This window comes from Cryptotermes secundus, unplaced genomic scaffold (assembly GCF_002891405.2).
Source record: "Cryptotermes secundus unplaced genomic scaffold, Csec_1.0 scaffold1016, whole genome shotgun sequence".
Classification (NCBI taxonomy): Eukaryota; Metazoa; Arthropoda; class Insecta; order Blattodea; family Kalotermitidae; genus Cryptotermes; species Cryptotermes secundus.
Genome location: NW_019724759.1, coordinates 705,148 through 849,326, shown reverse-complemented (window position 1 = coordinate 849,326; position 144,179 = coordinate 705,148). Strand labels below are relative to the sequence as shown.

At 38.7% G+C, this 144,179-nt stretch overlaps 5 protein-coding genes and 1 non-coding gene across 20 annotated transcripts in view; 3 read left to right on the top strand and 3 right to left on the bottom strand.

Moving 5' to 3' along the window:
- LOC111863021 overlaps positions 1 to 52,333 on the top strand; it is a 112,927-nt gene extending 60,594 nt beyond the window's left edge. For both annotated transcript variants that reach the window (XM_033750895.1, XM_033750896.1), the window contains 21 exons: positions 9,879 to 10,018; positions 15,715 to 15,982; positions 16,808 to 16,951; positions 18,268 to 18,450; positions 18,835 to 19,092; positions 22,108 to 22,278; positions 23,336 to 23,522; positions 24,185 to 24,451; positions 24,865 to 24,971; positions 25,938 to 26,120; positions 27,288 to 27,482; positions 28,779 to 28,887; positions 29,052 to 29,231; positions 30,261 to 30,379; positions 30,721 to 30,897; positions 31,603 to 31,790; positions 32,731 to 32,837; positions 33,270 to 33,539; positions 35,915 to 36,148; positions 49,457 to 49,700; positions 51,842 to 52,333. In XM_033750895.1, coding sequence (XP_033606786.1) covers positions 9,879 to 10,018; positions 15,715 to 15,982; positions 16,808 to 16,951; positions 18,268 to 18,450; positions 18,835 to 19,092; positions 22,108 to 22,278; positions 23,336 to 23,522; positions 24,185 to 24,451; positions 24,865 to 24,971; positions 25,938 to 26,120; positions 27,288 to 27,482; positions 28,779 to 28,887; positions 29,052 to 29,231; positions 30,261 to 30,379; positions 30,721 to 30,897; positions 31,603 to 31,790; positions 32,731 to 32,837; positions 33,270 to 33,539; positions 35,915 to 36,148; positions 49,457 to 49,680 — 3,711 coding nt within the window. In that variant the 3' untranslated portion in view covers positions 49,681 to 49,700; positions 51,842 to 52,333. The remainder of the gene's footprint in view (positions 1 to 9,878; positions 10,019 to 15,714; positions 15,983 to 16,807; positions 16,952 to 18,267; positions 18,451 to 18,834; positions 19,093 to 22,107; positions 22,279 to 23,335; positions 23,523 to 24,184; positions 24,452 to 24,864; positions 24,972 to 25,937; positions 26,121 to 27,287; positions 27,483 to 28,778; positions 28,888 to 29,051; positions 29,232 to 30,260; positions 30,380 to 30,720; positions 30,898 to 31,602; positions 31,791 to 32,730; positions 32,838 to 33,269; positions 33,540 to 35,914; positions 36,149 to 49,456; positions 49,701 to 51,841) is intronic.
- An 11,025-nt stretch (positions 52,334 to 63,358) lies between these two features.
- Positions 63,359 to 77,640, bottom strand: LOC111863006 (uncharacterized protein C18orf63). Of its 6 annotated transcripts, none has more exons than XM_023848930.2 (9): positions 77,259 to 77,640; positions 76,535 to 76,670; positions 73,841 to 74,015; positions 73,553 to 73,667; positions 71,686 to 71,782; positions 70,629 to 70,892; positions 69,387 to 69,603; positions 67,481 to 67,638; positions 63,359 to 64,978 (listed from the first exon to the last, which is right to left on the bottom strand). In XM_023848930.2, the coding sequence occupies exons 1-9, from the start codon at positions 77,411 to 77,413 to the stop codon at positions 64,772 to 64,774; spliced, it is 1,524 nt and encodes a 507-aa protein (XP_023704698.1). In that variant the 5' UTR covers positions 77,414 to 77,640; the 3' UTR covers positions 63,359 to 64,771. The 6 variants fall into 6 exon arrangements, with proteins under 6 accessions (XP_023704698.1, XP_023704697.1, XP_033606768.1 ...); XM_023848929.2 differs by having other exon boundaries at positions 67,481 to 67,641; positions 77,259 to 77,639; XM_033750877.1 differs by lacking the exon at positions 77,259 to 77,640 and adding an exon at positions 77,049 to 77,245 and having other exon boundaries at positions 67,481 to 67,641.
- A 2,491-nt stretch (positions 77,641 to 80,131) lies between these two features.
- On the top strand, positions 80,132 to 80,248 carry LOC111863029. The gene has a single exon (XR_002842532.1). It is a non-coding gene; the product is annotated as a U4atac minor spliceosomal RNA (small nuclear RNA).
- Positions 80,249 to 80,626: 378 nt separating this feature from the next.
- Positions 80,627 to 93,315, bottom strand: LOC111862975 (dynactin subunit 2). Of its 2 annotated transcripts, none has more exons than XM_023848873.2 (9): positions 93,231 to 93,315; positions 89,823 to 89,894; positions 88,083 to 88,222; positions 87,859 to 87,970; positions 86,779 to 86,939; positions 85,684 to 85,909; positions 84,879 to 85,070; positions 83,532 to 83,634; positions 80,627 to 82,137 (listed from the first exon to the last, which is right to left on the bottom strand). In XM_023848873.2, the coding sequence occupies exons 1-9, from the start codon at positions 93,264 to 93,266 to the stop codon at positions 81,956 to 81,958; spliced, it is 1,224 nt and encodes a 407-aa protein (XP_023704641.1). In that variant the 5' UTR covers positions 93,267 to 93,315; the 3' UTR covers positions 80,627 to 81,955. The 2 variants fall into 2 exon arrangements, with proteins under 2 accessions (XP_023704641.1, XP_023704640.2); XM_023848872.2 differs by having other exon boundaries at positions 93,190 to 93,295.
- Positions 93,316 to 93,381: 66 nt separating this feature from the next.
- Positions 93,382 to 100,298, top strand: LOC111862977 (ORM1-like protein 3). 3 transcript variants are annotated; one of them, XM_023848875.2, is made up of 4 exons: positions 93,382 to 93,566; positions 93,660 to 93,745; positions 96,217 to 96,368; positions 98,101 to 100,298. In XM_023848875.2, the coding sequence occupies exons 1-4, from the start codon at positions 93,407 to 93,409 to the stop codon at positions 98,234 to 98,236; spliced, it is 534 nt and encodes a 177-aa protein (XP_023704643.1). In that variant the 5' UTR covers positions 93,382 to 93,406; the 3' UTR covers positions 98,237 to 100,298. The 3 variants fall into 3 exon arrangements, with proteins under 3 accessions (XP_023704643.1, XP_023704642.1, XP_023704644.1); XM_023848874.2 differs by having other exon boundaries at positions 93,660 to 93,832; XM_023848876.2 differs by having other exon boundaries at positions 93,395 to 93,555; positions 93,660 to 93,832.
- LOC111862978 (high affinity cationic amino acid transporter 1) lies at positions 95,350 to 138,550 on the bottom strand. 6 transcript variants are annotated; one of them, XM_023848877.2, is made up of 16 exons: positions 138,329 to 138,546; positions 130,520 to 130,814; positions 129,916 to 130,044; positions 129,014 to 129,175; positions 128,076 to 128,180; positions 126,531 to 126,692; positions 125,890 to 126,014; positions 123,640 to 123,737; positions 121,610 to 121,749; positions 119,441 to 119,543; positions 118,631 to 118,711; positions 115,492 to 115,682; positions 114,446 to 114,612; positions 113,415 to 113,523; positions 103,688 to 103,768; positions 95,350 to 95,378 (listed from the first exon to the last, which is right to left on the bottom strand). In XM_023848877.2, exons 2-16 carry the CDS (start codon positions 130,761 to 130,763, stop codon positions 95,365 to 95,367), a joined length of 1,911 nt encoding a protein of 636 aa, XP_023704645.2. In that variant the 5' UTR covers positions 130,764 to 130,814; positions 138,329 to 138,546; the 3' UTR covers positions 95,350 to 95,364. The 6 variants fall into 6 exon arrangements, with proteins under 6 accessions (XP_023704645.2, XP_033606771.1, XP_023704647.1 ...); XM_033750880.1 differs by lacking the exon at positions 95,350 to 95,378 and adding an exon at positions 99,629 to 100,730 and having other exon boundaries at positions 138,329 to 138,550; XM_023848879.2 differs by lacking the exon at positions 95,350 to 95,378 and adding an exon at positions 101,137 to 102,452 and having other exon boundaries at positions 138,329 to 138,547.
- Between the last annotated feature and the right edge of the window lie 5,629 nt (positions 138,551 to 144,179).

Sequence of the window (144,179 nt, the reverse complement as noted above, 5' to 3'; positions counted from 1 at the left end):
TTTTTTTACAAGAGCTTCGACAGCCGGATGAAAGTCCCCAACAGGCCGTATCCGGCCCCCAGGGCCGTAGCATTCCCACCCCTGATTTAGATCATACAGCGTTCAGTTATATAATTTATGGTGTACCAGCCAAAATTCGAACTTTCCGAGCATGAGCTTAGCGTGTAGTCGCTACTCCAGCCTGCTCAGTGCCGTAGCAGCAGAACTAGACTATTAACACAAATTTATTTTTCTAATGCCATACCCCTAATTGTACCGGTCTATTTAAGGGGAAATTGTACTTAAGCCCTGTCGTAGCAGTGACAGGCTCAGTGGTTATGAAGTGTGTCACATTCAGCTTTTTTGTTTACAGGGATTTACTTCTAAACACGCATTCCAGATATTTTTCACTAAGGTCTATTTGTAAGAGCACAGTCTGTTAAAACACAAATACACGCATATATATATATATATATATATGAAACTAGTATAAATTTATTAACAAGAAGTTCTGGGAAGAACTAATCGCCTACTTTGCTTTGGAAAGAGCCTTCGGTGCCCATCAGTTAGGAAGCTGGGTGGGACCCCGATACGTTTTGGACGATGCGGAGAAAATACTTGACTACCCGGATTCGAACTCCGACCCCTCGATCGCCATCCCGTCTCCTGATCCTCCATGCTCAATGCACGAATCACAATGCTGCAATACCTTTCTGCAGACTGAATGACAGGTTTAAATGGGAGAATTCCCTTTATTACGAAAGCATTTTTAGGTTAACTGAATTATGTTCCATTCTGTATATACCTGTACTTTCCTTCTGGCCGTGAAACATAACGATGATCCACATACCGACCTTTAGTATGTTAATACTTCCTGTTTATTTAATTAGTGCGTTTATTTAACGACGCTTCCTGTATCCAGACTACAGACTTTCCCCACCCTTGTGAGCAGTTGCGTTCCTGGAAGTAATTCGTAAAGCGAAATTCCAGTGTTATAATTGCGGGATAACCCCCCGAACAACCAAAAGACTTATAAGCAGTGGAAACATATTATATTATGTCATGACCATTGGAAACCATACTACGCCTAAAACGCAAATTTTTAGCATAAATAAATAATATAAATAACAATGGCAGAACAAGCAAACTTCTGGTCTATATCACAATTCCGCCACCCAGCGCTACCGGGTACCACTGTGGCAATTGAATGGCACAGGCTTCCATTTTGCTAGCTCTGTCACTAATTGTGGAACGTTTCCTCGCATCAGCCGTCATTAATAGTCTAGAAGCCACAAAATTGTTAAAAAGCACAACAATCTTATTCAAGATATGCAGCAGAGCAGATCGCAAAGGGGAGCTGACTGGGCGAAGTTACGTTCCTTTATTTTCGTCTAAGTCCCACGCAATCGTTTTTGTTCGGACAGGGTTTCGGATAAGTGAGTTCGCGTTCCGATGAAAAGCCAAAACGTCTGTGTGTACTTTATTATGAAAGTTCGTACGAAAGAAATTTCTCAATGCTGTAGCCTTCCGAAGGCACTGGCCATATGAACGAGTTTCGGCTGAAAGACAAACAGCAGGTTAGTTTTCTGAGGGCTCCCAGAGCCGTCAAACAGTAAAATGTTGTCATTAGTCCTGTGGGACTCGGAATCAAGAATCGCTGTACTGGCGAGGACCAGCAGCAATTTAACTGTCAGATAAACAGCGGAATCTTTCCATAAATTCTGATTTATTCGTATGGCTCCCAGGTAGGGGGCAGCTATGCGTCTTCCCTCCACTCCATACATTTGGAAATGAAACATATGAAAAGAGGAATGCAATATCATCATCATTTGGAAAACCGCACGTTTTTAGTCATAGCTTTCCTTAGAAGGTTCTGTCAGGTTTGATCGGATTTACACTTCTTTCGATTTTGCAAGAACATTTTTTCAAAGCAATGTAGGGAGCCCAACCTGTAGGACAAGGTCACCGTATTTCTATCCCCCCAGTGACTGGGTGACCTAGTTACACCTCCAGACACCGGGTTCCATTTTTAGTCGCCTTCTACGACTCCTAGAGATAAAATGGAGGTATTCTAACCGGCCTCCACGAGGGGAGGAATGAATTACGAGTATACAACATATCAATATCAGATTTAAAATTATTTTTTAAGTTTATTCTTACATTTTGAATATTCTGAAATGTCCCGTAAAAATATTCTTATGCGGCTTAAATATAGGCTGCAAATTTTCTGCTTGCCCCCCCAATTTGAAAAAAAAAGTCTTAGTGGCGCCCCTGAGCAGGCGTGTGTGTGTATCTGGGGGCACACATAAAATCGATGAAGACGCCGATATCGATACATAACAGCATGAGAATGTGAGCCACATAAACAAAGAAGAGTGTTGGGGCTTCGACATTGATCCCAGACTCCTCCCTCCCTCTTGGTCCGAGCGTTGCCATGCCAACCGCCCCGCCTGCATGTGGAGACCTCTGGCTGGCTTCGTGACGTCACACGGATGCTGCTCGCATTTGGGGCTGAGTCGAGCATCTCGTTTGCACGGGATTACAAGGTTTGCTGTTGCAGTGCTGGCGGCCATTTCTGCTCTTGTGTGTGGAATGCGCCAAATGCATGATCGGCAAGCGCGACTCGTCTAGAAGACGCACTCGAATGCTGCTGAGGTGTTGAGCGACCATCTTGTTTGAGTATCTGAACACCAGATGGCGTAACGCCGACACCGTACCGTGCGAAGTGCCTTTCTTGTCCACTATCCCAAGAAGGTCCAGCGAGATGAAGAACACATGTGCCTTGCACCTGAACATGAGGAACATGGATTGATGACGCCGACGTGGCGCTATGGTGGAGTCATCCTCCACCCTGCCCCGTTACGGGCGGCGCCCTCTCCATGTGGTGTCCAGCGCCCTGCGTCGCCGTCGCAACAAGACGGTGCATTTCGGTGACAACCTGGTGGCATCTGAGTTGTTAGAGCCCAATGTCCAACAGCTCTTCACCTTCATTGAGACGGTGCTGAGCGCCTGGGTTCTGGACGAGGACAGCGACGGCAATGACAGAAGGCGCAGAAGCAGAAGTCTCCAGCATCCCAGGAGGACGCCCTCCGATGTGCTGGAACTCATTGGAAGCAATCTCAACGGCGAGAGGAATGTTGGGTGTTCGGGGTTCAAACATCAACACTGGGGCATTGAGCCAGATGGCTGCAACGCCATCTTCCTCAGTAAGGTAACCATCCTTCACATGTATTCTGGCGGTGCTCGGTTAGAATCTTGGTGGCACATTTCCTCTTCTGATTTAGGTCTCTTGTGGTTTCCCTATACCCGTTCAGGCATATGTCAGGATGCCTGTTCTCGAACACCTTTAATCTGTATTCTTCTTTGACATGAAAGACTAAATTCAACACACATGCAGAACAAGTAAAATTATGGATTTTGTCATTAAACAGCTGTACTTTTAATAGTGTCACTGCCATTCGAGTGGCTAGTAGTTGCATTCGAGTGGTTTGAAATCGCAGTAGAGTGGCTGGCAGTCACAGTCGAGTGGTTTGAAGTCGCAGTAGAGTGGCTGGCAGTCACAGTCGAGTGGTTTGAAGTCGAAGTCGAGTGGCTGGCAGTCACAGTCGAGTGGTTTGAAGTCGAAGTCGAGTGGCTGGCAGTCACAGTCGAGTGGTTTGAAGTCGCAGTAGAGTGGCTGGCAGTCACAGTCGAGTGGTTTGAAGTCGAAGTCGAGTGGCTGGCAGTCACAGTCGAGTGGTTTGAAGTCGAAGTCGAGTGGCTGGCAGTCACAGTCGAGTGGTTTGAAGTCGCAGTAGAGTGGCTGGCAGTCACAGTCGAGTGGTTTGAAGTCGAAGTCGAGTGGCTGGCAGTCACAGTCGAGTGGTTTGAAGTCGAAGTCGAGTGGCTGGCAGTCACAGTCGAGTGGTTTGAAGTCGCAGTAGAGTGGCTGGCAGTCACAGTCGAGTGGTTTGAAGTCGAAGTCGAGTGGCTGGCAGTCACAGTCGAGTGGTTTGAAGTCGAAGTCGAGTGGCTGGCAGTCACAGTCGAGTGGTTTGAAGTCGCAGTAGAGTGGCTGGCAGTCACAGTCGAGTGGTTTGAAGTCGAAGTCGAGTGGCTGGCAGTCACAGTCGAGTGGTTTGAAGTCGAAGTCGAGTGGCTGGCAGTCACAGTCGAGTGGTTTGAAGTCGAAGTTGAGTGGCTGGTAGTCTCACTCCAGTAGTTTTAAGTCGCAGTCGAGTGGCTGGCAGTCACAGTCGAGTGATTTGAAGTCGAAGTTGTGTGGTTGGAAGTCGCACTCGAGTAGTTAGTAGTCTCAGTCAAGTGGTTGGAAGTCGCACTGGCGAAGTCGGCAGTCCTGCTTGTATTAATGAAATCCTGAGTTCAGATTTCAGTCATGAGAACAACTATTTTGACTGAAGCTTTCGTGTTTTTCCTCAGATCCTGAAGGCAATGTCATGTTCCATTTAGAGCCATTTATTGATAAGTGTTTAAACTAGCCACAGAAAATATAGTGTCCTGTCGTATTTAGAGTGTGTCACTACGAAATAAGGTGCATCAAGGAAATTTGGTGGGTTCACCCGACCGGTGTTTTTGACAGAGCGAAGGGTACTATCCCCTAAGATGTGATGCCGTGTGGGCTGGTAGAAGTTTGCCGACGATTCATAGTGGTAACCAGAGCAAGCTACTAGATTTTTTGCCGGTTGCTTGTTTGATTTAATTTCCGACCCCGAAGCTAGAGGTATTAAATCCCTCCGAAACATCAACAAAACTCTACCAGACTGCAAGGCGCCACATCTTAGAAAATGGTACCCTTCATATTTAACGTTGTGAGATTCCCAAATCCATAGCACAGAACAGCTATGAAAGTGAAAACTAAACAGGGGAAAATTCCTTTTTGTTTCATATTTATAGCCCTACTCACTTCTGAGATATGGCTGTTCAAATTTCGACCTAATTTATAGAGCCTCTGTATTGTCCAAAGTGAAGTTAATTGACTACGTGTTGCGTGCGGAATTGAATCTGCAAAACGCCGTGAACGAGCGGCAACTTCTCCGCTACGACTGTATAGCGTGTTGCATGCACGAAGCTCTGCAGGCACTTGTTCATTCCACAGCTGTTTCGTGTCCATTTGTCTCTCACCTTGCTACCAAATTCGTGTATCATTGCGATGAAAGTGTCACATCGGGAACTAATAATTCAGATTTACTGTACGTTGAACTGGGTTCGATTAATCTCAAGAGGGTAAAGAATATGTGAGATTCGAGTTTCTGCCGGCAGTGACTACGAAGTTTAGAGTCTTCTAGGATGTACTGCCGTGTAGTCTGGTAGGTCTCTACCAGCCCTTCAGAGGAACCTGATTGATTTTATTGTGGGGGTGTAGCTCTAGTCTTTCTTAACCTTTGGCATTATATGCAGATGTGCTATTAGCAGCAGAAACCGGCAGCTTTACCCCCGAGGGAAATAGTTCTCGGTCATCTCCGCACTTGGAAGAATCAGCGCATGCGCCGGTCGAGTGCAGAGATGATCACTACATGAAGCTTCGCCGCTTGTTGAAATATGTATGTTAATGCTAAACGCATGATAGTCTACTAAAACTAAATTAAACCCCATTATCTTAGCCCTCTGAAGCCTCACTCACTCATGGAGTTGAGCCCTCCTTGAGAAGCTGTTAGTTGTGCAGCTACTCAAGAATTTCCCAGCATTTAATGGAATCCGAGGGTTTATTACCTTGTTCACAAGAACCATCCACTGGTCCCTATCCTGAGCCAGATCAATCCAGTCCATAACAACCAATCCTATCTCTCCAAGATCCATTCTAATATTGTCTACCCACCTATGCCTTGGTCTTCCTAGTGGTCTCTTTACTTTTTGCTTTACCACCAATATCCTATATGCTTCATATTCTACCCTATTCATGCTACATGCCATGTCCATCTCATTCTCCTTGACATGATCATGCTAATTATACTTGGAGAGGAGTACAATTTATGAAGCTCCTCATTATGTAGTTTTCTCCAACCTCCCGTCACTTCATCTCTCTTCGGTCCAAATAATCTCCTCAACATCCTGTTCCCAAACACCCTCAGTCTGTGTTTCTCCCTTAATATCAGAGACAAAGTTTCACACCCATACAGAAACACAGACAAAATTATAATTTTGTATAATCTATTCTCTCTTCTTTTAGAAGCTTCGAAAACGCCCAAACAATATTTAACAAATTATTTCCTATTCTACAGAAAATACACTGCGTCTCCATTTCAGAGACAGACTGTTGATGTTGTTTGAGGAGGTAATCACTATTTGCTGTCAGAAAAATATTGTCATGTGTAGGGGGTGACTTTTAGACATGGTTTCAATTCGATGATTGGATTTATTTCACTCATACACTCAGTTTGTAACTACAGGCAGTACAGCGCTATCACTCAGCTACACTTTACTGTTCAACGTTACACACACGCTAGGATTCTCAGTCTTCACTAGTCGTATCCTGGCAACGGATTTCAACATTGCAGTTATACCAGTCTCACTGTAACTGCAGTACACAACCTACTTCCTCTCTCGTCATTTCTTCTCCATCACCTTCGACTGTCGTTTCAAGATACCCCTTCAATTCTAATTCTAGCCAGGCTGTAAGCCTCGTTCTACAGCCTCGGGGAGAACCCAACAGAAAACACCGTTTCCGTCGTTATAGCCCCAAAATACTTCGATTGTTTCTTACGTATTTTGCCGCAGGAACCTATTTACAGTGTTGTTGCCTAGCAATGAACGTTTACTCTGGCTCCACTATTCCGGCTTTCAGGCATCATGTCACATTATGAAACATAAAAACTGAGCGAGTTGGAGTAGCGGTGACGCTCTTTGGGCTTGTCCTGGAGGTACGTGGTTAGAACCTCGGTCGGAATATAGGATTCCGTGAGGTCTTCTGTGGGTTTCTTCAGTCCCTCCATGCAAATACCGAGGTGTATTAAGATTAGGCTATACCAAGTTTCTTCAAAATACTGCCATGTGGTGTGTTTGACTATAGACGGGGTTTGGATTTGTGTGGATTTATTGACCACTTATATACAACTAGCAACTACAAGCAATTACAGCGCAAAAGCAAAACTCCACAATTCACAAAGCACAACAGCACCCGTTAAGCATTTTCCAGTCTATGACTTCACCAGCCGTTTCTTGGCAACGGCTTCTAACAGCGGAGATACTTCAGGTTCACGCGTTCAGGTCGTATCTTCACTACCTCCTGTTGTAGAACTCAAGTCTCAATTAACTTAGTGCCTTGCTTAAAATATCTCAACACAGACCGCATACAAAACACCGTTCTTCTATTATTGCGCTCGTGTCCGTTGCAGCGGGAACGTGTTTACAAAGCAGTTTCCCAGAAATGGACGCGGCGCGGCCCACAGAAAACACCGTTCTCATACTGTTGCATTCGTCTGTGTTGTGGGCATTACTAGCAACGGCCGCTGTTTACAGGGTCACCGCTTAGCAACGGGTCTATGCGCCACAATACTTTTGTGAGCAAGCGGATGGCACATACAGGACGTCAGGTTTAGCTGAGCCAAAAATATCCTGTTTGAAATGAATACAAAGCATAAGAGAAGTGTCTCTTTGTGAAGTTGGTGGAGTGAAGAGCCACTTGTTCCATCCCATTCTATCGGTGACACTTTGTTCTTGTATCCATTGTTATATAGAGAGCTTGAGACTCCAGATGTGCCCTGGGAGGTCATACTTCAACACTCCACTTGTAACAGTTCACAAACTGACACCGATCGGATATACTGCATAGACTGGAGGGGGCTGGATATAGACTTCGCCATGCCACAGGCTAGGATAAAAATGAATTTATATACGGTTTACTATTGACGCTATCAGCTTCTAAACTAGACTCCGTGTGATTTTTTTTGTTCATTTTCTTCATTTTTAAAAAATAAAAGTGGGCTTATGAGATCGCCGTGCTCTCTGTCTGTGTATCCTCCTTACCAAGTTGTTAATACCTGAAACAATATTTACGGAGCTTGGAATGTATATCATGGCGCCTAAGGTCATCTCAACGGCTCAAAGCCCCGTTATCAGTCTGTGTCTGTACGTGCAGCCTCTATCGTTGCCAGGAAACGACTCGATAAATAACGCTACTGCTGCAAAAAATACACACATAACAATAGAAGAATTGTTGGACGCGTCGTGTTCTGTTCCTCTGTGTTGTTTCCACGGTTCTAATCTGGCGAGGTGCAGTCAGCCATTTGTTATTTTTTCGACTTTTACAAGAGAATGCTGTGTTTGTCTCGAGGTTGATTTATTTTCCAGTATTTGGCGGGCTGTCATATTTTCAGGCCCTAAGCCATGGCTCAGACAGCTTGTACATTAAACCGCCATAGATATCCTGTCGCTTGGATGTAATCTGTACACGAAACCTTGAGCAAACTGGAAGGATTTATACAGGCCTCATTTGTCCGATTCAATATCTGTTCCCCTCCTGCATTGTTCGGACTTGCTTTGATTTTCTCAGGTCAGTGGCTATCAAACTATATCCGAGCAGAACACTTGCGTTCCGCAAGCCAAGGTGTTCCGCAATTGAAATCAAATATGAAACTTTCCTCAGATTCCTCATAAATGAAAACAGAGTTGACGGACTGCATGTTACATTGCCATTTTACATATTTACATATGCATAATTGTTATTATTCATTTATTTCATGAATGTGTTAAACTAACTAACTAGCTTCATGAAGCTGAGCCCCTCTTGAGAAGCCGCCAGTTCTGCAGCTACAAGAACTTCCTAACATTTTATGGAACCCGAAGGTTCATTACCGTCTTCACAAGAGCCCTCCACTGGTCTCTATCCTGAGCCAGATCAATCCAGTCCATACCAACACATCCTATCAAAGATCCATTTTAGTATTATCCAATAACCCACGTCTTGGTTTTCCTTGTGGCCTCTTTCCATCTGGCTCTCCAACAAATATCCTATATGCAATAATCTTCTACCCTTTCGTGCTATATGCCCTGCCTATCTCATCCTCCTTGACTTGATCATTCTAATTATACTTGGAGAAGAGTACAAGTTATGAAGCTCCTCATTATGCAGTTTTCTCCAACCTCATGTCACTTCGTCCCTCTTCGCTCTAAATATTCTCCTCAACACCCTGTTCTCAAACACCCTCAGTCTGTGTGGGAGTTTGTATCACTAAAACAAATTAAAATCTTGGAAATTAATTTTCGTGTTCTTATTTCTTAAAATAACTGAAATATAAACTAATTTTTGTGATTTTAGAGAAGCAAATGTCTGAATGAAATCTGTGGATTTCGTTTCTGTTTCGTGGAGGCCCTGTCACTCCCCCTTAAATCCGGCCCTGGATTTAATTACCCTAAAATATTGGATGAAGGGGACAAACGTAACTTCTTGTTATGCAAGGGTACAGCCATTTCAAAATAATGTCACACAAAATTTAGAGTTATTTCGACTCCAGCCATCGTCCTAAATTTTACATAATCCCACAATATTTCGGAAATGGATTCACTTTCCGTCGTCAGGTGGAGAGGATATAGAGATTTCTATTTTCTCAGGGTCCACAGCATGAACCCTTCTGCACCCAGGTAGACCTCTCCAACTGAAGGCGGAAATAGAACTAATTTCCGAAGCATTAGGGTTATTAGGCGCGTTCGCAAACCTATGGCTCGCCTACTAAAATCGTTTCGTCTATCCGTCTGTATGCATGAAATAACTTAGAAACGTCCGAAAGGATTTTCCTGAGATTGTATCTCGATTAGAGCAGCCCCACTGACTTGCAAATCATTTCCTTGTCATCATTCATCAGTCATCGCACTATTCGGCGTAAACAGCCTTAGTCGCTGAAGGCGGTTGAAGTCCGTGGGCAGGCAGATCACGTGATCCAGTTACTGTTAACTTTTGTCTGCAGATGTCGGACGACGACAGGATGTCTCTGACAACGGCGGTGAGCGACGAAGAGGAGAGCGTCCACAATTCGCCGTACCGCGCCAAGCAGACAGGCACCGCTGCGGCGTCCTTCAACTGCACCGGCGCCGTCAGGAAGGCGGGGTGAGTTCGCGATGCTCAGTAAATATTCCCACGGAACAGAAACGCTGGCTCGAACACCGCATGCACAAGAGATATGATGCCGTCTACTCTGGTAGAATTCCGTCATCGTTTCGGAGGAACTTACTGCCCACATCTTCAGGGTCGAAAATTATGTTCAAGAAGCAATCAGCAGGAAGCAAAATTGTGTTTGCTGCTTACTTGGCTTATTCTTCGACCCTGAGGATAGAAGCAGTACGTTCCTCTGAAACATCGGTGAGCTTCTACCGGACTATACGGCGTCACATCCTAGAAAAAAATGCATTCTTACTTGTCACTGCTGTGAGGACTTGCAAATCGGAAGCAGTGTTTTTGTTTGTATGCAAGTCCTGTGAACATGCAAACAGATTATTCTGTAATGTGAAATAGTGGCGTCATTTAAATGATAATAATTTAATAAAATTATATTCTTCTTACATTATCGTTGAGATAAATTATAAGAACTCATAACCTAATTCCATGCAGACGAGTTCTTCTTAAGAAGCTGCCAGTCGCTCAGCTACTCAATTTCCTGACATTTTATGGAACAAGAAGATTCACTACCGTGCTCATAAGAGTGGGCCACTGGCCCCTATCATGAGCCATATCAATCCAGTCCATACCACTTCACCTGTCTAAGATCCATTTTAATATTGTCCACTCAGTTACGTCTAGGCCTTCCTAACGGTCTCCTTCCTTGTAGTTTTCCCACCACACCCTGTATGCAGTCCGCTCCCCGTCATTCGTGCGGAAAGTATATAGAAACAATATGAAAAAAATAGTTATTTTGGCTCAAAATTCGATATACAAAACCGAAAAACGTAAAATAGTTAAAGTTGTCCTTATGCTTCAATGAATCACTATGCCATGGAGGCTAAGGGGGGAGAGGATGTGTAGATCCACATTCTCTTGACATCGGCACTAGTTAGAGATGAGTGGTCAGCTTCGAGCCCCGGCCGCTTTACCCCCGGGGAAGAGCCCCGGTAATGATTGGATAAAAGGCTATGTGGGTCCCAGAGCCGCTCTGGGCGACGTGCAGAAGACAAAAAGTATTGACCCTACCAGGACTCGAACTCCGACCCCTCGCTCGTCCAGCCCGTAAAAGTAAAAAAGTAAAGCTATCCCTGTAACAGGCCGTGCAGGCCCATGGGTTTGTGAGATGTTGAGGGTCCCACATTTTCTAGACAATCGGCTCACAGATGGCGGTGAGGTTGTCAGCCTTACGCACCGGCCGCGCTTTACTCCCAAGGAAAGTTATTTAATTAATTCCTGGTACTCATTTCTGTTAAAGGATGAGTCGACCCCAGGGCCATAGTGCGGCTGGAAGGATTAGGTGAATTGAAAAAAAACTCCAATGACCTCATCGGGACTTTAACCCGCGACCTTCCGGCTTGTAGCATAGCGCCTCAACCAACTACGCTACGGCGTGCCCCCGTCCAGCCCCTAGTCAGATAAAATTGAAACACGATGGAAAATAGTTCTGTCGAAACGTGAAAGCAGTATATCAGAGTTAGCCGTGTTCAGGCGTGTTTGTAACACATTCAGTGTCAATCCTGTCACTGCACTAATTAAGTTGACCGCGGGCCACAGCCTGTGCCGACAAGTGACGGAGGGACTACGGTCACTACACACGCAAATCTCATTTGCTCCTGCAGATGTCACTCAGGTGCAGAGAAACTGAAGCACGAAGAGTAAACAATGCAGAGACTGTACGTTTCTTTAAAACTTATTCTCTTCCTTTTCCGTTTGTAACATACAGTCCATATTTTGAAACGTGGCAGTTCTGAACAGAATGCGCAGTACATTTGGTCGAGTCTACTGAGAGAGACCCACCCCCATCCAAAGTGCTAGAGTAGCTAGTTGAGGCAGCGTGCTACAAGCTGGAAGGTCGCGATTTCGAATTCTAATATGATCATTGGATTTTTCAATTGACGTAGGCCTAATCCTTCCAGCCGCACTATGGCCCTGGGAGTCGACTAAGCCTCTAACAGAAATGAGTACCAGGAATCTTCCTGAGGGGTAAAGGGCAGCTGGCGCGTAAGGCTGGCAACATCACCACCATCTGTGAGCCGATTGTCTACAAAATGTGGGAGCCTCGACGTCTCACAACCCTACGGGCCTCCACGGAATGTTACAGGGATACCTTTACATCCTACCACTGAGAGAAAGAGACTGTAGGGTGTGTATTACTTAGACATGAGTGCCGCCGTACAGCTTTAGCGCAACACAACCGCAACCACTGTCCCGCTGCGTCTCATTTCCTCTCACTCGCATTCCAGAGGCCATGGCAAAAATCACGGCCTATATTATATATACGCAGTATTTGAGGTTCTAACACCGTGTAGTCAGTTTGGAAGTAAATCGACGTTTCGGAGTAACATATCGCTTCTGTCTTAGGGTCGAATAATCCGAGCAACACAGCAGCGTGAAAGCAGGTGGCTCGTATGTTCAGAACCCAGTTTCCGTGGAAGAATGACCGAGACCCCTCAGATAAAGATGGCATGAGCGTCGATGTGATTCGAAGTTTCTTCAGAGTACGTTGTAGTCAATTTGTGCACACGTGGTATTAGGAAAAGGCCCTGTGGAAACCATGAAACTCCTACAGCAGAATCTGGGAAGTTACTGAAGTAAACAAATTTAATTTTCCATGCTGCCCTGCCTGGCGCCTTCACTCCCTTGTGGATTTGCCCCACGTCCATAAAATCGATTTACGAGAGTTGTAGTTGTAGTTGGGCCGTATAGGCTTGCAGCGTGCTGCGCAGACTCTGTGGCCTTTCTTCTGACGAAGGGCGTCGCTAAGCTATTCCGATGTTAGGAGCTCAGTGGACCAGTAACGCATCAGTCGGTTCTCACATTATACTAACTTCATGGAGCTGAGCCCTTCTTGAGAAGCCGCCAATTGTGCAGCTACTCACAAACTTCCCAGCATTTTATGGAACCCGAAGGTTCATTACCGTGTTCACAAGAGCCCTCCACTGGTTCATATCCTGAGCCAGATCGATCCATCCCATACCACCCTATCCTACATCTCTAAGATATATTTTAATATTATCTAGCCACCTACGTCTTGGTCTTCTTAGTGGTATCTTTCTTTCTGGCTTTCCCACCAATACCTTATATGCATTCCTCCTCTCTCTACATACTCTGCCCATCTCATCATCCTTGACTTGATCACTCTAATTATATGTACTTGGAGAATTGTGTAAGTTATGACGTTAGTTCCACGTACCAAATTAAGATAGGATAGATTTACTTTCTTACTTTCTGACTAAATTATAATCTTACATTTCCGAGCCCATACAGAGGAATGCCTTGAATCGGGCCACGGCCACTTCCATTCACATTATCACATTCCATTCTATGCATCCAGTTAATATTCTACTGCCATCTGAAAAGCAAGATCTCTTTCGAACATCCGAGATTTATACATTTTACACAAAAATGTCATCAGAAAAATGGAACTACTTATATGTCCCACTCACTTGCATTCACAGGTCGAAAGGCTGTCACGAGCAGGTTTCCGTAGCGGTAATGTTCGAGGCTGGTATTCGGCGTGTGTATGTGCGTGCTGAGACTAGTTATGCTGGTTATCCTAGCGCATTTAGGGTAGAAGCATATATGTTTGTAATTATTTTAATTTTCGCGTTAATATTTTACAGATTTCCTTTTTTACATTTTTAATTTTTTTTTCAATGAAGATCCAAAATAGATTGGAATTGTATGGGCTGGATTCAATATAGCTGAGGACAGACACAATTGGCAATCGCTCTTGTGGATACAGTAATGAACATTCTGGTTCCGTAAAATGTTCGGAAGTTTCTGATTAACTGAGCAACTCTGACTTCTCAAAACGGATCCAGTTCAATTGAGACAGTTTTTAAAAAGTCCATGGGAGGGGGAGATGCCTGATTTCCCACCACCACCCCGCCGGCGCCGATGGAGCTGATGCTCTCGCTGTGGGCTGATACCAGCTTCCCCTCATCTCCTGTCACTTGGTAAGGACAGCTTTGCCAACATGGCGGGCTGCGTCATCCGGGACTGGGCCCTCCCATTGCGACGAGGTGGAAACCCTCGGGGTGGGGGGTAAAAGTCAAGTAAACGTTTATAAAATTTAAGAGTACTATCTTCGGGGAAATAACGAAGTGTAGTCCGCTGAAAATTAACTGACGTTTCTGAGGAACATATCACCTCCATCTTCAGGGTCGAATAAGCAGAGAAAAATACCAGCGTGTAAGCAGATGGCAAGCCGGCTTGCCACCTGCCTTCGCGCCGGATGGAGGCGATATGTTCCTCCGAAACGTCGGTTGAATTTCAGCAGTACACGCGGCGTTATATCCCACCGCTGTGAGAACCTCAGATCCCGTGTGGCTTCGCGTTTCGGAACTGTGCCGCATTGCATGTTGCCCCCAAAAGCAACTTCCTGTTACAAACAGTGGGTAAAGAACATACGCAACACGCACCCACTAGAAACTGGGTCTGCACCGTGAAAATCCGTAATGCGAACGCTGTTTTGCCATTGTCTTGCCAATTTATAAGCGGAAATACATTCGTACAGAAATTATCTTGGTCCCATTGTAATAAGAGCACACTTCTCTGCCATCAGAAATAATCCCCATTGCCGGATAGTACGTACATAGACATATTGAAGGGCCGGAAGAGCTCAGTCGAGAGAGGGACGGGCTACGGGATGGACGGCCGAGGTTCAATTCCCGCCAGGGGCAAGAGATTTTTTCTTCTCCACAGCGTCCAGACCGGCTCTGGGCCCCACCCAATCTCCTATCCAATCGGTACCGGGGATAAAGCGTCAGGGACGTGAACCTGACCATTGGCCTCCATCTAGTGCCGAGGTCAAGAATAGTGGAGCTATTCCTCTGTTCCCTTATACACCTTCCTGTCATGGTGTTTTATGAATTAAGCACAAGGACAACTTCACCTTTTCACGTTATATAGTCACGATAAATAAGTGCAGTACACCTCATAATCAAAAGCAATAGGATAGGTATAGCAATCGCACTACCACCCATCGCCTATGTCTTCTGCGCGTACACACTTTCCATCTGCATTGCCTCAAGGACAGTAATTATTTTAAAATATACAAGTTGGCCGAATTTGCTGATTTCAGATTTGTGTTTAAAATCCTATCTGTGGTCTAGTGGTCACAGTTCGTGGCTACAGATCCAGAGGTCCCGGGTTCGATTCCCGGCGTTGCCAGATTTCCTGAGAAGTAGTGGGTCTAGAACGGGGTCCACTCAACCTCGTGAGGATAATAGGAGCTACTTGAATGAAAAAGTAGCGGCTCCGGTCTAGAAAAGCGAAATTAGCGGCCGTGCGGATTCGTTGCGCTGACCACACGACACACTCTAGCCGTTAAAGTTGGTACTAACTTCGCCGACATGCGGCGGTCCCTCGGTCGGTGTAATTCGCTTGCGGACTAAAGCCACGGAGTTTGTTTGTTTTGGAATCGTATAACTCGAGGTACACTGTGGGCTCTAAGTTTATTTTGGCTGTCAAGTAAATCGTCAGTCGTAATTGACTTAATAAAATTAAATATGGAATACTGTTGTTCCCATCTCAGAGTTTTACATTCCTTTTTGACAAGAGAAACAATGCGGGAAGAGTGGCCTCAGTGGAATGCTGACATTTTCCAAGTGCATTCATTAAGATCCTGTATCCTGACTCAGATTCCTGAGCGTAAAGAAGTGGCTGCTTCGGAAAAAGCACCAGATAGAGCTGGCACGCAAGCGGGGCTGGAAGGGCTACTGGGTATGCCTGAAGGGCACCACCCTTCTCTTCTATCCATGTGATTCCCGAGAGGGACGCTCCGTTGAGGCAGCCCCCAAGCACCTCATTATCGTTGATGGTGCGATCATGCAACCTATACCAGAGCACCCAAAAAGGGACTACATCTTCTGCCTCAGCACAGCCTTTGGGGATGCCTACCTCTTTCAGGTGAGTGAACAAATTGACTATCAAACAAATACATTGCAGTGTCAACATAACTGTATTTTCTGTGGTGCTGTACCTGTATTACATTTGAAGCATCCTGTAGACCAGATGTAGCCAAACTTACTGAACGTTCAAGCCGCACATAGCTGGAATTGGTTTCTCAGAACAAGGTAGACTCTTCAGATCAGTAGAAAAGCGCTATGGAATGACCAGGTCGTGAATTTGTTTCTACATATACCATTACTGGGAATGTCAGTTATGATGTTGTAAGGCATAGAAAATAGCTTCCTTGAAATGAAGTGCTCTGGAACTAAGTAGATGGCATCCACTCACTGCTACTCCCATTCCCAGCCCTGGAGACACATATGACTTACATGGTTTCTCTTTGGCATTTCGCTGTCCCTGTGTGTCAGGCTCCATGTAAGTATACATTTAAAACTGGAAAATATATGCTGATATATGTACATCTTCATTCAGCATATGCCACTGATGGTTTTACTCTGCAGATGCAAGTACTTGCAGTGACTTCATCTCATTGACACTTACAGTTATGTTTAGAGAGGCAGTGAGTTTGTGTCATTAGCACTACTGTTATGTTCAGACTTGTACGAGCAATGAGTTCACCTCATTAACGCTGCTGCTATGTTCAGATCTGGAGTGAGTTCACCTCATTAACACTACTTTTATGTTCAGATTTGTATGCGTAATGAGTTCACCTCATTAACACTACTTTTATGTTCAGATCTGGAGTGAGTTCATCTCATTAACACTGCTGCTATGTTCAGATTTGGAGTGAGTTCATCTCATTAACACTGCTGCTATGTTCAGGCACCATGTCAAGTTGAGCTAGAGAACTGGGTGAACAGTATCCACTCTGCCTGTGCAGCTGCATTTGCACGTCATCGCGGTAAAACAGGCACCTTGCACCTGCTGCAGGAAGAAATCTTCCGTCTGGAGAAGGCCATTGAGTCGGTGAGTATGACAGTAGTTAGTTATTGGAGAGGGTGGGTTTCCCCATGCACTTAGACCAGTATTGGTCCATTGTGCTTCCCTCTATGATATTCTACCAGTCTCTATACCCTACCGATATTGGTGTGTGCCATCAGTCCTGACCGAGCCAGCGAGTTCGGCCTCTACTGGCTTGGCGGTGTCTATAATGCTTCCCCCATCTATCAGAGGCGTTAGAGAATACTGTTGGGCGGGAAATGTCCTTGAATTTGGCTCAGTGACCTCCTTTGGAGATATGAGGTTCTTTTACGTGCCGTAAAGCTACGACACAGGACCCACAGCTTAAAGTCCCTCCCGGAGGACTTGTTCCCTGAATTTTTCCACCCTTAAAAATTCCACGACCTCCACCAGGTTTGAACCCACGTACCACGAGTCATGAGGTGGGAACGTTACCTCTAGACTATGGAGGCCGCTGAGTATGACAGTAGCTCTTTCATGCACATTCCAAGGTGTAGTGAAGTTTCACATAAACATGTGTCTTTTTGCACTACAGCCTTGAATTAGTATTGCATCACAAACAAGGACCAAAATTAATCTAATTTATTGACCAAAAAACGCTGCTTTGCTGGAGCCAAGAAATTATTCCTCAGGAGCCCTACAACTTGGTTTTTGCAATTTGCAGTAGACTGTACATGACATTAAAAATAATAATTTCCATACTCCACATACAAGTCAGTGATACTAGATTCATTGCTAGTGAAGTCATTCAAGAGAGTGAGATTTCTTTCTTCACCATTAAATCTAGTGAAGTCCCATATTTAATGGCTTAATCATTCAAATAATTTCTTTTCTAACTGTTAACAAACTTTAAATTCCAAATTCTGTAGAATTTTCATTTTAAATTCTATCCTTTATTGTTTTTTACTTAATACTGGTCAAGAGTGGCATACACATATGAAAATGAAGGCTCTCACAGTGATGACCATGAATGATGCTGTGTAGTCTGGCAGATCATTCCAGTATTTTTCAAGAACCTGCTTCCTCCATCTTCAGGGCTTCCCTGAAGATGGATACAGCAGGTCTCTCAGAAATGATGGTAATGATCTGCCAGTCCACAGCATATCACATTCAAGAAGACATCTATTGCTTGGATTTCTTCTTTTTCTCTCTCTCTCTCTTTGAGTGGGTTTTGTATAATAATAGCTTGTTAATCTTATTTACTGAATGTTTCATCACAGAGATATCCTTCAATGAACGTCATTTGTAAAATTATAGGTAAGATAGGGTTAACTCCTATGTAAGTACATCTGAACTTGTGGACTTTGCATTATATCATACAGGACCACAAGCTGAAGCACATGGCAGACTTACAGCAAAGTGTAGTATCAGACCCAGAGACAAAACAACAGATCAACAACCAAATTGTTCAGTGGGAGGAGAACCTCGAGCGGCTGCATTGTGAACAGTTCAGACTTCGCTGTTACATGGCAAGTTTGCAAAGTGGAGAACTGCCCAACCCGAAGGTGAGATATAGTTTACCAAATCATGTGTTAAGTCTAAAGATTTTGTGTTGAAATTAAGTTATTAAATTGATACAGATATTGGGCATTTTCCATTGTCATGGTTTCGATAAGAAGATATGTTTCAAAAGATGTCTCTGCTTAAATCATCAGATAATACTGTGAAACCTACTCTGCTCTGTCCATTAGATGGAGCTAATCTCTGACACTGGATTCAAGGATATGTATCAAATATGATATGTTTATTTGTTTCTCTATTTCCCTCTGTAATTATGAGTATGAACTTTTATTTAATGTTGTATATTCTAAAACTGTTTCCAGAGATTTATCTTTAGCATCTGATTAAGAAGTATGTTACAGAATGTGATTCTCTTCAACTTCTTCCAGAGCCTCCTAACCCATGTGTCTCGTGCTACAAAGAATACACTGAACAAGCTGGGAGTGTTCACTGTATCTTCATTTCATGCCTTCATTTGTGCCCGGAGTCCATCACTACTGAACAATCTGCTAGCTGGTCGAGGGGCCACAAAACGCAGGCCTCCTATGCTCTCCCGCTCAAATTCTGGCTCTAGCCGGCGTTCACTCCAGATGACGTCAAGAGAGGAGAGTGAAAAGACTGTCAAAGTATCTCTGCCTGATAATCAGGTATTGGAAGGAAATATAGCAGCGGGAGTTCAGTGTGCAACTTTGGCTCTTGGGAATGAGCCATTATAATGCTGAATACTTTCCAGTGTTGCTATAATCACTGAAGTGGTCATACTCAAGTTGAACCTATCCGTGACTTTCTGTTTCTCTAAACTGCTTTTTTTTTCTCGTCACTTCTTTCCCTCAATCAGAAATTCATCCATATTGGACAGCACCCCATTTCTCTGTTTCATCCAATCACACTTTCATCTCCCACTCACAGTGAGCTTCCTAATGTACATATATGGGCTTCAGAGTCCTCAAGGGCTGACAGCAATTTAGCTGTCAATGAATTACAAAGAGGTGCAACAGATGTTGTGCATACACAGAAAGACCTCATCAAAGAATATGCCCCACTTCTTAACATGTACATGTCTAGAAGAGAAAAAAATCCCTGTCATAGACTTCAAAGATACCTGAAGCCAAGAATGACTGTGCTGGCAGGGGTCAGCAGCAAATTAACTGACCAATCGGCCAACTGAGACAACCACCCTGAAGATGGCAACTGCAATGTTTGCAAAAACGTTAACAAACCTTCAACATTCTTATTCCCAACAATCAAAGTTGTACATTAAAATATAACATGTTTGTCATTGTAATCCAGTTCTAGGAACTTCAGAATTCATTGCTATGTGTCTATGTTAGAGTACTTATTCATTGTTGTTATATTAATTACTATTAAGCAACGTTTATTCATTTTTCCATTAAGTGTTTATAGTAGCAGAGTATGGAGGGTATCAGCTCTTAAAATTGAATTCCTGCATATATACCATGTGCACTGTGGCATTATCCACGTTATCACATTATTTATGAACTCTAATTTTTTAAAATAAATGTTTTGTACCTGTAATGCTTCCATCAATACATATGAAAGAAAATATCAATGAAAAATTTTTCACTTTGGCAAGAATGGGACTGCAGTGGGTGTAAGGTATAAGGAAAAAGAGCTAGTGGTGAATTTCTTGAAAATCTAACTATTAGTTTCTCAAGAAGGACTTTTCCCATGGAATCAGTTACTTAGTTTCTGGTACTACTGCCACCTGCTGATTTTTACCTAAGACCAGTGTCCCCACCCCACCTGGTGCACACTAGTATGCATACTGGGAAATTTGTCTAAAATCAAAGGCTGCACATCTGCCAATCCAATGGGTTTTAACTCTAAGGCTATAACTGTATGTGAGGATACCAGCAAAACATGATTTCAGAAGATATCACTGCCTGAGACAGTTTGCTTAAGGTTTAGTGCTGATATTCAACTAGAATAGTAGGCCTTATCTGCAGACCACAATAGGGGTATCAGTCTTTCCATTATTTTAATACTCTAACTAACCAGCACATGAAGATACATTTCACATGCAAAAACCAGGTAAAATGTGTTGCAGATTATCCTTCTTTTGTTAATTATTGATGTTATTAACCAAAGCAATGAAACAGATATTAACAAAATAATTGAGGAAGATAAATTTGTGCTGGGTCAATGTTCACAACCTGATCTTCAAAATGAAAGCATATTTACATATATATGTATCAAATATTAGAGGAAGAGACAGAAATCCCTAAACACACCAAGGAAATGCAGTCCAAAAGACAACACCAAATATAAGCTTTGTCCATATTCTACATTTCTTAATGAAGTATAGTAATTAATACAGGACTAAATCCTTTATTTGATCAATATTCAAATTCTTATGAATGTGGCAGCTATAAAACTGTCTGTTTTAGGACTGAACACTTACAAATATAATGATAAAATAAATTAGAATTTTTACCCATACTTTGTATTGTGTTGAGGTCATTGGATTTTTTCAGTTGACCTAATCCTTCCAGCCACACTAGGCCCTGGGGTTTACTGAGCCTCTAACAGAAATGAGCACCAGGAATTAATTAAATAATTTTCCTGGGGAGTAAAGCGCAGCCCGAGCGTAGGGCTGACAAGCTTACCACCATCTTTGAGCCAATTGTCTAGACAATGTGGGACCCTCAACGTCTCACAACCCTATGGGCCTTCATGGACTGTTACAGGGATAGCTATACCTACTTTACTTTACTTTGTATTGTGTCAGAGAGAGGCATGAGACAGAACCAGAGAAAGTGTGTGAATAGTACTGAATTTTGTAACTGCAGTTTTGAATGTTTGTAGCAACTGTTTTGATACATCATTTGACATTCTGGACTTCATCCATTGTGCTATTTTTATTTAAACAACGTTTCAGAGGTTGGACAGTCTCTGTCCGTAGGTAAAAAGTCTGTTCATCTGGCACAACTAAAAGAGCTGGTCCCCTCTTCCAGACACCAGAACCAATACAAGGCAGGATATGTAAGCCAGCATACCAGAAACCATATGCAGGAGTTAAGACAAAAAAATTAAAATTCCATATGCATATGACCTTGCACTTTTGGCCATGTATAATCTAAAAGGCGGAGTCCAACTAAAACAGACTTTAAAACAGTCATTTTAAGGTCTAAGAAATAAAAATTAACAAGAATGAAGTTTATTGTCTCCTGGGATGTGATTCCATGTTCTTTGGTAAATAATTACCGAAGCTTTTGAGGCAAATATTGCACTCATCTTCAGGGTAAGACAGATTCGTGATTCATTCTATGATAAATATTGAGGCAGCACATTCCTAGAGAAACGTGTAACAATCTACCGGATTTCCCGGCGTCACATCCCAGTAAACAATAACTATCATAGTCACCACCATGAGAACCTGAAGTCTCACACAGTGAAAGGAATGTTAATTAATGTAAATAATGTTCCTTCAAACAGCATGTTTCAGAAGTTTGGTTCTGAGTTGGCATATTATGATATATTTATTTGTCTATACCTGTTATATAGAAGTTAGCCTCTTTAATTTCAAAGTTCGAAGAGGACGGGAATTTTTAGATTAGCTGATTCTTTAATTGTGACCCAATTTCCTGGTGTGTCTGACATACTCCATGTGGATAATTCCTTGGGCGTGCTGGTCCCCGCAGACTGCTCACGTATACCTGCGGGATGCGATGTCCGTGGAGGAGTTCCTCGCGAGTGCTTGTGGTCGCAAGAATTTAAACGCCATGGAACATTTTGTTCGTGTCAAGAAGAGACGAGACATGGAAGACCACAACTATTTCGTTCCGCATCGGACGGACCTCATAGAAACATACGTAATTATTGTTCAACCTGCACTTCTTAAAAATCTTGTTTTATTTTTCTCTGTATTAATATTTTTTTTTATATTTTCAATTTGTGATGGTTATTATCTTAGGATATTATTATTATTATTATTATTATTATTATTATTATTACTACTACTATTACTATTATTAATGTTATTGTCAACGTTGTCATCATCATTGTTGCAGCTGCTCTTTCTGTTCTTTTGCAAACTGATGTAATAATATTAATGGAAACCATATGGAAATGTGGTATTGAAATAAAAAATGTTTTGTACATTTCTCTAATGGTGTTAGAAAGTATAAAAGAGCAAAATGTGGGGTATTTGTCAATATAAACAGAGTTAATAAATTAAACAATATTGAGAATAAATATGACTACATATGGATATAAAGTGTCGATTTAAGGGCTATATGCTCCCAGTGAAGATTAAACCTTACTGATGAAATATGAGTTTCATGAGAGATTACAATAATTTTAAAATGAGAATTAATAATAATAATAATGGGAGATTTATATGAAAAACCTGGAATGACTATGAAGGTTACTACCTCCTTGGATGTGACTCTCTGTGGACTGATACACAGTTACCAGCATTTGTATGGATTGAAGCAGCTATCATGTTCATAATCACTGAAATTTGAATCTCAAATCTCACTCAATAAATTATGTATAAAAGTAAAATACTCATAACACAGAGCATTGAACACAGAATAATTTGTGCTAGCAGAAGATTATCATACTGATTTAGGCTAATGTCATTTATTTGGAAAGAAATTCAGTACCCATAACTGAAAACAATTATTTAGAGCAGAAATACACGTGAACATATGGAAATGAGGGTAGTTGCCATTATCTGGCGCAAAAGCAGAATTGTCAAGTCAGTATTTCTGAGTTTATACTGCAATAACAGTGGTGGTTTTTACTGAAGTTCAAACTTTTGCCACTACCGCTAATTCTATGCTCCCATGCCTCCTGTTGAGTCTAACAGTTACTCCACAGTGTAACATATGCATGTAACACCAGGAAGAAAATTACATTTTGCAGCTTCATACGCACGAAATTGTGGAGGTATGCGCCAAAATTCTCTACCAAGTAGAACTTCAACGGACTACTTTGGAGCAGATGTGGGGCTTTTCAGTGGAAGCAGAACTTATAGAGAATGCAGACCGCCAGGACGAGCTCTGCTGCTATGTGAGCCGAGTGGAGGACAAGAGCGTGGCCATGCAGAATGGTGAGTTGGGTACTCAGACACCCAGACTCTAGAATAACACAGGGGTTTGTTATGCTCAAACTGGAGGAGAACTGGTGAATTCAAGCCTGAAACATATATTCAGGTTTCCATGTGGGTGGATTGCCTCTTGTATTTGTATTCATGCTTCCTTACCATCTTATTAGGTTAATTTGAAATCCTGCAGGGTGCCTGTTAAAATTGCTCTAAGCATCTATCTGTCTCTATGCTTGAAAAAACTCCTTAAAAGTTTTCATGAAATTACATATAGGAGAGTTTTACTGACACTTGTTGACATATCAAAATTATGATTTAAATTTAACAAGAGCAAGATAAATTTTTCATGCAGACATACACGTGTTTCTGCATGCATGTCAAGCATAATTTATTCAGTAATTTATTGGAGCGAAAAATTCTTCAGACATAAATTGTAGGCAAAATGAAACACATGTTCTATGCCCAGTACAAGTCTTTCTGTAAAGTCATACAAATCAGTCTGGTTACATAATTGTCACAACAAACTTCAAGCCTTTACCATATCTGCAACTCATATTTAGTTTTTCAGAATGAATTTACAGATACCTGCTTTTAGACAACAAATGTGGATAAAGAAAAGTATGACAATTATTTAAGTACCCACACATCACAAAATGTTTTCTTAACAGGAATCATCAAGGGCGACGAGATCATGGTGATCAATGGAGCTATTGTGAGCGACTTGGACATGATGTACCTGGAGAGCGTTCTGCAGGAGGAACTGGCCCTCTGCATGATGATGCGTTCTTCGCGCACAGAACCACCGGATCTTGCTGGCATCATGAGAGCAACGGACGATATTATCGAGAGCCTTGTTTGTCCTCCCCCTCCCTCAGAACCGCCCGTCATCAGCGAGGAGATGATCTCTGGCCTGATCGTCCCTGCGCCGGGTTGGAGTGAGTGTCGTATTTTTATTATATCTACCATTATTTGTCAACGGAATTCCTTAGTACATGGATCATCTTCTTCAAGCATTATTTCCACTTTATGCAGGTTGATGAAAGAGAAAGTCTCCAATCTCTGCCTTCTTCCCATAATATTTCCTTTTAAATTTGTTGTCAGCCATTTTTCTTCCTCTTGACAGCTTACAATACCCATCTGAACCACCTTGTTCTGGATCTTATCATACATCTCTTTCTTTTAAGTTTTAATTGTAATGGCCTTCTCGGTGTCCCGGTTCACATTATCTAATGAAGCAGATGAGAAGGCAAGATTAGTCATAGCATTATGACTTCATGATTATATTATCAATTTAATTTCTTATTGTTGGTAAATATATAATTTGAAGTTTCTGCTTTGTGTTATGCAGGTAAAGAACTGTATTCCCCTGAAACAGAGAGTTCTCCAGCACCCTCCAGTGATACTGGAAAAGCTACTTCACGGACAAGTTCTTTTGAGATTGAAAATCTACTGAAGGTAAATGATATTTGAGGTTCCCACAGTAGTGACTATAAAGATTACTGTCCTCTGGGACATGACACACGTTGTCTGGTAGAGGTTTCCAGTGTTTTGGAGGAATGTTGGTAAATATCTGCCAGACCATATGGTTCACTTTTCAGAAGACATTAATCTCCCTACTGAAAATAAAATTGGCATATTTAATTAGCTTCGGCCACTGTATTAGAATAAATGTGTAGAGTGAAAAATGTGTGAGATTATGTTTAAATTGTCTATCCAACAATTGTTAATGAATTTATTTTTCTTGCAAAGTAAAGTTCTTACAACATCTTATAACACAAAGGTAACCCAGAAGAACATTTGCCTGGGCAGTCTGTTACAAATGACTAGCATACACCAGACACCAAAACAAAAAGTAATAGAATAGTGTCTGGAAGAATGTTGCAAGTCACTTCGGCTTTTATCACTTTCTGTGCTGACTTCCTTTATTAATTTAGAATAATGAATTATGAAAGGATGTAATGTACATACGAAATATAACATAACTTAACCTGCCTGAGCTAATCTAATCTAACATCCCAAAGGATATAATATATGCCTGTAACCTAATCTAACACAGTTTGACCTAATCTAACTGTCCTAACTTGACATATCAAAGGATCTGTATTTACATCTATAGCATGAAAAATGTTAAAGAACATGTTATACAGTCAATTTTTATACCTGTAAGAGTGCAGACAGATGATGCAGCTGTGTAATGAACATCTTAATTAATCTCTGCATAAATCTAATGATTTTATGGGCTGAAAATTCCATGTAAGTTTGTGACATTTCTCTGCATCTTCAGAAAGATTTTGAGTAACACAGGGTTGAATTTTTTACACATAATCTCATGCTGCAAGGATAATAGTTACACGAGTTTCTGCTGTTTATAGTGGCAGTTAACAAATTATACAGTCACAGTGTAATGGCTTTCTGTTCCAGACAGCAGAACAAGTAACTGGATTCTGCAGGTCACCAGTGGAAACACGGAAGTCCAGCCCTACTGGGAGTGTGGCCAGTAGCCAGTCACAGGCTCTGCTCACTCCTAGCCGCCAACTCTCAGATGCAGAGAAACTCCGCAAAGTAGTGTTAGAGTTGGTTGACACTGAGAGGACGTATGTGAAGGTACGAGTTGCAAGAATTTTCCTTACTTTTGTGAAGACAATGTGACATCAGTATTAATTCATAACAGTATCTCAATGGAGGCTGTAATGTAGAAGAGAAAGTTAAATATGAGAGCAGATATGTGTAAGAGTATGTACGTGTTAGTGTCAGCCTCCCTGTGATTTCTGAACCAGTACATTTAATTTTGTTAAACTGTATAATAAAATAATCATATGAAACCCAAAGGAAGCTATGGTTGTCAGTAATAGTTACAGAATGAACTAGAGGTAGCAGTGAGAGATGTACCTATGCTTCTGTCAACATTGCAGTCTTGATTTTTGTTTAGAAAATGTCAGTTTTTAATAACTAATTTCCATTCCTGATAGTGTACATATTCAGTGAAGTCATGAAGTAATTTATGTAATTAAGAGTGGCTCAGTAGCTAGAGTTGGAAACAATTTATTTTGAAGATTTCACAGAAATGTTACAATTGAGACAATTCAGAATAATCTGCGACTGCATTATAATACAAAGGAAGATGGAAGTAATGTCAAAGTAACGGCTTTTAGTGAAATTTATAAAGTGCTTGCCAGAATTTATTTTGTATACGAAGAAATGGTGCCAGTTCAAGAAAGTGAGAGGTTACATATGACAACTTCTTGTTTTTGCATAAGCAAGCTTGCTGAAAATATAGGTAGAGTATTTTATAAAATATATTTTAAAATATTTTTGCAAATTTAGTATGGAGATAAGGAATCTGAGAATTTAAATTTGTCTAACCTTATTATGTACTAAACATTTTAATTCACCAATGTCACTCTCAAAAATGTTATCATATTTACTGTACCTTTTAAAGGGTTAATGAAGACAAGTGGTGTTTCAGAATAAATGTATTAAAACATGTAATAAACTTACACATAAGAAAGAAAAAGCATATTAAAGAATGGATTACTTTTGTTCCTTCATTTTAACAGTTGAAGTTGAACTCACTGTTACAAACAACAAGACTGTTTTGTAGGTGCACTGAAAGGGCTAAGACTCATGAGTCTGACTTGACCTTTTCCAGGTAAATTTACCCTTTTAGAAATTTGAATAGGATCTTAAGGCCATGAGGTATGTCACTAAAAGAAGGTCTCAAGGGATTAGCACTAACGTCTGAGAACTTCAAATATCTCATCTCTCTTACAGCACTTGAACAATCTGCTGGAGAACTACCTGGAACCATTAAAGAAAGAGACATTCCTATCAAATGCTGAGATCAATGCCTTGTTTGGGAACATTCAGGAGATTGTAACATTCCAAAGACAGTTCCTACAAAATCTGGATGAAGCATTGGAACTTGAGCCTGATTTCCACAAATTTGAACACCCTAGTCAATTTAAAGTGAGTACACCATCTATCAGTAATTGCTTGGTTTGTACTGTTCTTTTTTCAATATAATGTCTTTAAATACAATAAATATGGAGTTTTCTCATTCCACAGAAATTATTCTACGTTTAAATGACACGGTGGCTGTTTCTAGTAAACTTTTTAGTTGAAAAACAAAAAGGATATAACAGACACAGAAAAGAAACTTCACTGGAACAGGTCTCAAAGTGGAATGACGTTTATAGCCTCATTTTTGGAAAGTACTGACTTGAACTGAAGCAGTTTCTCATGTGATGTATCTTGTAATGGGGTCAGCATATCAGATTATATAGTGTTGAATGTTAGAATGATTGCTGAATAATGAACTGGAAAGTATATGGAAGAAACCTACCATGCCCTAATTGAGAAACTATTTCCACCTTTGCTTGAAGAACTTTCATAGAACCATAAAAATCTCAGTCAAGGCATTTTGGATGAGATTCAGATGCATGTTGGAAGCATTATTGCTTGAACTAACTTGGTCAGGGAACTAAGGCGATAGCAAGATTGCAGCATTACTGAAACCACCATTCAATATAAACCTAAATTACTTATTCTTTACTAAAAAATGTTTGTTTTTTTTTTTATTGCTAGTTGGGTGGGACTAAGTCCCTTGTACTGCGGCCACTTCTGGCCTATTGTACCAGCCCCAGATGATAGGTGAGGATCACTGTGGAGCAATTGGTGGGATGAAGATTGGCAGGGGAACCAAAGTACTCAGAGAAAACCTGCCCTAGTGCCACTTTGTCCACCACAAATCCTACTTGACCAGACCCGGGATCGAACCCGGGCTGCCGCAGTGGGAAGCCAGCGATTCACCGCTTGAGCTATGGCGCAGCCTCACTCTGTAACTAGTATGTTGAAGTCCCCAGTTTAGAGACTGAAGATGTGATAATGTGCTACCTAGTCAGAGCTATAGCACACCTTTTTGGGGGCAATGATAGATGAGTATAGATTGCTTGTAGAATAGCAATTAGAAGGGGGAAAACTGAAAAAAAAAAACCCCTCAGAGAAAACGCTAATCTAGTTCCATTTAATCCACCATAAATCTTGCAACTAGAGACTGATCCTAAAACTTCTCAGTGAGAAACCAGCATCTAACCACTTGAACTACTGCACAGCCACTTGTTATTAATATTATTATAAATGTAATTTTGCTTATCTAATATAATGCTGAGGTTCTTGCAGCTTCTAAAAAATGTCTGTATTAAATGAAATTATTTATAATATAGCTTCATTATTCTCTTCTGTTAAACACTTATGCCATTGCAGAATGTGCTCTTCTCTGTGGGTAGTGCATTCCTGTACTATGTGAATCACTTCAAACTCTACAGCTCGTTTTGTGCCAGCCACTCTAAAGCACAAAAAGTTCTGCACCCAAGTGAGTAATCATCTTAATCCGTTGTTAGTTTTAGTGTCTCGAGGTTTTAAATTATTTATTAAGCCAGTTAAAATGTAATAGGTATTCTTATATGTAACTTCAATTTTAAAGAACTACTGCTTCTTTGGTGTGCAGTTACTGATGATGTTGAATTACTTATGCAGATGAAGGCAATCAGGCACTCCAAGAGTTCCTTGCAGCACGAAATCCTCGCCAGCAGCATTCCTCGACACTTGAATCATATCTTATCAAGCCAATACAAAGAATCCTTAAGTATCCATTGTTGCTTCAACAGCTGAGGAACCTTACAGACCCACAAGCAGATGAACACCAGCATCTAGTGGGTGAGTGCATATGGATGTTTGGATGAACTAGGGCCACCGCCTTCAAGTGTGGTTCTTGAAAGAAATGCTTCATACTTCTTTCTGAATTAATATAAATCGATGCCCTAGATGGGCCTCCATACGTTTCTTTATAAATCACATTAATTCACAATTGTTTTTTCCGTATTTTAAAATTACAGTAACAAGAATATAAAATGCTTCCTTCATGTACAAGTAACACAAAACGTGTGAGTCTGGTTTGGCTTTCATAAACGCAGTTGTTTCTAATGCTTCCATCTATGGTCTGTTCAACTTTTCTGACCTATGCCTACCTTGGCAAGGATGTAGAATCAATTTTTGAGTAAGGAACATTCACAGGACAGATTCTGTTAGCCTTGATGATAGTAGGGTGATCACGATGATAGTAGAGGACACCTACAGCTTAACGTTGGCTGTGAACCCTTTGGTGGGTATATGAGCTTGCATTCTTCACATTCTTAGGGTTTTACTTCCTGGAAGTGATGTTTTCACTCTGGGAGCAGAGAAACCTACACACAAATATCTGATCATAAATCAAATGCAGAACCCTCTGAATGATAATCCAGTATCATGCCTAAGACCACCAGATCTTCTTTTCTTTCAAATATTTTTCTCTGAAATTTATGTACCTTTAAAATATCTCCATAAATTAAAATTTCAGTAATACATAATATATGTAACTTTTCACAGTGTGAAAGATCATGCACCAGTTCAAAGTTTGAGCTTAATTTTAAAATATAATATCAGGTTTAAACTTCATAGGAATTTTGTTTACAGGAGAATAGCTAGAGCTTATTATCACATGTCACACACATCACACTGGTTTTACTGTAGCATGTGATGAGGAATGTACATTGTATTTGCCTGATTGGATAAATTAAAAAAAAATATATAAATTATAATGTGTGAAAAACTACCACTTCAAATTATCAAGTGGTAAAAGTGACAGTTTTAGCTCAATTCTCACATATATTTACCCCATGCTAAGTCATTTCAAAATTTGTGTTTTAGAGGCCTTGAAAGGCATGGAGAAAGTAGCTGAACACATTAACGAGATGCAGAGGATACACGAGGAATATGGAGCCATCTTTGATCACCTCTTCCGACAGCATCAGAAATCATGTAAACAGGTGAATAACTGTGACTTCTGAGTATATTTAGTTTGCACATATGGATCACTGATCCATAATCACACAGCATTGTTTGAGCAGTGAACCTCTTGCTGAAACAAACCTAAGAGTTTTCTATTTGTTTCATGTTATGAACATGACAACCTCTAATCTGACAAGAAATTGTAATATTTTTATACAATTTCCAGATTATAAAACTCTCTTACAATTTTCCTATTCTCCGAAACCTAATTCTGAAATGTTTGTTCCTAATTAGTCTCATTACTGATTGTGTGCTTTTTTAGTAGCTGAAATTTTGCCATGTTATTGTTAAGTTTTAATGCAACTGCTTTGCTTAACAGCCAATTGATTTGAGTCCCGGTGACCTCCTGTATTATGGAGGCGTGGAATGGCTCAACATTTCAGACTTCCTTGGCAAGATCAAGAAGGGTCTGGAACTGCATGCAATGTGCTTTGTGTTCAAGTCAGCTGTTGTGTTCCTATGCAAAGAGAGACTTAGACAGAAGAAGAAACTCATGGTAAGTTCAGTTCAACTCACTGCAATATTTACCGACATCCTAAGCTTGAGACTAAATCATAATAGGCCTCAGTCCACACAAACACAAATGCTGTCACTGTTTCAGCAAAACATTAAAATTAGACAAAGGAAAAGGAAATAACTGACAAATTACTTTAAAAGCATTCAGGTTTTTGTGGTGGTGGCTACTCAGCCTGTGTTCTTCTGGGTTTTGACGTGATGTATTATTGTGGGTGAATACAAATATATTGGAGGAATATTCTGCCTCCATATTCAGGGTCAAATTCAATAGCATAGGGATGCAGTTAGGTTAAATAGTCACATATGAAGGGGGGTGGTAACTTAGGCCAAGAAAAATGGTGAACTGAATTCCTGTTAACCATTATTGTCAGCCCAGATTGCATTCTCTCTCCTCTGTATAGACCTGAGTGATCACCTTCCTTGCAACCCAGCTGTGCAACATAAACTGTGACCTTGCCATATTTGCTTGGACTCTGAAGACGGTGACAGCAAACACCTCAGAAAAGCTGCTGTCACAAAGCTGTACAAAGCTACAAGCGTCACATTCCAAAAAATCATACTCTGAACAAACATTGGTGTGAAAACGCCAATATTTGTAACTTCTCTTATAACAGCTGTCTCAGGAAATACAAGTTTATACACATTTACAGATATGGTTCATGTTCACTGACTCTTGATTCAACAGGGTGTCACAAGTAAGAGCAGTTCGAGTGAGGTTGAGATCATCAGATATCAAGTTCTGATTCCGGTCACAGAAGTTCAAGTCCGAGCAAGCTCAGCTAAAGACATGGACTCTCATTTCCTGTGGGAGCTTATCCATCTACGCAGCCAGCTTCAGAGACGGTCAGAGAAGGTGTATGTACTGTCCAACAGGTGAGGATCAGTCCTGTTGTTCCACAGAAAACATTCTATTTCTTAGTATTAATTTATTCTTCTTCATTTGATGTCTCTGCTTTTATGTGAGTCATCTTACAACCAAGCCTTTCCATCTGTCTATGTCTTTCCAGACCTCCTCCTCCTTAATTACCTTGTATTACTTATTCGTTCTGCATGATATCTTTTGTATTATGCTGCTCCCATTTTCATCCTTGTATTCCTCTTGGATGAATTCCTTTTACTTTCACATTCCAAACCTTCTTAGGACTCTGTCTTCATTCATTCTTAAAATGTGCTTATACCATCTTATTCATGAGCAAGGATAGCACACTCGGTACAGTGACTGGCTACAGGCTGGATGACCGAAGAGTTAGAGTTCGAGTCCCGGTGGGGCAAGAATTTTCTCTTGTCCACATTGCCTGGACCGCCTCTGGGACCCGCCCAGTCTCCTATCCAATGGGTACCCAGGGCTACTCGTATTTCCACTGGGGATAAAGTGGCCGAGGCATGAAGCTGACCACTCACCTCCAACTAGTGCTGAAGTCAAGAAAACGTGAATCTATACATCCACTCCCGCATATGCCTTCATGGCGTAGTGATTAATTAGTTATGCATAGAAATAACTTTGCCTTACCATCTCATTCTGTTATTTATTAATCTTTCAGTGCATTTATATTTAAATTTCCTCTGACTTTTCCTTATTCTCTCCCCCTGAATTTGTTCTTCCTCCTGTACTTCTTAGGAATTTTACCTCAGCTGCTGTTAGGTGATTAATGTTACCCTTCATCCATTCAAGTGTAATGATACTTCAAAATATTTCATGCAGTGAAATTCACCCATTTAAGCGATGAATGAAAGTATGTTCAAGGAAGAATTTCAGAATTCATCTCTAAGTGACCTTAACATCTGATATATTTTGCTTTCTCTGTATATGCAGCACTGCTGACTTCAGAAATGCCTTCCTCAAGACAGTCCGGCAGATCATCAGAGAAAGTGTGAGGAACATGAGCATTCCAGCGACAAAACCTGGTTCAACAAATACAGGTACAACATCTATCAAACGTTGTAAAAGATTCAACTTAATTCCAGCCATTAGTTACTGTCAACAAATGCATTGGCATTGACATATTGTAAATTTCAATTGGTCAAGTGATGGGATTGGCAGTCAGTACATTAATATACAACCAGCTGCCAATCTATATTATACATGTTACTATGTTATGTATAACTGTGATCCGTATTAATGGTGCTTATTGGTGTCCTAATATTTTGACAGTCTGTGCCTAATGTGTAAGTGTGACCTTCTGGATTTGGCCACACCATATGTTGAAGCCATTCCATTTCCTTGTACACTACAGTCACCAACTTTGTCCCAAGTATGACAGGTGCAATACATGCCAAAACGTTGAGCGGTGTACAGCAGATCATCAGACAAGACTTCATAGCAAAGTGATGGGTGTTCTTTTTGTCTGTGAGGTGCAACCACAGGCACAGGTACCTCATCTGTCGGGAGTACAGCAGCAGCAAATGAGAATGCTTTGCCAACAACTAGTAAAGGTGTTGTCATCCTCCAAGGATCACACACTTTGGGGAAACCCAAGAAACCGCCAAAGGGCCCTCAGAGACACTCTGCAGGGAACATTGATTATGACAACCTTGACACCAGCAGAGATTCTGGGGAGGAAATTCTGCATGCTGGTAGCGGCAGCTTCCGGTCAAGAAGCAAAACTGTTAGTGATGGCACAGGTGGGTGCAATTTTTAATAAGCATTTCTTATTTAGATCTGAACACCATAATCAGGGAACTCTGTTTTGTTTTCAGGAGGTCCTACATTTCTCAGCCAACAAATTAGCTATCCTGAATTTTCTACGATTCTTCTCAGTTTGTCGAGGAAAATGATATAATTTCTTAAAAGAGGTCTCATCCTTCCCAATTCATTAATACCATTCAGCGCATATAACCAATGCAGCTGGGGATCCTAATGACATCTTTCTACTGAGCAAGTAACTTCAAGCAGTTTCTGACTTATAGCCATGAGGGGCTCAGTTTGAATCCTTGATGGGATACCAACTATCATGGCTGAGGATTTTGTGGTTTTCCTGAGTCATTCCAGGGAAATTCCATGATTGTATGTCAACTCGGGCCACACATCTTCCTCCTGCATTCCATCCAATTCATTATACACTAATTATTCAATCACTCAATACTGTAAAGTCTAAGCTATTTACGGTGTCATTAAGCAAACCACAAATAAAAATAAACTAACGCCTTGTTCATTCTATTCATTTTCCTTCCATATCCCCCCTCCTCTATTTGGCTTGCTGTGTCATTCTTCATACAGGTAAAAAGGTAAAGCTATCCCTGGAACAGGCCGTGGAGGCCCACTGTGTTGTGAGACGTTGTGGCCCCCACATTTTCTAGATAATCAAATCACAGATGGCAGTAAGCCTTATGTGCTGGAAGCCCTGTACACCCAGGAAGATTCCTGATACTCATTTCTATGAGAAGCTTAGTCAAGTGACATTCTTCATACAATCTTCTTGCCTGTATTTCTCCTTTATCTTCTCTTTTCCATTCACATCATACAACCAGATCACTTTAATCTTTGTTTTGCAGTATTTCTTTTAAAGATGTTAATCAGTCAGATGTCACAGATATTTAGACAGGCAGACATGTCCCTCTGGTAATACGTGAAATGACTTCCAATATAAGATATTGTCAAAATCAGTGGAATGGTACTTGGGTTCTGAGATGACAAAAAAAAATTGTTTACCTTGAAATCTGTTAGACTTATGGAAGAAACATATTCAGCACAAAATTTGTACCACAGTTCTCTCTGCAACTTTTGTTTGAGACATTTCTTGCTCTGACAAAGATTTAGGGAGCCATGCATCTTAGACTCAAGAGGTGACAAGAAACATACATATACCTTCAAGTAAAGTGACCATTATTTCTGCCCAGTTTTAACCAAACTTTAAGTAACAAACAGTAGAAAGAAAGTAAAGCTATCCCTGTAACAGGCCATGAAGGCCCATAGGGTTGCGAAATGATGAGGCTCCCACATTTTCTCTAGACAATTGGCTCACAGACGGTGGTAAGGTTGTCAACCTTATGCGCCAGCTAACTCTACCTCCCCCAGGAAGATTTCAGGTACTCATTTCTGTTAGAGGCTGAGTCAACTCCAGGGCCATAGTGTGGCTGGAAGTATTAGGTAAATTGAAAAAAATCCACCTCATCGGGACTCGAACCCGCGACCTTCTGGTTTGTAGCATAGTGCCTCAACCAACTACGCTACCACATGCCCCAGCCAAAATTTAAATAGCAATTCAAATTTTAGGTGAAATCTTCCATGTCCAGTAGTTTAACAGATGGACAGACATGACCCCTATATATACCACAGACACATATGCATTCAGGGCTGAACAAACCCACTTACTGTCCCACCTGTGACAAGTGAAAAATCGAGGCAAATAAGTGAAAATATCTTACAATTTCATTGTTAATATTCTATTGTGCTCTTTTTTTAACTTCTCTACAGATATCTGGCAGCAGATTTGAAGAGTAAACGTTATAAAATATATGGGACAGTACTTGCTGTCTGTTACGTGTTGTGTCACAGTATGTAGACTAGCAGTAGAGCAGAATAGCATGAATAGGCGCAGTTTCCGTGTAACATTTTTATCTTACTGGTGAATTGGGTCAGCATTTGTTGATTCCTGTCCTTATTCATTGCCGGTTAATAAAGAGGAAGTGCACATAATGTTTTACAGCTATTAAACAGAACATTTGTTAATTTTAGTACAATAATGTCTCTAAATGATTAGAGATATTCCTTCATTAAACTGTAGAAAATCCAACATTTGAAGGTCATAACAAACTGTTAGTTTCATAAGTACTTCCAGACAGATCTCTTAACTTGTACATTCCAGGCAAATAGATTAGTCTTCTGCAGTTGTTGATGCAACTGAAACTCCTACAGCATAAACAGTGAAAATTTCAATCCCAGAGGACAGTGATCATAATATTCATTGTCTTGAAAAGTGTCTGTAATCTCATTCACTTATGTCATGTAGTCTCAAGTTATGGGCTAAGCTAACTGATGTATTGTGTTGTCATGCCAGAAGAAATCACAACACACCGGTCAGATATTGATAAGAATTGTGACCCTGGCACCAAATCAGAAGGTGAGGAGGAAATGCAGAGCAAGGGAAAGGCAACACTAGGACGTACACCAAACCACCTAAGTCTGAGCACCACGTCCACTCTATCAGCAGGCAGCACAGGAAGTCAGGCACGACTCATCCAGTCCTCACATCAGCCCGAGAACTATCAGCCCACGACAGTGAAGGACCTAGGTAAGCCAACCTGCATGCAGTGCTATCTGTCAGGCAACTACAAGACCGTGTGAACATGCCTAAGTGGTAACTGTGAACATTACTGTGAGGCTCAACTCTTGCTCAGCACAGAGGTAGGTGCTCCTAGTGCCTTGGGGGCAGGATGTGTGTTGTTGAAACTTTAAACTAAAAATAAAAAACTAGTAACCCTTGCAGCTGTCACAATCCTGCAGCAATACTTGTGACAGGGTGGTCAGTGGCATGCGTGCAGGGCATTGGATTGTAACAGCATTATACTCTGTGAGATCTGAGGTTCTTTCAAACAGACAAAGTTAAGTTGGATTTGAAGTTCTCAAAGCAGTGGTTATGAAGAGTATAATCTTCTGGGATATAACGCAGTGTAGTCCATTGAAAGTCAACTGACGTTTTGGAGAATATATCACCTCCATTTTGCCGAGCAAGATACCAGCATGAAAGCAGGTGGCAAGCCTAATAATAAGCTGGACAGAAATTTTATATTATATTGGAAGCAGGAGGGAAATGTAAGAGAGGGCTTCAGTTCCCAGTGGCTCACCATGGGACAGAATGAAACGGGTTTCCTAGACCAACAAATACGTCCCTTTTCAGGGTCTCATAAACTCCTGTTCTTGTCTCCTACTGGTTCACTCGATGGTCATGTGAGAGCCCAGAAGTTTCATACTGTCCCATGGTGAGCCAGTGGGAACTGAGGCCCTCTCTTTCATTTCCTTCATGCTTCCTAAATAATCCAAAAATTCTGGACAGCCGATTACTCAGCTTGCCACCTCCTTTCAAGCTGGTATCTTGCTTGACTTATTCCACCCTGAAGATGGAGTCAGTGTTTCTCCAATATATAGGTTGACTTTCAACGGACTACATGGCGTTATATCCCAGAAGCTGGTACCCTTCAGAGAAATTTAAGATTATAGTTTTCTGGGATGTGTCACAGTTTAGTGTGGTAGATAGGTACCAGTGGTCCAGAGAATACCTCTTTCTTCCCCCCTGAAGCTGGAAGGCAGCAGATTACTTCAAAATATCATTACCTATCTATCAACCTGAATGGAGTCATGTCTCTGGACATTGTAATCTTAATATTATACTAGCATTACCACTGAAATTATGCTCCTCTGTATCATGTGATGCTCAATTACATCAGCAAGATAAAACATGTTACTAAAATTATGGCCTAGAATTTTATTTCTTAAGATTTTTCCTCTCGGTGTTAGCATTACATATTATTCTCTAAACAACATTCATGAGTTTTGTATGCCATATTCAAAATCATGTGTATGTCAGGTAAACATGAACATCATAGTTGCAAGGCTGCTGAGTAAAGGACTTTTGCTTTTATTTTCATATAGGAATAGGGATTCCTGTTATGTTTATAAATGAACATAAATACGTACAAATCAAATTAAATTTAACAGTTGCTGGGAAAACAGATTTATTAAAACTGTTACATTCCCATTATCATTAGCATCATGCTTGCTGTTTATATAGATCTATATAACCTAGAGGCTCTACTTTTCATGTACATACTGTAATGACAGAACATGGTCCCATATTTATAACATCTACCCTTTTACTCAACAAGGGACAATTATCATGCAGAACTCTGCCTCCTGAAATATCCAATGCTCTGTAGATGTGTGAGTTTTGAGGCACATCTTGCTGTCCATATGTGGCTTAGTTTGTGGGTGTACAGTGATCCCTTTTGGTGACTTAAAGGGTATTGTCTTAAGGTAGAGTACATACATGGCATTATTGTTAATGCTGAATAACATATATATACATATACAGGGCTCAACAAATCCAATCATCTGCTTATCTGTGACGGGCGAAAAATTAAAGCAGATAAGTAGAAAAGTCCTTGAATCTTTTGTATAATTCTCGTTTTCTATTTAGATTTCTCTACCAATGCCAAAAAGTCAATTTTAACAGTAAATGATATCTTTTATATATATTATACGTTGTAAGAGACAGTACTTTATATGGTTTATGTGTTATGTGATGATAGGTAGGCTGATATGCAGCGATTGCAGTAGGCACAATTTGTTTGGGGAGTAGAATTTTTGTCTGACTGTTGAAGTTAGCCTACATTTGTTGACCCTTGTACATGCATAATATATATGTAACGGGTGTTATTCATTTTAAGAATCTGTCTTCCTTTAAGTATTTTTGGTTACTGTGTATATATAACAGAAATTCAATGAATCACATGATGTGAGCAGGCAAGATGATGTGGAAGCAAGAGAGACTCATGCCGTGCAGATTCCTTCATTCTCACAAAATGTATATCACGCCAATTATAAATTCGTGGTTATCAAACATACCAAACACACTTATTCTGTGTTTCCACACAATCACCAGACCAGCTGAGGTGTTTGTCTCAGCAATATATCACATGTTTAATTCCCATAGAGAAGAAATAAGGATTGAATATTTGCTCTATCAGCACACCATAACTTTCACCTCATCATCACATCAGAAGTGTTTCTTCAGTGGTCCACAGAAGTGTACATCACAAAGCAGAAGGCAAGATATAACCCTGGGAACTGCTAAAGGACTTGCACAGTGGCATAGGCTGAATGGAAACAGAATAAGTTTGGGAGAAGGATCATTTTCTCTGTGCAAATCAGGGTGTTCCATCAGAATGGCTTCCTTCAGGCACTGTGCCATTCTACAGTAGTGGCTTTCAGTCAATGTTGCTTAATGACCCAACAATGAAAAAGAGAATATCCTGTGCATCCCAAAATTCCACCAACAGCTGCCTTGTAGACTGTTTGGAAATGTCTTGTCCATCCACCCAGATCTTGCCCCAAGTAATTCCCACTGAAAAAGTACTTCAAGGGGAAAACACTTCTGATATGACATGAAAGGTGAGGCGCAAAATAGGTGCAAACACTGATCACTTTTTCCTTCTCCATGGAAATTCTTTATGTGGTGTATTCCTCGGACAAATGCTTCAGTTAATCGGACAATTATGTGGAGATAGAGAAGGTCTATACATTATTCCACGTTCTTTTGGATTTCTATATTTAAGTAGCAAATACAAGTGTAACACACCTTCAGACATAGCTCATTGAACAGCCTATGTATATTGAAACAGGCGACAATGGATATGTTGTTAGAGAAAGTTCAGTTCAGTAAATATGGTAATATTTTTCATTTCCTGCATCCTGTTGTGTTATTATGTACAATTCTTTATTGGAGTCTGTCATAAATTAGCGGTCAAGGTTAATATTACCATAGCTACATGTTTTGGTTTTTAAGCCATCATCAGGCAAAACACATGACTACTATATTCACACACTATTGAACTGCAGTTTCATTGTGATAGTAATGCTGGATACTTGATAACTGTTACATTATAAAATACAAGATATAAACATACAATGAATTATAAACTTATTATAAAAAGAAAGTTATGGAGTAAAATATGGTTAAAAACTCTTCATGTGATATTGCACATCATGAAGTCAGTTGTTGCAATCTTGTTATATTCCCAAGGACATAATATACCATTATGTCTTTTTATAATAAGTTTATAATTCATTGCATTTTTATACCTTGTATTTTATAATGTAACAGTTATCAAGTATCCAGCATTACTATCACAATGAAACTGCAGTTCAATAGTGTGTGAATATAGTAGTCATGTGTTTTTCCTGATGATGGCTTTAAAAGCCAAAACATGTAGCTAAGGTAATATTAACCTTGACCGTTATGTTGTTGTCTTATGACGGACTCCAATAAAGAATTGTAAATATGGTAATACATATGTAGATACAAAGAACTGTATTCATAGTATTAGTCTTAGTTGTTTTCCACATGTTGCCAGAAGGTGGAAGTGAAAGTGATCTATACATCTTGCCACTGCATTATTGACACAGTTTCATAGGTCTCAATTCATAGCAATAATATCATACGGGGTCTGTGCTTCAGTTATGCATTGGCAGAGATATAATGATATTATTTAGAAGTCAAACTTGTACATTTAAATTTTATGATAAATTTGAATATTGGAATGAAATGTACTAAGAGACAACTGTCAACAAATTAAGAAAAGATTAAGTACAAGTGTGTTTTTCTGTATATTCAGCTAGCCAGTAATACTAGTGATGGTCTCTGGGAATTCCTAGAGTCTTCCTCAATATAGAAGCACTATGACAAACCAGTTGGTGTGCAGTTAATTTCTTGAGGGCAAGCATTATCCTCCACAGTGGACAAGAGTGTCTGCCATAATAAGTGCTTTAATTTTTCTGGAAAAAGGGTTGCAGTACTCACAAATCAAAATAGATTAATTTAGGCCCATTCTTTGCCTACTTCTTCAGAGATGTATATGTTCCATACTGAATGCATTCAGTATATCTATCATCATGTGACTGTTTTTTAAGAACACTGTTATTTTATATTTAGTACTGGTAAGAGTTTTATGAAACAATGGGAATTTTTGCTGTGTGCTGTTGTGTACTGCCAGAAAAACACTGGCCCTATTTATCACAGCCATATCATATTCTGAATTTCCAATGCTGGGAATTACATAAGTAAATTCATTTTCTAACTGATGGAGAAAAATGTCGATGCAGTTACTGTGTCCGCTGATATTACAGGTATGCTTTTACTTGAAGAACTACAATGGTTCCATTATTTAGTAATAACATTAAATTTAGTGTGTTGTGCTTGCTGTACTTTCTGATATGCATTGCATGAAATGCTGAATGATGCTCGAGGGACAAGTATGATCAAGAAATTCCTGTCATGTCAGCAGTGCACATTCTTGGCAGATGTTCTTACTTCTCCTTTTAATATTTCGCATCTCTAAACAATACAAATGTGATATGTACGATAAAAGAGTAATATCCTTACTTTGTAACCAGAAAAGTGTCAGATCAGAATTCAAGTTCCCAACTTAAAAGATGTGACATGTTTTTCATTTCATGCATCCTATTGTGTTATAATACACAATTTCTTTATTAAAACCATCATAACACAACTATATTATGGTCAGTGCCAAGTTTGCCTCTGATTTTAAAATAGTTGTGTTGTGACAGTTTTAATAAAGAAATCGATGTGATATGTGCTGTCTTGTCAAGGATATAGCACATCTCATGGGATGGTGATAGATGAGTTGGAAAAATAGCAGAACAAAACCGAAAAATAAAAATCAGAGAGAAACCTGCTCCATTGCATCAAAGGGGCAGACTTAAAATGAGTTTTGGTTTTTGTTGAACAGCTCAATATTTTGAGTATTTTAGTTCCCTTGGCCATAGGGTCTGCATAATTGTGAGGTCTGGTGAAGCTGCACAATTTTACATGACAGCCCTCACATTTTATTTTGATTTTGATAGAAAATATAATGCACTCTTTAATTATATTTCACATTGCTTAAGAAAAGTAGAAAGCCCTGCAGGCTGATATATCTGTCAAGGTGTTCTTCCTGTCTTTTTTCCTAATTAACTTGCCAACCAGGGAACTTAAAGTCAGTATGAAGACTTGATTCCAATTTAAATTCTATCAACTACAAAAATTTCACAGCCAGGAAATATGTATGATGGAGGCACTACATGAGAGTTCAGATAGGTTTTCAGGGTAGTGACTATGAAGATTAATGTAGCCTGGGATGTGGTGCTGTTAATTTGGTAGATAAGTATCAATGCTTCAAAGTAACCTGCTGCCTTTATCATCAGGGGAGAAGAGTCCTGCGAAATGTTGGTATGTATCTACCAAACTATATGATATTTCAATCCAGAAGAGAGTCATCTTTAATAGAAAGATCATGGTTCACAAGTTTTGTTAAGAAAATATATATTTCAAAAAGGTTATTGAATATTTAATTAAGTAAATGAAGTAGAATGATATGACAGCGCTGCAAATTAAAAATTTTCTGGGCAAAGTAATATCAGCCTCAGGGTAGATAGAGAATGCTCAATGAATTTTATATAAAACTAGTTTTTGTATGTACTAAAAATATAAATGTTTAAATAACCTCAAGTTCTTTTTTATTGAGTTTGACGAATTTAACAAAGTTTGTAATTTTGAGATTGAATTACACAGTATGAGCATGCCATGAAAATTATTGTCTCTTCTGATTCATATTTTCAAATACTGCATATGGACTAACAAAGTTTCCCAGATAAGGCTCTGCCAGGGTTAGGAATATATCCAGCCAACTTAAGTATATTTATAAGCCCAAAATTTCAATATCTGTTGCTTTATATCATATAACTCCATCCTAAGTGCAAACTATATTTATAGGTCTTTCGTTTTGTTCCTCTCTATATACTACATGTTTCGGCCCCAAACGGCCATCATCAGGTGTATACACTCACATATCTGTTATACTGCACTTATTTATAACATTTAAAATTTAAAAACATAGGTCTTCCTGATTAGCACTTATAAAATCTTCGGTTCTAATTTGAAATCCTTTAAAAATTTTTTCTCTAAATTTTAAATTTTAAAAATGTCAGGGTTACTCGCCCTATGTCTATAGTGCTACAGCGGCTTCTTCTTGTTTCTAGTATTGTATAGGTGTTATCTGTAATATACAAATATTCATATTATTAATAATGTAAGTAATGTTTTCTTATGTGTTTATACTGTTATTTGTACTTACTCTGTGTAGTCTTGTTGTGTGCGTGCCGCTGCTTATCTTTACTACGTGTGCTGTCTAATGTATTGTGTGCTGTGTTTTATGTTGGTGAGTGTAGGAGGGGATTGGGTATTGGGGAGAGGGAGATACCGTTAGTCTGTGTAGATTTCGTGTATTGTTTGATATATGGGATTGTGTGTTTCTATGTGTGTGTCATTCATGCGTAGACCTTCCTTACTTATTTTATATATATATATACATACATTATTTCTATAATGTATTCAAATATCTGCCCTTCTTTCACGTTGTTACAACTTCCATTACCTCTGACATTTTTAAAATTTAAAATTTAGAGAAAAAATTTTAAAGGATTTCAAATTAGAACCGAAGATTTTATAAGTGCTAATCAGGAAGACCTATGTTTTTAAATTTTAAATGTTATAAATAAGTGCAGTGTAACAGATACGTGAGTGTATACACCTGATGATGGCCGTTTGGGGCCGAAACATGTAGTGTATAGAGAGGAACAAAATGAAAGACCTATAAATATAGTTTGCACTTAGGACGGAGTTATATCATATATCGTATAAAGTGCAACAGGAAGCTTAAATATAATATCTGTTGCTTATATAGTGAAATCTCCATTTACAGTTTCTTTGGAAAGCAGTGGATTTGAACATTAAGCCAAGAGGAAATTTAACACTTGGGTTACGGACTTTGGATTATTGAAATTGAACGTTGAATCAGAGTAACACCAAAACTGAGGAACATTAAATGGAGGTTCCACTATAATTCTATTTAAGTCTAATTATCACATTTTCTTTCCGGATTTCATTTATCATATTCTGAAGATGGGTTGGTGATATTAATATGTGAGGTTTGACGTTGTCACAGCAGTAACTAAGACTATTACTGCCTTCTGGGATGTGACACAAATTAGTCTTGTAGAAATGTACCAACATGTTGAAGGCATCTGCTATCTCCATCTTCAGAAAAAAGGAGTCAGTCATCCCTAAGACAAAGGCTGTAGGTCCCTCCAAAACAGCACCTTTTCACCAAACTACATGCTCTTACATGTCAGTAATCTTCACATTAACCTGTTTATAAAATAATGCATTTGAGTAATTAAGATTCAAACATACTGAATTTTTAAAATGGATCACAGCAAAAAATTGAGATACCATGATTTGCCTATCTTCATAAAATCTTCAGGTTTCAAAAGGTTTGTGGTGGTCTGTAATTTCTGGAAGAGTCTTAGATTTCTTCTCTTCACCTTTAGAAGATAATTATAATAACAACAATAAAATTGTGTTTTTAAGGTTCCATGTATTCTGTAGCCGATCAGCTACCAACACGCTAATTGACCAAAGACCCAACACCAATATTTGATACGCCTGAATATTTACTTGAGGATGCACAATTTGTGTATTTCCACAAAATTACTAGATCCTCTGTTATTAAAGAGAGAAAAATGCAGAAAATAGTTTTCAGTGCTTCCAATCTTGATTTGCAATTACTATGTATAATGTTGGTAATAGATTCAGAGAAAAGGTTGAGAAATTACAGATAATCTCATGTCAGGAAATTAAAGAGCAGGATAATGCATGTTTAGGGTTTGCGAAGAGCTAGATAGCTCAGTTGATACATTGACTATTCTATGAGCTAAACAACCAAGGAATCAGGATTTGATTCCAAATAGGACCAAGAGATATTTCTCTTCTCCACAGCATCCAGACCAGCTCTTGACCCCACCCAGCCTCCTAGTCAAATGGTATCAAGGGCTCTTTCCCCAGAAGTAAAGCATCTGATGCATGAAGCTATACCTCCCCTCCTCCACATGTCTTCATACCAAGGTGCTTAATTAATCAAATGGATTTTATCTTCTTTTGTTGTTAGGATTTGCAGATGCTATATAATACTTGTTTAATACAGAATACATAAGGATAATAGGATAATCTTAAGTAAAAGGTTTATTTTTTGAAGAGATGATTGTAGTTTTGCTTAAGGAATGACTGTTGCCAAATGTACAGTACATGTGTGATTAAGCAGTGTTTCTCTTTCTTGCAAGCGGTGTCATTATTTGTAATATTTTGTGGCTAACAGTGAATGCTGTGCTTGTGAACAGCAATAACAGGGCAAAATAAAGTTCAGAATAACATTTAAAGTGGACTGTATTTGAGAAATTTGTCCTACTAGTCAATGAATTTTATTTTAATTTTTATGTCCCTCTCTGAAAACCTGAGGATTAAAATATATTAACTATAATTTTACACATTGTTTTGTATGTGTATGAAACTCTGAGGAATGGATACAAATTGAGGGTATCTGAGTACAAAGCACTGTGGAGGTTTCTTGGCCCTATGACAGTGAAGTACCAGAATGAAATAAATTATGTAATAAGAAGCTTCATACTTTTCAGCATGATTAAACTAAGCATAATGAGATATGTGACACATGTTGAATACAAGCACTAAAATCCTCTTGAGCAATCAGCCTCATCATGTTTTGGAAACTTACTTCCCCCCCTTCATCAGGGTAACAGACATCAACTGTGATATGATTAACAGAGAACACGTAGTGAGACTAATGTTCTTAGCTAAACCATGAGATGCCTTATCACCTGAGAAGATTTCACTGCAACTGAATTCAGTTTCTAGTCAATCATTCTGCAGATTTATATCCCCCTTGCTCTGTTTGTAAGATTCTTAATTTAGACAGATATTAATCATGAAGAGACCTACAGAGGTGGGGCATTTTCTATGGTCATTGTTCACTTTTTGTGTTTTAATACTACAAATTTCTTAAATTACATATACAAAGGATGAAAAGGTAAAGTTATCCCCGAGATTAATTAACTAAGCACTGTTTCATGATGACATATAAGGGAATAGAGGTACAGCTCTGCCATTTCTAACCTCAGCAGTAGATGGAGGTGAGTGGTCAGCTTCATACCCTTGCCCCTTTACCCAGGGAAAACAGCCCCTATACCAAGTGTATAGGAGTCTGAGTGGGCCCTGGAGTCAGTCTGGACGTTATGAAGAAGATAAGAATCCCTTGCACCTATCAGGAACTGAACCCCGACTCCTCAGTCATCCAGCCCGTAGTCCAGTGGCTATACCAACTGACCTATTCTGGCTCCTGTACAGAGGATAAAGCCCAAAGAAAATTCCATAACAATTACAATACACCACTCTCAAAAACTAGTATAAGAGTAAAACAAACTAACGATTGTGATTATATTAACCAAAAACAAATGTTTTTACAAAGATGGTTAAATTAAATAATAAGTAGGAACATTACAGTCTCATGGGATGTGACACGTTGCAGTGTGGTAGATATATAACAGTGATTAGGAGGAGCATATCACCTCCATCCCTGATGACAGGGGCAGCAGGTTCCTTTGAACTGTGACACCTACGAGTATCTATGACACTGTATGGCATCACAACCCAAATGGCCATAATATTCACATTCTCTGCCATGGGAATCTAAAATTTCACAGACTGCTTAAAAAATTGCCATACCCAAAAATTTCATAAGAATGTGAACAATTCGGACATAATCGAAGCAGAGAATTATGAATTGTAAATGGCGTTAGGTAATAATCAAAGTCTACTTTGTCCACCTAGTTTGTATTTTTATAGCTGAACTTCATAATTTTGTCAATATGTAAGATAAAATTGTGGATAATACAGGATAACAAATTGTGAGTCAGTAGACACAACATTACTGTCTTCGCCTGCTCAGACACTGGAGTCATGGATTCGAAGCCCACTCAAGGCATGGATGTCTATGTGTGTTTATTCTATGCTTGTGTTGTCCTGTGTAAGTAGCTGCCTTGTGATGGGTTGATCGCCCATCCAAGGAGTCCTACTGACTGTCCTAAGATTAAGAAAGTTAAGTGAAACATAGCGTTTCATGGATGCCCTATGCTCCAAAGTGGGAGCAACAGGGAAAAGAGAGAGAGCGAGATACACACACACACACATTAGTGACCTGTGTAAGGAAGTGTTCCTTCGTTTACATACAAGAAATTGAAGACCATAGAAAACCTCAGTCATGGTAGCCAGCATGGGGGATTGATTGATTGATTGATTGACTGACTGACTGACTGACTGACTGACTGACTAATTGATGGTGAGCCCTGCATGAGATAAGAGAGGTGACTGATAACTCTTTGCTGTTTGTTAATGGCCTATTTAAACGGACTGCGTATAGATCATAAAAATTTCATTGACTTTCTCTTCATGCAGCAAACATTACAGAAATCTCCACCTTGATACATGTCAGTTTTGTAAAATGTATTCTGTGAGATTTGAGGTCCTCATGAATTGAATGTAAAAGATTGGAGTATTGTGGAATGAGACACCCATCTACATGGCATCGCATCCCAGAACTGTAATCTTAATATTTATTCTCTTATTACAATACCTAGAAAGGATATACTTATGTGAAAGTGTTTTCTTAAAAGTCCCTTCACTAGGCTAAAGTAGATCAGATGTAGCATATTATTGGTACAAAGAAACAGACATGCAAACTCCAGTTTGAAATAAACAACAAAAATTATGCCAGTAGTTGTGTGGTACTCTAAAGTAGTAATGACTAATTTTATCAAATTGACCTCACAGAGTGGGTGGTCTTTCTCTTTGCCTAAAGACATGGCCGGCCCCCATATTATTTAAAATATGTATTCATGCAATGGACTATGTAAGGGGTTCTCAAATTTCATGATACTGCAACTGCTAAAATAATGCATAATTTATGCAACCCCTCCCGTCTCTATTGGTCAGTGAAAAGTGTAGTTCTGCACACTGTTGCAGGTCCCTATCAGGCTATACAGTGACAGCAGGAACCTAAATAGCTATACAGCCTCTCTACACTTACAGTAAGCTTCAAAATGTTCTTGCGCAGCCATAAAAAGTGCAGTTTTGCACATTGTTGCATGTCCCCATCAGGTTGTATGCTGACAACAAAACTTAAATGGTCTTACAGCCTCTCTGCACATGTACATTCAGCTATAAAATGTTCCTGTACAGTTACGAAAAAAAGTGCACATATTTTGCCAGGTTCAGTTACATTTTCTGAAAGCATTTATATTTAATCTTACTGACTTGCCAAAACTTTATTGGGAAACAACTGTGTTTTAGATAATTTTTTAGAACTTGGCAGTTCCTCTTATAGTAGGTGGCGACCCCAGAGAAACCTTGGGTTATATCAAAAGTAAGTATTCTAATGATCAAGTATTTCTGCACTGAACAGGTAAGATTTAAAATGTATTTAAGATTTTGTGAATAATGAAAGATAATACTGGTTTATAAGTTCCTAATAAAATTATAATGCATACAACACTTACAGGAACCCAGCTTTTCATAAACTGTTATACAATAAGGTAAAAATAATAACTACCTATGTAATCTGCTAATATTTACTGGCACATCAATTATATTTTGTGACTGCTGTACAGGTTTTATTTGTTACCATAATCATCATCGCATCATCTTCATCATAAACTTTGTCATATTATTTGAATTATTCGTGTATGTATTTAGTTGCCTGTTGTATATAAAGTTTATTTCTTATATATGTACATATAGTATAATAATGAAAAGTCCCCAGAAAGAGAAACACTGCCAGATGACCAGTCTGTCAGTAAACAAAACGTTTTCCCTGTTGGTTCAATAATTGAATCTTAAATCCATTAGTTATTAACCTGTTCATGTATACAAAATAATACTTAAACCAACTGTAATGAAGATAAACTTGTAATGAGATAAATGCAGAAATGTATGTAGAAGAACAGGTTTTAGATAAGAATTTAGTTGAAGAGTGCTGGCACAATGTAAACACAAGAATCTTCCAATAAAATGGTTACTGTTGTGTTTGATCTCATCATTTTAAGCAAAGCAAAGGATAATGAGTTTTATTACATTAATATCACCAAGCACTAACAAAAAGGCTCGTCATTACTGTCAAGTTATCCTTTCTGCGTTGAGGTATGTTCATGCATTCCAAACTTGAAGGCACTTGGTTCTGCCAAAAATTTGGTTAGGTTAGTGTAGTTTTCAATTTGGAGTGGTGACATAAAGGTATTGGGAAGAGTAAGATGAACATGGAGGTACTATACTGTTCACCATGAAAACATCTGCTATATATCATGTGGGATATTGAATTAATATATTTGTTCAGTTATATACTTATACATTTATTTATTTATTAAATGATGGTGTTTTATTAGAATTGGCACAGCCACTTTAAGAATGGCAGTGTAGCGAGGCAATTTATTTCTTCAGAATGAACATTATCATCAGTGCTTCAAACAAAGTCATATCTTTCTCTCTCAGTCACATTTTCAAAATATTACTAAACACCTAGCATACCTCAGAGAATCACAGATATGATAATTGGACAGTAGACCATTATAATTTGAGGCCTTGGTATTGTGATGCTTTTTGCATGGTAAATCACTGCACAAGGCTTTTCCCCATCCTACTGCTTGCATAACTGATCCACAGCATTTGCAAAAAGCTTTATGTCTATGTCTGTTGGTTTTCATACATTCCAAACACATCAAAAGATATGTTGTCTGTTTTTATCATTGATGTCACTGTATGTTGTGCTATAAAGTGGTGAAGAATAATATTCAAAATTATCCATGAACAAATACACTGAAGTGTAAATACACAAAACGCTAACTGGTTGACTTTCTCTGGTTGTAGGGTCGCCAGTGTGGAAACCAAGAGACATGGTAGGCCTAGGCGAAGCAACCACTCTTCCCCGCAAGGGCAAATCCTCCTCAACATCCTCTTGTTCCGAAACCACAACCACTAGGGACCGTGAGCGTTGTTTAGTGTACGACTTTCCTATTGTGAGAAAGACAGAAGGCTCCACCAGCACACATGAAACTTCCTCATCCTCATCAACTAGCACGCAGCAGCCATGAAGAAGTGCTCTACTTTAAATGTAGGTAACTAGGCAACAAATATTTAGGACACTACAATTAACAGATTTATGGAAAAGCCTTGAAAATTCATCATGCATTTTCTTGTTATAACAACTATTTCTTTTGAACTGTGCAGTCTGGCATTTAAAGGAGATGCAGTGTCATGTAGTTTGAAATAAGACTTGCTCTCTCCATCTTCAAGGCAAAACAGTGAAACACTCTACTACTCTGACGATGGAAACAGCAGGTTCCTCACAAACATCGGTATCTGTCTACCACAGTCAAATATGTCCCAGAAGACAACGAGCTGCATAGTCACTGCTACATGAACCTAATATGTAGCATGTTAATTCCTCCATGTTGCATACACAGTGCTCCCTGGAGCTGGTAGCCAAAAAAACTTCTTGTCCTCATCGAAGGGGCAGCTCATATCTGTGCTGTCCTCAGAATAGCCTTTAACTAAGTCTCCTTGAGTCTTCATCTTATACTTTGATTTGTAGTTTTATAATTTCATACAGGGATAGCTTAGTCGGTATAGCAACTGGCTACAGGCTGGACAGTTGAGGGGTAGGAGTTCAAGACCCAGTAGGGTTCGGAATTTTCTCTTCACATCACCCAGACCAGTTCTGGGGTCCACCCAGCCTCCTATCCAATGGGTACCAGGGCTCTTTCCCCTGTGGTAAAGCGGCCGGAGCGCGAAGCTGATCATTCACTTCCAGCTAGTGCCAAAGTCAAGAAAATATGGATCTCTACATCCACTTCCCCATACGCCTTCATGGCATAGTGCTTAATTAGTTAAGCACAGGGACAACTTTACCTTTACCCATTACCTGTCTTAACCAGTTACATCTGTGAGACCTATCTGCCTGTTTCTACATGCCGTACTCTCTTTTACTCAACAGGTAGCTCTCATTATACAAGCTTTCATTGTTCACGTTTTCGTTTACCTGTTGTTTTATTTCTGTGTCAAGAGGAGAATGACTGTGTGAACCACAGCCATGGTCAAAGCTGCTGCACATGCAGTGAGTTGTGCAGACCGTTTCTCTAACCTGCCTCGTCACTTTTACTCCACCATATCATGTTGTGGTCCTTCTTCACCGTGCTCAGTGTTTGTTCACTGTTCTTCCTGTTTTGCAGTTTTCATGAATGCAACCCCCATGTATAATGAAATTCACCTATATTACCATCATTAGATTCTCAAGCATATCAGTATTTGCTTCTTTATCTAATCATGCATGTCTACTCAAGATCATTAAAATCCTCATTCTTTTGTTTCTAACCTTCATTGTATGGTTCAGCCAGTATTTTGTATAATTTCAAGTATACATCCTGAACATTGATGAAAGTTTCTGTAAATCATACCATTAATACAACTGTTTACATCTTTATCTTCCAAATCTCTCCTGCTATTTTGGTCTATTATATTAGATTTCTCATATTTATCGTGCAGCACAATTTCAATGATATAAGTTTTGTTGCTTTTATGGTGGTGTCTGTTCAAGTTGCTGTCTTCTGGTGGATTGTTATACCATGTAATCTTGCTGGTGAGTAGCAAACTTTTTGAGGAACACGCTGCTTTCATCTTCAAATTTCAAGTCTGTAGGGAGAAAAATTGGCTCAGCTGTAAAGGCAGCTTGCAAGGAAGGTTGTCACCCAGACCCAAGGGATGGGTAAGGAAGAGAAAACAAAACCAGGCCAGTGGGAAAATTGGGTAAAAGAACGGCCCTTTTAAGCAGCATAGTGATTTTTTTATTAAGGCTTGAAATGGAATAGTGAATAAAAATGGCTCTTTCTGTGATGCAATATTGTTTTCAAGAAGAAATATGGATTGCAAGAAAAGGTACCTAAAAACTGTAAGTGCCCTTGAAGCAACCTTGGCTCAGTCAAACTACTACAGAGTGAACATATCGCGCAATGAAGGAATTGTAACAACCTTTTCCTATCAGAAAAATGGGCTAATAATACATTGGCAACTGACAATTTAACATGCAAACTGGTCATTTAAAATTCTGGCAACACAGCCCTGTTGAAAGCCATATTAGTTTTATTTTGACATGAGCTGAGTTTATGCTGTGTCATACTGAAGAGCCTGAACTGCAGCACAGTGGCTTGTAATCAATCAGCAGGATTATCGCTCGTTGAATTTCTGTCTCAATTGCAGGAAACAGTAAGCATGCCAAGTGCCAAGGTGTATCCAGAATGGTTATGAATGTGTGAGTTCAAGAATGAGCACCTCCCCACATGATGCAGTGTGTTTAGTGAAAATAAGTGGATAAAGAGCATACAACAAAATTAATTTTGGTTTCATTATTACAGTAATGATACAAATTCAGGAGTTTCTGTTTTTAAGATTGTAGTGCCTAAGATTGATCTCAAATGGAACAGAAGATATGTAAGTGTATGTTGATTTGTGGCACCTGATTTCCCTGTGAACTGAATGAAGTTCAGGTAACCATTTGTTTTAAAGAACTGCTCAATTAGTAGACCATTCTAGCATGCTATCAGACTGCAAGCATCAGAGCAAATTACCAGAAGAGCGTCTTCCTCAATACTGTTAAGGTAAATAAATGTAGAGCTATATCCCTGTAACAGGCTGTGGAGGCCCTAAAGGTTGTGAGATGTCAAGGCTTCCACATTTTCTAGACAATCGGCTCACAGATGGTGGTGAGGTTAACAGCCTTACACTCCAGCCGCCTTTTACCCCCCTCCCCCCGAAGATTCCTGGTACTAATTTCTGTTAGAGGTTGAGTAGACCCGACGGCCATAATGTGACTGGAAGGATTAGGTCAACTTAAAAAATCCGATGACCTCAATGGGAATCAAGCCCGTGACCTTCCATTTAATTAAAGGTATATTTCAGATCAATACTGGGCATTATCTAATTGTAATCACTTAATTCTTTTGATTCTGCAATTCATTTTTACCATAATTTCATTAAGCACGAAAGGTGTATTTGTGATGTCGAAGGCAAGAGGGTTGGTTAGAAGGAAAGTTTAATACAACTGAGTATATCATGCAGGGATGTATTCGTCATGCCTCACTCTGTCAGCAGGGGCAATGAGGCGCCTTATTTAAAACAAAACATCTCATAATGCAGTAACACTGAAAATAACATGCAAACTTATATAATTTGCTAAGAAGAAATATTTCATTTCAAACTTCCCTTTTCCTTTCCTAAAAGGAAACACATTTATTTAACAACAAAGTTGTATGTGTAGGAATATAAGTGCACAAGAAGTGCTGTGTGTGTGTGTGTGTGTGTGAGAGAGAGAGATGCTTGATATCTTCACAGAAAACAAACCGTATGTAAGTTAGGCACAGACTACAGCTGTCTGTAAAACTTGCATTCTGATCAGCCCTCAGATATATCTTGGAAGAGGCAAGTTAGCTACACACTAAATGAAAGAGTACTGTCCAAAATGGAAATATGTTGCTTACAGAACAGTATGTTCAAAAGGCGATACATTATTCAAATTACAAGTTATGTATTGTTAATGTTGTTAAAGTCCTGAGTAATTGTGATAAGTTGAAACTGCTGTTTAAGAAATGTCTGTCTCATATAAACATCACTGGTTGATGGATAAGAAGATATCTTTGTTAATTATTAAAAGTTGGGGACGATGATATTATGAAAATGGAAATGGCAATATGAAAGATTGTGCAGTTACGACCTACAAGTCTGTGTGAAGTGGTTAAAATAGCTCAAACGTGGAATGTATTTTTGTGGTTTAGTAATATAAAATACATTACATCAGCTTTACTAAAGTATATCAAATGTTAAAATCCCATTACCACATGTTACCTTCGATACTCCCATTCATCATTTGTACATATATATCATATACTATCTGTCATAGTAACATCATGTCATGTGTGAGTGGTAAGGTTCTAATAGTATATTTAAAATTATTGAATGAGCTTCAAACTGAGGAATCTTGTTCCTCTAGTAGTTGCAGAAATTACTGACATAGTACTCTTACCCTTAAGATATTTTGTCAATTTGTAACTCAATTACAACACCATGCATTAATACCATCATCACAAAAACTCATGCATCAAATCAAATATAAACTTGGTTTCATTTTCTGTCAATGCAACTGAAGAAACTTTTTTCCTAGGTAACTCTAAAATCTCGACATAACACTACGCTATACTGAAGAGTTGCCATCATAATTCTTCTGCCAATGAATGCACTCTTGTTCAATAACAGCCACATATACAATCTTGATTCTATTATATTCAGAGTTTTCCTTAATGTTCAGGTTTTTTTTAACACAAAATGAGCTCATCGTCTTCGCTCTAATATACTAAGTAATGAAGTTTCCAGTGTTCACTGACTGTGAAAGCTCTGCTCAGATAATTCATATTAACATAACTGTTTGCATATCAGCTGTTGAAGTAACCTGTATTGAGTAATTAATGATTTAGAATGTGAATTCTTAATCTGTACTATGTTAGTGTGTCAGCATAGTTTTCCTGTCAATACCCACTTCACATTACATGCAATCTCTCATGTCAGTCTAATGATACATTGCAATGCTTCTTATCTATATTAATTATTAGTATATGGGCAATAATATTTCAAACTGAATTTGTAGGAAAGGGACTTCAATACAATAAGAATAACACCATTTGGTTTTATGTAAAGAAGATAAAGAAAATGATGTCTTCATTGGAGACCCTGGATTTGAGCAAGTTCTTGTGTAAGAAGTTGAGTTTTCCTATAGTACAGATTTTTGTGAGTATATATTAACAAAGTGACAATGTCATATTTGTGATCCATGAACATATTTAAATATCATTTACTTAGTCATCATGTTTGTCACCTTCAAGAAACTATAAATGTCTGAAATGCCCAGTTTTATCATAAGAAATAGAAAAATGTAATCAGGTTGAGTACGGACAGGGTATTGAGAAATCTTGCTCAGATTCAGCATATGGCTTGAAAATATTGCCTTGTTTTGTCACAATGTATATAATTAAGGTTATATGTAAGATATAATTTCTATTAAGTATGTACACGGGTACAGATATACATACTTTGAAGCAGAAGATCTGATATCAGATAGATAACATAATTTAATATATGACTTGAGCTTTAGGGAATATGCCATGCAGAGTGTTGGTTTTCAGATTTTTTGGGAAACAATGCAGTTGTCCATCTTCAGGATCAATATCTGCATGAGGGTTGTCAATGTTGTTATATAGATCTTGCAGTGGACAATAAGTCACAGGTGAAATGAATGGACAAAAGAGAGGAGTGGGGTTCTACCCAACTGGGGGATCCTCTGTTTCATCCAATTCTGATTTCACCTCCAACTCACTACCCACTGCAAGATCTAGACAGGACATTAACCCTGGAGTTAGCAATAGCAATGTTTGCTGAAATGTAGAGAAACCTCCGCCATTCTACATGGGGTATTCCTAAAAGCCAAAGTCATATAACAAACTTCAGGACAAGAAATACTGTGCATTGTCTACAACAAATGTATATGTTACATGAAATACACTAAAAAAACGTATTTCATATAGGGCATTTTCATAATGGATTGCTTATCTTTAAGCCTAAGTGATAGGTAGGGATGAAAATTTTACCAGTTATTTCATGATTATAACTGGTGTCTTGTCTGAAACTCTTAATGTTTATCATATCTAAGTAGCTGAGTTAATTGTAATATGCACAAGATGTTGCATTATTTAATCTATCTTATAAAAATGAAGCTTAAAGATTTCTGAACACAGTTCAAATATTTTCCTTTGCCTAATCAGCAAATACTCACATCAGTGATGCATGCATACAAGTAAGCTATGAATAATAGTATAAATAAACTGATTTTACTTTATAAATTTTGTCACCATGGAAGCCAGGCTAGCTCAGCGGTAATGTTACTAGGTTACAGACTAGATGACTAGGTAATCGGGGTTCAATTCCCAGAAGGAACAAAAGATTTTTCTTTTCTCCAGTGTCCAGACTGGCTCTGGAGCCCAAGATGCCTCCTGTCCAGTGCATACTGGGGGAATTTTCCTAGGGCAATGCAGCCAGGGTGTGAAGCTGACCACTAGCCTCTAGTACTAAGGTTAAGAATATATGGGTTATTCAACAATTATCCTACGATTTGACACCATATAGCTTAGATATTAACAACACTACAGGACAACCCACAATTCCATACTGTCTGAATTACGAGGTTGTGGTTTTTGCCACAGCATTAAGTGTTCATGTGATGTATACATTTGCACTTACAACTGGAAAACAATTATGAATTATGTTTGCTCTGGTGTTCTGTTTTCTTTCTTATGATATAGAATATTTGCATCATGCAAGTACAGAATACTGCATATATATATATGAAAACTCTACAAACTAGAGCGAAGATAATAGGCTGGATTTAGATGTAACTTTCATCATACTGTAGGGGGCACTGTGGTGTATTGTCACATGTGAACGTTTCTGTACTTTTAAATTGAATAGATTTCCTAAACTCCATACATGTAGTCAATTGCAAAGCATGTTCATGTCATTCCATTAGCTGAAAAAGTGGTTTCCTTAGTAACTTATAAAGTTTTAGAATCAGAATCATTATATTAAATTAATCCTCATTATCATAATCATTATAATTACACCTTAAGGAAGTTACTTTGCCTAAAATATATCAGGGAACTTTATTCAAGCCATCAGTGATACCCATGCCATAGCTCTGACAGTTAGTCGTGGGCTTCTCATGGCAGCCCAGGTCAGTTCATGTCTGATTTGCAGTAGACAAAGTGGCAATGCAGTAGGTTTTCTCAGAACACATCAGTTTCCCCTGCCAATTCTCATTCCATTAAATGCTCTGTTTCCATCATCCATGGCTGATAAATGGGTCATTCATGGCTAGACTATTAGAGGACTCAGTCTCACCCCTCCTAAGAATAAAAAACCCTAATGCTATCAGACCAGTTCATTTATATGCCCTTCACACATTACATTTCAGTGTGTTAGGCATGGAAAGGGACATTTTATTTTATTCTGCTACCGTTACTAGTAATGGAGCTGGGCAATAGTAAGATGCCAAAAAACAATCATCCACTTCTTTCTGGTGACCAAAATGTTTGGATACCATTTTTTCAAGTTTCCCATCCCTAGCTACTACTATTACTCTTGCTAATACCATCACCAGCATCAATTGCACATTGTTAATTTTCATTAAGACTTACGTTTTTAAATTGAAAATACTGACAGTTAAACAAATGTAAGCTACAACATTTCACTATTAAAATTAATTGTTGGCATTCATTCAAGCTGGTAATTCTGAATTTCCATTTTCTGACAATGTAAGACAAATACAATCTGCTCTCCATAGGGACATATGATTATGCCTCAAATCCAGACATATTTTGGAGAGAAATTTTACATATTTTACTGTCCATGATACTGTTGTCTACTACTCAGAATATTAAAAGGTGACTGATCACACAAATATGTAACAAAGACAGATGTGGAGTTCCTGTATTTTTAAATAGTGTGAGCAGTTGACAAATAAATTATATGGAACTAGACTCTTAATGGCCTAAACTGACAGAAAATTTACTTGAATTACTCATTTTTACACACTTACACTTCCTCCATTACTATATGTGTTAACATTTATCTCTCTGCATGCAATTTAAATTCACTGTATTGTGGTGCCTCAAGACCAGTTAATTCAAATGCCCTTAACACATTAAGTTCCAGCATGTTTCATTTTATTACACTCCCCAGCAATGTGCTTGTCAAATGGTTAATTTCAGTGCATCAAATTTGTGTTGTTACCAACGTATTTGTTGTTCAGGATACTCGAAATAAACAACATTTTGCTATGAAAAATTACATGGACATCACTGTAACAACTAGCTACATTCTAACAAATGTATACATACTATCTTTTTGTTACTAACAAAGAAACACTTACAGATACTTGCAACTGTATCAAACCATCATGTTAAGAAAAATGTAATGGGTGGCCGCTGTTAAGAAAATCCTGAATAAGTTAGAAAATTCAGCACTATAACACTGATATGAAACAGATAGATATGCAAACACACAAACTGCTTAGTCATCTCTTAGGTAGCCATTTCTTTGCACAAGGTACATATTTCAGTGTAACTTGAGAGACAGCAGTCTGCCATGTCTTTCTGTCATAAATTAGAGAATGTGATTTCCAAGAACATAAATATACAAAATGGGTTAACTGTTAAATACAAACAATAATATATAATCCTAGGCATATCACACGTCTTACTATGTGTAACACTCTATATTTTTGAGACTGTGGGTTCAAATATCAGTCCACACTCCAGCTACCGACTATCCTGAGGTATTGTGTGGTCTTCCTCAGTTCCACCAGGCAAATGCCATAATGGGATATCAAATCATGGCATGACCCATTTTAGGCTACTGAGTCAGAGTTACTGACAGTTAATAAAGAATAAATAAGTTGATAAGAAACATGTCTTACGCACTTGTAATAACAGTACAAGGAGTCACTCAAATATAGGGGTCCCATTAATATTATATGGGGTTGGGTCCCACACTTTGTATTTGTATTCAATGTTACTTTAGTATACCGAATTAATATTTAATATTCTACAACTTTAGTTCAGACCTATGTACCTGCAGAACTTATAGGTAACAGAAATAAGTAATAAGGGAAATCACACTGGTTTGCTCTTAATCTGGTCTCTGTACCATTCAAAGACAGCATATCTGAACAATCAAGAAATTAATGTACATCAAACATACACTCTCATATGCTTTAAAAGTATGTGACAATGGCATATCTAAAGACAAGGACTAGTTTTGTTGACTGGACCCAACTTCGTAAGGATTTTACCTAAGAACAGAGAAAGAGCCCAGTTTCCAAAACGTTTTTAAACGATAATAAAAAAAGACAATGGATATGACCTAAAAGTCAATAATTGTATATATTCCCACATTTGTAACATTACAATACACATGTAAGGAAAGCTACACACACTTCACTCAATGTGTGGTTGTAATTTCATTAACATCTGATCAGTAGTGTTATAACCTGGTCCATAATTCAGATACTTTTCAGTATGGAAGAGATATGCATAAAAAGATTTGGTATGAAAGCATAAAATAAAGAGATGACTTGGAAGACCAAGCTGTAGGTTAGAGGATAATATTAAAATGGATCTTAAAAATGAGATAGGACATGTCCTGGATTAACCTGGCTCAGAATAAGGACCACAAAACAGGTTGGTGTAGTGATAATGCTCTTAAGATTTTAATTCATGAGGTGCTCAGTTCAAATCTCAGCCAGAACACCAACTATCATGAGGTTTATATGGTTTTCCTCAGTCTCTCCAGGCAAATGCTGGGCTTGTACCTCAGTTAAGTCATGACTGCTTACTTCCATGTCATTTTCAATTAATTTTCACTATCATCCAACCATCTGATGTTACATAGTTCAAGATACNAAGAACACCAGTGAGGCAATGAACCTTTAGGCTGTATAAAATTCCGAGAATTTCTTCATTAGCTTCCTAAGAAGGACTCTGCTCGATGTAGTTAGTTTCAGTATGTGCAGTGTAGGGGACACTGCCCTTCTTACACATGTGGCAAGCAGCCCCATGCCCCATATTATTATTATTATTGTTATTATTTTATTATAACTAGATCCTAACCACACCTCAGGACACTTCACATTCTGAAAGATAAACACAATTGTTTCAGAGCCATAACTCCCCTTTTTCAGTTTCCTCCTGAGTATGTTCATAGTACAATACTTCAGTTCTACTTACATCTGTTATGAATGTGGACTGTACAAAAGAAATATATTATTTAAGATTTTAAATTTCCAGATATTTGTAGTTATGAGTATTATCAAATAAGGAAACAGATGCCTTGTACATAGTGTATGTGAAGCTTTAAAATAAACTGAATCATCATATTACAATCATCATCTTATTTCTGCAGTGTTGTATGCTTTCCTATCCCTAGCAGTCTGACACCTTATTGTAAGTTTAAGGTCTTTCATTCTGGTCCGTCACACTAACAAATTAACAATCAAGTTCCTTCCGTCAAATGTGACACTTTTATAAGTGGTGAGCCGTAACATGTAAGGCAGGTGGTGACGAGGTGGAAAACTTATAAAAGTGTCACATTTGACGGAAGGAACTTGATTGTTAACCTTATTGTAACTTTATTGGAGTCACCAGAATTTAGATAAATTTTGGAACACTTGAAAAATGCACAGAAAATAAATTGTTTGTTTGTTAGATGAGTTTGTTAATGAGAATTACAGGTTCTCTGCACAATTTACATCAAAAAATGAATACAAGGTTACTCAGATCTGTCCATTTACAGTAGAGAATTGCTGAATTTATAAAATTACAAAGGGTAAAATACTGTTGTTCACAGAAACGAATTATGAAGAAAGTTTTCTAAAAATATTTGGTTTTCCTACAAATTCCATATTCATCCATAATAGTACATTACTAAGCAAACAATATATTTTCTAAGTTACCAAATATCAGGTGAACTAGGTTACCTAGTGAACATGGGCACAATATCAATGGCCCAAACTTTATTGAGGATTTGAAAATGTGGCACAGTTCAGATATTTGGGAACAACGATAACAGATTGAAACCTGATTCAGGAGGAAATTAAGAGGCGACTGAACTCGGGCAATGCTTGCTACCTTTCAGTCCAGAACATTTTGTCATCTCGTCTGCTGCTCAAAAACGTAAAATACAAAACTATAATTTTCCCTGTGGTTCTGGATGGGTGTGAAACTTGGTCTCTGACATTAAGGGAGGAACATAGACTGAGGGTGTTTGAGAACAGGGTGCTGAGGAGAATATTTTGACCGAAGAGAGATGAAGTGACAGGAGGTTGGAGACAATTGCATAATGAGGAGCTTCATAACTTGTACTCTTCTCCAAGAATAATTAGAATGATCAAGTTAAGGAGGATGAGGTGGGCAGGTCATGTAGCACGAATGGGGGAGACAAGGAATGCGTGTAGGATATTGGTGGGAAAGCCAGAAGGAGAGAGACCACAGGGAAGACCAAGGTGTAGGTGGGTGGACAATATTAGAATGGATCTTAGAGAGATAGGATGGGATGGATTGGATAGATCTGGCTCAGGATAGGGACCAGTGGAGGGCTCTTGTGAACACGGTAATGAACCTTCGGGTTCGATAAAATGCTGGAAAATTCTTGAGTAGCTGCAGAATTGGCGGCTCCTCCAGAAGGGCTCAGCTCCATGAGTAAGTAAGGTTCATAATTATCTGATTGTTGATCTGGGATGCTGCTGGATACTAAAAGTGATATAAAAGTTCAGAGATGGGGATTGGGTCTATCAATTGGGCCCAGCTGACTAACCTTCGTACACTGACAATGCAAACAGATTGCAGTATCTGAAAAGCTGTTTTAAATAAAAACAGGATGATGGATAGTGCCCAAAAAGCCAATGCTTGTACTGGATGCTCGATGACCTTTCTTTGTGACAGGCATAACATGGCATGGAAAAAAGAAAGTCAGTTTGAAAACTGAGATCAGTTTGGTGTCCAGTTAAAGCCCGAATCAATAAAATCAGATCAGGTGGCCTGACTATCAATAAATTAATATGTTCTTACAGCGGTGAGTGGGAAGCAGGATAGCTCATACAGTAGAGCAGTGAAACAGGCTCGATGACAAGAATCAGGGTTCAAGAATCAGCTCCAGGACCCACCAAGCCCCCTCTTCTGTGGGTAAGAGGACACTATCTCCCCAGGCTTACGTGGCTGGGTCATGTAGCTGACCACTCACTTTCATCTGTTGCCATGATGCTTAAGCTTTAAACGCCGGGCTTTTGAAATGGTGGTAAGCTTGAGCTGGCCGGAGTTTATTTAAATACCCGCTGCTGGTACGCGTTTAAATGCACGTTGCTACTCTGTGTTTAAATGTCAATTCCCATTAGGGCGCTTAACAATTTTAAGCATTGTGTTTAAAAATGCTGTGTCTAACACAATTTTTATGATAAATGGATGGAATTAACTTTGTTTGTATCAGCAAAGAACATAGAGTCGCATATTACAACGGAAGATTTAAAAAATTTTATACATAAAGTTATACTCTATTTTCAATTTTTTTCTTTTAATTTTGATGCATGCTGCAAAATTGTTTTCCAAGTCCTTCACAGAGTTATTCTGCATTATAAATTCGTTTCTGTTTGTAACACTTGACAAATTTTAGCAGTCCCTGGTGCCATAAAACAGATGGAAGCAATAAAATCATTTGGTTCTCTGCTGGAAAACCTTACATCTTTGTTACACTCTTCAGATTTTCAAATCGTTTGGCTAAATGACAGAAGAATGAAAGCATGGCTATTCAAGAAATAGCTAGAGGGGTCCCTTCTTCAGTGCTAAGACCTTCCATTAGAGCTGCAAAAGATCATTGCCCTTTCTATGGGCATGAACAGACAGCTGCATCGTGGCTCACATACAGAGTGTGATCTGTTTTCTGTGTGTTCGTAGTGAAATCAAATACTGTAGTTTCATTTCAGCCTATATATACATCAAGCAGAAAACAACAAAAAAGTTATGTACCTCGGATTTTACTATATATTTTTAACACATTAATCTGCAGAATCTGCAATAAAAGTATTGGCTCATGGACGAGTTTGGGGATAACTCATACGTATACCCTTTTTGTTGTTGTTCACTTAGGTATCATTTTAATTCCTCTATTAGGGTTTTACTCAAGTCAGTCTGGTAATTACTACATTTAAAAATAAATATTTAGGACTGTGCATGAGCTTCTATTAGCGGCGTGTGCATGCGCTTCCACTAGCGGAGTTTAAATGCCCGACTGGCCAAAACAGGGTACTTTGGCCACGACAACCTTACTCATGACTGGCACAAACGGGGCACTTCAGACGTTAAAGGTTAATAAAGCATAGGGAGAATTTTAACCTTACCTTTTACAGTATATAATAATAATCCATATTCAAATTGCTATCAAATAAAATCAGGGATACCACAAGGAAGTGTGATGGGCCCTCTACCATATTTAATCTATACTGCAGTCTTGCCAACAACAAATGACACCATGATTGCAACCTGTGTGCGTGACACAGCCTCGCCAGCAGCAGTAACATCGCGACATCCCTAACATCATCTAAACCTCCTCCAGCAATGGTACGGCAAATGGAAAATCAAAATAAATCAGACAAAATCTGTGCAAGTTACATTCACCACGAAACAAATAAATTGCCCGCAAGTTATCATCGACAGCATAAGAATACCAGTTCAAACCAAAGTAAAATACTTGGGTTTATACCTCAACCAAAAACTGACAGAAACACATCAAAACAGAGTGTCAGAAGTTAAACTTAAGACTACGAGAAATGTCATGGATTTTGGGCCACAAATCAAAGTCATCCATTGAAAACAAACTTCCACTATATAAATACATGATAAAACCCATAAGGACATATGGTATACATATACATGGTTGCATAAAACTATCGAACACAAGAATAATTCAAAGATTCCAATCTAAAGTCTTGCACATAATAACCAAAGCACCTTTGTATGTCTCCAACTTTACTTTCCATAATGGTCTGCAAATCCCATTTGTCATAGAATACATAGATTGTCAACACTCTGCCATCAACGCATACTCAGACACAATAACAAACAATCCATATAAGTGTGAGTAAAGAACTTTTATTTTACAGTAATGAGACACAGACATCTTACTTCAGTCTTTTATGGAAAACATGTTTTTAGCTCTTAGTACAATAACAGACAGTTTGAAAATACAATAAACAATAAAATAACATTCACAGAATGAAACTGCAACAAATTAGGAATACATAATATACTGTAACATTTATGTATTGATTTTCAGGCATTTATATCACATGGAATACCTAAAAGATGAACCTCTATCAGCCAAATACATATTCATCGTTTCTCCTCTGCAGTCCTTTAAGTCAGTCTTGGGCACTGATGTGGCTCCATATGCATGATGTTCAAATGAAACCCATTTGAGACACTGCTAACGAACAGTCGGTCACAGGTGATCACACGGCTGTATGCATGACACACATGCAGTCAACTATGAACAGTGCCAACAGAATGGGCATGCCAGAGCCAAATGGGAACTACGTGACATGCCACAAGTGCAGAATTGGTCCCAACAGTACCAGCATGTTGTCATTCAGCTAAATGGTGCCAGGAAAGAGGCACCCTCAACACATAGCATGAGTGTGGAATGCTCAAAGACCTCCATGCCACCATCAAGAGCCTCGGCATTCTCATCATCCGTCCCCATGAGGCGCTGTCCGGGACACACAGCTCCCCATACACTGGAAGGTGTTGGATCATCCCCATACAGCACAGAGTTCTAACTGCCATAATTTTGCATCAAAGAATGAGATTCAAGCTGCAGAGGTGCCGTGGATCCAGCTGCAGCCCAGGGAGCTCTTAGTTGAGGGGATCCATCAGATGGTGCATCAGTGGGTTACCTGCCTCAACATCCTATTTTTAACAGTCCCTACTCCTTTGCCCAGAACAATCCATGAACAAGGTTTATTTGAACAAGCCTCACAATACACCATTCACACAAAAGCCAAAATGAAGCATGAAACACAAATACATTGGCTCTGCTTAAATACTGGTTTTCTGACTGAAAGTTGGCCCCTAAGTTGATACCAATACTTTCAGTCACAGATGGAAGCAGGAACCACTTAAAGTAATCCTGTTCTATGTAAAAGTAAGGTTATGGTGAAATATGCATATAGCATGAGTGTGTCTAGGCACACTTACAGATGCAAATGGGTTATGGGAATGCAAACTCATTTGAAATGGGAAACTATTTAAAAAGTACAGAACACAAATAATTAGTAACTATAGTTACAGAATTATTCATAATAAACATGAAGATCTGATCAAAATTGTGATTCACTTCAGATGATAAACTGTAAGTAGGTACCACTGCAGAATAATCAGGTGAACTGTTCATTAAATGGAAGCTCATCTTGACTGAAGAATTCGCTGTGACAGATATTATAACAACCTATTCTGAATTATTTATGTCTCTAAAACAAAACACGTTTTACAACTGAAGATTAAGCTGAATCATAACTTTCTCTATCAGAACTGACTTTCTGTCTTTCACCTTACATGGAACATTCTTGGCACGAAGCCAAGAGACTAGGGTGACTGCATTGACACGTGACAGATCCCGATTTCTTGCCAGGGCCTCCACATCTACATCGGGCTGCACCTGAGGGCGGGACCGAGGTTTCTTACCCCCTTCGACCTATGTCCAACATTAAAAAAACAAGTGAACATCAGTATGCAACAGATGAATGACTGGACCACACCAGATTCTAAATAAAAACCTAGATCATGGTCTTCTGAAACACGACAATGTGTAGTTTGATATGTAGGTAACATTTCACAGGAACTTCAAGCCCCATCTTCTTCAGAACCAAGCATACCACAATATTCACTCTCACAACTGTGAGAACCCCAAGTCTCATACCTTGTGAAGATGTCTAGTGATTAACTGATTCCTATATGAAGGTCATAATCACCATTGTCAAAACATTCTTTGAGCCAGAGCCTTCCTTAGAAGATTCTGCCAGACTTTTCTATTAAATTAGACTTTCTGGTTTTCACTTTTTGGGATTTCACAACAGTAATTTCTTTACAATGTAAGGTCATCAGCCTTGCATTCAACCCCTAACCTGGAGGACCAGGTCCCTGTATTTATTTCCCCAAGAGACCAGTGGCCCACATATACCTCCAGGCACAAGGTTCCCTTTTTGTCTCACGGAGCTCTGGTGGAGATATTCTAGCCCACCTCCATATGGGGTGATTGCTTTATGATACTATTTCAAATGCAAATATTTTATAGATATGAGTGAGCTGGAAGGGTAGTCATGGACAGCAGTCATTTGGAAGGATATGGTCATGGTCTACTCACAGATGCTATCCCAGTATTTCCCAGGGTGACTAAGGATATCCAGTCACAGTAACCAGTAACACAGTTTATATTTGAAACAGGTGCCTATCAGTATTAAGAACAAATACTTATTTTGTAGGATTTGAGATTCTCACATCAGTGGTTATGAAGAAGAAAGGCTTCTTACCTGTTTCATGCTTGATTCTTGCTTGGCTTACTCTTCAACCTTGAAGATGGAGGTAGAATGTTCCTCCAAAACATCAAGTGGCTTCTTTCAAAGGATTGTAAAATGTTATATCCCAGAATATATTAAATTTGTTGTTGCATATATATATTGTCATATTTCGTAATGTGAAGTTACACAGATAATCTTATTACTATAGTTTCTTAACATATCGAAGACATCTGCCATAACTCAGACAGTTAGTGCCCTGCCTCTCACTGTAGATTTCCTGGTTAAACTCCAGTCAAAGTGACACTGGAGCAGGTTCTTCGCCAAGCACTTCAGTTTCCTCCTGTCAATTATCATTCCACTAGTACCCCATACTGATCTATCATCAGGGGCTGGTACAGCGGACACATGTTACGTCACAGTACCAAGGGACTCAGTCTCTCAATACGCCTACATCTAAAATGAAAAACTAACACCCTGAATAAGCGGCCTCCGTAGTCTAGGGGTAACGTTCCCACCTCATGACTCAAGGTACGTGCGTTAAAACCCGGCGGAGGTCGTGGAATTTTTAAGGGCGGAAAAATTCAGGGAACAAGTCCTCCGGAAGGGACTTTAAGCCTTGGGTCCCATGTCGTAGATTTACGGCACGTCAAAGATCCTCATGTCTCTAGGAGACCTCTGAGCAAAATTAGGCAACAATTTCCTGCCCAAGTAGTTTCCAATGCCTCTGGTAGATGGGGGGAATATCAGGTACCGACAGCCGACCTCGTTGGCTGAACAGGGCTGATAGCACGCACCAGTACCAGTAGGGTATGGCGACAGTAGAAATTAAAGGGGGATGCACAATGGACCAATAACTGGTCTAAGTGCATGGGCAAACCCACCCCTTCTAATAATAATAAATAACACCCTGAATATCTTGATCCAGTTTTAAAATTTTGTTCATGTACCATGATGCTTCAAAATTTTGCAGCACCAACAGCGAGTTACTTACCCATTTCAATAACAACATATAATAGCTGTACCATATTGCCAATAAATTAATAACATGGAAAACTCTAACGATGAATAATTAATTCACTTACTGGGGGGTGGAGTCCAGCTGGGTCCACTCGGCACAGCGGCCCCTGATTGGCCTATTGTAGCCTGCCCCGGGTGATTATGATGATGGAGAATTTGGTGGAATGAAGATTGGCAGGGGAAACCGAAGTACTTGGAGAAATCTCGCCCCAGCACCACTTTGTCCACCACAAATCCCACTTGATCAGACCCAGGATCAAACCCGGGCCACCGCGGTTGGAAGCCAGTGGCTAACCGCTTGAGCTATGGCGTGGCCTTTTCACGATGAGTAAATACAATGAAGTCTTCTTGGACAGTCAGCCATTCAAGATGGAATGGCTTTTAAATGCTTTGGAAATTCCACTGCCTCCCACAACTGGAAGTTGATGTGATAATTATAGTGGTGCAATTTTCCATATCAGTCACTTATGATGGAGGTGGTAAGTTTCCAGAATATTTGAAAGCCATCCCGTCTTAATATGGCGGAAGGACTGAGATGACTTAGTTAAATAACAGAGCAGTTTGATTTTGTATTAACCAAGTAAGGCTTACATTCATGAGATACATACAGTGAACAGATACAACATGGGAGAATGCATCATACTGCTTTGTCAGAGACATACCTTGCTAGGCAGAGTGACAGAGTCGAGGTCACCACATGACAAGGACTGGAATGTACCATGAGGTGATGGTCCTCTGCTCTCTGGCATGACATAACTGACTGGTGGGCAAGTCCTGGGCTTAAACACAGGACACAGCTTCTTTTGTCCCTTTAGAATGTCTACTGGAAAAAACAAGTGTGATCTGGTGGACTATTCCATGAGGCAGGCAACATAGCATGTAATGTATACACCGTAAGGCAAATTATTCTTCCAATGGATGTCTAAGCAATCAGAGGCATCTTGGAGTGTAAGGTAAAGTTATCTCTGTGCTTAACTAATTAAGCGCTATGCCATGAAGGCGTATGGGGAGTGGATGTATAGATCCTCATTTTCTTGACCTCGGCACTAGTTGGAGGTGAGTGGTCAGCTTCACGCCCCAGCTGCTTTACCCCAGGGGAAAGAGTCCCCCAGTACCCATTGGATAGAAGGCTGGGTGGGCCCCAGAGCCAGTTTTGACAACATGAAGAAGAGAAAATTCTTCACCACACCAGGACTCAAACTCTGACCCTTGGTCATCCAGCCCATAGTCAGTCACTATACCGACCCCACTATCCCAGAATGTTGTTCATTGAATTCAACAGCAACTGATCAATTTTACATCCCTTATTTTCCACACAACAAAACTAACTTCAGCCACTCTGCCTCTGCTAATTTTAAAGCTACCACTTTGATGGTGGACAGGGATGAGGTTATTAAAATTGTTTTGAAGTGACTGACTTTCCACATGCCAAAATTAACTCCATACTCTCCTTTTTTGTTAATTTTAAAGCCACTGCTTACTTGGAAAGAAATAATATTACTACAGTTCACCTTGTATAATTCATAAATTCTTTTTCAGATTAAATTTCAGATTCAAACTATAAATTGCAAATGAATACTGAACTTGGAATACTTCAATGAAAGAGGCCATTTGACAGACCCTGTCATAGATGAGAGTGTGGTTTTTAAATCCTAGCCTACCAGCTGATAGCTTGGTTTTCAAATGGATTTAAATGACCTACATGCGGAGTTTCAGAAAATAAAGTGCATTTGTCACATATCAGAACAAGAAACTTAAAATTAAATCTGGATTATTAACAATGAATCAATTTAGCTGTATACAAACTCTTAAAATAACCAGTGGCTTTACGTATGCAGCAAAGTTTATATTCCCTTACATTAACTTTGATTACTTTCACACATCTGAATTGGTTATTCTTTGAAATAATCTGCAGATTTGGCTTGGGGTACTTCCAGAAACTTCTGAAAATAAGTATGCATAGCATTTCTTAGAACTAGGTCATATGTTGTGACCTCTTACATTTTTTAAATGAAATCCAGAAAATAATAACATATTCTTTAGTTAAACACATACTTTTTTATCTTGAACTTCGAGGATTTTCAGATGAGAACATTTGTTTTGCTCAACAGCAAGCAAACTGCCCAGTTCATTAGAACTGTAACAGCTGTAATGAGAGAACTGATCAACTTGTGACAAAATCAGACTCTCTTTCTCTCTGCATTTTCCTTCCCACACTGTGTCTCTCTCTATATCTATATAGAGCATCAGCATATGAGATCAAGTGTACATTTTAGTATAATGTGAATTAGTAGCTGCACATTACTATAAATTGTGAATAAAGTGAAAAATTGTCTAGTAGAGAAAATCACTGTACTTGTCTTGATTCACAAAATTTTTCCAAATTGTCATTATAAATGAAAGAGTAATTCTTGCATATGCCTAACAAGAATGGACCCTCTTGCACATAGTGGTAACTGCACAATAGACTTTTAGTAACTACTTTATGCTTCATCTTTAGAACTAATGGCTTGTTCCTAAAATTGCAGTAGACAAGTCCACCTCTGCAGCTAGGTGCCAGCAAGTTACCTTCACTTCCCATTGCGCCTGCTGCTGCACAGCTTTCACTGGATAATACTTCAGTTTGTGATTGGCATCTAGCCAGAAAATTACAACTGCTTCCCAATGAATCCACTGCAAAACTTTCACTGGATAATATTTCAGCCTTCGAAATCGATGATAAAACTTCTGATTTTCTGGCTGGAAGATGTTCAGACAGTGCTGATAAGTTCGCATATTCCAAACTCTGTAAGCAAACATAACCAATATCTATGTGATTTGAAAATAGGCTCACCAAGCAAGATGGCTCAAATGATGACCCTGATCGCAGTTTTTGTGGTTTTCCTCAGTCCTCCCAAGTGAATGCCAGGATAGCCCAATCCCTTCCACATTCTCTCCTGTTCACAATTCATTAATCGTCCTACCAGTTGACACTACAGAATCTGAGCTATAGAGGGAATCATTAAATAAAGTATAAATAAAGTGGGCTCACTTTTGTAAGAGAGTCACGAAACAAAATAACATTTGTAAGCCACTTCAGCAGTTGTCTGTGACATCAGACAATTATTCCCTACCACATCAAGTACTGCCCAGGCAGCAGTGCATCAGTTGTTTTTGGGGATGTTCAATTGCTCTGCTATTCAAGATTTTTTTTTTTTGGTAATTATTGCAGTCAAGTAGTTTACACTTCACATGTAACATTAAAATTCTGTAATGTTCTTTGTTTTATGTAAGTACTTAACATGANCATCATATATATTAGTTATTTTAAAGTGAAGACAAGGCATACAATGTACTAGTTTGACGTGAATTGAGTAGCACCTGAAGATGGCATTTTTATGCCGAAACATGTAGTGAGAGTGAGAGAAGATGATAAATTTATTTATAAGACAATGTGTTCAAGATTAATGTACAAGGCACTGTGATGTCACATGGCACAAACTGTTACAAATGTATCTAAACTAAGTCACTAATGGGATCATTAATTTTTCTTTTATGGTGAAGTGCTAGAATTTGTTTTCACAGCCACTGATATGTCATTACAAACATTAAAAAGAATTCTGCTAAAGGTAAAACAGCGTTTTCAAGTTCTGAAACTTCTTTCACAACTCCAAACAAAAAATGCATGAATAACAGAGTACAAGTCAGAACTGTTACCACCCAAGCCAACTTGCCTGTTGAGAGTAAATAAAATAACGTTTATTACAATGCAGATAACATCACAGAAAATATCCACAACTTACAGCATAAAATTATAGCTATATGAACTACCTCACTGGAATGGTAGAGCCTGGGTACAGCATACAGTACATGAGACTCAGTGCCCAGAGGTTGCCCACACATGGCTGGTAGCTTAGTAGCTATGTCTGCCAGAAAGACTTGGAGCACACCCATATTGTCCATGTGTCGGAGGAAGAACAAGCCCTGTGGCCTCACACAAAGACTTGGGTATGTGTAGAGTGTGGGACTGAAGGACTGGAAGCTCAGCGAGCAGAAGAAGAGCTGGTCAGGTGTGTCCGGCAGTCTGTAACCATACTAGAAGACAGCAGATTAAAACTTGTGGAGTCATCAAACATTTTTTGGAAGATGACAAGGTTTTCAATGGTTTTTCTCAGTTTGTCCAAACATATATTTCGCTACTGCTTCACGTTTAAGTTTATTGGAAAGTATACTTCTTACTCACTAACTCACTCACCTTCAACTAGTGCCAAGGTCAAGAAAACTTGAATCTATTCATTACAACAAGATCAGACCACCTGACGGCACGTGAATATCAGGACTAATGACTCATTCTGCTATTGGCAGTTACAGCAGCCCTCTGGGAGAAATGTTCTTTCTGCTGTGCATTGTTGGCAGGTTTCCTCAACTACTGAATGCATTGTACATTGGTCTCTATCACATCCTTACACACAGCCTCCCTAATATATGCATTTCCATTTACACATGACATACAACTAAGGAATTTCTTCTACTCTTAACATGGAGGTAGCAGGTCTGTCTGAAAGGCTGGTACCTATCTGCCAAACTGCATGGTGTCACACTGTACAAAGTCAAATCTTGAAAATTATCTCACACATGTGCCAACGAGAGATGTGGTTCCCACCCCAGTGGATATTAAGATTACAGCCATCTGGGATGTAACACCATGTCGTCTGATAGATGATTACCTATTATTTTGAAGGATCCTGCTGCCTCCATCTTGAGGGTAGAAATAGGAGGCAACATGTTGCTATCAAACATAGGTAACCATCAACCAGTCTACATGACACTTCCCAGCAAGACTGTAATCTTAATATGCAACTGAGCTTATTACCAAAAGGCATATTACCATATTCTTCCAGTGCCTTTTAATTTCCCTGTAGGTCCGGAAAGGGCAGGAAACTGGGATGTGAGGGGACACAGACATTATGCGGGCCTTCTTCAAGCTGCAACAAGAAACAGCATCAAGTCAGCACTAATGCTGCAGATCAGGGTATGTCAGAGATCCACAACCTCTTTCTCACATTACAGTATCCCGAATCACGTAATCTTCCTGGCAATGTCCAACCTACTAAAGGTTCATTTCTACAAATCAAATTTATTTTGACAAAATAACTTGTCACCCATTTTATACTGTGGATGAATTTTTTGTACATACTAGTCGATAAGCTTAATTGTATTCTGGTTCTATTCTTATGTCTTGACTTAGTTCTTTGTACTACTTATTTATCTAATGTGACTTTTCCACATCCTAAAGTATTGGATTTTATGGAAATAATAGACGAGTCATGAGTTCCATACTGGGGGAGTTTTGTTGTATATATGGCTGATATGTTCTTTTATTTTGTTTTATATTATGAATGCCTTGACTTGTTCCTGTGGGAATGGAATGCTTGTTTTTTGATCTGTGACTCATTCTATATCCAATGGTTGTTTCCCATTCTGTATCTGGATCTATTTTTGAATTTGAAATAAATTGAAATTGAAATTTGAAATTATGGTATTTAAAGTGCAAACATCCTTCTCAATCCTAAAGACTGGCACAGCCACCACATCAATAATATTAAGCTTGGTATTTCCAGAATTCTTCCATCATTCACTCTCCACTGCAGGATTCATAATCCTATTTATAATCCTATCAACACTACCATTAAAGGAATCATATATTCTAGGAGACACTTTTCTAAACAGCACATTCCAGAAAAGAGTCAGGTTCAGTACTGCATATGCTATTCTGATATTTCACCAGACTATGTGACAGTTTCTGCACATGGTTCTTATATTTCTCAGAAGATGGCAGCAGTATATGGAAATATTTGTCATAGGTTTTTGGACGAAACGATGGGCATTACATGTTATAAAACAGAAATGTAACTTTTAGTCACCACTGATGGGATTAACATTGTGTCTTTTACAATCATGCCCATTTTCATATGCCGAGTAAAAAGTAAAAGTAAAGCTATGCCTGTAACAGGCCATGAAGGCACATAGGGTTGTGAGACGTTGAGGGTCTCACATTATCTAGACAATCGGCTCAAAGATGGCAGTAAGGTTGTCAGCCTTACGCACCGGCCGCGCTTTACTTCCAAGGAAAATTATTTAATTAATTTCTGGTACTCATTTCTGTTAGAGGCTGAGTCGACCCCAGGGCCATAGTGCGGCTGGAAGGATTACATCAACTGAAATAATCCAATGACCTCATCGGGACTTGAACCCTCGACCTTCCGGCTTGTAGCATAGTGCCTCAACCAACTACGCTACTGCGTGCCCCCTTTCATATGCCAAGACAAGTGCAATTACCATCATGAAGTCTGTATACCTAACATCAATTATTCTCACATTAGTCATATTGTTATTATTGTTTCACAAACAAGAAAAAGTAACACAAAAAAAATTCTGTACCTATTCATACAAGATGACACTACAAATTCATAACTGTAACTGGACTCACTGAGAACAATTCCAAGACATTCTTTTAATGCCCCTGTACCTTCGTATGAAATTATACTGCTTGCATATGCTACTCTTTGTCTGGAAAGCAAAATTCACTTGTATGTAACAAGAGCCCAATATCATGTATGCAATATAAATAGCCATTGCTCAGAGTGACAAAGTAGTAGATATATATATTCTGATAAAATTAAAAAAAAAAACATATTCAAAAAAGTATAATTTTAGCAACAAATGAAAAATGTAATGATCATAATGTGCCTTACCTGGGTAGTACATGAACCCACTTATCCTCACGGTTGTGTTCCACATCAACGTGACTCTTCAGTAAACAGGAAAGTCTAATTTGTATTGGCCACACAGACAGGAACACATTTTCATCTTCAAAGGAAATTAAACATTGCAGTTCACTATACCAAACTAGAAATATGTTTGTAAAATGGCCATCCTATGTCAAATCAACACAGATCATACCCCGGCTAAGGTGAAAGTCTGGCTGTAATGTTATTACATATTAAACAGCAGTTTCAAAAGTGTCTAAAACAATAACTCACCTCTGGCTATTAGTTCAAATTTAATAGCATTCATAGGAGACGCATTCAGAAGGAAATCACGACCCTGGATTAAGTAACAATCAACCTGGTTCCACAGAGGACTGATACGAGCTATCAGCGTGTAGCGGAAACAGGCTTCATAGGTTATGTTGGACACTGCTTCTGGACTGCCCCACTGAAATATGATTGATACTACACTAGCCAGAATAAATGCATATAGAAATTGTGTGTTTTATAAAAACTTGGAAAAATTTCATATCTAAATACATTTCAACTCTGATGAAGGGTGTGGCGCCGACAGACTGTGTGTCCATGTATAAGCAAATTATCTTGATTTTCATATAATCCAGATCCACAAGACTTGACATTCATAGTCACTACTGTCATGAATCTCAAATCTGACCATGTTCAGCAGTAAATTCAATATTTCACAAAGGCTGAAAAGCAGGGTTTTTAGAAGTACTTGGAACATTTGCACCAAAACATAGGTATCTTCTCTGTCCATTCTCCTTGCCCCGTATTCAACCTCAGCCATGACTCAAGACTGGTGTCACTACAAATGAACAGATTTCACATTACAGACCTTGGCTCGATCCACGTCACCAGTCACAGAAAGAACTCAAATTTGAATATGTGGTAAATCCAAAACATGGTTTGAGAGTATCTCTAGCTACACCCAGTAGAATAGGTTTCCTTTCATATAACCTCTTCAGCCAAAGAAAAAATAACACACCTGGAAGCTGGGTCTCTGCTTCTGTCATGTGTAAATAATAAAGCTATTCTGTCAGGCCCAATAGATGCACCTAACCTCCATCCCCAGAGATATCATATTTCATGCCTTCAGCTGATGATGGAAGAAAATCAGCTTTCAAAATATGTTTTTTCTAATCAAAACAAGACAATGAAAAATATCAAATATGCAAGCAAATGTACGAGTAACTTTACTTTATTCGATATTCTAATTCCATGTATATCTGCAACAGTCAAAGTAACAACACTTTCTTCATCTTTAGTTGTCATGGATTCAGCCATCTAACCTGTTCCAATTCAAAGGTAGCTTTTAACCTTTAAACGCCAAACTTCGAAATAGTGGTAAGCTTGAGCTGGCCGGAATTTATTTAAATGCCCGCTGCTGGTGCGCGTTTAAATGCCCGTTGCTACTCTGCGTTTAAATGTCCGTTCCTATTAGGCGCATAATCACTTTTAAGCGTTGTGTTTAAAAATGCTGTATCTTCCTCAATTTTTATGATAAATGGATGGTATTAACTTTTTTATATCAGCAAAAAACATAGTGTTGCATATTATAACGTAAGATTTGAAGTTTTAATACAAAGTGTTATATTCTATTTTCAATACTTTGTTTAAATTTTTATGTGCACTGCAAAAATTTTTTCCCAGTTCTTCACGGAGTTGTTCTGCATTATAAATTCATTTGTTTGTAACACTTGACGAATTTTAGCAGTCTCTGGTGTCATAAAACAGATGGAAGCAATAAAATCATTTCGTCTTCTGCTAGCACTGCTTATACTCTTCGGATTTTCATATCTTTTGACTGAAGGACAGAAGAATGAAATCATGGCTGTTCAAGAGAAAGCTAGAGGGGTCCCTTCTTCAGTGCTAAGACCTTCCGTTAGAGCTGCAAAAGTTTATTGCCCCTTCTATTTGAATGAGCAGACAGCTGCATCGTGGCTAAGATACAGAGTGTGATCTGTTTTCTGTGCGTTCGTAGTGAAATTGAATACTGTAGTATAATTTCAGCCTATATATACATCAAGCAGGTAACAACAAAAAAGGTATGTACATCAAATTTTACAATATATTTTTAACATACCTATCTGCAGAAACTGCAATAAATTTACTGGATCGTGGATAAGTTTTGGCATAACTCATACTTATATTTTTATTTGCTGTTGTTCATTTAGGTGTCAATTTAATTCCTCTATTAGGGTTTTACTCAAATCTGTCTGGTAATTACTACATTTAAAAATAAATAGTTAGGACTGTGCATGTGCTTCCACTAGTGGTGTGTGCGCGCGCTTCCACTAGCTGAGTTTAAATGCCTGACTGGCACAAACGGGGCACTTTGGCCATGACGACCTTACTCATGAATGGCACAAACGGGGCATTTCGGCACTTAAAGGTTAATATTGTGAATTATTTAAATATTGGGTATCACCCCTTTGATGAGGGATCGGCTATCATGGCGTCCCTGCAAACACACAAAAAAAAAAAACACACACATGTATATAATCCATGCCTTATGCAGGGTTTGAATCTTCATCCCAGTATTCAAACAGTCCAAGAAGGTATTTGCTTCAGGTCACACAGAATAACAACACTTCTGTAAAATGAACATGGGGAATGGGACAGGAAATTTTTTCCAATATGTGGAAACTTTATAGCACTAATTCTGTAAAGACAGGCGAACCTATACTTACAAACTTTCAAGAAATGAACAACTTGTGTTCATAAACACTGCATACACAAATAAATCGTAACTCTCAATGTCATGAACACAGAACCCCATACTTATGAACATTTTAACAAATTAACATTAACAAATTTAAAGATATATCTTATGAAAAAAATAAATTCAACTTATTAACATTCAACATACAAACACATTTAAAAAAACATTATGTCCATACACTGGGGTTCACATGTACATGTACTTTCTATCCCAGTAACACTCACAGTCATGCTCAACTTTTCCAAGTGCAGCTGTAACTTTCCAGTTTTATAATACTCATCTGTCATAATAATATAAATTGCACCATCTTCTCCACTTGCAGGTGAAGCTATTATCTCTGGCTCAGAAAATATCAGTTGCCTGCAACAAAATATAAGTTGGAATAACAAACAATAGTTACTTAAGAGTGCGGCAGTTTTGATCAGAGGTTACTGTTCACTACACAATCATACCATATCAAATTACAGATTGGACTGTGCATCACAGGGCTCAACAAACACATTCAGCTGCTCATCTATGATGAAGTACCATACGGTTCTGAATTTTGGAACAAATTACCCATGCCTGTTAAAGGTGGCATGTTTGTACCCTTAAAGATAACCACATTGATCCATGTGAAGCAAAATGTGTAACACAACTTAACATTTCACCCTAGCCTTGAGGAACGTATGAGTTCCGAGAAGTCAACTGTAAACGTACAATTACAGAAAATAACGCTGACAAGTATCTTAAAATTACTTAGGGATACAAACTCCGCCATTCAACTCTGTTCCATAGTGCTTTCTCTCATCCCTCCACTACTGATACCTCTTCCACAATATGTAACTTTATTTATATACATCTTGTTTCACGTCAGTTTCCAATACGATATTGCTGAGAACTCCTTCGGCACTATTATGTAGATGATAAACAGGATGCAATTTCATACATCGGTATCACAACCAGTACCTGCATCGAAGTATTTGCCAGTGATACTTGGATTTGGCTGAACTGTCACATTTCTCCGAGTACTTTACGTAACCCACAACGCAACATATAACTTCTTTTTTCGGAAGGGAGGAAAATAAAACCGTCGAAGCAGTTTTATTTTTAAAAAAATCCATTATTAATAGACTACTCGAACAATACAACAAATTTCGCGCTTATCCTTTCGGATGGAAGGTTCGCTCAAGCACGGCAGCCAATGTCACGTCAGTAACAGGAAAGACTAAATCATGAAAGATCCGTGGTCGAAAAGCGTGTTATGTATAAATTGTCATATGTACGAACTGGCTTAAAACTAGGATATACTGATGATACTGATTCACGAATAGTAAACTTGAGAGGCGACAGCAACACTACCGCTACTTCATACACTTTTTGTTTCGCTTAGAGAGGGGTGGAGTCCAACTGGGTCCACTCGGCAAGGTGGCCACTGATTGGCCTATTGTACCTGACCCGGGTGATTATGATGATGGAGAATTTGGTTGAATTAAGATTGGCAAGGGAAACCGAAGTACTCGGAGAAAACCCGCCCCAGCGCCACTTTGTCCACCACAAATCCCACTTGACCAGACCTGGGACTGAACCCGGGCCGCCGCGGTGGGAAGCCAGCGTCTAACCGCTTGAGCTATGGCGCGGCCTATTTCATACACTTCTTTCGTGATCCGTGCTGGAAAGTAACTAACCAACCTACTCATGGAAGTGGGTCCTTAAGACATCAATAATTGCCTAGCTACTCAAGAAATTCAAGTGTTTCCGTGTTTACATTAGACTGATGCCTGTCCTGAGCCACATGAATTCAGTCCATACCTTCCCACCCTATTTCTATAAGACCATTTTCATATTATCGTCCCATATGCGCATAGGTGTCGCTAGTGATTTCGTTCATTCATGGGTTTCCTCCATAATTTTGTATGCACCTTTCTTCCACCAGAACTTCCAGCCATGCCCATCTCATTGATCTCATCCATCTGTAATCATCCTGTGTGGCGGGTACAAATTATGAAGCACTTTATTATGCAGCTTTTACCAGCTTCCTCTTATTTCATCCCTATTAAGTTCTGATATTCTCCTCAGTACGCTGTTCTCAGACACCCTTATCTTCACATATTTAGGCAGACAAGAAGACAAAAAGATTCTGAATTAACTACAGGATAAATAAAATTTTCCTTCTGCTTAATTTATTAAGTGTGTCCCGAAGATGTATGGAAGAGTGGAGTATAGATCCATGCATTCTTAATCAGCACTATATGGAGGTATGTGATTAGCTTCATGCCTCAGCTGCTTTACCCTTAGGGAAAGAACTACCTGTATCAATTGGACAAGAGGCTGGGTAGGCCTCAGGGCCTTGGTCCTCTCTACCCAGCCCTTGATTACCATAACAGTCATTTGACACCTGACATTTGGTATATTCTCAAGGTAATGGTGGTGCCATCCATACAAGTCACATATCCATATCATTGTATCATTAATTTCACAAATTTTTTATAATAGTTATGTCAGCTCTTGCGTAAAATCATGGTTCTGACATTATCCTTTCTTATTCACGTTTTATTCTGCACAAAATTCAACATTGCCATGTGTAACCACCTTACACCTTTAATACTCTGACTGCCCAACATTTCACAACAGGCAAACAATAATACACACAAGCTCTGTGGCCTATAGTCTGCAAGAGACCTATACCAACTGAGCGACCGCTGCTTGTTGGCAAAGTTATTACCAATATGTGGTCAGTGCAATGGATCCCCACAGCCGTTAATCTCGGGTTTCTAGACTGGAGCTGCTATTTCCTTGAAATAGCTCCTCAATTGTCCTCACGAGGACCCACTACTTCCCAGAAAAATCTGGTAGTGGAACTGAACCTGGGGCCTCTGGATCTGTAGCCAGGAACTCTGACCACTAGACCACAGAGTCAGTTCAATAATACACAAAGAAGTGTTAAAAGTTACTGTTCAGCAAAAGTTTCAATTGCTCATTATTTAGGGTTATAAATGGTTAACAAACAACAGATTCTTTAAGTTATTACTAATGGTCATAAAATCATGGTATCCAAACGTATATATGGTGCCTACTATTTTCAGTCTAATGTTTTGTGTTCTGAATGGGCATCTGAACATATCATGCATAAAGTTCAGTTTCAGTAACTTATGAAACAACATCCACATTTGTAATAGTGATAACTGTAGCTACTTTAACTTTATGCTGCAAGGTTCATGAAAGTCACAATGCAGGGGCCGATTTTTATGACACACCCCTTACAAACAAGGTTTGTGCAAAGCTTATAGTCAACTAGCTGCCCAAGAAATGTTCTGCCTTCTATAAGATTCAAAATTCATTACCACATTCACAAAAGTTCACCACTGGACTACATCCTCAGCCAGTTAAAAGCAGTCCACAATAATTGCATACAGTAATCTATTGTTTTTTATTTCTTTCTCTCAAATCACTGTTAAGTTGTCTGGATGTTATAAATTTACATATCTCCAATGAAAGATTGAAACAAGTATCTACAACATTAGACAAAAATTTGAAAAGCATTTTCAGTCTAAATCTGTATATTATTTCCAACATAGAAAATTGTTTCAAATACCTGCTAAGAGATGGCACTGCATGTAATGATCTGAATTCAATAATTTATTTTAATGTAACATGGGAATGCAACATGTTGGATATTATGAAGCTTCAAAGAAAAAACAAAATAAATGTCTACAGCCAAACTGTCAAATTTGAAGGTCATTTTCAATCTATGGAAATGTTGATGTTATATTTTAATTTTAGTGCCAGCAGATGAAGGATTGGTTACAAAAGAATCATACCATTATCCTGCAATAACGTATCTAGTCCTTGTCTAAGGGAGCAAAATGTTCAATGATCGTATAGTGAGAGCATTGTTGCTAACACCCTATATACACTAATGCATCCTACAGTTATTGTAGAATGCAATTTTTGTAACCCCCTTACTTTATAGGGGGCAATATGTTTGATTCCTACAGTTATTGTAGAATGCAATTTTTGTAACCCCCTTACTTTATAGGGGGCAATATGTTTGATTTGTTTCTCACTTTGCATTTTTTGGTACTTGCAATATTCTGAGTATATGTATTTTCAACTTTATAATTATATGGAATCATCATAAAAGTTGTACACAGAATTACTTGTTTTGTTTGAAGATTCATCACAGAAATCAAATTTCATGGACATATTATTCAGATAGTGACTGGGACTACACATGATTCTGTGAATTCTGAAATAAGACTACCCCTGATATGGTGAAAATAATCTCTGGATGCAACTTATAAAACTTGCTTTCTGAACAAGTTTTCCAAACATACTGAAAGATTACAGATTCTTTTATTATTGATATTAAACAAAGCTTCCACCTAAGTTTTATGTCTCTGTGTATGTTAGTGTATTTTATTAAAATATAACTCAATCTGCTGCTACAACTGTTGCTTTATTAGATTGTACACTTTGTTTCTTTTGAGATCACAGAACAAAAGGCAGAAAATGTGGAGAATTGGTATACTGTGCATCTCTTAACTTGATTCTTCCTTATTTCTTAACTCCAGAATATGCATGAAGTTTGCTTATATTATGAACATTTTGGTGTCATACTTGGAAAACTGGAGATTTTGACAAGGGAGAGAATAAAATAAAATGTCAATTTGTCACATATTTCTATTTGCAGTATTATTAAAAATCTTTACCAATGTAATGCTGGCAGTTCCACTCAAAATGCATGGTAAGCTCTGAAAGGCAAGGTGCTTAGACTTACATTTCAATTTACCTTTAAAGCTCATGATAAGAGCAAAGTGCAGATAAAACATTCTAAAAAGGAAATATTCAGAAAGAACACTGAATTACTACTTTTCTAAGATTTAGACATGGAATCTATATGAGTAAATACAATATCATAACATCAATATGAAAATATGGTATCTCTAAGAAACTGTAGGCCCAGTAATTTCTGCCACACCAAAATCTACTTCAGAATTATATTATGTTCATCAAGATGTTTTCACTGATGATTCATATTTGTGATCTTCAGTCCTAATTCTATAAAACATGTAGTTTTCAACATAGCCATACATACAATTTTACTGGCATATGTCATTTGTAATTACTTCTGTTTTTCTTACCAACATTTCATTTACAAGATTTAAGGTTCTCACAGCAGTGACTATAAAGATTATTATTACTTGGATGTGACACCACGTAGCCTAAGAGACTATTACCAATGCCTCAGAGCAACCATCTTCATTCTTCTGCCTCAAAGATGGAGGCAACAGGTTCCTCCAAAAGGCTGGTAATGATTTATTATACTACACGGTGCCACATCCCAGAAGACAGTAATCTGAACTTTTACTTACCAATCTAAAAAGCTAAGGGCTATTTCCCTCAACTTTTGTCATCTGTTGACATGAGAGCTCTTTGCCTATCCCTGCAAAAGGGGAACTGACACACAACACACCATGTGCTATTTATTTTTCATAAGCATAGTGAAGTTATATGGTACAATATGAATTGACAATGCTCTCGAGTTCTTGTCTATTTTAACATTTTTTTACAAATAGCTTGAAAATAACAAAATATAATTTATTTATTATTTCACAATATTATTAAAATGAACCTACTTAACAATTAAAGCATATTTTCTGCACTCATTTCTTGTTCAGTGCAGAAATTCGAGTTTCCAAGCTGCTTATATTCTTCACAATTGCATCCAAGTTCAACTTGAAGTTTGTTTGGACATCTTTCATCATTGTGTCATTGTTCTGCAGACTGCTTACAATCTGTTGCTGCAGAACTTCCAGCTGTGTCAAAGATTTGTTGAAGTCCACAGCTAAAATCAACATATGGAAACAAATTAACCACAGAATACTGCACTGTATATTATTATATGGCTGCCCCTCCCCCCCAATTATGGGGTATGATCAATAGGTAATGTTCCTAGGCTATAATATTTGTTTTAATCACATGCTGTTTTGGTAGGTTGCAGCACTTGCTCTGTCAGACTTCATTTGTTTGGGTCTTTGAAGCAACAATTGGAAGGTTGAGGATTCTCCAATAATGAAGAAGTGGAAATGGCAGCTGGAGAATGAGTGTGAACACAAAAGCCCTATTTCTGCCACAACAGAATTTTTAAATCCATGAAAGTATGGGACAAATGCATCATTATGCTCAAGAACTGTTGAAAATAACATTTCAGTGGAATAAATAAGATACATTTAACACTGTAATGACTTCTCATTTAATTCATATGACATGGGGAACCTTGCTTACTGAATAATGTTCATGGTTACTCAGCCACTCAGGAGTGTGCCAGAATTTTACAAACCTGAAGGTTCATTACCATGCCCTACCCTGCACCAGATGAATCGAGTCTACATTCTCCTATCTTACACCTTTAAGAACCTTTTCAATATAACTCTTTGGGTTTCACAGAAGATGTGAAATATCCTGAGTAGTTAAGCAACTATTAGCATCTCAAGAAGGACTCTACTCTGCATATTTAGTGCCAGTTCTGATCTGACATGCTGGATTATAACTTACACTGATCCCTACTGCCAGTTACACAAGTTTCACCTTGAAAGACAGGACAGTCAATATGATGCTATAAAACTTGTGTGACTCAGTGATATTTTTGTATGAATCTTCTGCCAGTAGGTCACGCCACAGTCCACGTGGTTAACACTGGCATCTCACTGCAGATATTTCAATCTCATGTGACTTCATGCGAGATTCGTGGTAAACAAACTAACACTGTAACAAACTTTTCTCCCAGGCCCGTTATTCTCCTGCTAATCATCATTTCACCACTGTCCCACATTCATCTACCTGTAGTAGCCATAACCACACAGTACAATATCAGAACATTTGTCTTTAAGTTGAAGGATTCGATCTCAGCCCAGCACTCCTCTGTTTACAAAGTAAGATGTTTTTCCTTTCATCACCTGTGTGTCAGCACATGCACAAGCCCAGCAGTGTCCAGCAGGCATAGCGTCATACTGTTCATAATTAATACCAAGTCAAAATCCAGCCACCAGACCCCCTATTCTTTGACGATAAGATTCCTATCAGCTCAGTGTAGAACACAGTGGCTGGCTTTTATGATGACCGCAATAAACTTTCACTTCCATAAGGGGACCTTTCTTGTTCAAGTGAATATTATCAGCTGAGAGAACACTCCGTTACAAGAAAGAACATCACCCTTAACAGACTGAAATACAGTATTACCTTGTCTATGCAGCGATTCTAGAGCCAGTAGACGTTCCAGGGTTTGGGGGAGAACCTGAGACAACGTTTCAGTTTTCTTTACAAGCTCATATAGTTCATTCACCTGCAATGAGATAGATAATAAAGTCAGACTTTTATGAGCATAAGGAATGATTTTTATGTAAACTGGATTTGAGGTTCTCACAGCAGTGACTATGAAGGGCACTATCTTCTGAGATGGGTTGCCGTGTAGTCTAACGGAAGTGTACTGACGTTTCTGAGGAATATACTCATTCTGTCTTCTGGGCTGAAGAGTACATCAAGCAATCAGCAAGAAGCAAGAACCAAAAAAAGCTCAGGTTCCCCAGTCACAACACTTCTATAAGACATGCACAGAGGAAAACACAGGAAAATCTTAAGATTTATTATAATTAAATTAATAATGAACCACCAACTAGGAGAAATAGATTTTATGACTACTGCAAATTTAATCACAACAGAAATATAACTATAATATCAGTGCCTGACTATTTAGGCACCTATGGTTTGTATAAAGTAGACCATGTAACATTAGGTGGGGGACCAAGAAAACCAAGGCTTCTTACATGAAATAAAGGGACACCGCCCTCACCTCACATATTCAGCCAGTATTTTTGTATAGAACAGGGCAAGTAGGCTACTCAGCTGTAAGTATTTCAGGTGATGTGATAACAAAGTTTCAGACAGTGCATATCGTTTCACCCTCCTAGCTACCATTTTTCAATGATGATAAATATGATCTTAATCTTACACTTTTTACAAGTAAAGAAATGAAGATGAAGTAAGTAAACCTGGTGAAAAACAGAATGGCACATGGCTGAGTATGTTTTTTAAGGCTTGGGGGGGGTGTCCTTGGTCGGTGTACTGCCAACAAAAGTGACTGTTCTTTTATCCAAGATCTGTAGCTTTCATGACAAGTAAATGCAATTAAGTCTTCCTGAGCAATCGGCCATATCTCAAAGCAAAATGGATTTTCATTCTGTCCTAATGCGGCTGACAGCTGAAGACAATTTCACTGTACTCGTTTTCCTCTTTCAGTCACTGTTTTTTGAGAAAATACTTAAGTCTATGGTGTGGTTCCATAACATCACTGACTCCTGTGCAAGTGACTCATGAATTATTCTGTTTCTATCAGTCTTAATTTCTGTGAAAGAATTCAAGATTTTTGCAATGTCTTTAATGTATCACGTTTGCACTCACTTGCAGGGTGAAGCCATGCGACCATGAGACAGCACAAAGTAGCACCTCTAAATACTGTTTCAGTGCATTTTATAGTCCCGTGTAATGGCTAACCCCTACAACAGAATATGCACCACCACTGCTGCATACCTTTTGATTTCTTTCTGCATCTTCAGGTGTGGATGAAGTCTTCTCATTAATACTGTCCATCTTCTGAGAAAGTGCAGTAAGCCTGCCCTCAATATGGTCCAACTGTGCAGAGTCCAGGAGGTTTGCTCTCGCATTTAGCTGCTGCGCTACTTCTATCAGACTCTTGTGCTGCGTGTCTAGTGACAAGCGTGCCTAGGTAGCACAACACATGTCACTCATATATGTCAATAAGGAATCAGCTGAATAAGGAAAAATACAAGTTCTTTGTGGTTTACTTAATGAAAATGAATGACTGAATGATGGCAAATAATTAAATGGAAATAATCATGGCCCCTCTTATGATTTTATCCAAGATAGGAAAGCCAAAAAATTTTATTACAAACTTATGTTTAAGCTAATGAATATTTTTAAGGATCACCCTAAAGCATTCAGCACAGAATATTTTTTTTTCTTTATATTTTAGTTTGGTACTAACATCTGTTGCATTTCCTTTCTTTTTCAATTCTGATTTCTTTTTAAAAATCCAGGGGCACCTGATGGCACCCACTGATCAGATCCAGAATGTGATAATGATCTAATGTATGGTACACACCTGGAAGATCTGAGGCAAAACAAACCACAAGAAAACCTCAGTCATCAGTCAGTGCTCTAGCCAAGATATGAACTGGATACTTCTTCAGTATAAATCGTTGGGGTTACTACCTAAGTCAATCTGGTTAGTCTAGAAGCTGTTCCACAAGCCATATAGTAGGACAGGATTTATGAGAACAGTTTAATGTTCGAATTGTAATGATGAGGACTGTACCATTTTCTCTGAAGTTGCTCCTAGTACAGTCTCCAGCTTGTGGAGTCTGTGCTCTAAGTCGGCCACATGAGAAACCTGAATCAGATGGGCTTGTTCTGGCCGATAAGTGAGTTCATACGTGACTGCACTGCTCTGTCCAGCAACGCCATGTTCAGGCTTTATTTTCCCTGATTTATGAGACGGTGTACCACTCAGCTTGAAACTTTCCAGCTGGGCAAACAGCTTCCTGTAACACAGGTTATAAATCATCTACATTTCAGCATGTTAACCTTATCACTGTTAAATAAGTGCATGGGACACAGACTGTAACTCAGCCCATGTAACACTGAATGACTGAATGATGGTTGTGCCCTAATTTAAGGTACTACCCTGGAATTTGCCTGGAGTGAGTGAAAAAACAGTGAAAAGCTATGTCAGGATATCTGATCAGATTTGATGATCTCACAGCAGTGACTATGAATGGGATGTGATGCCATGTATACTTGTGGAATTTCACTAACATTTTTAATGAATATGGCGCTGCCATCTTCAAAGTCAACGGATCTCTGGCACCTGCTTCTCAAAAGTAATTGTATGGCTTACGCTTTGACCATGAAGATGGAGGCAGTATATCCCTCTGAAACGTCAATGAAATTCTATCAGACTATATGGTGTTACAGCAGTCTTCTCCATGAGGATAATCAATATCCTGCCTACAATTTTAATGGGGATTAGTACTGCCATTTGAGCCAACCTGCTTGGTGTGTCTGCATAATGTTCAAGATTCAGTTATGTCACTCATCTCCTGAACATCAAGTTCTATGTTCAGTTATGGGCAGGCAGACAGACATGGTGAAACTAGTATGCATATTTTTTGCAGCTCTGCATTGTGACTGCACAAAAAAAACATACTGAGTTCTGGATTAGTTGTCTCACATCCAGTATTCTGGATGGAAAATAAGATAAAACATGTGACACATACGGCTGTAACAATTCAGTATCTTTGACTGCTGATCTAAGACAAGTAACAAAACATGGCTGGCTGTTCATGAGACACAATTTTAACACACACAAGCACCCCATAAGTGATACCCACTGCCAAAGATGACACTGTACCTAAGCTGGGACCCTTGTGGATCTGCTAAGTTAGTGACGAGCTCCGAGCCTAGAGTCTCCTCTAGACGTAGTTCAGCTAACTGCTTCTTTGCTTCCTCCACCCGACTAGAGAGCAGCACAGATGATATACTTTCCAGATTCTTTTCATCTTTCACTGTTTCCTATGTAAATCACACAAGATACAATGAACACCATACACACGCACATAAAAAACTGAAAAATGCATTGCCACTATATACCTTTATCCCATGATAGTCATTTCCTGCTCACCAACCTATAAATTACTTTTTCAGATAAGAACTCTCATTAAAACATATAAAAATACACACAATTTAGCCTGTATCAGATCTCAGGTTCTTATGGTGATGAATACTATGTTACTCTGGGCGTGACACCATGAAGTCAGACACACAAGTACAAACATTTCAGTGGAACCTGATGCCTCTATCTTCAGAATACAAGATGACCACTATTTTTTCCTGTTGTTCTATACAGGTGCATAACTAATTCTATCACTCGTTTTTCAGATGACGGCACTAAGGAGAACATTCAGACAAAGAAAGATGAGTGGGAAATTATATAAAACTCTTGCAGCACTTCAAATGTCAGGCATTCAACCATAATGATGTAGGCATAATGTTCCTCTTGGTATTTGCCTCCAAAACTACATGATGACATAACACCAGAAATACAAATTAACTTCCTTTCATGTCAGATATTTTAAAACAAAATTTAAAGACCCAAAACAAAACTAACTTACTGTGAGAACAGGCTCTTTTGCAATATTTCAAGACCTGCATAATGACTTGTCATTATAAACAGTATTTACATAATGAAAAATGGCACATCAAATAAGCACACCTCTCAAAAGATATTCATATGAAGGGAATATATAATCAGAGTGAAATACAGACATCTCTCATCATGAACACCAACTGTATCTCACAAACTACTATTATGAAACACAATAAATAAAATGCTGATTTCAGCATAATGAACACTTGACGACACAGTCAGTAGACATCTTTCTAAAATATTCCTTCCATTGCCCACCCACATTCAAGAATATCAGTCTCTTACTTTCAACTGCGTAACCTCTTCCAACAGTTCCTTCATCTCACACTGAAGTCGCTGATACTTCTGGAGTGGGGTTTCTTTCTCCCCACTTTCAACCAACTCCCAATCTACAGATCTGAAATTAAATGTGCCATGATCACCAAAAGCAAGAACAATATTTCTATGCCTTTTGTGTGGCAAACAGAGGTAACAGTTCTCTTACTCTATATATTTATTCATTCCTGTACCTAGCATCATATCCTGTTCGCAATCTTTTGCTTAATCGATCAGAAAAGTCAATTCCTTTTCCTTCCAATGTTTTTCCTTTGAACTTCGTAAATGCTTCACTGGCACTGATGTGAAGGCGTTCAATGGAATCAGATTCTTCCTGTAACAGAAAACAGAGACACGAACATAGATTCCTGCTGACAAATACAGCTAATGGCATTCATGATGTTTTCTTAAGCATTATACTGTGGTCTCCTGTTTTACCCAACACCATAATTAATAAAATCACCCAGCTTTCAAAACACTCAAGTTCTATAATAACAAACATCCAAATTTGACTGATTTAATTGGGCTGACTTAGTTCTCAGACTTCGATCATTGCTTCCTTACAGGGATCTGACACTTACCAATAAGTTGGAAGCCTGAAAATCACGATTATCTATTTAAATACCAAAACTCAACAACTGACAAGTTTCAGACTATCAATTCTGAGCTGTTATGCCAATAGCGGACACTGCCGCATCTATGTGCATACAATAAAAGCTCTTTCTGTGGTAGAAAATTTCCATTTAATCTTTGACAACTTATACATCATTATTTCACTTCAAATCAGTTGTTTTTCAGTTAGTGTAGTTCATAATTCTGGTGCTTGCTGTACCATTCATTTTCGCACCAGTTGCAATTGCACGCGTCATCTCCAGTAACGTGAGCAGCGAGAGAGAGATAATCAACATGGGGTACCTTCACATTTCTAAGTTACAGCAGCTAAATGTGCAACACAAAACTGGAATACGGAAAAGGCACAAATGTGAGATTTGAGGTTCTTGTAGTGGTGACTATGAAGCCTGCTGTATTCTGAGATATGACAATGTATAGTCTGGTAAACAGTTACTAATGTTTTGGAGAAGGTTGATACCTCCATCTTATGGCTAGAAGACTGTCTCTTCTACCCTGAAGATGGAAGCATCAGACAAGTGTTACATCCCGCAAGACAGTAATCTTAATGGGTAGTACAACATTATAAATAGCTATGTTTGTCTATAAAAATGAAAAGTTCAGAAAATAAACTGAAGTTTTCATTGTGTTGGTACTATTTATCTCTGTCTCACATTCATAAATTGTGACAAGACATAAATAGGCCTATATTCCCAGTAGAAAGGTAAAAAGGTACAGCTATCCCTGTATCCTTTGGCATACTATTTCTGTATTATTATATTCTTATTACTATTTAGTATTAGTATTAATATTAATCTTTGACTTGTCCCATATCATGTATAATGATTCATGGATGAAATAAAATTGAATTGAATTGAACTGAACAGGCCGTGATGGCCAATAAGGTTGTGAGACATCAAGACTCCCACATTTATTAGAAAATCGGCTAACAGATTGTGGTAAGGTAGTCGGCCTTACATGCTGGCGACCCTTTAACTCCCAGGAAGACTCCTGGTACTCATTTCTGTTAGAGGCTGAGTCAACCCCAGAGCCATAGTGCGGCTGGAAGGATTAGGTAAACTGAAAAAAATCCACCTCATAGGGATTTGATCCCGAGACCTTCCGGCTTGTAGCATAATGCCTCGACCAAGTACACTACCACATAACCCCCTGTAAATGTGGCATCATTACCAATAATTTAATTTGTAGTGGGGCATACTATAAATAATAGCCCTACATCTGATTCGAGTTAAGGTTAGATCAATTTTGTTTCTGTTTACATTCAATAGTTAAAATTAATAAGACAAACATTTTATATTCATTACCTCGTAAAAACCAGTATTCTTATTAGATTCAGGTGTGTCAGGTGTCTCATAGATATCAGGCTGGTCATAAGCCTGAAAAGGAAAATTCTACTGAGTACAAAAGCCTTGCACATTCCTGTACCTAGACGTAAATGACAAGCCCCTATATACATGTATTTAAGCATCTTGTTGCATTAATATATTTACTTCGTATATAAATATTTCCATCTCAAATGCAACTTATTATCTAGTCCTATTTCTCTATCACTATAGGTTTCAGCTGTATATGGCCATCATACTTTTAACATACAGTGGAAGTTTTGGCAAGGTGGAGATGCACCTGATGATGGCCATATTTCACGGAAACATGCAACGATACAGAAGCAGGACAAGATAATAACTTGCTTAGTGTCAATCAGTTTTTTACCAATTCATGTGCAACACTAAGTTCTATGAAATGTATTAGAAGTTATTCACCTTAAAATTTTGAGTCCATCATCACTATATGTTTCTACCAATGTGGTCATCAACAGGTGTTAACATTTTTTTGGCACGGAAACTCTTGTCTTCTGTTGCTGCTTATGTTATTAAATATATAAGCCCTCTCGATGTGCATACGTGTTTGAGTCGGTGGGTTGTGTTCTCTCTTGTTGTGTGTTGTGCTGCAACAGCAGGAGACAGAAGGTTTTGCGCCAAACAAATTTTAACACCTGATGACGACCACATTTGTCAAAACATGTAGTGATGGACTTCTAATCTTTAAAAGTGAATAACTTGTAATAAATATTATAGAACATACTGTTGCACATGAGTCTGTAAAAAAACTAAGTGACACTAAGTGAAAAGTGCAAAGGCCGCACCATAGCTCAAGCGGTTAGTCGCTGGCTTCCCACCACAGCTGCCCAGGTATGATCCCGGGTCTGGTAAAGTGGGATTTGTGGTGGACAAAGTGGCACTGGGACACATTTTCCCCAAGTACTTCAGTTTCCCTGCCCATCTTCATTCCACCAAACTCTCCATCATCATAATCACCCAGGGCAGGTACAATAGGCCAATAAGTGGCCACCGTGCCAAATGGAACCAGCTGGACTCCACTCCCACTGAGTGAATTTTTAAATTTTAAAAAGTGGAAAGTGCAACAGGACGCTACAATACAATAAGTTACATTTGAGATGGAAATACATGTATACAAAATGCTTTACAGATGTTACTGCACAAAAATGCCAAAGTACAGGGTGATCCATATGAGTATGGATAAAAGTAAAATGTTATGAAAGCTAAGCAGGAAGTAGTATACTGCAGGCCTGTTATGTCTTAATAAAACACTGGAGTTTGTTATGCAATCCTCACTACACATGTGCAGCTTGTGATTCATGTGAAATTTAATGATGCTGGCACGTGCACAGCAGTAACCAAAGTGTGCTCTGATACTAACAATCTGAGTGTGACAGTGGTGCACCATGAGTTTTCCTGTATCTATGTGTGGAGAGTTCCCAAGTCTGATTTTGTAATGAAGTAGAATCACATTTGGAGAGAAAGGATATGTGACTAAACCTCACACTGATGGACGAGTGCACTGTCCAGAGACAGCTGTTGTTCATGCTGCCTGAGGAGCCCAGGGAAAGCCTGACGCTTGAGGTTAATGTAGCACACACATCAAGCCAGCACACTGTCTGGTCATACTGGAAAATGTTCCTGTATTGGATCCAGCATGTTCAAGCCTCACACAAATGGGATTAGGCATGTGACGAATGATACATGAATAGAACTGGCCTCCTGTTATGGTCCCTGCTGTGTATTCAAAAGGCAGAATCTACATCTTTGTGGGTCATATGTGCTAAATATTAAGAAATAAAAATTAACAACTCACATTTCACAATGTATTACTTTTATCCATATGTGAATGGATCACTCTATATGCCAAGCTAACAGGTTGTCTCAGGTTCCAAGAGCACTACAAATTGTTTACTTTTATGCTGCATAAATAAGTCAAAATCACAAATGGCAAACCAGATTGTGGTCAACATACTGTCACAAGATAGTGACTAAACAATGGGTTCTGTTTGGTAATTTATTTATTGGACACTTGATTTTTCTTATCTACAAATGATTACACAGTTTACAACCATTTACTACAGTTTCACAATCTATCATATCACTCCTGCTTTGTTCCTTGCAGAATGTGTCATCACAAACATGTTGCTAAGCTGTGAGCTCTCATAGTGAGGACTATTCTGTTAGCTCGCAGGCTCTCTATACATTGCTTTGCTATGGACTGAAAAAGATGCAACAGCACTTCGAATGTTATGGCTGGCAGTGTAGTTGTACTTCTGTTTGCTAGTATGTGAACACTTCTGCAATATTTACACAATTTCAAGATTCTGAAGTTCAGGTTTCACAGATGTCATGTAACATCTTTCAATGTTTTACTTAATGTAATCGAAGTACTAAGGCATCTGATAGGGTATCAATCTGACACCCTCTTGAGAATCTACATTCAATAACATAAGGAACAAAGTAGGCTTTTAATTTCAGTANAAAAAACACACACACACACACACACACACACAGTCTTACAAAAATAATGGGAATGGAAAGTCTGCATTCAATTAGAGCTCAAAGCACAACTTCAGTAACAGCCTAAGGTGGTTGGTCACTGACTTCTCACCGCAAAGGCCCTGGTTCAATATCAAGATAGTCCACATGGCATTTGTGATGGCCAAAATAGCAATGGGACAGGTTTTCCTCTAAGCACTTTGTTTCTTCCAACTAACCATCATCCCACCAGTGCTCCATACGAATCTGTTACCAGGTATTCTACAATACTCCAGTATGACTTCACAGCACCAAGTAACTTAGCCTCACCCTACACCTACAACTACAAAAAATTACAACTGTCAATAACTGCTACTTTTTTTTTATTCTTTAGGTATCTTGATCTCAACCGTTTGTGCACAATTACATATTAAACAACAGGGATTAACTATTATGTACCAGTGGATCATCATGTTGGCAGTATACCCAAAATGTGGCCAATGCCTAAGTTTATCCAGAGCACCATACACAGCTTTGTAAACATTCCTAACATCACTAAACACAAATTTTACGATTATCAGATCCAGTATAAGCATTATTATCTAGCCAACTGCTGCCATACACGAAAATTTCACAGGTTTATTCAACTGGACAACCCATAAAAAAATGCATCAATTACTAGCAAAGTCATCAAAATTGACAGATGCGTGTGCAATACATTATAAACGAGATGAACTCCCTTAATAAAAATCAGCATCTATGGCTAACACAGTTGCATACATACAAAAATGNTTTACATTACATCATTGCATATATAGCAAAAATAAAACAATTACTTAACAAAGTGTCTTACAATGCCTGGCAAATCAGCGTACTTCGGATCCGCCATCTTACCCCTATCACAGCCTTCAGGTAATCCATGATGTCCATGATCTTTCGCTATCATCTCTGTCATATGTTATCACACCTTGCACATGGGCCTCTCAGTCTGACAAACATATACGTGATCCGTGCATGCAAATACCCATGAGGAAAGTCAAAGAAAACAAGGAAGGTTTAGTGGACAGCTGATGTCACTGATGACATGTACTTGTAATACAATAGAAAAGGTATTATGGGCTTACTGCGTGTACTTTGAAAAAAATCAAATTACGACCCTTAGCGATAAACGTGGAATACATAAAGTGACTTGCTGTGTGTATGAGGGTGCGTCTTTCAGGTTCGTTAGTGGTACGTATGTTTACTAAGTGCGGAATACAAATTTCTGATCCACCTGAATGACATGTCAGTGTTGACCGTGTTGACCTTCGATTTTATTTTTAGCAATGTTGGTTGGCGGTCACGGTGAATCTAACCCAAATACAACGTGGCTCCAGAGCCGAGGATTATGGATAAGTTACGCACTTGGGGTATTAACTCTCCACCTCATTTTACTTAGCATTCCTATACTAAGTGTTGCACTGTCATGGACTCTGACAAACCTCATACATAATGCAGTATGTATACATAAAATTTTAAATATATTGTTTCTCATATATGTCTATAGTGAATACCGTCGTGGTTTTGGTTAAACCCAACACACTATTAGCCTCCTGAACATATACATTATAATAGAAGTGGTGTTTGCATGCCGAAGATGGAAGATTATGCAAGTGTATTTACTGAACAGTATGCATCTTAGCCATGTTATGGTACATTAGAGTGTGTCATAAGGCATATATAGCGCGCAATTCATCTTCTTAGGCAGTCATGTCAATATGGACATAGTACCCAGTGTCTTGGAGACCGTGGCCATCTCAGTTGTTAATGGTTGACATCAACTCTATATTGACACAGCTGATTGCCCAGGAAGATTTCACTGATAAGTGACCATAAAAGCTTCAAATCATATATATATAGTCAGTGTAGCTGACATGTCTGTAGTCTCACTACAATTGTTTTTGTGCTTGTATTAGTCCCAAAGAATTAATTCATGTGCACATAGCATTTTTGGAACATTCCTTTTGTACTACATTTACAAATTCCAGTACAAAGCGTGAATCTTGGTGCTGCTCCCATAACAGCCATATCATTAAGAACAAATCCCACCATTGGATCTCATTCTTATATATTTCACATCCTGAATTTTCAGTAAGATGTAGCTTAATATTATTGCCCCTGTCTTCAGACTTTTGCATTTCTTTTACCACCATTGAAGCTATTGCCCAGCCTGTTTCACTTTGATTTAGTTACTTAAAAATAGTGGATGAGCTGTAAAAGTAATGCCCTTCATTTCTCATACAACTGATCTCTTTTGTTATGAAAATAGAAATAAATTGTTACCCATTATTTGGAAATTGAATAATACTTTGTTTTTCAAGTGAGGGCCACTTGAATGTGTGACAACCATATGCAAGGGGTGAACCATAGAAACCAGCCCGCGCACTGCAACTTTCAGTGATCTATTGCAACCAAATGTATATTGCCTGCTTGAACAAAACAAAACAAACTGCATGGCTCGAGGCTGCAAGCAAACTATACCGACTGAGTGACTGCCGCTTGTAGGCAAAGTTAGTGCCAACTTTAGCAGATAGAGGGTGTCGTGTGGTCAGCGCAACAAATTCCTGTTGCCATTAATTTCGATTTTCTAGACTGGACCTGCTGTTTCCTTGAAATAGCTCCTCAATTATCCTCACAAAGCAGAGTGGACCCCGTTCCAGACCCACAAAACCAGACCTCTGGATCTGTAGCCAGGAACTCTGACCACTAGACCATAGAGGCCCGCTCGAACAAGACAAAAAAAAAAGAAAGATACAGCTAGCCCTGTAACAGGCCGTGGAGACCCATAAGGTTGTGAGGTTGCCAGACTTACACATCAGCTACCTGTTACCCCCAGGAAGATTCCTGGTACTCACTTCTGTTAGAGGCTGAGTCAACCCCAGGGCCGTAATGCGGCTGGAAGGATTAGGTAAATTGAAAACCCAGTGACCTCATCAGGGATCGAACCCGCAACCTTCCGGCTTGTAGCATAGTGCTTCAACCAACTGCGCTACCGCGTGCTCCCTTTAACAGGAAGGAAAACAAATAAATGCTAAGTTGGTAATATTATATAGGAGTTACAAATCTTTTATGAAGGTATTTGCACTTAGAAATCATTTTTGTCTTTATTTCAGTATATATTCACTGCACTGAAAATGGTCAGATAAAGTGCAGTTCTTGATGTGATCCACATTCCATACGATGTCATGTACATACTTTTTGTACAAGTCATTTTTGAGGAAATTTTTTATCTTAAAGTAGGGGTTATATTTTTACCAGTATGAACCAAAATGAAATTGAACCTGCACTGTGTGGTGTAGATCCCTCAAGCTCTTCAGTAAGTAAGTAAAAGATAAAGTAAAGGTATCCCTGTAACAGGCCATGGAGGCCCATAAGGTTGTGAGATATATAGAGGCTCCCAAATTTTCTAGGCAGTCGGCTCACAGATGGCCGTAAGGGTGTCAGCCTTACGTGCCGGCCGCGCTTTACTCCCCAGGAAAATTATTTAATTAATTCCTGGTACTCATTTCTGTTAGAGGCTGAGTGAACCCCAGGGCCATAGTGCGGCTGGAAGGATTAGGTCAATTGAAAAAAATGAAATGGCCTCATCGGGATTTGATCCCGTGACCTTCCGGCTTGTAGCATAGCCCCTCATCCAACTATGCTACCATGTGCCCCCTCCAGATCTTTAGTACCAAATTTAATGAAAATCCTTTCATTAGTTTTGGACATAAATAGATGAGCCATATATGACTTACCCATTTTGCATTTGACATATTTCATGCAAAGAACATGTAAGTGTGGAAAGTAAAACAATACAAACAACATAATAGAGGAGATAATTTGTATGCTGCTCTTACAGTGCCATTTTGTGTTCCTACACATCTTGAAAGGGGCACCGTGGATTCCCCAGGACCAAGGAGACTGCAGGATACTCACTCACTGGGAGCAAATAGATTATGGGCAACAGTTTACAGCCACTCGCAAGTTCCTAACAGTTGTTCCCATTGTACTGTAAGTAAATATTTTACTTCCAGAAATGAGATTGCCCTATTCATGTTCTTCCTAATTTAGGTTGCACTTTTGAGCATTCATACATCAGAACTAAACAGAGCTACAGATATTAATCAGTGCATTGTATTACATGTTCTCTGTATATTTAAATGTTCTGTGTGATGTCCTTGCATAACTCGACATTGGACCATCTAAACTGTGGCAGCAACTGCATTAATCTTGGCATGCAACTCATTGGAGGGTGGGGGTGCAGTACACTTGATCACTGTTGTAGCCAAACAAGATGACCGAGGTGGCCAGACAATGCATGGTCCATGCACAGTGAAAGTTCTATATTACACTCATGTTCCACGGACATAACGTACACAGGTTTACTGTGCCCTTTGTCCGTAGATGTATGTTCATTGATTTTACTACTGATTTGGTATGTAGCCAGATTGCTAGCCCATAGCAAACTGATTGTTCAAAAGTGCCACATAATTAGAAGGACCTTGCCTTTGCCTTAATAATGTAAGTGCATTAATTTGTATAATCATAGTGTGACTATTAAAGAAATATGAGGTCTGACAATAAAGTTTGTGAACTTGCCACCATATGCTTGCCATGGCAGCAGTGGACAGAAACCTCAGTATGGTTTGATGACTGGCATATCAGCGTTTCACAGCTGTGGTGGTGGTCTATGGCAGTTTCTGAGTGGCATCTCTTATTGTCTGAGTGTGTTTTGGTGTGCCGTCACTAAAGTGTCAGAGCTTGAACTAGAGCAACAAATGAGCATTAAATTTCTTGTTAAACTTGGCAAGAGTGGAAGTGAAATGAAAGAGATGTTAGTGCAAGTTTATGGGGATAATGCTATGAAGAAAACAGCAATTTACAAGTGGGTGACTAGTTTTTCTGAGGGAACAGGAAGTGTCGCTGATGAAGAGAAATCAGGACGGACAGCAACATAGAGAACTGAAGAAAACATTGCAGAAGTTCACCAGATTGTGTGTGAAAATCGTCAAGTGACTAATTTATTGTTCTTAAACTTTTCTAAAACTGGATTTGTCAAGTTTAATACAAAAAAATATGCATGCACATGAGATAAAGATAGTATACAGTAACATGGAAATACCCAACTCAACCCGTTTAAAGTTCTTAGGGGTTAATATTGCAAATACTCTGACTTGGAAAACTCATATTGACTCATTTATCCTGAAACTTAGCTCTGTGTGCTATGCAGTCCGAGTCATGGGAAATGTTAAGACAAAAACAACCCAGACTTTTTGCCAACAACTCATGGATCTTGCCTCAAGACAATGGACCTGCTCACATGGCACTGTCTGTGAGAGAGATTTTAACTAGTAAACAAGTCACCATGCTGGTACACCCTCCCTGTTCAGCAGATTTAGTCCCCAGTGACTCACTTCTGTTCCCAAAGATGAAGAAAATATTGAAAAGAAGGCATTTTGATGACATCAGGATTAATACGATAGCAGCTCTGAAAGCCATTCCACTAACCAGTTCCAAAATTGTTTTCAAGGGTGGACTAAGCACTGGCATCGGTGCACAGCTTCCAAAGGGGAGTACTTTGAAGGCGCCCACAGTGATATTCATCAGTGAAGTATGTAGCACTTTTAAGTGTGATGAGTCCGTGAACTTTATTGTCAGACCACATATATTACTGCACATGATTTGATATTACTACCATATAAGTTCGGCATTATGTGAATGGAATTTGACTTTCTGTTTTCAGTTTTCTTCTGACAAGCTTCTACACGAGATACGCTACAAGCCACTTCATAGTTAATTTTATTTCCATGGTATTAGTAGTTCTACCTAAGCTGCCACAGTTTCACCGGGTGAGGCTGTTTGGCATTAACAAATACTGAGACTGAACTTTCTACAGAATACACAGGGTACCTGAAGAGTGGCCCTTGCTCTGCACACAATGCAACTTTTTATAATGAAGATTTGCAATCGTCAGGCATTATGGGAGTTTTTAATCACAAAACTGACAAATGTTTGTACGTCTTTGTTATCTGTGTTATCAGGTATTGGAAATGAGAATTTGACATATTTTGTTGTGTAGTGTAAATAAGGTATTGGTATTCTGCGATGTCATGTGCAATGTAGTTTGGTAGGCGAGTACAGATGTTAGGGGGAACATGATATCTCCATCATCAGGGCAGACAGGTGAGCCAAGCAGGGAAAAGTAGTACATAATATAGTGAAAGGAGGACAGGGTTTATGATTACTGAGCCCATAGTGTCACATCTCATACTACTGTATATAATTTCAACATTCACCACTGTCAGAACACTGAAGGCCACATTGTACAGTCAAGCATTTGTTGAATTAAACAGATTTAAATAAAATTCTTGTACTAAATAATAAGCTTTTATACTCCCCAAGAGTGTACCAGTTTTCATCAACCTCGGGGGTTTTTTTTTTGTTTCTTTTCAGGATGTATTAAAATGCAGGAATATAAAAACCAGGTCAGTGTACTGACATTATACATCAATGTATAAGTCTTATGTTACTGAGAATTGTTTCCAGTGTTACACAGAACTGAAGTTTTAACAGTCTGGTCAGATTGTGCCCTTGTAGTGTAGAAGTAACAGTGGATGTCATTAGTCAGTAAAAAGGAGTTTTAATGAGGTTCCCCCTTCAGAAAGGAAATTATTTATTAAACACACACATTAACAGTAAATTGAAGCTGGATTTTTCGACTTGAATTTTATAAAAAGTCAGGACAATTTAAACTCACTGTGTAACATTTATGCCAGGAATTTTTAACTGTAGATCATATTTGATACAAATGTGTTCCAAATTGTTTGGCTGCGTACAGAATGTGTTGAGAGAAGTTGACATGGTGTGGTCAGTTTGTATGTAGTCTAAATCCAGTCCTACAGACATAATACAAAGAGAAAGTTGCCAGAATTTTTATATTGTTTACATATTTAGATCTTGTTGTTTAGACAAAAGAAAAATATTAAGAATGATTTCACAGATGACACATTTCTTCTACAATTTGGTTGCTATATAGATTGGTGAAGAAAATGTAACCATCACATAAACTGTTTTTTGTGTAAAGCAGTTACAAAACTAGAAGATTAATGAAGAGTATTATCTTCAGGGATAATGTGGTGGAAGTCTTTATTTTTTAGTTGGTTATTTAATGTCCCATTATCAAGACTATATAGAGTTGATGATAGGGCGATTAATGAATATGGAGTGGTTGGTGGAATAAGAATTGGCAGGGAAAACCTGCCCAGTGCCACTTTGTCCACCACACATCCCATATGACCTGAGATCAAACCTGAGCCACTGCAGCAGGAAAACTTTTACCAGACTACACTTCATTACATCTGAGCAGGTAACAGTACTGGGCATAGTCAGTACTATAAGAACCTCAAATCCAAGAGATGATAATAATTCTTTTACACATTCCATTTCATACGTAATACAGGAAGACTGTTTGCAAGCGGACATTAGGACCGAAGAGCTGGACATTTCTCCCATCAAGTCAGTCTGATCCGTAATGTATAAATTCACTCCATGGTTGCGTTGTCTATAAACTCTCTATACTACTTCGTAGCATACATTAAGGTAAAATTCTAGGTAAAAGAACTGATATTGTACTGAGACAGGGTCCATGCTGGTGCCTACACAGTCACGAAGACAAATAGCAGAGTTCAGCCTTTTTTAAGAATAACATTTTAGCATCTGAAACATATGTTGGAATCATGGCTGTCACTGCTATGAATTATGTCTCTAGCCCTTCAAGTGCACCACAAATATACCTCACCATCAGGCCCATTTACTTTTATAACTGGATAAATATCTGCGTATGTAACATACTTATCCAATTTATGACCTTGTCTTCCAGAAATCTTATGTTTGATAGTGTTATTATGTAATCTATATGAAAATAAACCATTTAAAACCTGAGAGTTTTAATTCACACTGTGTAAAACTCTGTCTCTTTCTTTATGAATGAATACAAGTGAATACTCTAATACACATACACGTGCACACAGAGAGAGATGCCCAGATTACATCATGAATACGGGAACAGAAATCATTTGATAATATTTTGACCAGTGCCATTTTTTTTTCTGTGCACATGTGTGTACTTGTGCACCAAATTAATGTTGAATGTGATGTTGCAGCAGGGTATGGACAGTCAGGCCCAACCCCACATGATGTATTGAATTATGAGATAAAAATTGAACACAGGTTTCACAGAAAACACAACTATGGGTAGTACTTACTGTATTACAACACCACATACAACTTTATTTGTATTTTCAACAAAAATTATGCAGTGCTCGGAATGTTGTAATTCATCATCATGTTCAGCAATACGGCATGTAGTGTAGTCTGTAAGCACATATTTCCAGACAGTCTATTTATTTATGGAGGTACGCGGTAGCATAGTGGTTAAGGTACTATGCTACAAGCCAGAAGGTTGCGGGTTCAAGTCCCGATGAGGTCATTGGATTTTTTTCAATTGAGCTAATCCTTCCGGCCGCACTAGGCCCTGGGGTTTACTCAGCCTCTAACAGAAATGAGTACCAGGAATGAATTAAATAATTGTCCTGGGGAGCGAAGTGCGGCCGGCGCATAAGGCTGACAATCTTACCGCCATCTTTGAGCCAATTGTCTAGATAATGTGGGACCCTTAACGTCTCACAACACTATGGGCCTTCACGGCCTGTTGCAGGGATAGCTTTACTTTTTTTTTACTTTTACTATTTATTTACTGAATAGCAATTAACCCTTTAAAGCCCAGTGGTCGTATATGTATCACCTACTTTAACAGAATGAAACTCTGCAATCTGCCCATAGAGTGTATTTGTGAGTCTTCTGTGGTTCTCACATTAAACAACGACTGTTTCCCTGAACAGCATTAACTGGTTCCTGTGAGGTATGAACTGAATTTATATATATATATTATTTAAAAGAAATTCAGTCTTCAGACAATTGATGTCATGATGGATCTGAACTGCAGGCTGGATGGAGTTCCAGTCTGAGCCAGGAGTTTTGGAATCCTCTTATCACTGCATGCATCCTTGTAGCAAATGAGTATCCAGGAATTATTCTTTCCTTGAGGGGGGATCAGCTGACATGAAGCTGACAACTTTCCTTCATCTAATGTTAAAGCATAGGTTGCAAGGAACTTCACTCCCCATTTTTTCTGCACCTTCATGAAGTGATTTTTTAATAACCATGATAAATTTTACTGCTTAAAATGAACAAAGAGATAAGAGTAGACCATGGATATATTTGAGAAGTACTGACTGATGAACAAGAAGGGGCAGAATTATAAATGAAAAATTTTAGAGAATTTAAAATTTGAATTTGTTAACAATTAAAAGTGAAATTATTACACTTTTGTGGCTGTGTAAAGAGAATAAATAGAACAAAGTGGGGTTTAGAATTGAAATTTTAAGGAAAGATACATATGGCATGACCCAGATGGAATATGGTTTAGTCAAATTTTTTAAGACGTCAAGAAGAGAGGAAAGATCAGGCAAGAAATTGAAAAGGAAAGATTAGAAGAAAGAAGAGATTGGAAGAGACTTTTCGTGCATTGACCCATATGATTGAAGGGAGTTGAGTGGAAATGTGACACCAGCCCTTTAATATTTTTATTGTGCTTGTAATAGTAAAACAAAATTACAATTTTGATGAAGGTTTTGTCTGGTTATTCGCTTTTAACCATGCTTATAATTTGTTCGAAATTGAGTCGCACATTGGCAGTATTTGCCTTTATATGATTGAGACTGATCAACCTGAATCTAGTTTCAGTTCACCAAAATAACTTATCTGCTCTTCTTCAAACTTGGAAAAGCCTAGATTTGCAGATTTATTTTTTCTTTGTGTTCAGTCACTCCCTAGAGTGGCTTCCCTTTTATTATCTGTTTTGGAACACAGGTAAGAAAATGGAGTTTTCCTTGTGCTTAATGAAGACAGATGGAAGAATGGAAGTATACTAAGTCCTGGCACTAGATGATGGTGTGTAGTCAGCTTCATCCCTTGCCAGCTTACCACCAAGCCAATGCCCATTGGATAGGAGACTTCATGAGCCCCAGAGCCAGTCTGGATGATATTAAAGCAGAAAAATACGCTAGGAATCAAATCCTGGTCATATAGCCCATAACCTGGTCACTAAAATATTGAGGTTCGAGCTGTGTTGTTTAAAATGGTATGTCAGTGCAACCCAATATGTTGTTGCTTTAACATGTCATATTATACTGCTTGGCTCTGAAAGACCTCCATTTTGCAGGAATAAGCAACAATATTAGTCTAAGGAATTAAAGAATTTCAGAAATACCTAGCACAATTTTGATTTCTCCACTGCATACTGCAGTAATTGTATTGTGCTGCCAGCATTAGACTAATATGTAAATTTGAGAAGGTAGAAATACATTGGCTTCAGAAGGTATACAAATGTTGAAGGATGCATCACAAAATTATAGTACAGTAATAAGGGTAGATATTTTTGAACTAAATAAAGTAAATGACTAAATTCATTGCTTCGTCTATTAAATATTTGTAAAAGAAAGGAATGTTACATATATCACAATTAAAATGCACATTTTACATGTAACATTAACATTATAAAAGTAATCGGAATTTGAAATAAAGTTACTATCAATCCTTAAAGCGAGATTATAGCAACTTCACACAATGTCACCATACAATTTACTATAATCACATCTTGGTGCCTGACTAGCAAACACACATATATTCATAATCTGTGTACAACACTTTAAATAACCAGAAGTTGTTTACTCCTAATAATACTTTCACTGTATCGTTGCTGTTTACTTCCATCAAAAAATTAATTGTAACATGTTTTCTACAATTTTTGTAGCATTCTGTGTAACTCCAAACCAAGGAACTCCTGTGGGTTACTAGTTTGTTTCATATCCCAATCTTGCAGTATATTAATGCCAAAAAGCAGCATACTAATTGTTTGGGAGAAGTCTAGGTTCTTGGTACTAATTGTCCACATAATGTTTCTGTCTCTTGGTGACAAACACTTTTGAAAGTTTACAGATTTATAATGTTCATATAAAAATGCCTTAAATCTTTTAAATTCCATGAATATTGTAAATGTTACTTAAATCCTTACTGAATCTTCAGAGAGATTTGTACTGCTTAAGAACATTACCCATTAAAAATTTTATAACATGAGAGTTTAATTAGAACAGATATTTAAATTATAAAAAATTATCAAAAATAGAGTTTCTGTCTCTAAAAATAAGCGAAAATCTCATTTTTCTTCAGAAGTTAAAATGTCTGTTCCCTAGAATAATGCGTCCATTTACCTTTCACTGGAATTGGTGTTTTACAATGGAACATTGCCTCCTCACTGTGTCGAATGCTGTATCCAAAGTAGAGCATCACACCTGACAAGAAGGTAGAACCCATTTAATATTGTGGTAACTGTTTCACTGTCATGCTTGTTCTGAACACCAGCAGCTGAAATCAAGGTCTGGAAATATGGAGAGTCAAAACAAATATAATGCAACATTAAGTGCTTGCTTGTGAGCCACAGTTATGAACAGCAAGGTATGTACCATATACACAGTACTAATGGAGCATGATCCTCCTCAAGAACCTAATAGTTGCTCAGCTAGACAAGGAATTCCAAGCATTTTATGAAACAGAAAAGTTAATTATCACGCCCAGAAGAGCCTGCCATTCATTCATATACTGAGGCAAATGAATGCAGTCCTATCCCACTATTTTAAGATCTATTTTAATTTCATCTTCACACCTCCACTGAGATCTTTGAAGTAGTTTTCCATTCAAGTTTCTTACAAAAAACCTCTACATGCATAGCCATTGTTTATGTGCTACATGTTCTGCCCGTCCAGTTCTTCTTGATGTAATCATTCTAATATTTGGCAAAGAATACAAATTATGAAGCTCCTCACTACACAATTTTTAAGCCCCTCCCCTATTTTTTCTTAGGATGAGGTGGGGCCAAGTCCCCTGACACTGAGGCTATTAATTGACAATTGTTACTGTCCCAGTGCCACTTTGCCAACTGCAAATCCCACGTGAATTGACCTGGGACTGAAAAACTGGTTGACTAATTGGGCCATGGCATCCAAATATTCTCTTTAGCACCCTGTTCACAAACACCCTTAATGTTTGTGAGAACTAAGGTTCTGACAGCTGTGGCTATGATGAATGCTATCTTCCTGTACATCCTGATAGAAGTTAACTAACATTTCACAAACACCCTTAATGTTTGTGAGAACTAAGGTTCTGACAGCTGTGGCTATGATGAATGCTATCTTCCTGTACATCCTGATAGAAGTTAACTAACATTTCAGACTGTAATGCCTCACTTTTCATGGTTGAAGAGTATCTTCCTCCAAAAGTTCAGTGTACTTCTACTGACTACACAGCATCNGATTCCTGACTTAGTTGTAATTGAAAATTTGCTATGGTGTCATTATAACTCAGAAGATAGCACAATTCACTCTCAGGCTGGTCTTCTCTTAATGTGAGAGAAGCCATCGAAATATAAAATTTGATTAATGTTTTCAACATAAATACAGAAATTCTCATTATATTTACCACCACATCTGATATTTCTCACTATGCAAAACAAAGTTTTCTCATAATGACAGATGTAAATGCCATACATTAGAGATTAATTCATCAGTAATATCAAAACCAACAAATTATCAGAAACATTATTGTGCATCTAACCGAAGAGAAAATGAATTTGTTAAAACAAGCTCGTTTTTACACAGCAGTGGTTCTATGCTGTGGTTTGTGAAACAGATTAGGTTGCATTTTTATGTATAGATTTTTAATTTACTGCAAGATAGGTGTTTCAAAATGATGTATAATATAATCATACTTATGGCTATCAAAAGGAGAAAGAAGTGCATGGGTGCTACATTTATAACAGTTTTAATATGGTCAGCATCTGGAAATGTATCATAAGTATTTTGAAACATAATGCCTGAAATTTCAAGAAATAATTTAAGATATCTTATTTTCACATTCTTTGAGACAAGAATGCACAGAAATTAAAATGGTGATAAAATTCAATGCATCTACCAAAAATACCAAATGTGACATGACCTACTGAACCATGTGCAAAGAATCACCCCATTGTGAAACCTATGGATTTATGATCATAATAAAGAAAATAACCCCCTGTCCTTTTTAATATTAACCTCCTACTATACTCTGGGCTACAAAGAAGACTCTAACAAACAAAAACATACATAGTGATTATAGCAATTATATTTTGTAGAAAACTTCACACTTTTTCCCTACTGGAATCATATCTTTAATTAATCCAGAACTATTACATTAGCCCTGTGTAGGCCTACTGTTTACAAATTTTCAACATATTTGATTTTGTTGCAGGACTTGAAGCAATGCAATATGTAAATAAAACTGTGCCATTTATCTTCAAAACATGCACCACAATCCATTTACAATACCATGCATATGTGAAACAAAAAGTCTATTTAGGAGAACCAAAATATTACCATAAAATTCTACTCACCATTTTAATAATGTGACACATGGCATATATTTCTAGAAAATTATTTGTATCTTTGTCAAAAGTGTGTGCATCAAATGAAGGTACAAAGTGATAAAATGACTTTAGACTACAGTCTTCTGGGTTGTAACACTATAATTTTGAGATAATTCCATATTTCAGAGGAACATATCACTTCTGTCTTCAGGTTCAATTATGAAGCCAACAGAAGCATGCAGCAAGGTGAGCTCTTTCGAACCTTAAAGTTGTTACAACCCAGAAGACGGTACTTTTCATAGTCATTGCCATGAGATTCTCAAATTGAACATGAGAAATTACTTAGTTCACATTATAATAGTTTATGTTTTGCATGATATAACTGTTGTATAATCAATAGGCTATTGGCTGCAAGGCCCAAGTTTGATTCCCGCCAGTGCAAGATATTTCTCTTCTCCACAGCATCTAGACCAGCCCTGGGACACACTCAGCCTCCTATCCGATGTGTGTGAAATGTACACTTGACAAGATTCCAAGCATGTTCATAAGAGACAAACCCATCTTCTCATCAGAGAGAATGTTACATAAGTATTATTACCACAAGGGTTCAGTTGGGGGAAAAAATATCTCTGGTCATGGGTCTCAAGGGGCTTCATGCCAAGATAAACTGACTGGCAGTAAATGACGCATGTACCCACACAAAATCTCACAAAATCTTGAAATGTATGGAAGAAATTTCCTACAACCTTGATTATATAGTTCAGATAGAATGCTGACATATATCACATGCTTTCAGACATAACCAAATTTATAAAGTCAGTACATATACTGAGTGTTGGGAAACCCTACAGTTGTAACTATTTATTATTAACCAGTATTTTAACCTTTCTCATACTGTACTAGTTCACATGAATTTGTCTGGTTGTGTCTTTCTCACGATTTTTCCTGTCTATTTCATATCTCGGTGAATTCCATCCTACTACTGGTTGTTTAAACTTCTAATAACTATCTAGCAAAGACAATATAAGGAGGCATGTTTTTGTTTTGCTTTATGGCTGATTATTTATTATGCTGATCAGAATGACAGCAAGCACTGCAGAAATTAAAGTGGTAAGGGCTTCAAATTAAATTTGATTTGTCTCATTGTGGTCCGTCACACTATTAATTACAAGTGGATAATTTTCAGTCCAGTGTGACATACAAGTTTACAACACTTCGGACTTTATTCACCTTACATGTTTCGATTCAAAAGAATCTCTGCACCTCTGAGGATGATTCTTTTGAATCGAAACATGTAAGGTGAATAAAGACTGAAGTGTTATAAACTTGTATGTCACATTGGACTGAAAATTATCCACTTTGGCTTCAAATTAAAGTTATGGCACCTTCCAGCTGTATGATGTGATGCTTAATTATTCTTATTAGCCTTCTACATTAATAAAATACCATCTTGCTTTTAAGACAATTTCTTATAGCCACCAATGTGAGAATCTCACATCAGATTACTTTGTTTGCTGTTCTTTCATATTCTCTAACAATATGTTCTGTTTGACAGAACTATTGAAAACCATATTATAAATAAGTAATGAATGTTAGATGATACACCTAACAGATTATTTGTTAATTAGTTAAGCACAGAAAATGCAACACACACAAACACACACACATAAATGTACTCAAACACATATTTCAGATCAGCATTAACATATTCATTATAAATTGTGTCATCTGACCACCTGAAATTTATTCTGTGCCAGTGCCAATCCCAACAAGTGATGAGTTCTTCCATTGTGTATGCATATGACATTTTCCTATAGATGTTGCTCATACTCAGAAAAAATTTACAGATTATGCATCAAAGCTTGAAGAAATCAGAACATACAACTGCTGCTGCTGTTCTTTGCTTGTTCTTTTCTATTTCAAATGCTGCTAGTTCAAAATCTAGTTCTTGTGGAAAAGTGACTGGCCCAAGAGGTTAAAATCTCAGCATGGGTGCATGGCAATGAATGTGTTAAACAACAAGTAAGGTTGAAGAAAGTCGTCTTCTGGGATCTGGCGCCGTGTATTCTTTGTTTCAGCCGACGTTTCGGAGGAACGTATCGCCTTACAACAAGTAAGGTTATTTGTATTTTTATAAAAACATATCCAGCAGAGACAGTTGGAACCAATGAATGTGAAACACACAAAAAATGCAGTTTGGATAAAAGAGACTGTAAGTCACTGTCCTTATTAGAGTGAAAATATTAAAAAAGTATTTTAACAACATGCAGGCAACTGAGCTACTGCAGTATGTATCACAAAAGAACAAGAGAGAAATGCACTTTCTTACCGATTTCAATGGTAATGAAAGAGTTGAACATTATAGCTGGATTGAGTTAGAACTGTGGATCATTAATATGCTTTATCAAATGTCATGATGCCAACCTATCTGAATGAAGTCCTCACAGAGCTGTGGTACAGTGCTGTATTAGTACTCTGTTTATTGATAATGACAGCTGTTACACTGAACCTCACGAGCCTTCCAAATTTATAAAATGTCAAAAAGTACCTCATGCTATATTGTGCTGTACCCTTGCAACAGATTGCCCATAACCATTCAAAGCCTTTAAGAGGATAGAATTAGTTTTAAAAATAAGCTGTCTTTATATCTTATGAATAATTCCTTTTATACAGTTTCTGAATATGTGGAGCATAACATAAACAATTAGTTTTAATTAGTCTGCTATCTGTGTGCTTGTTTAAATTTTTCGTATTTGTTTTTTTGATATGACGACCTTCATGTCCATTTGTTTTGGACTTATGAAAGGAAATGTATGTATATATGTAGGTACGTATGTATTAGGGGGCACGAGGAAGCGTAGTTGGTTGAGGCACTATGCTACAAGCCAGAAGGTCATGGGTTCAAGTAACAATGAGGTGGATTTTTTCAATTGACCTAATCCTTCCAGCTGCACTATGGCCCCCGGCTCTTAACAGAAATGAGTACCAGGAATCTTCCTGGGGGGTAAATGGCAGCCAGCGTGCAAGGCTGACAAACTTACCGCCATCTGCAAGCCAAATGTCTAGATAATGTGGGATCCTCAACGTCTCACAACCCCATGGACCTCAATGGCCCATTACAGGGATAGCTTTACCGTTTTCTTTTAACCTTGCAACATTACAGGAGCCTCATACTGTGCAGTTGAAACAAGACACTGCAAACAGACAAGTTTTATGAACTTAAGAGACTAGATATCAACAATGACTAAGAAATGATTAGAATTCCCATATCCCTAGAGATGTATGTAATCACCTGCTGGTTTATTACCACCTGCATCCCATCTGACCTCATGCGCTCCCACTAAATCTAACTTTTAGATTCATAATTCTCTTTCTCTGATATATAGAGATGCAGTTAATGAAGTTTATAATTCTTTTATTTGTCAAATAAATGCTCATTTCTTTCTGGATTATTCTCTATGTACTATCTATAATATAAGAGTAAAAACATTTGCCCTGGTTTAGAACTTCATTTATTCCTTTGACTTCATGACATTTAAATCAGTCAGAAATGTAAATTTATATTAACTATACCTTTGTACTGGTAAATTACTGTTAACAACTTACTGGCCTACATGAACTGAAACTTTTGTAAGTCATGTTAAATCTTCAAATACTTCATCTTCTTCAGCAGCATCAGATTCAAAATTAGCTCTATTTTTACTTGCAACAAATTTTAGTGATGCAAGAACCTCGCCCATCAATAACCTTTGTTTCCTGACTGTGTCAAAATTATTATTTTCATTGTTTACTTTTAATGTGTTTGTCCTATTAAGTAAGGGTTCTGCTGTAAATTGTTTTGATTTGAGTTGTGTACCATCACTTTCCTGTTTCATCTCATTACTTTCAGTTTCTAAAGAGACAAGGTTTGGATGACTTAATGGTCTTGGTAATACAGACACATCAGCACGATTGGCATAAAGCTGTTCAAGTCTTCTTTTAATATCATCAAGCTCAGTTTCTCTCTCAGTTAATTGCTCATCTGCCTGACTTTGTATCAGGTTACCTCCTGCCACTGAGTTATTCCAGTTTTCTGACATTCCATTCCGCTGTTCATTTACATCTATATTAACTACACTCCAGTGATGTTTCAGCTTCCCTTTGTTTGCATCATTCTCAGTCTTTGTGGAATGCTTTGTAAATAATTTTGGGTTTTTATATCCTGTGTCATATTTCACATCATACAGTTTCTCCTGCAACATGGTTTCCAATTTGCTAGCGAAGTCTGAAGTTTTTAAACTTCCCATTCTGAGAAGAAATTTTGGGTCTGGTGTGATTGGTGTGGTCGGTTCTGTCTTGCTCTTAATGTCAACATATCTTTCACTGTTAATTCTNGGTGATTGCTTTTTCAGTTCTGCATTTGTTCCTAGATTTTCCATATTTGTATTTTGTTTGTGAGCAGCAAAATATTCTTGATCCTCAGACACTGATTTCCTCTGGAAGAAAGTTTGAGAAGTGACTGTCCTAGTCTCTTCTGTGTCAGTATTATCCTCATGTTTACTTTGTCCTGAAACTCCCTCTCTTTCTTGTTCTGTAACTTCATCATCTGAATCATATGAAATAATTATCATATTTGGATACAAGTTTCTTGCACTGCTACTACTGGGTGATCTTTTCATGTGGTTTATACCACCAGTGTTTTGAATATGTTCTGAGGGTAAGGAAATATTTGCAGGAGATGACATAACAGAAGCAGACAACTCAGGCACAACAGACAAAGTAGCTTCACTCACAACAGAGCTTTTACCTGTACTGGGTAGGGGTGCATTAAGAGTAATAGTTGAATTTTTACTTTCATGTTCTATTACATAATCAACACTATTACTGGTAGCTGTAATTTTTCTGTTATAATACTGTTCAGCATTACAATCCAGTATTCTTTCCAAATCATCAATGTAGTTCAATGATTTCTGAAGATCACTGTTACGCATTTCAGATCCCAAATTTTGATTCAAGATATCATGTTGTAATATTACATCACTGTTCAGCCCACTGATTATCATTGGACTGTCTAGCTCTGTCATGATGCTTTGCTTTGGATGCTTGTAGTCAGTTTCATCAGCTGAGGCTTGGGTTGCAGAAAGCTCAATTTTTCCTTTGTCCATCCTAAATGACAGAGGCTCTTCAATAAGCTGGTTGTTTGCAGGTTGAAGTTCTCTCACCAAACAATTCAAGTAAGTTGCTTTGCTTTTCTTCATGCCATATAGAAAATAAATAGCAAAACCTTCAAGAAAATAAAACAAAAATGAATTTGTTGAAATACAACAAAACCTCTGGAAATAAAATAAATTAGTCTGTGGGAGAATAAACATATTTAGAAATTTAGGTACAGATAATTGCAGATTCAAAAATTAATGGTAGACATAGGTGATGATTAGGAAAACTGGAAAAATAAAAATGTAAAAGGATGTTGAAAGACTGGTCACAGAAGTTAGCAATGTATTACATATCTACTGGTTAAAAAAATACAGATCACCCCAGAAAGGATGGAAAGGCCACTTCTTGACTGTGAGTTGGAGGAACAGGCTTCACAGGCTTAAAACTCGAAGAAGAAGAAGAAGAAGAAGGAGGAGGAGGAGGAGGAGGAGGAGGAGAAGAAGGAGGAGGAGGAGAAGAAGGAGGAGGAGGAGAGAAGAATGAAGGGTAGGAGTAAATGGGGAGAAGAGGAGTAGACAGAAGAGGAGGACAAATAAACCAAAGAAGGAAAAGTATGAGGAAGAGGACTAGAAGGAATAAAAGGAATGAAGAAGAAGAAGAGTAGAGGAATTGAAGGAAGAACTTGATTAATATTATGGTTTATCTAACAGTGCTATCAGTATAAATATGAGGGGTGGGCCATAAAAGTGGCCCTAGTACTGTGACCTTTAATGCTATCAGTAGTCCAGACTATACAGTTTGAATGCTAAAATGATCTATGAATGATAAATTGCAGAAGATATGGGAAGATGCAGTCATGGTATGTTTCAAGACACTGCTGCAACATCTGCCTGGATAGGCTATGAAAAACAATGAAAACCTCTGTCACTATACTAAGTATCCTGGCTGAGACTTGAACTGTGTACCTTCAGAATATAAGAACAAATTAATATGGGACATAGATCTTTGATTCTTCTATGAGTGGATTAGAAATAAACCAGTCCTAATGATATCCATATTGTTTTGAAATGTATGTGCTCCATAAATTGTAATGTTTATTTATATTTACTACTAATGTCTCTTGAAATAAAACACAAGTATAAAAACTATGTGTATTAATGTTAAGTCTTTTCATCATTAAATATACCGTATTTACGCATGTATAGGCCGCACATTTTTTGCCAAAAATTCAAGAGGAAAACTGGGGTGCGGCTTATATTCGAAATATTCGAAATCACACTTCATTTAAAAAAAATTATATTCATAATTAGTAATACAGGGTGTAATACTCCTGAAATAATATTCCAAGAAAATTATTTTTTCTATAATTTCTGTCTGAAAATTGTGCTGCGGCCTATACAAATACTGCTTGAATTTTTTCTGCAACATCTTATTTATGACATGGCTTGATTAATCATAATTTTATTACAGTGTTTTCTGGTATCTTCATTCAAATAAAAAGCCATGCATGATCTCAAAACAGCAAGCAGGCAAGATGACAACAAAATGTACATAATTTAACTGCAATCAACATTCAGAAAATGGAAGTTCAACACCATTAATACTGAAGGCTCACTCTTCCAAGAAGCTATTTTCCAAGAAGTTTTCCCAACAAAATTCTGTACTTACATCTAATATCCTTTTTATCTCATAGATTTCACTGTCCTAATACTACACAACTAAACAAACAGTAAATTTTTCTTTCTCTCCTTTACTTTCTTATTAGAAAGTTAGAATAATTATCATAAATACAAAATAAAAATAAGGCAAGGGATAGGATGCATCTTCTGTAGACTCTCCTACCCAGTCACCAACCTCACATTCTCATGGCATGCCCTGTTTGCACTGAAGATGTTCTGATACCCGAATTATAGCAAGATAACTGCTAAACCAGTGCTGAAGGAAATGTGGAACACAGAGCCTGTCCAGGCTCTTAACTGTAGTAACTGTACCACTGAACTGGCACTCTTTGACTAGTAGCCAATTGATGGGACTTCAAATTGCTCTCAAGTCATTATGTAAACTAGGACCACACTGAAAACAGTGAAGAAGTTTTGGAAGACCTCAAACGATGGAAGGATTTTGTTTCACAAAATCCATGATAGTTCTCAGTTGTCCTAACACTGAAAACGATGATGGATGATGATCAAGTAAGTAAGTTTGAAATTATAACAATAACAATAATTGAAATAATTACAACAACAACAAAAACATGTAGTATTTATACACATTTAAGTACTGCATGTAGATTTTGAATATAGAAACATACTAATAGCTTTCAATTTTCTTTATGCATATTTCTACATTCACCAAAATTTCAGTCACTTAAGCTGTTGCGTTTTCAAATAACATGAGACTGGACTTACCAATGGCCATCCATACACCAAATCGGATCCATGTGTTCCCATCCAGCCTAAGCATTAGATAAATGTTTATCACAATGCTCACTGCAGGGACCACTGGCACAAAAGGCACCTATTGAAAGAAAAGTTCATTATGGTTTTATAGTGGTGCATCCTGTCTGCTCAAGAGACACTATACACCACTATATTTTGTACCACTATACAACTGTCGCACAAAGTTTATTCCTATAAAAAACAGCCAATTTTATAACATGCTTCTATCCTACAACTTATACAAGAACTATCAAACTATAAGCAGAATATAATTTAGTAAAGGCTATTATATGTTTCAAGTCAGATCCATTTTGCAAAATATATGAAAACGAAAATATAAAAATTAAATTTTTATGTACATTATACTAAAATTATTTAAGATTAATTTTAATATTTTAATTTTTATTTTGGGTGTGTAGCACCAAAATCAGACATTTCTGATTATTCCATAAGGTCATCAGTAATGCAGCCTATGTAGTCTATATTGCGATGTGAGATTTAAACTGTGTGAAAATTTAGCTTTAACTAGAAAGGATATGTCTGTTCACAATAACAAGCAAATTACAGGTACAATAATCAAAGTTAAGTGCAGCCATATTCAGTCACTATTTTGAATTTCTGTAAGTTAAATTTGGAGTTCATTGCCATGTTACAGGAGAGAAACGTGACATTGTGTCACATTTGTTGCATATAATTCTAAGGTTAAATTTTCTTTTTGTTTTGTGTGGGTTATTTTATGCTGCTATTAGTAGCTAGAATGTATAGCATAAGATGGTAGGATGTAAGATGAATGATGAATAGAAAAGGATTTGGAAGGAAGTAGCTGTGGTCTAAAGTCTGAGGAAAACCAAGAAAAGCTTCAGTCAGGATGGATGGTATCCTGGCTAATGTTCAAACTGAGCACATCTTTAATACAGTTCAATAGTAATATTGTTACATGATCCCTCTCGGTAGCCTTTGTTTGTAGTATAATGAAGTATGTAGCAAAGTGACTGTTTTACCTTGAAGGAGAGAGGCTTAGAAGAAGGTGGCTGCAAACTGACTGACAGCAAGATGAGAACCAATATGCCACCTATGACAGAGGTCACAGAAAGAGCCCAAGGATTGAGGTCTGCCAAATCACGTTCCCAGAAAACAACACACAGGCCCAATAATGTAGACAGTATACCTGCATGAAATTAATAAGACTGCATCACCATTTCCATCATTTACCTGCTTTGTTTCAGGCCTCAGTTTCAGTTCCCAAAGTTCCACAGCATGGATTGACTCTCTCCTTCCCCTCTTCCTTTGTCTCATTCACTTCTCAGCTGTCAATGCACAGATACATTGGTGTTCAACATAGCTGCCCTTCCTTTATCTGGATTCTGTGGACCGAACTCTATGAACTCTACTTGGTGCCTCAATAATCCTCATATAACAGTGCACCATGAAAAATTCCCCTCTGCAATTCATCCTTGAAAGCAATTTTCCTCCTTAACACATTTTTACTGACCTCCTTCCACTCAATGTTTTGCCCCGCCCTTTTAAGGGCCAAAGTTTTACACTGTCCCATTTCCTTTCCTCGTTTCCCTATATCTGTGCCTTCATTTTCCCACACGGCTTACTCTTCTATACTGAAGATGGAGACAGCAGGTTCGTTAGCATATTGGTATATTTCTACCAGTCTACATGGCATCACTTCCCAGAAGACGACAATATTCACATTCACTGCTGCAAGAACCATGAATCTCACAAACACAAAACTACTAATCAATAAATCAGTTAATTAATAATCAATAAAGTCCCCTCTTTTATAGGCCTTAGGGTGCAGAGAGGTGGAAGGAAATCACGAGAAACCTCAGCAAGCCAAACCAGACACCTGCTAAATATAAATGGAATGATGGCTGGAGCCAACTTGCACAGTGGTATGATGTGGATGTGTTCAGCAACATGAAGGCTGTTCTATGAAACATTCAGATAACTATAGAAAGGGACAATGCACCCAAAAATTAAGACAGAGATCAGCCATCTTTATGTGCCTCAAGGAAGTCACAATATTTTGACTTACCAAACACCAGAACTTCTACAGTGACAACACTTGATGACAGAAATGTTGGATGCTTCTTTCTGAATGGATTAAACAGCTGCCTTGAGACTGTTCCAAACGTTACAGGCTCCTTAAGAGTGACCAGGTTTGTTGATTCAATGTACTCTGAACTTACAATGTCACTACCTCCACAGAGTTCAAGGTCTGTGTATCTGAAAGAAATGTAGTTAGTAGGAAGATATAGAGAAGTTTAAGGCTTACTCTTCTATCATTGTTCTGTCATCATGTATGTCAGCAAGTTATTATGAATAGACCCATCAGATAATACCAGTGGAAGGGATGCTTGAGTAAAAAAGAAAGTAAAGCTATCCCTGTAACAGGTTATGGAGGCCAATAGCATTCTGGGACATCGAGGTTCCCACATTTTTTAGACAATCATCTGAGATGGTGGTGAGGTTTCAGCCTTACACAAGCTGCCCTTTACCTCCAGAAAGGTTCCTTCTACTCATTTCTGTCAGAAGCTGAGTTGACCCCAGGGTCATAGTGTGGCTGGAAGTTCAAATGAAAACTCTTCATCAAATGATGAGGAATCAAACCTGCAACATTCCAGCTTGTAGTATAGTGCCTTAACCAACTATGCTACTGCATGCTCCTAAGGAAAGTCTGAGTAGATATTACAATGTCCACCTTTGCCAAAAGAAATTCTGTAGTTAGCAGCATTACAGAGTCCATATTGTTATTCTATCAAGTTTAGTATCATAGTGTAAATGTACATGTCTTTCTGAAACTTTTCAGATTACTGAAATTAAGTTTCACTGAAATTTCAGTGGGCTTTATGCTGTTTGTTAGTAAGAGAATAAAGTTAAATTCTACAAGTTTTTGAATACACATATGTACATTATATTATATGCAGCACATATAATCCTTCTGATATAACTGACTAAAGAAGGTAATGCTAAGATAAATGATTTTGGAGTTACATAATAATATAATGTAATAGAATGACCAAAGATGATCAACATGTATCAAACAATTAATAAAAATACTACTCAATTCCAACGTACTCTTGCTGTCCATGGCTTTCATTTAATCACTTGTGTTCAGCTAAATTATGGTGGGATTATCTAGCAAGTTACTGGATAATTTTAAGGAAGTGAGAAAATCTCTTCTTATACTAAACACGCATAACACAAAGGCAATATCATCATAACCGTGCCATAGTGAATCTGTCATTGCTGCAACTTTTAAATAATAAAATATTTTAATATATACATTCAGCGGTGCCTAATTCAGTTTCATGAAAGAAATTTCACAGTCAGAACTAACATAATCTGATTGCCAGAATGATACCAATTAGTCATCAGATTTCCAACAGCACATGTATACTATATCGTAGGTTTCAGCACAGACAACTTACAAATTCCATATATTTTCTCACAGAAGGGGAAATATTAGATACGGTTTTAGCTACAAAGTAGGTACATCATGTGAGTAATTTTGTAGCCACTGGAAGAACATAAAATAATAATAAAGTACGTCATCTTTGTTACTTCATGTAACCACAACAGTGGCTCCCAAACTTAATTACCAAAAATGATGTTAACTGCCATCCAAAGTTTCAGCACCTTCAAACAGATAATCAATACAAAATCCATAAAAATAGAATTCTAGACCTAAACCATATTATTTTGCGAACTTCTCTTATGTGTGCCTCACAGATACACACTAAAACTTATGTATTCCCACACAGATAATATTACCCTCTGGAAAGGTAAGTAATACACAGTATATTATACATCAACCATATAGTGGAGTATACATCATAATGATATTTCATTTTAAAGCTCTTTTTCTCTCTAAAGAAGCTACAATGTCAAAACAGAATCATTAAAGCAGCTGAATAATATTAATATGGAAATTCATAAAAACATATGGAAAAGTGTCAGCAGTGAAGAAAGAAATCAGCACTGCATCATACAATTTAAAACTGCAGTGTGCCCCAGTGTTACCGGTATTTGGGTTACGAAATTTCACCCTTTTACTTACTTACTTACTTACTCATGGAGCTGAGCCCTTCTGGAGGAACCACCAATTCTGTAACTACTCAAGAATTTCCCAGCATTTTATTGAACCCAAAGGTTCATTACCGTGTTCACAAGAGCCCTCCACTGGTCACTATCCTGAGCCAGATCTATCCAATCTATACCATCCCATCCTATCTCTCTCTGAGTTCCATTCTAATATTGTCCGCCCACCTATGCCTTGGTCTTCCCTGTGGTCTCTTTCCCTCTGGCTTTCCCACCAATATCCTATACACATTCCTTGTCTTCCCCATTCGTGCTATATGACCTGCCAACCTCATCCTCCTTGACTTGATGATTCTAATTATACTTGGAGAAGAGTACAATTTCACCCTTTTAGGTGTATTATAAAATGCGACCATAAAATTCGCAGTATGGACCATAAATCTGTAATTATGCATGTTAGCAGTAAACAGTTTTTAAAGAAAGAAATGTAAATAAAATTCGGCCAAAACTATGTTTTGGGAATTGATAATTTGCTAAGAAATTTTGCATATGTGCTTGCATTGATTTGAAGCAGTAGGATATGAAGCTTACTACTGGCTATCTGTGTACATGTGACAGTGATATAGGGGGACTGCTATACCCATTATAACAGTATTACTCTTATTTAAGATGTCAGGGCTTGTTCTAAGTTCAAATGCAAGCAGCAGAACTAAAGGAACATAGAAATCGTAAGCCTGCTAAAACGTCTGATGTGTAAAAAAGAGTGTTTTTTTATTACAACTGTGAACCAAAGAAATTTTTGTAGGCACACAACTGAGTTTACAACATTGAAGTCAATGGATAAATATGGTTTGCAGTTCAGAATTTCACAATATTGGTACATCCTCGAGAACATATCCTGTCCATAATGCAGGGGGTGTTGTATAGAAATTCTTCATAAAAGCGTATTTTACACATACAAATATGATCACTGGAATATTAGTCAGTTTGAAAACTTGAATAACAGAGGATGAAAACTGTCATGCATATACATTCTGCAGAGCAACTGGGAATATTAGTTCAATTCCTGCCACCTGTACTTCCCACTACAAGCAATCAGAGAGCAGAAATTAAAAGAACTGTTGAGTTCTTACACAGTCTCCTCTCCATTATCCTTCCCATCTGATGGAAGCAATGCATAACCTTCAGTTTCCTCGTGGACATCAGCTTTGTACCTGAGTTAGAATTGACATACATGCAAAGAAACTGGATTCAGGAACAAAATCTATAACTCCACCACACATATATTATTTTCTAACAATTCATCCTCTTTGCTGTTTATTATAAAAGTAATTCTAATTATTCAAATAAAGAGATAGGCATGTATTTCTTGCTAAGATTATGGACTTCTGAGGTGTGATGCCATGCAGCTTGGTAAATAGGAACCAACATTACAGATCATCCTGAGTAAACCACAGTGGAAAAGAATGGTACAAGAAGGACAGAACCAGGATCAAAGCTGCTATATCCTATATCTCACAGCCATACAAATTTTGTCTTCCAGAATATTGGAGCCTACAGATAGAACTACATGACATCATGTTCCAGATACTCACCACACTCAAGGCCTCTAATCTTATACTTTTATGTTAATGAAATATTATCCTGAATTGAATTCAAAGTGAAGAAAAAGCAGCTGGATCTCTCTGTGCACGAAAACTGTTCAGACCGTGTGACCTGCACAACGGAATCCACCTATATCTTGTACAAGTTTTAACTTGAAATGTATGCTGTTGCATATTCACCATCTTTGTTGAGTTTAATGAAAAATATTTGTGCCCCATAAATTTTGGCCTCATTAATTCCTGTCACAATTTGACCCAGATATATTTATAGGATTTTTGCCAGGATATCATCATTAAGAAAATTACTGCAAACATTTATTGCCATAAGAAGCAACTTACCGAAGAAGCAAGACACAGGCAGCTACAATAGTGTATGCAAGAAGAGTTCCAATTGACATCATATTCACCAGCTGATCAAGGTCAAAAATTGCTGCCATTAAACCTATAAGGAAATGAAAAGAACTTCAATAATTATGTACTGAACTCTACAATTACAAAATGCATGCCTCATTGCTATTCCATCATTTCATTTACACTGCCACATGTAGGGGTGACTTATAAGACAGGGTTTTGGATCTTACACATTCACACAACTCGGGACTACAGGCAATACAGTGCTGTCCCTGATATACTTTACAGTTCACTGTTGCACATGCATTAAGATTCTCTGTCCTAATTATTAATATCCTGGCACTGGATTTATCACAGTCTCAGCGGCCTCCGTAGTCTAGAGGTAACATTCCCACCTCATGACTCGTGGTACACAGGTTCAAATACCTGGCGGAGGTCGTCGAATTTTTAAGGGCGGAAAAATTCAGGGAACAAGTCCTCCGGGAGGGACTTTAAGCTGTGTGTCCCGTGTCATAACTTTACGGCACGTAAAAGAACCTCATATCCCCAAAGGGGATCACTGAGCCAAATTCCAGGACGTTTCCCGCCCAACAATAGTCTCTAAGGCCTCTGATAGATGGGGGAAGCATTATAGACACCGCTAAGCAAGTGGCCGAACTCGTTTGCTCGGCGAAACTGATGGTACGCACCATTTATCGGTAGGGTAAAGAGACTGGTAGAATATCATAGAGGGAAGCACAGTAGATCAAACTGGTCGCAGTGCATGGGGAAACCCACCCTCTCTAAATAACTAACTAAATAACTATCACAGTCTCAATGTAACTTCAAACCACACGTGAAGTCGTCTTGTCACGTTCTAATTCCTTTCTTGCCTTTTCTTCTCAGTCACCTTCTATTGCCATCTCCAGAGCATGACTCAGTTCTCTCAACTACTGTCTATACTCCAGCTACTCTGCTCTGTTTACTGCTCAACGTCAAATTCACATTGCGACTGACAGTCAGCCAGTAAGTCAGTAAGTCTTGGTGTCGAGCCCCATCTGGGATTCATTCTGGGACTCATGGCCAGATATTTATTACTGTTTGACAGTTATGGTTTTGTTTATGTGGGGCACCCTCTCTGATGAGAGGCTGGGTCTGTCCTCCTACTGCTGTTCCGCCGAACATTTCTTATAACCACTTTCCACAGACCCCACAGAAATCATCGTTTTCTATTGTCAAGAATGCGAGTTTACTGTTCCATTAGCTAGCAATTGATGTCCTTTTATTGTTGAGTGTGTTTGTTGCAAGAACGTGTTTACTGACCCGTTACCTAGCAATTGGAATACACATCACAATACTTAGTGCCAAATGCAGTGTATCAAATGTAAGAATGTAGGAAATAAAGCACCAGCATAAGCCAATTGAGATGACAGTATTCTAGGATGTTACATCATGCAATTTGGTAGAGAGGTACCAATATTTCTGAGGAGCTACTGCCTTGATCTCCTAGCTTGAAGGCGGAGAGAACAGATTCCTCAGTAACACTGATACCTACATAATGAGCTGCAGAGTGTCTCATCCCACGAGACCATAACCAAGAAAACTAGTGAAGACATCAAAAACTTAATGTTTGCAGTAGTGATTTGTAGAGTGTGTGGATTAGTGAAAGCGTTACAATTATTTACATTATGAGTTATAAACGTTCAATAAATCCAATTATCAATCCAAACCGTGTACCTAGTCACTAACATGTGGTAATATTCTGTTTGATGCTGTCTTAAGAACATAAGATTGAGATAGCAGGTTCCATCAGAATGTTTGTACCTGTATATCACACTACATAGCTGAACATCTCAAAATACCATAATCTAGATTCTCACTGCTATGAGAAACTCAAATTCCACATATATGTCATTTTAAAAATCCCATGCCTGAACATTGTTATTTTATTTCATACAGGGGAGAGAAAATGGAAAAGTTCTCCACTTAACTGAATTAAGTGTAATAATTAAAATTGAAAATAAAAGTTAAAGAAAAGTTAAAGAAAGTTCCTGTTTTTTGTGGAACCTGAAGGTTCATTACACTTTTCACAACAGCACACCACTAATCCCTGTCCTGAGCCATATGAATCCAGTCAACACCCTATTTCTTTAGAAGCTGCTACTTATTATGACAAACCTGTTAATAGACCAGCTATTAGTGTGCCATAAAAAGGTGTCTTGAAGTAGTGGTGGACTTTCCCTAGGAATTGGAATATAAGTCCATCCATAGCCATTGCATAAATGATTCGAGGCAGAGGGAACATTGCTCCAAATAGACTGCAACAGAAAAGTGTAGGTAAATAGAAATATCCAGAGACATGAACAGTAGCACCTATGAGACAGACAAATGAAGTATGAAAAAATGTCTCTTGCACCTTCCTGATAAAAGATAAAAATTTATGTAACCAATTAATATAGCAGTAATCACAGTGCACACTGCACAAGACCTGAAGCTTTCATGGTGAATGAATGTACTAGTTTCTTCTTGAGTGATTAACTGCATTAATATTGACCCTGATGATGGAGACAGAGCATGCCTCCAAAACATTGACATTTAACAGAATTTTAACATATCTGATTGCCTGAGATGACTCTAGTGCACAATACACAAACTTTCTGTTGGATAAGTAAACCATCCATTACACAAATCACAAGCAGAAGAAAGCATAAAAATATACAGCTTAAATACACAAAATTGTTAATATTGCTATTAAGTGAAAAGTGGCTGAATTTATACAGCAATTGTGGGAGACTATCCAAAATACAAAGATTATCGTCTTCTGAGATGTGACACCATACACCTGGATAGAAAGATACCGTCGTTTTAGAGGAAACTTCTGTATACAGAGTAGAGGAATCTGAACATGGAGGCAGATGATTCTTCCAAAATGTTCGTACCTGTCTACCTAAATCTAGTGTCATAATCTAAGAACACCACAACCTTCATGTTGATCACAACAAGAAAATCAAATCTTACTTACTTACTTACTTGGGCCGCGCCAAGCTCAAGCAGTTAGCTGCTGGCTTCCCACCGTGGCGGCCCAGTTTCAATCCCAAGTCTGGTCAAGTGGGATTTGTAGTGGACAAAGTGGCGCAGGGGCAGGTTTTCTCCAAGTACTTCGGTTTTCCCTGCCAATCTTCATTCTACCAATTGCTCCACAATCACCCTCACCTATCATCTGGGACTGGTACAATAGGCCAGAAGTGGCCGAAGTACAAGGGACTTAGTCCCACCCCACTAGCAATTAAAAAAAACAATACTTAATTTACTTACTTACTCATGGAGCTGAGCCCTTCTGGAGGAGCAGCCAATTCTGCAGCTACTCAAATTTTCCAGCATTTTATGGAATCCGAAGGTTCATTACCGTGTTCACAAGAGCCCTCCACTGGTCCATATCCTGAGCCAGATCAATCCAATCCATACCATCCCATCCTATCTCTCTGAGATCCATTTTAATATTGTCCACCCACCTACGCCTTGGTCTTCCCTGTGGTCTCTTTCCTTCTGGCTTTCCCACCAATATCCTATTCGCATTCCTCGTCTCCCCCATTCGTGCTACATGCCCTGCCCACCTCATCCTTCTTGACTTGATCATTCTAATTATACTTGGAGAAGAGTACAAGTTATGAAGCTCCTTATTATGCAGATTTCTCCAACCTTCTGTCACTTCATCCCTCTTCAATCCAAATATTCTCCTTAGCACCCTATTCGTAAACACCCTCAGTCTATGTTCCTCCCTTAATGTCAGAGACCAAATTTCACACCCATACAGAATCATAGGCAAAATTATAGTTTTGTATATTCTAATTTTTATGTTTATCTTAAGTGTTCAAAATATGGCTATGACATCAGGCAGAGTCCTAAGCCCAATCCACAAAGAGAAGAAGGAGAATAAAATAGGAAGCCATGTAAGATATTTAAAAGTAACATTAAAACGTTTAAGTTCTCATGGCGATGATTATGAAGAATTCTATCTTCTAGGGTATAACAGAATGTTAAGTGCTTCATACTGGTTTCTTGCTTGGCTTATTCTTCAACCCTGAAGAGGGAAGCGGCATATTCCTCCAAAAGGTCAGCCGATTTTCAGTAGACTACACGGCATTACATCCCAGAAGGTAACATTCAACATAAAAGACATTACATTCCTTCTATTTCAACCCACATACCTTGCACACAGCCCGAATATTCCTCCTATTGTTACTATCCACTGTGCAACAGGCCAGCCTGTCTCAAGAAACACCTTCGGAATTGGGGCATCAGAATCCTGTGCATGTTAAAATATTATTACAGGCTTATAGTACAGAACTAATTAATTGATTATTTGCTTATTTTAACATGTAATATCTCTTGAATTCAGAATTAACTTGACAGATACAAGAAAAGGCAATTAAATGATGTCTGGAATGAATGAACAAATGATTGTATACATACATATTATTTTTTTTGTTGCTAGTGGGGTGGGTCTAAGTCCTTTGTACTGTGGCCACTTCTGGCCTGTTGTACCAGCCCCAGATGATAGGTGAGGGTGATTGTGGAGCAATTGGTGGAATGAAGATTGGCAGGGGAAACCAAAGTACTCGGAGACAACCTGCCCCAGCGCCACTTTGTCCACCACAGATCCCACTTGACCAGACTCGGGATCGGACCCGGGCCACCGCAGTGGGAAGCCAGTGACTAACCGCTTGAGCTATGGTGTGGCCATGTGCGTACGTACACACACACACACATACATATGCACCTACATATATTCCATAGATTCACAGTCAGTAAAAAAATGACTGTCAGTTGTGGAATAAATAATAATGAATGTGTGAACCAATGCATGGCTTAATTAAAGAACAGTAAAAGCTTATTGAAGGTAAAATGTATATCAATATTTTCATAATCTCCTCTTCTCATTCTGAACTTTTGCTTTCTTATGTACTGTACGTAGTAAGAGAAAGTACTGTTAGTGTGAAAATAACGGATCTAGAGATGTTTATGGATTTACACTATTTCAGCACCCCTGAATGTGAGAATGTGAATTTTGTAATGTCATCTGTTTGCATATGTTTTCATGTACACATTTTTTTAATTTTAATTTAATTTATTGATACTTCAAGTAATCATACAGGTGATAACAAGTCACCACAGATATAGACGTAGTCCATTATTAAAAATGAGTACATATACAGACATATTCACATGTGTGTGCCCTGCTAGTGCTTGAACGGTTGGAAAGATTTTATTCATATTTAGTTTTTAAGAGTTCATCCTGTGTAAGTCGACGCCCAGTGGATATGAACACCATAGCTCCAAAAATAGAGGATTTTCACAGGTGTCCCCTAACAGAAAATTGTGATTTTCTCAAAAATGACTAATGATTTTCATTGAATTTCAGTAATTTATGAAGGCCCAAACATAATATTTCTCAAAAACAGCTTGCAGGCTGAGAAAGTTATATACACTAAAACCTAATGAAAAGTATTGTATTCTTGGCTGTGGCACCATATAGTCTGCTAAAGTTACCATCATTCTGGAAAAACCTGTAGCATCAATCTTCAGGAGAGACAAGTAAGCTAAGCATCGAAAAAAAAAGGTATAGAAATAAGGGGAGAGGCCTCACATTCTTTCACATTTCTTACTCTACTTCATTTGGTCAAGGTCCTGGCTCTCTTTCTTCCTCTATCCATATCAGTTTGTCCACTCTCATCTTACTCTTCTGCCTTGAAGTTGGAGATAGACCATCTTTTTTCAAACACTTGTAAAATCTTCCAAACTACATAGAGTCACATCCCAGAGGATGACACTCTTCATAATATCTGCTCTCAGAACCTCACATCCCACCAGTACATGAGGACGGTTCAAATTAAATTTGTTTGCAATGGATGTGATCATGTGGCTGTGTGCATGACAAAGCAGAGATTAACCTCAAGCCATGCAAAACAATTGGCAATTGGAGCAAACAGTGGCCGCCTCTGTGGTCTAGTCATCAAAGTTTCTGGCTACACATCCAGAAGTCCGGGTTCGATTCCCGGCGCTACAAGATTTTCTGAGAAGCAGCGGGTCTGGAATGGGGCCCACTCAGCCTCATGAGGATAACTGAGGAGCTATTTCAAGGAAACAGCAGCTCCAGTCTAGAAAACCGAAATTAACAGCCATGGGAATTCATTGCGCTGACCACACGACATCCTCTATCTGCTAAAGTTGGCATTAACTTCGCCGACAAGCGGGAGTCACTCAGTCAGTATAGTTCGCTTGTGGACTAAAACCACAGAGCTTATTTTTGTTAATTGGAGCAAACAGAATAGTGCTCATATTGACTATTTTTATTAATGGTCTCATCTGCTTCACTCAGAATAATCCCTAATTAAGTTTCATTTGAAGAACCTTCATAAAACAAGGGATGATTCTAATCATAATTTGCATTATCTCACCTGTAAATAATATGGCCACATGAGAGTCAGGACAGTTGAAACTCCAAAATAGGAGAGGAAGATAATGGTGAGGGACAAAATGATAGCAATTGGGATTGCTTTCTGGGGGTTCCTCACTTCTTCACCTGCAGTATGGAAAGAAAAAAATCAGCATAAGAAGCTTAGCCAGAAAATCAATAAAGTGAAGTAAATAAAACACAAGCACAAGCTATTCTTTTTGGAACAAGAAAAATATTAGTGAAAATGTACATCATATCAGTGGTGCTGCTCAGAGCACGTGCTTACGGATTATATCTAATGGTACAGATAAATTTATTCCTCTGCACTATATCATGAAGACATACTGGATAATGAAGGTATAGAGACCTATGCATTCTCAACCTCAAAAAGAGAGGGTAATGAGGGATTAGCTTTCATGAACAAGCCACTTTACCACCAGCGTAAAAAGACCCCTGAAACCCGTAGGCTAAGAGGCTGTATTGTCACCACAGCCAGTCTGGACATTGTAAAAGAGAAATAAATTAATATTTATCAGCCAGCACTCACATGTTTGTTATGAGAAAGTTCTGTCAGCTTTAAACTGTAAAGATTAAAAATTGAAATTTTAGAGTTATACGGCAAAACATGAGACCCAATTTTACCTGTAGTGGCTACACAATCGAAACCAACAAAGCCATAGAAGCAGGTGGCAGCTCCTTTTATAGCACCACTGACACCAAAAGGAAAAAATCCTCCCTCTCCTCCACCCTGAGGACTATCGGTGATAATGTCTTCTTTCTTTATAGCCCAGTTCTTTGAATCAGCTGCGAACAGAAATAAATGCATATCTCAAATTATTTTAAACTACCTTTTACACACAGAATTACTGGATTTTTGGACATTTTCCATTGCCTGTTATTCAAGAAAATAGAAAACATGACATTCCAGAAACTAGATTCGTTTCCATCCTCAAGTGAGGGGGCAAGACACCTACGCAGTTGGGCCTCTTAGAAAGAGCTAATCCCAATCACCCTTTATAATTTACCTTTTACAGATTCTTCTAGTAAAATATAGTTTAACCTGTCCTTAACCCTCTCCATACTATGAAAGAAATATTTCTCCTAACACAGCAGTTTCCCATGTGGTATGTAAAACATTACGAAAAATGTTCAGTAACGTATACATATACATATACATATTTTGCTTAGAATGATCGATACAATTATCTCCCAGAATATTGACCTTTCCTCATGGGACAGCCTGTACATGCATACACATTTTCTTATGAAGTACAGGCTCTGTAGGGGGCATGCAGTAGCGTAGTTGGTTGAGGCACTGTGCTACAAACCAGATGAGGTCACTGGATTTTTTCAATTGACCTAATCCTTCCAGCCATAATGTGGCCCTGGGGTTAACTCAACCTCTAACAGAAATGAGTACCAGGAATTAATTAAATCATTTTCCTGGGGAGTAAAGCGCGGCCAGCGCATAAGGCTGACAACCTTAGAGCCGATTATCTAGATGATGTGGGACCCTCAACGTCTCACAACACTATGGGCCTTCACGGCCTGTAACAGGGATAGCTTTACTTTACTTTTTACTTTTACTATGGGCTCTGTAACTTTTAGCCACAACTTCTATTTTTACATCTAATCACATAGGATAGTTTAAAATTCCACAAATACTGTAGAACATCAATTACTGTACTGAATCATAATGATCACAGAAAATGCAGAATCTGTAACTCTCCCACTAGGATCTGATGACCACTGAGTCTACCTGCATGTGACATAGCAAGCCCCAGTATTGGTGGAAAAATGTTGCACTGTTGTAAGACCTTCATTTGTGCATCAGATGTCAATGCATGTGGAAGCAAAGCCAAATAATCTAAGTTTAGCCAGGATCGTCATAAAAGAATGTGACTTGCAAATTAAACATACAACTGGCGATGTTTCTGGCCAGTGAATGCTGTTTACAGATGCATTGTGCCAAGTGCTGTTATGAGTTGATATCAGCTTCCAATGGGTCTGTAACCTCTCCATTTTGGGCAAATAAAGTGCAAGGTCCTTGCTTGTACACCTCACATGTATAGTGACAGTCATTCTGAATGTGTCTCATTCTGTTTCAGTTATTTCTCTTCTAATGAAAGGTTTAGATAAAAATAATCATAACTGGCTGTCATGGGAATTACAATGTAGCCAACTTACCTTTGAATGAACCAGCAAGGATTACAAACAGAACAACAGCGATATTTACTATGGTAAATAGGCTGTTTACTAAAGATGATTCCTTAACACCCAAGGAAAGTGCAACTGAAACACACAGAATTAGGAAAACATTTTTAAAGAAAAAATTAGTAGCCATTCCTCTTTCAAGCAGATGTAATATTTTAAGGCTATTTTATATACAGTATGGACACACTCAGCAAGCTGTTATTTTTTATCCCTTGCAGACTTTATTTTAGGTTTCCCTGTCCCAGTATTTTCTAAACTTGTTAATCAAAATTTCAATTGACAATGTTACCACTCCTATTAAAATTCTAGTTGCATTTTTCAGTTAGGATAAAATTTCAGTTTACAAAAGTTTGGTGTGTATATAAAACATAAATCAATAACAAAATATTGCACAAGCAATGTTTCACTTTTCATCATTCTTCAGGCTTCTTAAGCAACTGTTGTTGAAGGGGAGTCATGATAGCCCCATCAGTACAGCCACTACACTAGAGAGTGAGGAATCAGAGTTCAACTACCAGCAGGGTGATCTTCTTCTCCACAGTGTCCTAACTGGCAATGGGGCTCACCCAGCCTCCTAACCAATTAGTAACAGCCTCATCCCTCAAAGTGACCAAGTTAAATTAATAACAGCTAACCATACACACAGTGGTGGTAAGTTCTTGAAATTTAATGCTAATGGCGTTAATGACTTCAATCCTCTTTCTTCAATGTCACTCCCCCCTCTAGAAAGAAGAAGAAAAGTTCTTGTTAGCTGTGTGAGGAATTATATATGATGAAATGGTCTAATAACATCCATGTTCACTAGAAACTCTTTTTATGCATATATAGGAGGAAATAAAATGTACTATCTTGTTTGTGCATCAAGAACTTTTATTCAGTTCAGTATATTTCATAAATTAGTTAATGCATACCTGCTAAAATGAATGATATTCCAAATGCAAAGATATCAAAATAAGGTGATAGTGCAAAGGAATCTGTAGCCATTGGCATGGTTTCAAGAAACGTTTGTTCCATTGTTTCATTAAGAAGAGAATCAAGATATTTGCTTAAACCTCTTGCAACACTTGCAGAACCTGAAATACAAAGGAACATGGCAGTCAATATCATAGCATGTAGACCCGTTGTTAAGTGGTGACTCTGCAAACAGAGGCCGTTGCTAGGTAATTCCCACAACAAATATGCACGCTGTTTTCTGCTGATCTGTGCTGACATATTATGACTAGAAGGTTGGTATGAGATGGCCGCCAGCCTGGGACCCAGTTAGTTGAAATAACAAATTCAGTTGTGGAATATTCGCCAGACGGTAAGGGTGTAAACAGAGGACAGTGTTAAGATCCTTTACCAGGGAAGGACTAGTGAAGACATAGAAGACTTTATGTTGTGCTGCAGTTATAGTGATCTTTACAGTGTGTAAACCAGTGAGGCTGTTACAGTCACTTGTAGTTATGAGTTGTGTTTATAAGTGGTCAATAAATCTAGTCACCAAACCAAACCCCGTCTAGTAACTCAAACACGTGATAATATTTAAATAATCTGACAAGAAGGTATAGAAGTTTGCAACAAATGAAAAGCACGGACCTTTTGGAGTTCCTTTTAATGGTATTAATTGCAGTTTCTTTCAAATTATGAACAATAACTTATATTAAAATGCTTAGTTCCAAATTTTCTTTAGGTAATGTTCACACTTGACATTTTAATTTGTTAAATATTTATCATATTACACTGTTTAATATTTCCACAGGTGATCAATGCATATACTGTGTGTTCAGCATAGTAATTTCATGAAGTTTTAGAGAATAAAAACTGAACTTACCTATTACATATTCTAGAATGAGATTCCATCCAATGATGAATGCTACAAATTCCCCCACACAAACATAACTATAGATATATGCAGATCCTGCTCGAGGAACCCTTGCTCCAAATTCTGCATAACACAATCCTAAAACAAAGTAACGACTGATGTCACAGAATATAAAGGAAACTCATCACATAGGTACGTTAGTTTCCAGCTTGCAAGTCTCACCGTCTGCAGGCATTAGTCCTTGAAGTTCAACTAAAACAGGAAAATGCATCATTAAGGTGGCATTAAATGATGCATTTTGTATACAAATATCTGTCCTGCTTTCCATGGGGGCTGCAGAGAGGAAGAGGCAAGCAGTTATCCCCCCCCCCCAACCCAGAAATTTTGGAAAGAAATCAAAACTGAAATGCTAACCTATTTTATTTTAAAGCCAGCATTAACACATTTTTACTCTTATGACTGAATACTATATAAAACTTCATTTTCAGATACCTCTAGTATCTGTTTTCCCAAGTTAGTAATTAAATTGTTAAAGTTGTGTGAAAGAATAAGTACTACTGAGCTGAATATGAGACATTTTCAAAGTTTATTCAGTTGAAACAATGTTAATTACCTGCAAATAGAGATGCAACAGCTGCTATCAGGAAGGACACAACCACAGCTGGGCCTGCAATGTTCTTGGAAACATTTCCTGCAAGTACGTATACACCAACTCCCAGAGTGCTTCCCACACCAAGAGCAGTAAGGTCAAAGGTGCTGAGGACACGAGCTAGCTCAGAACTGCCTAATGCAAGGGAATCCAGTACCTTGCGTCGACCCAGAGCATGCCACCAGCTCCAGCCAGTGCTCACTACCATCGCAGTTAGGGCAAGGTGTCTTAGCCTGGTCCTCACTCCACCCCCCCAGACCTGCAAGCAAAAACAAAGCTGGAATGTAGTATCATATCTAGTGCATCTGTACTTATGGACATAAACTGCTTGGCAAGAAGAATTTTTGTATGCATTTGAGACATCAGTCCATTAAAACATATATCCAAATGTTTGTATATAGCATTTGAACTGACCCATTATGTAAGGATATCAGTCATCTGCTAGTGTATGATTCAGAATACCTCAGTAAATCAGAAGGTGGCCAGGTACTGACTCAAGTACTAACATGAAAGAGAAGAAGATGCCAGTGGTGGTGGCAGTGGCAGTGGTGGTGGCGATGGCGATGGTAAATATACAGGAGGAGGAGGAAGGAGGAAATGTATACACTGCAGAAAACATTTTGATCGCTTACGCAAACGAAGAATAAATCCAGGGGTACAAATCATGGACACTGCCAGAATTCCTTCCAAGGGGGAGATCCAGAAAATATGGGAATAGATTTACATTTAGGACATTTTAAGACTATTTTTACTGATTACCCTACATTGGGGTAGAAGAATATTTTTAGAATACTTTTAAATCATGTTAATAATATTTGTTATACTTCCCTCTTTTCCCCTTCAATTTCAATTTGATTCCAGAAATCCTGAGTGTGGGGGGGGGGAGATGCCTGTTTTGACCTCCTTGCTGACCCCAATATATTTTGCTCGTCCTACTCGCTTTCATTCCATCCGCTCAGTAACACATGCTGTAGTACAGAATACAAACTTTGGAACTCCTTGTTACATCATTTTGGACTCCCTTCTGTAGCTTCCCTCTCCCCTCCCTCCCTTAACACTTTGTTCTCAGACACACTTAGCATGAGATCACGTTTAAAACCCATATACAATAACTACAATTATAAAAGGTAAGGCCGTCCCTTTGCATAATTAATTAAGCACCAGGCAAAGGAGGCGTATGAGGGAGTGGAGTTATAGCTCTACCATTCTTGACCTCAGCAATAGATGGAGGTGAGCGGTCAGCTTCACACTCCAGCAGCTTTACTCCCGGGGAAACAGCCGTGGGAGGCTGGGTGGGCCCTAGAACCGGTCTGCACACTTTGAAGTAGAGAAAATGTTCTCGTTCTTCCCGGAAATCGGAACCCAGCCGTCCAACTCGGAGCCCGTCACTATGCTGACTGAGCTATCAGTTAAAATTGTAGTTCTGTATGTTTTAAGCTCCAGTTGATTTTTTAATACGGGATGGGATGGTAATGATTCTGAACTGAATGGTAGCAACCGTTCTTTGCACAACATCTCCTTTTACCTTCTTCGTAAATATTAATTGCCCTTTTTTCTTCTTCTACTTGTTCCCATTCCAGCAGGACTTGTTAAACCCACCCTGGCCGTCTTTCTGTCTCTAGATAAAATAACTGGAGAACCACTGAATGGATGTTCAAAAAATCTTATATCGTGGAGTTTAATTAAAATTTGTCAATCCACTGCCCCTTGGTAAGGTAAAGTTGTCACTGTGCTTAATTAATTAAGCACTACACCATGAAGGCGTATGGGGGAGTAAATGTATAGATACGCATTTTCTTGACCTCTGCACTAGCTGGACGTGAGTGGTCAGCTTCACGCCCCGGCCGCTTTACACCCGAGAAAAAGCCCCCGGTACCCTTTGGATAGGAGATTGGGTGGGACCCAGAGCCGGTCTGGACGACATGGAGAACGGAAGATTCTTGACTTGAACTTCGAACTCCTCAGTCGTCCAGCCCGTAGCCATTCGCTATACCGACTGCGCTATCCCGGATCCAGTAACACGTACGTACTAAATTTAAAACTCACTAATAAAGAAATTGTGTAAAAATCGCTTATAAGATGTTGGGGGATTTTTCGGGAGGAATGTAGAATACATAAAGTCGAGGAGATAAGGTGGGGTGTATTTTTGTTGGAGAGGTGTGGTTAAAATACGTACATTTAGTTTATGGCGTGGAAGTGATTGGGCCCTGTTTTAGAAGATTCCAATGTTATATCTGTAACACACTTCTTTATAGGCGATGTACGTAATTATTCTGCTGAAAGAACTGCGTTGAGGGTATATTATTGACCTACGTTGTGTTTCTTCCTGGATGCCTGTGTTGACAATAGATCTGTTGCTGATTAGATCTTACAATGATAAGTGTTACCTTCTGGGATAAAACGCCATGTAGTCCCTTGAAATTCAATCGACGTTTCGGAGAAACATATCGGCTCCATCTTCAGGCTCGAACAATATGCCGAGCAAGATACCAGCGTGAAAGCACTGCTTGCCACCTGCTTTCACGCTGGTATCTTGCTCGGCTTATCCTTCGACTCTATATAAAAACCGCTGTGAGAACTTCTACAGGTCTTAAGGATTCTTTAGTTGATGTATATTATTAGGGACTCTGCATTATTGTCCTTTTATGCAATTGTTTGCGGCGGTCCTTATTTTAAGGTCTGATTCTGTTGAAATTAGACTAGGAAGTAACATGTTCTGTGGGGTATCTTGAAAGCAGTTCGTTGTGATGGCGTTTGTGCCACGCCACTGCCCATCTTCAACAAAATGAGACCTTAAAATTGGAGCACAGGTTACTCTCAAAGAATCATTTTAAAAGGCACTTATAAATTTTCGAGTTTATATCTAGCATAATATATTCCTTCTTATTTTCATGTTTTTCTTTCAAAGTACAAGGGCAGGCAGATAAATTTATTGCACCGAATTGTATGCGTTGGTAGAACTATTATCAGTCAATGCAATCACCAATTAAATTACCAAAACTGGCAGTCATATTTCTCAACTTTCAAACATTCGTCATATCTCACAATGTAAATTTCCCAGAAACTCCTACTGTCAGATTATGCATTAGGATAAACTGAACTCTTCATTTCAGGCTAGAATTGAACACATAAATTACTATTCACCATGGTAGACGATATCTTATTCATTTACCTAAGAATATCTGTGGGCCAAAAAATTGAAATACAGAATAAAATGCCTATAAACAGTAAAAATAATGTTATAAACGTACAAATGAGTCTGAAGCATAACCACTCATCAGCGATAAATGCGGACGTAATTAGTCACCTGTGACCAAACAATGGAAGATGCAGACGCACATAGCCGAGATAAGATAGGGCGCTACCCACATAAGTTGTTGGATGTTCATTTATCGTGCTCCTGGTTCTGCGTTCTTCAGGTGACATCTTATCATAGATTATCTATTTTATCTGCTTTTTAAGTGTACGTTTTGAGACATGGAGAGATTAGATGTAATTAGCCCTCTGAAACCTGAAATTCAACTAAACAATACCTACATAAAAATTCAGTTCCTCCCTCACAGGAAACACAATCCGTCAACATTACAGAGACCAATCAGTTAATGCTGTTTAGGGATATAAATTGGGTACAGCATATTCTCGATTTAATGGTCTAATTGGGGGGAACGGTGTCCGATATTGCCGAAATGTCCCTTAAATCCCATTGTCCGTAAAAAAATATTTGTATCAAACCAAAATTGTTTAGTTTTTCAATAAATTCTAATTTTTGTTTTACACTCAAGTTTGTAATTTTTCTTTTTTCCACCATGATATATTACTTTACAAAAAAAAAAATGTAACAGAACAAACGAAACACGCACAACACAAATTTCATTTGTGATGGAACAATTTGTGTTGTACTAGAGACGCGTTACGTTCGCAGCACGACAGGAAATATCAAGCAGACTGTTACGGGGAAGTACCGATATATCGACAGGAGAACAAAAGAAAAGTACCGAAGAATTTTATCCGTTAAATCGGTTCCGTTTATTCGAGGCTTTACTGTAAAGTTATCCCTGGGCTCGATCCAATAATCACCACGGCATGAAGACGCATGGGAGCGTGGAGGTTCGGCGTTACCATTCTTGACCTCGGCACTAGATGGAGGTGAGTGGTCAGCTTCATGTCCCTGTCGCTTTAACCCCGAAACAGCTCTGGGGGAAGGGCGGTAAGGAAATTTGAAAGGCGGAAATTGAGACTGTTTATTCTAAGAATCGTACGAAATCCATCAACACATTCTATAGGCAGAATGCAGAGATGTTTAATGTTAAAGGAGGTGGTACATATAGTCACCGCCGCGCTTTAAAGAATTGAGATATGGTACCCCTATACCAATTACAAAATAAGAAGAAGAAGAAGAAGAAGAAGAAGAAGAAGCCTTGTCCAGGATGTTCTTTACACGTAGTGAAATGTGAACTTAGCAACACGAGGGAGCAGTACCAGAATCCAGGCCAGTGCAGCGCATCACTGAAGTTGCCTGTTAAGTTACACTATGTACTTTATGACAGTTCAACAGATAAAATTATCATATTCTGATGCACCGAGATACCATTTTTCTGACAGAAGAGAAAATATTGTTTATTTATGATTTACTTAAACTTCAGAGGGAGGCTGGAGTCAACTGCACGATAAGGAGCTTCATAATTTATGCCTCTCACCATATTATTAGGACGATCAAACCTAGGAGAATAAGATGGGCAGTGCATGTAGCAAACACAACAAATAAGAAGAATGCATACAAAATATCAGTAGGAAATCTTGGAAGAAAGATACCTTTGAAATACTTGGAGGTAGATAGGAGGATATTAAAATGGATTTAAAAATATATATATATATATGTTGGTAGATTATGGGCTGGATTAATTTTCTTGTTCAGTAGGAATAATGCACTTCAGCGTCAAATTATGAATGAAAAAATTATTGGCTCTGACATCACAGTTCGTGTATAAACACACCGTAAATTAATATATGAAGATTACAAACGAGCAAGGTGACAGAGCCAATAATAGGATCTTATTCGTTTCTTTCGCTTCGTAGTATAGCACGGGGACCTGTGACAGGTCACTCGAACTCGCTAATTCCATAAAATGCTGGAACAGAGACCAGAATAACATACTGGCTTCACTACTCTGAGGCAGTCTTCCTCGAGGACTACTGCCTTATGGTGCGGAGGAGTTTAGCGCGCCCCAATGACCCGGAGAGCTATGCTGGCGAGAGTGTAAGCTCCTGGCAGAGTCACCCATGCCAGTCAAAGAAAATGGCGGGGCGAAGTGTAGTCCCTGGACCTCCAGGATGGGGGGGGGGATGTGGGGCTAACGACCACACTCATAAAAAAATTTACTGTTGCGAAACCTCCAGAAAACCACGGAGAAGGCCAAAACCCACGTAGGGTTGTAACGACAGTAAAGACGAACTCTGCATCAGCAATTTTTAAGTAAATAAATGGAAGTAAAAAGGTAAAGAAGTCGCTGTACTTAATTAAACATCACGCCATGAAGATGTACATGAATTCTTAACCTCGTCACTGGGTACAGGTGAGCGATCAGCTTCACACCCCGGCCGTTTTAACCCCCAGAGCAAGAGCTCACCGGTACCCTTTGGGCCTCAGGCGACACCTGAAATCTGTGGAGAAGAGAAAAATTGGACAATGCTATCTTCCGTGATATGCTGCCATGTCGTCTGGCAGAAGTTTCCCAACGTTTCGGAAGAATATATTGCCTCTTGCTTCAGGGTCGAAGAATAGGCCGATCAATCAAACAAGCAAGTGATGTTTGTTTTTGCCTTGCTAGCAATCTAACCCTTGTTCCTAGGTCATTCAGCCCGTAACTAGTCGCTATACCTACTGAGCTGCGCCAGATCTAAGATGGTGTTCACAGAAATATTGTTTACAGTGTGTTTCAGTAAAATATATCTCCTTGATTAACGAGTTGTGGGCCATATAAGACAACATTTTTTTTCTGTGTGTTGGTTTATTTGTATGGGGAAACAAAAAACTCTGGATAAATACTAGAGCCCATTGGTATACACGTTAAAACATTAAGATATTTATAAGAAAAATGGGTCCTACCCTAAGAAACGCGTACACATGCGCACAAATATGCACGTAGGTAGGGTCTGTGAGCGGTGAGATTGAGCCCGAGTGAGTCACAAATATTAGACTCCCAACCCCCATATAAAAGTCATATAAATGCATCTAATAAGTACTTTCAGACAATCAGATGCTCTACAAAACAAATGTCGAATAAAGGCCAAGAATAACAGGCCAACAATTCAAGTAAACAGAATTCCCTTATGCTTGCTTAATTATAACATTCTTTTAAATTAAATAAGAATATATTTAGTACCAGGGGCCTGGGCCGTATGTCCCTGCTGCACCCCCACCCCCCAGGTGGGGGTGAGAGGGTACTGGAACGCAGTACGTAATGGCAAGCACGTCAATTTCAAAGCTCAAAAAATTCGCCAGCAATTCTATACATAATGTAACACTTTTGGAGCCTTGTCTCTCTTTCGTTTAGCTCTCTTGAAAACTGTAAAGTGTATGGGAAATGTGTATTTGTGCATAAAAACGCATTCCATGTTCCTCTCAAAACTCTGTAACAAATTTTTGGTTCCAATACATGTCAGTTGCGTGTGAGTTAAGCTTGCACACAAAAGCACTTGCAAAAGGTCCATTATTACGTCCCCAATTTAACCCATATTGGCATGAGTTAACAGAACCCCCAATATCAAATTGTATGAAAACCCGCTCAGTTGTCGGGTTATTTCATGGGTAGAGACGGAAGGACGTTCGCCCCGCAGGGATGCAATCAAGCGTAAAGAAGTTAAAGTTGTCCATGTGCTTAACTAATTAAGCACTACACCATTGAGGCGTATGGGGGAGTGGATATATAGATCCACATTTTCTTGATCTCGGCATTAGTTGGAGGTGAGTGGTCAGCTTCACGCCCCTGCCGCTTTACCCCGGGGGAAAGCCCACGGTAGCCATTGGATATGAGGTCGTGTGGACCCCAGGGCCAGTTTGGAGGACTTGGGGAAGAGAAAATTCTTGCCCCCATCAGGTCTCGAACTCCGACCCCTTAGTCATCCAACCCGTAGCCAGTCGCTATACCGACTGCGCTATACCGGTTAGGCGTAATATTCATTTTAAATATTTTGGGAATATTCTGCAATAGAATCTCGATTTGCTCAGTTTTCACCTGATCAATATGCTTTAGAAATTGGCATTAAAATGTTAATTATTATAACGGAGTCCTGGCTTAGGTGAGCCCAGTCATTCCTACTCCCGTCTGCATCACCCGGCACATATGCTCATAATAAATTTGGAGAACATCTCTGCAATGTATTTATAATACAACATTAAGATCCACACACATACATATAAAATGCGCCACCTAAAATCTATTGAAACTCTACTCCCAATACGAGACTGAAACTGATTTTACTGTTACGTAATACATAACACTGGAGGAAAAATGCCGTTAAAATTCAACAGAGAATAATTTATCATCATCCTTCAACGTCTCTGTTTCATTTATCCCTTTCGCACGTTTATCTTCTTCCCTCCTTTCCCCATTAAAACAGCGAATGGAGTTACGTCATTAGGACAGAATTTTAATTGAAAGGGGGGGGTGGTGAAAATTACACAACACATATACTGTCAGTCATAAATCGTATTGTGTGCGTTTAGACTTAAAATCGAAGTATTAAGTACATAAATAAAATTAGATGACTCACCGGGATAAGTGACACTAACGATCAGTACCGAATTCAGATGCAGCAGATGTTCTTCATACAGCTGAATATGGCTGCGGAACTGTTAACAAGGCAAACGAGGCAGTCGTCAAGGACACCAGCAGCTGTGCTCAGTTACACGGATTGTGGATAACTGTACATAGTCCTCGTGAGCTGCTTAATGCACGAATGCCGGTGATATCTTGGATTGGAGCGGCCGATATGAACTCCTGTTTTGCTTGATCAGTAGCGACAACTATGAATGGGCATAGCAAACTTATGTTTACGTTTGTGGTAATCGGTTTCGGGTAAGTCTGTGCCGTCTGTGCTCGGTGAAGGGTGTCTCAAGGAGCGGTGAATGGATAAAAATAGGAATAAATTAACAGTTCGGAGACCATGGGGGCCAGCAGGGGGAGAAATCTAGGACTCTGCCCCTTCCTGATAAAAAAAAAATCAAACGGAGCAAAGAAATACATCAAATATCAATATACCAAAAATTAATAAAATGTTGATTCTTTCGCTCCCAAATACTCCAAACAGTGTTTCGCAACTATTTTACACTGTACCCCCTTTAAAAAATCTTGAAGTACATCGAAATTTTCAAACACAGTTCCTTCTACCACTGCAACGCACTTGTTTAAATGCCTTTATCGTGAATTGCTGCTTGGAAGTAATTACCTACAGGCAACAAACTTGCTAACGTACTAACGACCATGCAAAAAGGATACAAACAAAAAGTCAATAGAAAGTCCGTCGAGTGTAACAATTTGTAGGTCACTTCTTTATCACTTCTGCCTTACATGTTTCGGCTTAATAAAACCATCATCAGAGGCACATAGTAAAATGTAAAATGTTTTAAATTTTTGAATATTTTAACATTGGCGTTTTAACTTGAGGGCAGTTTCGGATGGATGTGAGAATTGAACGTGCATTCAACAATCCTAGCAAGTGTTGTGCTTTTACACGTCGACATATTGTAGCAGCGTCCACGCAGCAAATATAAGTGTGTACATCTTAAACAACGACAGTGTTTTCATGATTGTACTATGTGCCTCTGATGATGGTTTTATTAAGCCGAAACATGTAAGGCAGAAGTGATAAAGAAGTGACCTACAAATTGTTACACTCGACGGACTTTCTATTGACTTTGTGATTGATAGTGTAACGGACCAAAAAATGAAACAATTCAAAATACAAACAAAAATTAAGACATTTTTATTTGTGTTCATGAAAGCCCCAAACATCTTTCTTGCACCCCTTGGGATACGAGTACCATCGGCTAAGAATCACTACAGTCATCAGTAAGAATAATATTAAACAGCTTGAACGCGCATTTGTAAACACATTTTCAGGCTTCCCTCCACTTGAAAAACTGGCTCCCTCCCCTTCTGGAAAAATCCTAGATTCTCCCACTTTTGTGACCTTTAGTCCGCAAGCGAACTATACCGACCGAGCGACCGCCGCTTGTCGGCGAAGTTAGTGCAAACTGTGGTCTAGTGGTCAGAATTCCTGGCTACAGATACAGAGGTCCCGGGCTCTATTCCCGGCGCTACCAGATCTTCTGGGAAGTAGTGGGTCTGGAACGGGGTCCACTCAGCCTCGTGAGGATAACTGAGGAGCTACTTGAATGGAAAAGTAGCGGCTCCGGTCTAGAAAACCGAGATTAACGGCATTGGGAATCCGTTGCGCTGACCAAGCGACACCCTCTATCCGCAAAAGTTGGCATCTAAAAGTACTATCTCAACCTTTTCCTTACAAAAGCAGCCAAGAGGACACTTCTTTGCACAAAAGCGCCGGTAAGTTATTTACTATGGAGATAGGATTGGAGATGAATTGAAAGAGGACTGTAATTTATCTTTATCTTGCCAGCAACAATCGAAGAAAATTACGAAGAAAAAATACCTGAGCTGTGATAACTGAGTACAGACGGAGATTCGAACCCAAATACTAGTCCTCCTACACCTAACATTTATTCATTCATCCTCCTTCCTACTGCCCCAACACACCCAGAAGAACTTCGTGTCGTGCCGTCACATACATATCAACAGAAGGTGCCTTTATTTCGCTGAATTACGCGTGAAGGAAATATTTTACCTACTCGTTCAGACCCTGCCATTTTAAGCCAGTTAGATTCGTGACTGGTTTCTGATCAAACATTGGTTCTCATCAAGACAAACACCAATTGCAATGCAGGATTTGAAGCCCTCACAGCTGGGATTATGGAGAGTTCTGTTTTGTGGAATACAACGGTCTCTGCTTGCTATCTGCTTCACGCTAGTCTCTTGCTTGCCCATTCTTCAACCCTGAAAACGGAGGCAACATTTTCCTCCGAAACAATGGTTGATTTTCGACGAGCTACATGGCGTTATATTCCAGAAGCTAGAACTCTTCGTCCGTTATCTCACTGTAACTGACGCACATGCAGGAAGTCGGGATTGGTCGGGGACTGGCAGACGGGCAACCAACCATGTTTGTTATCACTGTCCCTAAATGAGAAGCCAGGGCGGCGCCCCGGCGCAGAAAAATAGAACAACACGGGGCGCCACCCTGGACCATCCGACTCGATTATAGCCTTACACTTACACGTGTTTCTCTGTTCTCACTTCCATCCCAACCTCCCTATCTTTTTATTTATCTGTCTCTGTAACCGGCCATGGAGGCCCATACGGTTGTGAGACGTCGAGGCTCCCACATTTTCTAGACAATCAGCTCACAGATGGCAGTAAGACTGTCAGCCTTACGCGCCAGCTGGACGCCCTTTACCCCAGGCAGATTCCTGGTACTTATTTCTGTTAGAGGCTGAGTCGACTTCAGGACCATAGTTTGACTGGAAGGATTAGGTAAATTGAAAAATCCAATACCTCATCGGGAATCGAAACCGTGACCTTCCGGCTGTAATTAGAAGTTCTTATTAGTTGAGGCTTGGATGATGCCTCACTACTGAAGTTCTTCTCTTGGGTCCTTGCACTGCGCCGATGTGGACAGTGCTATATACTACCTCCATCTTCAGGAATCAAGCGCGTAGGGTAAGTGTTCATGCAAATATAGGGTAATGTCCAACAAACCTGGAGGGGAGTGTATAGGGGAGGGGGAACAGTACCGGACACCGGATCAAAACTTATATATACATAAACACTCATTTACTCCACTCTCTTCGTCTCTGAAGATGAAAACATAATGTACTTCCGAAACGTCGCCAACAACTCCCATATACACGTAAATACGTTGTAAAAACACAAGAGTAGTACCAGCATTAAGTAAAAATTCTTGTTTATGGTATTTATATTTTGCCTAACAGTCTATATTTATTTTATCAGCACCGACAAGAAGTTGATGTGGCGACATGTTTTTATTGCTAGTGGAGTGGGACTAAGTCCCTTGTACTGCGGCCACTTCTGGTCTATTGTACCAGCCCCAGATGATAGGTGAGGGTGATTGTGGAGCAATTGGTGCAATGAAGATTGGCAGGGGAAACCTAAGTACTCGGAGAAAACCTGCCCCAGCGCCACTTTGTCCACCACAAATCCCACTTGACCAGACCCGGGATCGAACCCGGGCCGCCGCGATGGGAAGCCAGCTACTGACCGCTTGAGCTATGACACGGCCTAGTGACATGGGTTAGATGCTCGTTAAGTCATGTGGTATTTGTGGTGTATAAAGTGGAACTGTGGCAGGTTTTCCCCAAGTACTTCGATTTCCTCTGGCAGCTCTCATAGCACCAACCGTTCCACATTGGTTAATCGTCCTATCGCCGACGCTATATAGTCTCGATGCTGTGACATTGGTTAAATAACCAACTTAAAAGAAAATAAGTTGCTGTTGGTATTAATTTTTCTACCTTGAAAATGGAGACAGCACGTACCTCGAAACCGTTGGCCACATTGCCCACACCCATGCGGTGTATGAACACAAGTAAAGAACGTCAATAATCAACTATCGCAGGTAGCGGCAATTGCGACAGCCCAATCCCCCATCCAAGCAGTCCTACCAACTGCATATAAGATTTATAATTTCATAATTCACTCTGAATAGGAACAGAACAGACAGCCTAATCGGTCGCGGCAGAAGAAGTAACAACAGCGAAAGCCTAAAGTCAGTATTTGAAGTTTATGTGCCCAATTCAGTTTCAATTCATCTTGATTTTCTTGACGTTCCTGTTGAATATTATAAAGCAACGTTGAAAAGCAGTGGCGATAAAGCATCACCTTATTTCAGGCCATTCTAATTAGAAGAAGTAAGCCCATTGCAAGAAAGATTAACGATATGGACACAACTATAGGTTTCATTTTTTTTTTCTGTGGCGCTACAGCCCAAATTTGGGCCTAGGCCTACCTCCATGAAACTCTCCGTTTCACTAGATCTTACACATACGGTAGGACTCCTTGGGTGAGTGATCAGCTCGTCGCAAGGCCTCTACCTGTAGACAAACACAGAAAAACGCACACAAACATCCATGCCCTGAGTGGGATTCGAACCCACGATCCCGGCTTCCGAGCGAGCGAAGACAGTGCATGAATTAGACCGCTCGGCTACCGTGACCGGCTTGGTTTCATTTTAATTAACCTAATTGCTTCCATGCCGGTCACGGTAGCCGAGCGGTGTAAGGCATGTACTGTCTTCGCTCGCTTGGAAACCAGGATCGTGGGTTCCAATCCCACTCAGGGCATGGATGTTTAGTTTGTGTGTGTGCGTTTTTCTGTGTTTGTGTACAAGTAGAGGTCTTGCGACGAGCTGATCACCCGCCCAAAGAGTCCTACCGAATGTGTAAGATCTAGAAAAGCCGAAGTGAACGGAGAAGATCATGGAAGTAGGCCTAGGCCCAGTGGGGCTGTAGTGCCAAGGGGAAAAAAAATTGCTTCCATGGTTATACCGAATTCAGTTACAAGAAGAACTGAAGAACTCGCTGCGGTGGTTGAACCTGAAGACTGAAGTTGCACTTCCCTCAGAACGTCGGAAATTATTTCCTGTGATTTATTTTACGAAGCCAAATTTCATGCTATCTGGCCGTCGAATGGCGGGATGCTTAGTGAATAATGAATTGGAAAGGATTTGGAAGGAAATTGTCATGGCATAATCAAAGTGCTAGCTTGGTATCTGCCTGCATGGACTGAGGACTACACAAGAACCTCAGTCAAAATAGGCAGTGTTCCTAACTAGATTCAAACCGAACACCTCTCAAATACAAGTCTGTGACGTTACTGGTACTCACGTACTCACCACGCTCACTACGAGGGTAACGATCTATCAGGCTACACGGTCTCATTACTGAGACATTCGCCTTTCTTGTATCTACCCTATAAGTAACCGCTGTACTGTCCCAGATTACTCTGTCGTCTGACAGATTACTGATGAATGAATGAATCTGGAAAATGCAGAATATTAGTATGGGAACCAAAATATTTAATGGCCTTCCAACTGAATTAAAGAATGTAATGAATTTTAATGTTTTTAAGAAGAAACTTAAGAAGTATTTGTTGTGTAATGTTTTCTATTCTCTTCAAGAATTTTTTAATAATTGTTGACATGGACTGCTTGTTAATAAATCTGTCTGTATTTTTTTTGAGTATTTATTATTATTACTGTTTGTTAATGAATCTGTCTATATGTTTAAAATGNACCTGTTTCGAAGGCCAAGAAATGTGGAGCTATATCTCCACTCTCCCATATTTCCTCATGACATAGTGCTTGATTAATTAAGCACTGCAACAACTATACCTTTTACCCTTACACAAAATGTGAATGTTATGTTATTTTTGATGTGAGGTTGTTGATATTTGAAATGTACAATTGTAATTCTCTACAGCTGTGGATGAAATAAATAATAATAATAAATAAATAAATAAATAATAATAAT

Excerpts from the sequence above, each read along its gene's own strand:
- LOC111863006 (XM_023848929.2), bottom strand. The coding sequence starts at position 77,413 with ATGGATTTTTTTAAAAATAAAACTGCTTCGACGGTTTTATTTTCCTCC. Across the intron at positions 73,668-73,840 it reads ATTTGAACTAATAGCCAGAG|ATGAAAATGTGTTCCTGTCT; the intron begins GTGAGTTATTGT and ends TTTCCTTTGAAG. Across the intron at positions 67,642-69,386 it reads AGGCGCAATGGGAAGTGAAG|TAGACATTCTAAAGGGACAA; the intron begins GTAACTTGCTGG and ends TGTTTTTTCCAG.
- LOC111862975 (XM_023848872.2), bottom strand. The coding sequence starts at position 93,291 with ATGACAGAGATGATAGCGAAAGATCATGGACATCATGGATTACCTGAA. Across the intron at positions 89,895-93,189 it reads ACGCTGATTTGCCAGGCATT|GCTTATGACCAGCCTGATAT; the intron begins GTAAGACACTTT and ends TTTCCTTTTCAG. Across the intron at positions 88,223-89,822 it reads AGAATACTGGTTTTTACGAG|GAAGAATCTGATTCCATTGA; the intron begins GTAATGAATATA and ends TTTCTGTTACAG.
- LOC111862977 (XM_023848874.2), top strand. The coding sequence starts at position 93,407 with ATGTCACTGATGACATGTACTTGTAATACAATAGAAAAGGTATTATGG. Across the intron at positions 93,567-93,659 it reads GTCTTTCAGGTTCGTTAGTG|CAATGTTGGTTGGCGGTCAC; the intron begins GTACGTATGTTT and ends TTTTATTTTTAG. Across the intron at positions 96,369-98,100 it reads ACAGTTGTTCCCATTGTACT|TTTTCTTCTGACAAGCTTCT; the intron begins GTAAGTAAATAT and ends TTCTGTTTTCAG.
- LOC111862978 (XM_033750880.1), bottom strand. The coding sequence starts at position 130,763 with ATGGTAGTGAGCACTGGCTGGAGCTGGTGGCATGCTCTGGGTCGACGC. Across the intron at positions 121,750-123,639 it reads ATATTCGGGCTGTGTGCAAG|TCTATTTGGAGCAATGTTCC; the intron begins GTATGTGGGTTG and ends TTTCTGTTGCAG. Across the intron at positions 114,613-115,491 it reads TGTAGAAGTTCTGGTGTTTG|GTATACTGTCTACATTATTG; the intron begins GTAAGTCAAAAT and ends AATTTCATGCAG.